The sequence below is a fragment of the Schistocerca nitens genome, chromosome 1, assembly GCF_023898315.1.
Source record: "Schistocerca nitens isolate TAMUIC-IGC-003100 chromosome 1, iqSchNite1.1, whole genome shotgun sequence".
Lineage (NCBI taxonomy): Eukaryota > Metazoa > Arthropoda > Insecta > Orthoptera > Acrididae > Schistocerca > Schistocerca nitens.
In genome coordinates, this window is record NC_064614.1 from 915,935,178 (window position 1) to 916,079,356 (window position 144,179).

The following is a 144,179-nucleotide window of genomic DNA, read 5'->3' on the forward strand; positions in this document are numbered from 1 at the left end:
CACGTTTCAAGAACCTTTGTTTTGTGCCAACGGGCCACCTTCTGAGAACGCTGTGCAGGTGGAAAACAGCAACAGACAGAGACCTTGGGATTCCGTGAGAAGTGACGGAGCTGCATTATGGGCAGGAATTGTTTTCTCTCTCCAAAGTGATGGCCAACTTTCAAGCTTCGCTTTACTCGTTGTGATCAACTTCTTGGCTAAAAAGTTGGTTAATCTTAAAAAATATCAGAAACTGGTGAACCAGGACTTCAGTTTCTGAGAAATGCGAGGGTGGACACTAGTGTAATTGTTGAAGTAGAAAACTTAGCAGAAGAGGGGGAGCCTAACTCAGAATTGTTTAAGAATTGTGTAAAGGGAGTAAAACGACTGGTTAATATTGGAAAATTTTTGCTAAGAGGGGAGACTGTTGCCTTGTTAGCAAAAATATTATTGGCCACCATTTTGTAGAGCCTTTTTCATTGGCACGTGGGAACTGCGCAAGCGTTTAGAGAACATAAAGAACTGCGTGATAATACTCTTATAGAAGAGTTTGGCTGGAGAAGCAGAATGACGTACTTGACCTGGGCATACGGAAGAGACTACAGTGTCTGTAAATGTAGAGGAAGGCTGTTATAACACGGGCAACTAATGTGTTGCAATTTGCAGCCAATCAAGGTGCTCATAACATTCCACAATAGTGAGTGTAGAATATGGTGAAAAAACTAGAGCTTGGGCGAGCAATTTAGAATTACTGAGCTTTGGCAGGCATGTTGTTAGTACTGATTATCTTCCGCGAATCTTACGCTTTACTCAAGTGACTGAAGGCTCATGAATGACGCAGTCACTGGTGTTATTTGCCTGTGACAGTTTTGCTGGCGGATTCAGACATTCACATTGTGTCCATTATTGATTTATCTTCCCATAACTCCTTTGTAGATTACACTTTTAGACCGTTTAGCTAAGCTATCCAGTCTTTTCCAAAACATTAAAGTGTTAGGTTATCGAATAGATCCTGTAATAATTTCTTACTCATGTATTTTTTAGCAGGGACCTTTATAATAGCCGGCCGCTTTGCCGAGCGGTACTAGGCGCTTCAGTCCGGAACCGCGCTGCTGCCCCGGGCATGGATGTGTGTGACGTCCTTAGGTTAGTTAGGTTTAAGTAGTCCTAAGTCAAGGGGACTGAAGACCTCAGATGTTAAGTCCCATAGTGCTTAGAGCCATTTTTGAACCATTATAATAAACAGGAATTACTGAGAACCATTCTTTTGTTTTATATTTAGATGATCACGAAATCTGTTATCATTTTTGAGGTGCAACACCCATGTCTCGTGCTTGCTAGGACCACCCCTGTTTTTAGTAGTTGCATGACAGCGATTATCAAATGCATATGATCAGTAGCTCTACCTTACTAACGTTCAGCATTTTTCTGTAGCACCACCTTTCTAAAGGTTGGTTCAAATGGCTCTGAGCACTATGCGACTTAACTTCTGAGGTCATCAGTCGCCTAGAACGTAGAACTAATTAAACCTAACTAACCTAAGGACATCACACACATCCATGCCCGAGGCAGGATTCGAACCTGCGACCGTAGCGGTCACTTAGTTCCAGACTGTAGCGCCTAGAACCGCACGACCACTCCGGCCGGCCTTTCTAAAGGTTCTTCTCTTTTTGTCTATATTCTTTGTGGCCCACATTTCACATCCATACTAAGTTACGTTTCACGTTTCACATTCAGAAGAGAACTCCTACATTTAAATTTATATTTGATGTTAATGCATTTATCTTTTTCAGAAATGTCTTTCTTGCTATTTTCAGCCTTCATTTTATATCCTCCCTACTTTGGCCATCGTCATTTACGGATTTAGAATGTAACGTTCTACTGATATCGATGATGCAGCAACAGCACAGTACAACGAAAATGCGGGTATAAATCGGTCCTGGCCCTGGAGAGCATATTTCGAACGGCCTATGTCGGAAAATGAATGGGAAATGAAACGCATCACAACGGACGAGATGGCACAAAAATTAAGGCACTGGAATCGCATTCTGGAGGAGCAAGGTTCAAATATTTTCTTCTATGGTTTCCCTAAATAGGTTCATGTGAATGCAAGGATGATTATTCGAACAGGACATAGACAACTGTCTTCTGTATCGTTTCCCTAACAGATCTGGTGCTCCGTCTCTAATAATGTCGTCGTGGACGAGACCTTAGACGCTAATTTTCCTTCCTTTCTAACTTTAAAGCTTTTTCTACTAGAATTGGCTGTCAAGCCACTACAGTTTTTCTGTAAACTGAAGAGCAAACAGACGAATCCGCACTCTCTTTACTCAGCTACGTCACAAGGGGCACCAAGAGGCCTTAGAAACCATGCTAAGTCTTCACCTGCTTTCATTTCTGTCTTGTTGAAATATCTGTGCACAAGCTTTAAGAAATGATTTACCGAAAGGTATAAAAGTCTATCTCAATTTTTAACGTCATCATATAATATTGTCCTCTGTTCATCATTGAATGTTTTCATAGGAAACTTATTATTTCCTAAAACAGGTTTCACGATCACTTCTTTGTTTTGCCGGAAAGCTTTCAATGCATCACGTCGTGTATTTCATGGGTCTAAATTTTTCTCATTCCCTACCCCGACTCTCATATCAAGGTCTTTTTCTCCGGCTTCCTTCATATTATGTTCAACCTATTTAAGTCTTGAGTTCTTTATCTTTCCATCTTAAAGAAAAAAATCATATAAAGTTGTTTTTATGCTGCCTATTTTCTTCGGTACAAACCGAAACTGCTAGGTTGTTTGCTTGGGCTATAGACTGTCACAGCCTGCAACGTATAGAATAATATCAGCTGTATCTAAAGATACACGAGGGCAGGCTGAAAAGTGAGCCACCAAAGCTTTTATGTGGAAACTCTTGACGCTTTTTAAATAAGACAAACGCTATTAACATTCTACGTCCTCATTCTTGATATCAACAGATGTGCTAGAGAGTTCCCAAATGCGGTGTGTACCATCCGGCTGTGTAACGTAACTACGTCAGTGCGTGAGGAACAGCGTGTTGTAATCGAGTTCGACTTCAAACAGTTCGTCCACATAAAGAGCATCCTCTTCTTCAGTAGAACAATGCCAGACTACACACGAATGCTGCAAACAGGTGTCAACAAATTGGTCTCTTGTTGGGAGAAACGTGTTCGTCGCCAGGGTGACTATTTTGATATATATATATATATATATATATATATATATATATATATATATATATATATATATATATATAGGCAAGAAGAATAAACATGTAGGGTGTTAAAAACGATTGCTTTATTTATAAACGTCAAGAGTTTTCACATAAAATATTCGGAGGTGTTGCTTTTCCACACGCCACCGTAACAAAAACGTAATGTTAGTTACACGCAAACAAAAAAAAAAAAACAAAAAAAAACTCAAAGTTAAGTTCGTGCCCCGAAAAACTTCCTAGGAACAGGTAAATTGTTGTCTTATTCCACCATAGTTCACATTGCAGTGACGAGACAGGTGCTGTCACTAGCTCTAGAGCTTAGAAACAGCTGTTGCCCGATACAACCCAACTTCCGATGCCACCCGACCTTCCCATGTCCTTAGTCACGAATCGATTGGTTTCAGCTACGGTGACAGATATCCATGTGGTATAGGATCAAACAGTTACACAATATTTTTGTAAGTAATTAGTAGCCTATTCAAATGATCAGGTCCATCATTCAGGAGATGATATGTTAGGTTCGTCGGAAGTAAAATGCACGCTACCGTCGTGAGAGGCGGCAGGTGAGGAGGTCGGATATGCACAAGGCGCTGATTGGGGGACAAATTGCCCATTACGGGCGCGCTGCCGCGGGGTGAGAAGCGTGCGGGTGCGTCAGCAGGGGGGCGGCCACGTCCCGGCTGCCACTAATTGGCGTCGCGTCCCCGGGGAGGCGCGGCTGCGCTTGCCTGCTGCTGCTGCTGCGAACGTCACCAACCTGACGCTCTGTGCTCAGCTGGGCACATCCCGTACTTGCCGAGCACCCAGGGACTGTACAGTCTGCAAGCTGAAAAGCGAGCAGCGGTCGTATTTGGGGAACTGGACTTTCCCGGAAGAACTCTACAACTACCGGAGAATATGACTGGACGTGGCCTCACAACTTCAGTAAAAAAAAAAAAAAAACATGGGCGTCCCGTCGGGTAGACCCTTCGCCGGGTGCAAGTTTTTCGATTTGACGCCACTTCGGCGACTTGCGCGTCGATGGGAATGAAATGATGATGATTAGGACAACACATCAGCCAGTCCCTGAGCAGAGAAAATCTCCGACCCAGCCGGGAATCGACCCGGGCCCTTAGGATTGACATTCTGTCGCGCTGAACACTCAGCTACCGGGGCGGACACCTTCAGTAATATTGTCTAACCCTCAGTATTAACTGTACACATGGAAAGACGTCGTCGATTTTGATCCAATGATGGCATATAGCACCTGGGGGATAGTAGATGTACTGATAACAATTCCAATTTCGTCCGCCAACAGATAGCGTAGTAGCAGCGCTACCAGAGCGCAATATGTGTCTACCCTTTAATAAGGAATGCTCGCAGACTGGCTCAGTGTGGTGGAAACGTGTGAATCAAGCAGGCAACCATGCACTCGAGCATCCTACAGGCAACTCAACGTGTTTGAAAGGGGTCAAATTGTGGCCCTCCACGTGGTGGGGTGGTCCTTTCGCAGAACTGTCGATCGTGTTTGCTGCATAAGTTGTGCGACAATCCTGGTATCAGTGGTCACGTAGATGAGATTCTGGACCTCGACGCAGTACAGACGCCCGCCAGGATTATCGTATTGCAAGGGCAGCAGTGGCAGATCGTGCAGCTAACACAGCACAGATAATAGGTTTTGTGAGTCCAGAAGTGTCAATACGAACTGTTGCGAACCGGTTATTAGCAGTAGGACTATGGGCACCCGCGCCTGTAGCACGTCTTCCACTCACACCACAGCACCGACGTGCACGTTTCGACTGGTACTGCCAGAGGACTGCAGAAATATTGAGCCATGCTGCCTCTATAACCGTCCATAACTGCCAACGTGTTTCTGGTGCAGCGTTTTGTGCACGAACTGACCTCTCAATTATGTTCGATGGGATTCGCGTCAGGCGATCTGGGCGGTCAAATCAGTCACCCAACTGTCCAGAATGTTCTTCAAACCAATCGCGAACAATTATGGCAAGCTGAAAGTTCCATAGTTGTTTGGGAACATGAAGTTCACGAATAGCTGCAAATGGTCTCCAACCTGCCGAACATAACAATTTCCAGTCAATGATCGGCTCAGTTGGGCTAGAGGGCCCAATCCATTCCATGTAAACACAGTCCACAGCATTTTGAGACCACCACCAACTTGCGCAGTGCTTTGTTGACAACTTGGGTCCAATACTTCGTGGGATATGTGCCACACTGGAACACTAACATCAACTCTTACCACCTGAAATCGGGGCTCATTTAGCCAGATCACGGTTTTCCAGTTTTCTGGGGTCCAATCTTCATGAACAGGAGCCCAGGAAAGGCGCTGCACGGGATGTCGTGCTACTAGCATAGGCACTCGAGTCGGTCGTCTGCTGCCATAGTCCATTAAGGTGAAATTCCACCGCACTGTCCTAACGGATACGTTCGTCGTATGTCGCACAATGATTTCTGCGGTAATTTCAGGCAGTGTTGCTTGTCTGTCAGCACTCACAACTCTATGCAGACGACGCTGCTCTCGGTCGCTACGTGAAGACAGTCAGCCACCCCGCTGTTCGTAATGTCTCAAATTTCGTATTCTCGGCGCACTATTGACACTGTGGATCTCGGAATATTGAATTCCTTAAAGTTTTCTGAAACTTGATGTTCCATGCGTGCAGCTCCAACTACCATTCCGCATGAAAACTCGGTTAATTCCCGTCGTACGTCTATAACCACATTGGAAACTTTTTCACACGAAGCACCTGAGTACAAATGACAACTGCGCCAATGCACTGCCCTTTTATACCTTGAGTACACGACACTACCGCCGTCTGTGTATGTGCGTATCATTGTCCCATGACTTTTGTCACCTCAGTGCGTAGCCACCTGACGAGCACAGCGGTGGGGCGCGGAAATAGTATGTTACTCAGCCAACCACACACGCACACACAAACATTATACATATGTAACCTCTGGCCGTAATAACGGCCTTGATACGCCTGGGCATTGAATCAAACAGAGCTTGGATGGCGTGTACAGGTACAGCTGCCCATGCAGCTTCAACACGATACCCCAGTTCATCAAGAGTAGTGACTGGCCTATTGTGACGAGCCAGTTGCTCGGCCACCATTGACCAGACGTTTTCGATTAGTGAGAGGTATGGAGAATGTGCTGGCCAGGGCAGCAGTCGAACATTTTCTGTATCCAGAAAGGCCCGTACAGGACTTGCAACATGCGGTCGTGCTTTATCCTGCTGAAATGTTGGGTTTCGCAGGGATCGAATGAAGGGTAGAGCCACGGGTCGTAACACATCCGAAATGTAACGTCCACTGTTCAGAGTGCCGTCAATACGAACAAGAGGTGACCGAGACGTGTAAACAATGGCACTCCATACCACCACACCGGGTGATACGCCAGTATGGCGATGACGAATAGACGCTTCCAATGTGCGTTCACCACGATGTCGGCAAACACGGATGCGACCGTCATGATGCTGTAAACAGAACCTGGATTCATCCGGAAAAATGACGTTTTGCCATTCGTGCACCGAGGTTCGTCGTTGAGTACACCACAGCAGGCGCTCCTGCCTGTGATGCAGCGTCAAGGGTAACCGCACCCATGGTCTCCGAGCTGATAGTCCCTGCTACTGCAAACGTCGTCGAACTGTTCGTGCAGATGGTTGTTGTCTTTCAAACGTCCCAATCTGTTGACTCAGGGATCGAGACGTGACTCAGGGATCCAGATGTGGCTGCACGATCCGTTACAGCCATGGGGGTAAGATGCCTGTCATCTCGACTGTTAGTGATACGAGGCAGTTGGGATCCAGCAAGCCGTTCCGTATTACCCTCTTGAACCCACCGATTCCATATTCTGCTAACAGTCATTGGATCTCGACCAACACGAGCAGCAATGTCGCGATACGATAAACCGCAATCGCGATAGGCTACAATCCGACCTTTATCAAAGTTGGAAACGTGATGGTACGCATTTCTCCTCCTTTCACGAGGCATCACAACAACGTTTCACTAGGCAACGCCGGTCAACTGCTGTTTTTGTATGAGAATCGGTTGGAAACTTTGGTTCAAATGACTCTGAGCACTATGGGACTTAACTTCATAGGTCATCAGTCCCCTAGAACTTAGAACTACTTAAACCTAACTAACCTAAGGACATCACACACATCCATGCCCGAGGCAGGATTCGAACATGCGACCGTAGCGGTCGTGCAGTTTGTAGCGCCTAGAACCGCTCGGCCACCCCGACCGGCTGGTTGAAAACTTTCCTCATGTCATCACGTCGTGAGTGACGCCACCGGCGCCAACCTTGTGTGAATGCTCTGAAAAGTTAATTATTTGCATATCACAGCATCTTCTTCCTGTCGGTTAAATTTCGCGTCTGTAGCACGTCATCTTCGTCGTGTAGCAACTTTAATGGCCAGTGGTGTATATGTATAGTTTAGCAGGGCACTCCAAAACAACCATTAACGAGCCTCTCATCATGCTATCACTATTAACCGGAAACGGCGTAATCTGGGGAGTTGCGGCGCTGAATGGAGCGCAGCGAGCAGGACGCGGCTAATGCCGTAACGGATCCTAACGAGGGACGAGAGAGGGCGGGTCTGGACCTGGAGTGAGCGAGGCGACGTGCGAACCTTGCCCGCGGCTGTTTCGCAAGGCGGTCGAGCCCCAGCCAGCCAGCCATCCGGCGGTCGGCTCTGCTGAGAGCTTCCGGCGGACGGGCTCTCTTTGCAGCGCTGGCGCTCGACTGGCGCGCCTTATTGGAAACGTGCAGCCGCTGCTGCCGACAGGAAGCTGTAAGGCCTCGCTGGTACAGTCAGATAGGCGGAAATCCGCGCTCCCACTCGCGATGACTCACCCATTCTTCTTCGGACGCGCGGACGCAATTTTGGCGACGTGACAGTCTCACGTTTCTGCGCAGAATAACGTGACTCACGGGCTACTTGCAGCGCCACCAAGCGGGAACAAATTCTAGGACAGCAACAACGCAAACATCTTCTCGAAATGAAAGTATACTACTGGACATTAATAGTACAACACCACACGTGCTGCATGCATGTCATTAAGCTTACGACATGCTTGCATAAGACAAGGATTATCAGTTCAACGCAACCGCACGTATTAGGTCGTAAAGTCATCAATTTTCTTGACATAAGAAAATACAAGGTACTTCACATTCATGTAACACATTTCTAGGGGTTGCAGAAGTGACCTAGTAGATCACATTTTACTTAGGAACTCAAATCCGGACACGTTCAGATGGTTCACATGGCTCTAAGCACTATGGGACTTAACATCTAAGGTCATCAGCCGCCTAGACATAGAACTACTTAAAAATAACTAACCTAAGGACATCACACACATCCATGCCCGAGGCAGGATTCGAACCTGCGACCGTAGCAGCCGCGCCGGGCACGTGATTCAACGACGCTACAGACTGTCGAAGTTATAGGCGCCGGTGCCTGTAAATGTATGTATATATAGAATGATTCCATGATGATGTCACAAACTTTCAAGGATGACGGAGACGGATAAATGTATCAATTTGAGGTAACGATTCCTGTCATGGATGCGTCCGTGTCGAAAGTTACAAGCGAAAATCGCTCTGATACCTACGACAGAGGAATATATGTATCGGTGCTGTTGTTGCTAAGAGGTGGCAGTATGGACCAAAACAAGAAAAAAGGTCTAGTAAACATAAGCTCTAAAACGCATACCTTAAGAACTATGAGCGTTTATTCAGTAGAGGAGATGTGTTCCACAGTAGCGCAGATGAACATGTACTCATAGCTGTTGAGGTGTGCATTTTGGATTTATGAATTTTGGAGCACTTGTTTACAGCCCATGTTTACTAGAAATGTTTTCTTGATTTTGTCGATACTACCACCTCCAAAGGATGCCTACCCTACAGTATTAACAACAACAGTACCAGTACATGTATTCTGTCAGAGGTATAATAGCGGTTTTCGCTTATAACTTCCGTATCAGTTTCCTGTACAGGGACCCTTACCGAAAATTGATAAATTTATCCTTTTCCTCATCCTAGGACGGTTGTAACATCATCATGGAATTGCCCTGCATATACATAAAGTTACAGATGCCGGCACCTGTAACTTTTACGCTGTGTAGCGTCGTTGTATGACATTTCCGGACATGGGTTCCTACGTAAAACTTTCGTGTTGCCCCTGACCGCGTGTTGTCCTTATCTACCACAATTACTGGCTGGATTGAGGAGGATGTTTTGGTTACAGTATCTTATCTTGTGAGAAGAGCCTTCGACAGATGTAGAACGAACTTCGGACGTGCTGCAGGGAAGTGTGTTGGGATCGTAGTTGCTCATGTTCTATCTTAATACCTTGTGGGCAATATCAGTAGGACCTCAGACTTCTTGCAGATGAAGCAGTTATCTATAGTGAAATACTTCCAGAAAGAAGCTGCTTAAATATTGTCAGATCCTGATAAGGCTTCAATGTGATGCAAAGACTGGCAATTTGCTATAAATGTACAGGAATGTAAAACTGTGCACTTCACAAAAAGTGTAATACCCCATGACTATAATGTCAGTAGGTCACAATTAGAATCGGTCAACTCATACAAATAGGTGGGTACAACACTTTGTCGACATATGGAAGAGAATGATCGAATAGGCTCAGTCGTGAGTAAATCAGGTGATAGACTTTAGTTTATTGGTAGAGCAGTGCGGAAATCCAATCAGTCTACAAAGAAAATTGCTTAAAATAATTCGTGGGACTCATCTTACAATAAAGGTCAAGTGTATGGGATACGTTCCAAATAGGACTAATAGGGCATATTGAACATACACAGAGAAGGACATTACGGTTTGTCACATGTTTGTTTGAATCTGTGAGAAAGCGTCACAGAAATCCTGAAGAAACTGAACTGGCAGACTCTTGAATATAGACATAAAATCTTCCGAGAAATCCTATTTATAAAGTTTCAAAACTCAGCTTTAAATAATGCTTCTAGTAATATACTACAACCCCCACGTATTACTTCCATAAAGACTGCAAGGACAAGATCAGATTGATTACAGCTTGCATGGAGGCATCGAAACAATCATTCTTTCCGCGCTCTACACATGAATGGAATGGAAAAAAACGCTAATAACAGGTGTAATTTGAATCGTGAGCCATACATTTCACAGTGGTTTGCTGAGTACACATGGATTTAGATATAACCTGTGTTTCACTGCTACCCCTTCCCAGCAAGATCTCCATACGCCAACCCCGTTGTAAACATCTCGTCTAGAGACAGGCACACAATGCACGCTACGATTTCTGAACGCTCGCACAAAAATATTAGTCCCCTGTTTAGCATATGGAGCATCGTGTGTGCAACTGCAGTACTGATCATCCTTCTGTGTCCTATCAAGACGTCTGAAATATAACCACAGGATAAGGGCCTTGGGGGCGAAACGGTCGTCGTATTTAATGTAAAAATAGTTACTCCAATTCATCCAAGCACAGTTAGACCCAATATCCAGACGGCTAAGAGCCGTTGCTATCGCCAGTGGTTGCAGCTTTGTGTATTAAGTTTCGAATCTGTATACAACCAAAATCAACGAATTTTGACTATATACTATACGAAAAATAAGTAAAATTTAGTCCTTTGCATTTCTTTCTGATGCTGCAATTTTACAGGGCAGAAAATTTACCTTTTCCATAACAAACCCTGCACAATAATCAGTGTCATCAACATTACCACTAGGTGTGTGTGTATGTGTATGTGTATGTGTGTGTGTGTGTGTGTGTGTGTGTGTGTGTGTGTGTGTGTGTGTGTGTCTGTGTGCTTGTGCGTGTATGTGCTTATGTGGATGATTCTTTGCCTGCGATAACATTGTCCATTCTCGCACCATGGAGCCCCCACTCAATATTACTTTATAAATTTAAACGGATTTCCTTGCGAAGAGAACAATTTTTGTTAATAAAATTGGAGCATCAGCGAGTTTATTTACTGACCTGTTTTAACTGTCCAGTATGAGAGGGAAAGCCAAGCGAACAAAATAGTGAGTTTAGTTTCAGAAGGCTCCCGGCGTTTATCTACCTGGACAACCTCTTGGAAGAACTAAGCTGCCTTGTGTCCCGAAAGAGTGTTCTTTGTTTCCCCTTACTGCGGTATAATTACCATGAATAACGAGATATTGCATGTGCATAAGATAGCTACCACTAAGATTAGATTTCGGATACTCTCTAAAATATTTAACAAATACAGAAAAAAAATGAACGTAAACGCGATAAAGCTAAAGTATGAGCCCCCACGCAGACATAAGCGTAGCGAAGCTGACGATTAACAAAGGGTTCGCCCATGCCATATTCCCGCCAATCGCCTTCCCAGACCCTCCACTATACCACATGGAGAGCTGCAGTCTGTCACGGCTGTTGACTGCACTGCTAATCGATGGGAAACTGCTGTTGCACATGTTTCCCGTACGGATCGTAATGCTCGACGACTGTGTGGCTGAGGCAAAGAGCTATGAGTTGCGGGCGGCAGTGGGTGCAATCTCGCCATGGTGATTTTTTTTTCTTTTTTATCGTCAACAAAATTCGCGTGGCATGAGCTCTATGAGAGAATAATCTGAGTTTCTTAATGAAATAGTTTTCTGCTGACTGTCACGAGGATGTTCGAACAATTGCGAACGCGGACACTTGCGACCTGGGACACATGCTGTTTTACCTGCTCCGAAGTTCGCCTCCGTAGCGTAGCTGTAACGTTGCCGCTTACCACGAAGGGCCCCGGTTTCGATTCCCGGCGGGGGACTGGGTGTTATGTGTCCCTCATCATTTTCAACATCATTGACTCGCAAGTCGCCGAAGTGGCGTCAACTAAAAAGGACTTGCAATATGGCGGCCGAACTCCCCCGAATGGGCCTCCCGGCCAACAATGCCATACGGTCATTTCATTTTCATCTTCTCCGAAAGGATAACGCCACGTTGGTCAGTTCAATATCGTTTCATCTGTGATCAGTGGGATTTGACTTAACGAAGCCAACATTAAACATCACTCAAATGACCGTCCCGTCACCAGAAATAACAGTTAGCCTACATCTAACTTTCTTCGAGCGTAATTTCCCATTTAGTCACTACATTAATATTTCAACACTTTAGTAATGATTTTTTGGCCACAAGGGAAATCCGATGTTAGTGATTTAAACTAATATAGACTTCTCGTGTTTCTTTTCATCCATTCGTCTACCCATTTCTTCTTTCCTTATTGTTCTTTGGACTGTTAGTCATAGTAATTAAAATAGGCACAATCGCAGCATCCCAATTGTCAGCGAACATTCACATTTCTTTTATATCTTTCCTTTCCTGTTCCTCCCATGGGGATGGGCTATTTCTACCGCAGTCAGTTAGTGTGGAAAAATGCTACCATACAGACGGAGAAACGATATGGCTATATTTATGCTTGGGAGAACTAATTACATATTGATATAGTCGAGGGTATTGCTTTCACTTCCCACAGGTTTTAAATATTTCGGTTTCCGGATATTTAGAAGAAGCTCTATATTTCGGTACAATGGAACGGTAGTTGGAAATATGTTGGTATCAGATGTAACTACTCTATCTAAAATCCATCTATGTATTGGGGCACTATCGATAATTGTATCAGTATTTTCATTTTGCCTGTGTGATCGCTACTCAAAATACCTGGAGAATGGAGTGACCGCAAATGTCCGGCAAACCCTGCCGACCGCAAATGTCCACGATCGCAACTATCTGGTATTCTTTTATTTATTTCTTGCACTACGAATTTCGGGAAATGATTCGCATTTATATGTGCGTTTTTCCTATTATGTAACACTTACAATTGAAGTTTTCGATGCGTGAGCTGCTGCATTACTCCGTCATAAGACGTATACATCCAAAACAACATGAATAAAAGTCGTAATACACGGGAAACTATCCCGATAATGCGAATCACTTCCCGAATCGAGTCGTGCCAAACATTATTAAAAGAAAATCTTGGCTGGCAGCAGAAGAAGTTATTTCATTAATCCATTGTGCTTACAATAACAGGTTTTAGCAGCTATATCTAATGGATAAAACAAATTTAAAAAGAAACAACAGAAATTCTGACGAAACGGAAGTAATGAAGGAATTCTGTCTTTCTAGCAACCTTTGTCCTAGTACTTGACGGCGCACAACCACACGTGGATGGGTGACGCAGTTTTTCACCGTCTGCCTCTCCCACCCTCCCAAATATAATTTGCCATTAACTCCGCATTTAACGCACCACAGTTACCCAGAATTTTAATAACAATAAAATATATAAATGTCTCAATATAATTATAATTAGTTTACATCGCTGATCAGTATGTGTACTGCACAGTGCTTTTCGTATTGGGGAGGACGCATGACCCCCTAGCTCCCCTTCATCCCTCCCCCTTTTCCCCTCACTGGGATATCTCTACCAGGATACTTGAAAGGCCAAAGGATTTTGCGATGACTCCTTTTAGAAAAACTGTTTGATGGCGTGAAGTAAATGTCTGTTTACACAGCACGTGAATTTTTACAGCATTTCTGTCCTCTCATTTCGGTGGTTTAACATAACGGGAAATCTGAGCACTGCTACAATCTCCCACCGCTGTCTGGCGAGCTTAGAGCAGCGTCGACACGAAGCAGACATAATGATAACATTTTCATCGAGCTATTTACTGATACAGAAACTGTCTTACGGTGCCCAAGGCTTACCAGAGATCTTTAACTGGTCGAGTATGTCGCACACTAATTGAATTTCGTACGATCAATCTCTCTACATTGTTTGTCAATGAGTATGTATTCTTCTAGACATGTAACTAAAATCTTTGAAATTCGTGTACAGTTCCAATACGGCTTATTTGAAATAAGTTAGCTATCACAAGTGAAAAATTATATAGATAGGGAACATTTGTGTCTCAAATAACACATGGTTTAAATAAAGTGGCATTGATACAATTTTTTATTTTTTTCAGGCAAAGGTAATCTGTCAGTTCATTACACATCGTCAACCCAAAAAGCTTCGAGACAATAAATAAAAAATTGAGAAAGGTTACGACGTTGGTTTTAATGCTTTACGTATTCCACATAGTCTCCCCCCTCTTGAGCAGAAGGTACGGAACGTTCATACAACCATGTAAAGCTGTTAGAAAAGTCCTTCTTTGGTATGCTGTTTAACTAGTTCATCACATTCACTACTTCATCTCCCTTGGCGAATCATCACAGATCCATTCTGCAGTTTATCATTTTGTGGCAGGTTCGCGCTGGTAGGACCAAGTGTCGTCACCCGTCATGCTTTTCTCCGGAAAATAATTGTCTGCGTTTTGTATTTCAGTCAAGTCACACCACGCGCCCACGCTTCGTCGCTTTTGCCAGCCTTTGCAGACATTTTTCTGTTTCTCAAAACATTCTGGAGAATGTGTTGAACCCTTGATGTACAGATGTTGCTCCTTTGCAATTTGTGACACAACAACGTTGAGATACTACGATAGTACGTCCGTTACTTAGCACTGCCTGCTCTCAATTTACAGGTCGAATGCACATTCGTAGTTTACAGTTGTTAGATCAAGCTGCCACCATAGTTAACTCAAAAATGGCTCTGAGCACTATGGGACTCAACTTCTGAGGTTATTAGTCCCCTAGAACTTAGAACTAGTTAAACCTAACTAACCCAAGGACATCACATACATCCATGCCCGAGGCAGGATTCGAACCTGCGACCGTAGCAGTCGCGCGGTTCCGGACTGAGCGCCTAGAACCGCTAGACCACCGCGGCCGGCCATAGTTAACTGCGCTAACGTTACTTATTCGGCGGGAATAAAATCAGTTTTGGAACTTTTTGGATGGACGATGTGTAATGAAACAAATAAAGAACAATCTTCAAATTTGAAAGTTCCCTTTTACAAAGACTGGCGAAATGGTAAATACCTTTTGTAACGGACTTATACATGGAACTAACAGCTACTCTAAGTAGAAAATTTTTTTTAGAAACATTCTACACTGCAACTGTTCTTGGATGACTGTACTTCTCATATTTTACTAGCATATGTACAATACCGTCTTCGAGGTATGAATCACAGCTATGAGAGGATATTTACTTTAGCAAGAGGCTTATGTCATTAATGATCAAATTACCAGCTCTTGGTCCGTCAATAGCAACAAATTACACTAATCTACATAAGAAATCAGAATGAGCTACAGAAAACGCTGTTCCTAGAAGATAACTTGTCCCTGAATCCAGATCTTATTTCAGAATTTTTGTCTCAGCCTCAGTATCGACGTGATAATGGTTTCGGCGAATCCTTACCTCATGAAATATGCTCATATAGCGTTATATATGTCCTGCAAAACGATAGCAAAAAAATCTCTGCCAGTATACAAACTAAACAAAGAAATGTGCACATAAGAGTAAAGAAAAGTGAATAAGCGTACCCAGTAACACTTTATTCCTGATTTCCTACGATATACTGAGCGAGGTGGCGCACACTGGACTAGCATTCGGGAGGACGACGGTTCAATCCCACGTGCGGCCATCCTGATTTAGGTTTTCCGTGATTTCCCTAACTCGCTCCAGGCAAATGCCGGGATGGTTCCTTCGGAAGGGCACGGCCGACTTCCTTCCCCGTGCTCCCGTAATCCGATGAGACCGATGACGTCGCTGTCTGGTTCCGTCCCCCACAGCAACCCAACCAATCCTGCGATACTTTGCCTCAGGAACGTCACTTCGTAAAGTCCAGCATATAGGTCTTAAAGCAGATAGGAAACTAGGATACTGAACAGTTTTCTTTGTTTTAAAGATGAGACCAGCTATTTTTGTCAGGCAGATATGAGAGTCTGTTGAATAATCCGTTGGTTCCTTCCAAATCATGGAGGCAACGAAGGGCACGTGACGTGATCCCTTTAAACGGCCAGTCAAGAGCATAACGCTTGTCAAACAGAATATGTGGGATGCCCAAGTTTTTGTCGTGGTCGCCAACCTTGCTCCCAAAATAAAGTTCATAGCATTCTTTTTTTACAAGAGGATTAACTTTTCATTTTTGCGATTTCAGAGTTAATTCACCACAGACATGTATGACAAAAAGAATTTGGTTTATTTATAGAGGTACGAGACATTTCGTCCACTGAATTCACACAAAACATAAACCCTTTCGATACTACAGCAACTCATTTCACAAGGTCAGATCTCTCTGCTTACTGACACTAATTCAACAAACACAACGTAATGCGATTCAATGTGAGCGTGATTCATCGACGTCGGACGCTGTGGAAGAGCGGTTCTGGGCGCTTCAGTCTGGAGCCGCGCGACCAATACGGTCGCAAGTTCGAATCCTGCCTCGGCTATGGGGTTAGTTAGGTTTAAATAGTTCTAAGTTCTAGGGGAGTGATGACCTCAGATGTTAAGTCCCATAGTGCTCAGAGCCATTTGATTCATCGACTTCTTACGTATCCTGGCGGGGAACGTCGGAACTGAGGATCATTTACGGAATTCCTTGTATATATTTCGTTCGTTTACTAACAGTCAGAAAAGGAAAAAATAAATAAAAGCAAAATAACTATGCAATACCAAAGAGACCAATATGCAGCATTTAAATTTATTTTATAGATGGAAGGTATCGCATCACGAAAACTGAGCGCGATAGGCAAAAATAGATTTCATTTGCGAATTCTGTAGCTACGACTTAGCTAAGAACTCTAGTCACATTTTTTGTGACAAAAATGTTATTAAAATTAGAAAAATAGTGTTATTGACATTATTAAAATGGTGTTGACTATTGTAGTTCATTCGTGAGTGCAGAGACTGATCCAAACACGTTGGCTGCAAGACTATTGATGATTCACACTGCCAGAATTTTCCGTTTTCTGCAAGGAAACCATTTCGCTGTTTTCTCTCTCTTAGACGCTTATATTTTTTTATGTTGTTTCCGCTTGGCCTACTGCGGTGCGCCAGTTGGAAGTCCTCGAGCTGGTGCCATTTGTGGGAACCGCCCGACTCCTCTGCTATCCACGGAGGAGTTTTCTATTGCTTTTCCATTAGCGTATGACTTGTTAATGAGTTGTTTTTGCTTATGCAAACATCGTTTAAAGTTATTGACAGAGAAGTTTGTAAAGTGGTCGACGCAGCAAACCATTAGGGTAGTAAAGACGGGAGGGGAGAGAGACAGTGCTTCGAGAACGAGTCCAAGGATTGGGGGCGATTCGCTCGGATGCTAATGGGGCAGCTCGTTGCTACAGAGCGGAGGGAGGGGCTTTTTCAAGGAGAATGAAACTGCGACTTAGTCGCAATTTAACGGACTCCATCGTTTAATTAAGTGCAAGAGAGACAGGAAGCAACGACCTGTTCACACTTTGTTATCCGGAGCAAAGGAAACCACGGACGCGTAACTAAAAGACGGCTTTCTTGAGTCGTAGCAGTCTGCGGAAAGGAATAAAGCAAACCGAAGAATCGCAGTTGCGTAGTGTCTAATGAAGAAATAATGGCGTATTACATTAAATGCACAGGTTCACGAGGAAAACTCCGTTATTACAAGGGCGGCTTGCTCGTGAAGCTGAGTAACACAATGCTTTAATGAGAATGACCACATAAATTTCGATAGAGACGACATACAAACATCTACAGTTGCAGCACCACAGGAAACTACACCGAAGAGCCAAAGAAACTCCTACACCTGCCTAATATCGTGTAGGCCCCACGCGCGCTCGCAGATGTGCCGCAACACAACGTAACATCGACTCGATTGATGTCTGAAGTAGTGATGTAGGGAACTGGCACCATGAATCCTGCAGGGTTGCCCATAAATCCGTCAGAGTACGAGGGGGTGGAGATTTTTCTGAACAGCACGTTGCTTGACATCCCAGATATTCTCAGTAATCTGGGGAGTTTAGTGGCGTTCAGAAGTGTTTAAACTCAGGAGAGTGTTGCTGGAGCCCCTCTATAGCAATTCTGAACGTGTAGGGTGTCGCATTGTCCTGCTGGAATTGCCCAAGTCCGTCGGAAAGCGCAATGGACATGAATGGATGCAGGTATTCAGACAGGATGCTTATGTACGTGTCATCCGTCAGAATCGTATCTAGACGTATCAGGGCCCCTTATCACTCCACCTGCGCACAGGCCACACCATTACAGAGCCCACCAGCTTGCACAGTCCTCTGCTGACATGCAGGTCCATTGATTCATGAGGTTGTCTCCATACCCGTACACGTCCATCCGCTCGATACAGTTTGAAACGGGACTCGTCCGACCAGGCAACATGTTTCCACTCATCGACAGGCCAATGTCGTTGTTGGCGGGCTTAAAGCTTTGTGTCGCACAGCCGTCAAGGGTACACGAGTGGACCTTCGGCTCCGAAAGCTCGTATCAATGATGTTGAATGGTTAGCACGCTGACAGTTTTTGATGGCTCAGCATTGAAATCTGCAGCAATTTGGGGAAGGGTTGCACTTCTGTCACGTTGTACGATTTTCTTTAGTTTGTCCCGTTCTTGTTCGATCTTTATCCGGCCGCAGCGATGTCGGAGATTCGATGTTTTACCGGATTCCTGATATTCACGGTGAAACTGTCGTGCGGGAAAATCCCCAATTCATTGCTATATCGGAGATGTTGTGTCCCATCGCTGGTGTGCCGACAGTCACGTTCAAACTCACTTAAATCTTGATAACCTGCCATTGCAGCAGCAGTAACCGATCTAACAACTGCGCCAGACACTTGCTGGTACTATAATCGTTGCCAACCGCAGCACCGTATTCTGCCTGTTTATATATCTCTGTATTTGAATACGGATGTTTTTCGGATCGAACAGCGGAGGAGTGGTACTCAAGCGTCAACTTTAGGTTACAATATCTCCGGATGTAATTAATATTTTACAATGCAACAAACGGCACTGATTACGTATTTGTTTATATGTTCAGATGTGCTAACGAAACTAACGGGTTTGATAAATATCAACCTCCCGCTTACATGGCAGACGCTCTCTCCAACTGAGCTACCGAGGACACAGAGGATAGTGCGACCGCAGGGATGGCACGCTCCCCGTGAGACCCACACTTCCAACTTTCTCTCCACACACTACATTCGTAGTGCCCCAGTCCACTATACTCATTACTCGCGGGAGACACTCTACCGATTCCTGTAAGAGTTCGCTCAATGTGAGTGCATCTGCAGTGAAGAAGATCATTGGCCGGTAAGCGTTATCTATATGAAGACGGTATCTGTTCTTTCGGACATGTCCAAATGAACAGATATCATCTTCATATACAAGGTGAGTCACCTAACATTACCGCTGGATATATTTCGTAAACCACATCAAATACTGACGAATCGATTCCACAGACCGAACGTGAGGAGAGGGGCTAGTGTAACTGGTTAATACAAACCATAAAAAAATGCACGGAAGTATGTTTTTAACACAAACCTACGTTTTTTTAAATGGAACCCCGTTAGTTTCGTTAGCACATCTGAACATATAAACAAATACGTAATCAGTCCCGTTTGTTGCATTGTAAAATGTTAATTACATCCGGAGATATTGTAACCTAAAGTTGACGCTTGAGTACCACTCCTCCGCTGTTCGATCGTGTGTATCGGAGAGCACCGAATTACGTAGGGATCCAAAGGGAACGGTGATGGACCTTAGGTACAGAAGAGACTGTAACAGCACATTACGTCCACATGCTAACACCTTTTTATTGGTCTTTTTCACTGACGCACATGTACATTACCATGAGGGGTGAGGTACACGTACACACGTGGTTTCCGTTTTCAATTACGGAGTGGAATAGAGTGTGTCCCGACATGTCAGGCCAATAGATGTTCAATGTGGTGGCCATCATCCGCAGTACATCTGGTGTAATGTCGCCGCAGGCTGCCACAATACGTTGTTTCATATCCTCTGGGGTTGTAGGCACATCACGGTACACATTCTCCTTTAACGTACCCCACAGAAAGAAGTCCAGAGGTGTAAGATCAGGAGAACGGGCTGTCCCTGCAGATGCTGCTCGCCGACCGTGGCCCGTGTTTGTTACAACACGCAACTGAACGTCGGAGGTTTCAAGCGTCAATTTTAGGTTACAATATCTCCGGATGTAATTAACATTTTACAATGCAACAAACGGTACTGATTACGTATTTGTTGATATGTTCAGATGTGCTAACAAAAATAACGTGGTTCCATTTAAAAAAGCGTAGGTTTGTGTTAAAAATCATACTTCCGTGCATTTTTGTATGGTTTGTATTAAACAATTACACTAGCCCCTCTCCTCACGTTCGGTCTGTGGAATCGGTTCGTCAGTATTTGATGTGGTTTACGAAATATATCCAGCGGTAACGTTAGGTGACTCACCCTGTATATAAAAATAAGATGTGTTAAAACTACATTTCATAACGTTAGTTAGTGTTAGCTGCTTTTATAACATATCTTATAACCACGGAACAATAAAAACGTCGTAATAAGTTCAGATGAAGCAAACGGCGGGCTGGCATTCAAAGTATTAAACTTAAAGGACTAACCCATGAATTAAAGGGCTCACAAAACACTCGCTCGACTGATTCTGTAGCACTGTTGATCAACAGATTAATAGAAGAAATAGCAAAGATACTACGCGTTTCGTCACGTAGTGATTTGCAAAGAGTGAGTGTATTTCGGAGATGCTAAGTAACCGCCAGCCAGTGGCAGACACTACAGCAGAGCCTCGAGCATTACGGAGAGGTTTACTGCTGAAATTCAGAGGGCATACGTTCCGAGGTGGTCACCCGAAATCATCACGACGAGAAAAATTATCCAGTTACACACTCAAACGGAAGCACTAATCGCGAATGGAGTAGTGGAGAGGGAAAAAGAGCTACCAGAAGTAGCCTTAGTCCAGACACGGATAAAAGAGGAGAGGGTGATGACAACCTCCACACTCGCACCAACCCTCCCCCACCTCCACCCCGCCCCTTCAACTACAGCAACGTTACAGGAATTGAGAAAGATTCTACACTCTGGTTAATAAAGCACAATTTAATCATAAAACATGAAATGAGCATCGTTATATCACGTAACTCATCAGTACGAAATAAACTATTACTGTGTCCACCCGGAGTGACCAGATGGACCCCATTCGAGGTCAGTTATCTTTTGACTTCGAATGGGGTCAATCAAATCAGTCCGGGTCATTTTATGTTTTATGAGTGACCAGTACTTTATCAACCGGGGTGTTGAACCTTTCTCAAATCTGCCGTTGCGTTTTTTGCGCTGAAATGGCCTTTCATGCATTTGTACGTTAATAACTGATGTGATCTTCACAGATACATCCGGTTAGTTCAACCTTTGCGTCCTAAGAATACTGTGTACGGTCTGGCTCAGTCTTGTTGCTGTACAAAAACTTTTTATTCATATTGTTTTCTATACGAAGGCATGACGATTCCTACTGTTATGTCCAGTTCGTGTACTACCTAAATATTGTATATGCTTCATCTGAAAATCGTTGTTACTTACAACTGAAACTAGCTGTTTATTTTAATTGTCTTGCGTAAATTTGTTTTAGGTATTAAAAGACTTTTCTAAAAAATTATATATTAATAAAAACGTTTATAGTTTTTAATGTGTAATGATTTCCGTGGCTATGGTTGTCCGACGGGACGCCGGCACGGTAGCTCAGCGTGTTAGGTCAGAGAGCTGGTTGGTATCTCATTAAAAAAAACAACGAACTTCAACGGATGTCGCGTGATGTCCGCCACTACCAATTACAACGAATAAATAAAAAAAAAAGACGGGTAGAGCACTAAGATCTGCCCCTGGAGGGGTCGGCTTCGATCCCAGACAAGGAACTGCATTTTTCATGGATCCACTCCCTCAAGGATAGCCTCAGCTCCACTCAGCCAGCTGTCAAACGAGTGCGCGTGGCTTTTCCGAGGACAAAAGGCGATCGGAACGGGGGATCCTCCAGCCCTCTCCTCCTCCGCGTCGTCGTCCTACTGCCGGGCGAAGAACAACTGCATTCTACTTACATTCAGGCCAATAACGCACTCGCGGGCTGTGCGCGACAAACTTTTCCTTAGCTTTACCACATTTTTATTAATTTCTAAATTTTTCGGATGAAAGCAGTACCGCGAGAATTAAAGAGTCTCAAAAATGGTAAGTAGTTACAAGTTTCGTTTAAGATAGGGTGCTTTCTGATGTAGCATCCACGTTGCTTGGTTTAGGACCTGACTGGTTATAGCCAGCCAGGAAAAATTACAACCAGGAAAACGTTTGTACATAGGCTGATCATACCTGCTACTAATAACAAATCTGATACAGGCAAGACATACGGGGAACGACGTTCCAGTCAGTAAAAAATAACAGGAAGACTGACTTTCCAGGCGCAGGCGGAAACGAAGGATTACCCCATTTCTACGGCCGCATAGCCGTCGTTTGCGGCCTAGGGGAAAGTGAAGTATTGATAACAGTGGTGCACACTACATGACAGGTACGTCTGACATATGTGTGTGTGTGTGTGTGTGTGTGTGTGTGTGTGTGTGTGTGTGTTTGGAGCTCATGTGCGCTAAACGACGAGGTTAGCACAGCCATTATGTATATTAAAAGAAACGATGTGGATGTAACGTCTAAAATTTCTATCACACACTGGGAAGAACACCTTTAAAACGACTGTCATTCACTCACTCCCACCTCACTCACTTTGATCCGCACAGTCACTCTGTCTCAAACGCCTTAATACAACGGAGAAGGGTGAAAGATGCTATGCCTGGGATTAAACAGAAATAAAGAAAGCATCGGGAAATATGATTTGCTGACGATTTAAAAAAAACGGGGGTGAGCCAGATCGCCCTGTTAACACATTAAGATCGTCTTCCAGAATTTTTGGACAAGTTGGATACATCACAAAGTCTAACCGCATTCGTTTCAGCGTCACTTAAAAGAGAGGGCAGAGGTGCCGACAAATCTGCCACTGCCCTCTGGTCCGAAAATATGACACACTTCAGTTATCTGTACGGCACAATCACTTCATATTGCAGGATCCTCTCGCTGGAGCAAGAAGGCACGCGTTAGAGAGCTGTGGCCTATGTGTAGACGAGTATGATATGCAAAATACGTACTACGAAGGAATTATCGGTTTCGGGCGGAAACGTTAGATGTCACATACATATGAAGGGCTTATTTCAATAGTGGTACAAGACCATTTTGCGTTATCTTGCTGAAATGTAAGTAGAGGATGGCTTGCCACAAAGGGGAACAAAACTGGGCGCACAATATCGTCGACATACTGCTGTGCTGTAAGAGTGCCGCAGATGACAACCGAAGGTCCGAAAGGGCTCTGCCATGGAAACTAATGGCATCCCAGACCATCACTCCTGGCAGCCGGGTCGCATGGCGGCCGACAGTCAGACTGACATCCCACCGCTGGCCAGGGCGTCTCTCCACAGACGACTTTGCTGGTAATCGGGGCTCAGTTCGAAAAGTGACTTATCTCGCAATTCTATTCCAGTCAACGAGATTACAGACCTAAGACGAGTCTGGAGACGCCCCAGACAGCGGTACGTCGACGATATTGTACGCCCAGTTTTTTTGCCTTTCATAACTAGCCATCCTGGGCTTACATTTCAGCAAGACAATGCCCACCCGCACTCGGCGAGGATTTCTACTTCTTGTGTTTGTGCTTGCCAAACCCTACCTTGGCCAACAACGTCACTGAATCTCTCCCCAATTAAGAAAGTTTGGAGTATTATGGGCAGGGCCGTCGAATTAGCTCGGTATTTGGCACGATATCCCTCAAATGGACATCCAACAACTCAGTGCCAACTGCTCGCATAAAGGCCAGAGTTCGACCAACGCGTTACTGACTTGTTCAGTTCGTGAAGCTCTTTCTCTTGAATAAATCGTCCCTTTTCTCCTTTTCTTTTCTTTTTCTTTTAATTACAATCTTCTGTTTGCCTGTACAAGTACGTCATATTTACCAATTTCCCTCCTATTCGGATAATTCCTTCGTTATGCGTTGTTGTTTATTTTCCTTTTTGTGTTTATTTGGACTAATGCCGATCGGCCAGCTCATGGAAAGTTATGCTCAAGTGACGCACACATATTAATAACTTAAATGAAATATTTTTATACAAATTTTAATATACTGGTGTCGTCGTTAAAATTTCCTGTATCTGTGGCTCGTAAACAGTAATTACGACAGCAAGACACACTCTTGAGGAGGCAGGAGCGCAGTAACAAGTCGCCCACATCCTCTCTTCCACACCGCAAAAACAGGTCATTGAGCTGTGCCTTCCTTCTTGACGCTTTGTAGGGTGGTCTGTAATGTACAGATGTAGGTATAGATATAGAACTAATTACACTGTGCAACAATGAAAATGTAAATCGAACGAAAATAGCCAGTTCCTATCAGTTCTTATATGCTGATCGCGAATATCACAAAGACAATTCAAAATTACCTCTAGTTTTCATTTTACACAGTTTTATTAGGGCGAGATAATTTTGTACGGATTTTTATGTTAAGTTTAAAATAAAATATTATAATGGTTTGTCAGAATCATAATAACTAGTTACAATGGATTATATTATTGTCCCTGGTCTTACTTGTGTGCATTTTGATAAAAATTTTATGAACTTTTTGTGTCCCTTTTCTTCAACTTCAGTGACTTTATTAATGCATGTAATAATTTTTGCACATTTATTTCCAAATTAACTACCACTTGTTCAGGTGGACTGCTATTGAAGTGAACAAAAATGACACGAGTTTGTGTTAACAGTGGTGACACATTTTGCTGTGAGTGTGGAGAGGAGACATTTACTTCACAAAAACAGTAAATAATTCCATTGATTAAAAAAGCTTGCAGTTGTTATTTTGGATGCAAAATAGGTGATGAGGATAAACCCTGGGCTCCTCATGTGATCTGCAACACTTGTACCAGCAACCTCAGGAACTGGATGCAGGGGAAAGGACGTTCAATGCCCTTTGCAGTGCCCCTGATCTGGCATGAGTCAACTAACCACGTCAGCGACTGCTACTTACATAGTAATCTTGACTTCTTCCCCAAAGATTGTGGTGCGGTAAGTGATGAACATGGGGAGCGATTTCATCAAGATACTGCCATATTTGAGAAGAGGTATGCCGGAAAGTGGAGCCCTACTATTTGAGCAGATTACTGCTGGACTGTCATAAGACATGTTCCCGAGTATGTGTATAAACGTCAAGCCAAGCGAAAACGGTTATTGGTACGTGGCTCCCTTTTCGTACCACACTTACCCATCGTATCTTAGATACCATAAAAGAGGAAGCCGGATGGAATCATGGTTGGTAGTCACAATTGATAATTAAGACAGTTTATTGACATTACGCCGTTTGAGGGATCTGACAATTACAAATTGTGGACGGGCCATTTATAGAAACTTAGGCATAGCAGTTATCAATTACTTCACATAGCCACTTCATCAAACTCCTTAAAACCAGTTTTTACATTAGCATTATTCACTAAAACACTCTTATAATTTTACTATTTCAATCCGTTAAAGAAACACTTGTTAAAAGGTCAATTACAAACTTAACGCTGCCGTGCACTAATAACCCTCGCTTTATTTTCCCTTATTAAGAAAACAGAATTACTGAAAAGTTTCAGAAATTCAAACTCCCGTATAGGATTGATTTCCGAATAAAGGGTGGCTTAATGGCATTTCAGCACTAGTGCCAAGCTAAGATCCAATCACCTAACATGATAAAACCACTTACATAAAAAACTACAGCAGAAACACTGATCTTTAAAAATGAATATTCACGTACTCAGACGTGTTAATAAAAGGCCACTAGAAAGAGCTGTGCAAGGAACTCAGCAGATGCCATGCAGTTTAAAGTTTAGCCAGTTGCCAGTCGTTAATATTTAATGAAACAGGTTCATATAAGAACAGGTTACATACAATATATATTTGTATATCTACCAGCTTAACCCGTCTTGGCGAAAGGAATATAAATCACAAAGACATTCCAATTACTCTGAAACACAGAAACACTCGGTAGTACCTTTGACTCGATATATGGGTATATGCCTGTAAAGGAACACGTTACCCTACTGACAAATTCGCAACTTAGGACCTTAAGCATTTTACACATGAACAACTGTATTAACACAGAGTTCAGGCTTTGAAAACGCGAACATAAAATCATTTGATTACAAGAAACACAAAGTACTTGTAAAACTTGTGAGAAAACTTTCACATTTAACTGAGCCAACTGAACTCTTCCACAACATCTTAACGTTCGACTATGAAAGTCTCACCATAATAATAAAATTTAAATGCCTCTGAGCGCATCGGTAAACAAAACACAATTACGACAACCTACTTCATATAACGTACACCATGTGAGGGAGCGGGTTTCACAGGTTCACCGCTTCACTACAACTTTGGTTCCCAGCGAAGTCACAGAACTTGGCCGGCCGAAGTGGCCGAGAGGTTCTAGGCGCTTCAGCCTGGAACCACACGACCGCTACGGTCGCAGGTTCGAATCCTGCCTCGGGTATGAACGTATGTGATGTCCTTAGGTTAGTAAGTTTTAAGTAGTTCTAAGTTCTAGGGGACTGATGACCTCAGCTGTTAAGTCCCACAGTGCTCAGAGCCATTTGAACCAATCACAGAACTTGTATCTCCAAGCAGCCCATGTCGGCAAAACGCCCGACGAATTTCATACCACAACATATAACGGTCGTCACGCTCGTTCGGCAGCCGTTGACACTCGTCTCCCAGCCAATGTCGCGAGATCTCGAAGGTTACCCGTCGAAGGCTAACAACCCAAGCCCCTCCTCCTGCCAACCCGGAAGATAAGACACATGAAAAGCAAAGACAGCTTAGCTCAACCACAATCGACCTCAACGATAGATGAACAAAATAACACTGGTGCCAGCTCGGCAGGGCTCAGTTTTCTTCTGAATTTATCTCTGAACAAAATATGTAATTGTGCATATGGACATTTAACATTTGTAATCCTTACACATTTGTGACCAGTTAATTTATATATTTTCTTTTGTGCTTAATATAGTTCTGGTACAAAGTAGACTTAGGAAGTATTTTCATTCATGTAATATTTTCTTCATTTTGTCTTAATATTTTACTTTTGTACTTCCAGAATGGCACTCAAATTTATCAATGCATAACACATAACAAAATTCAAGAAATTATTCACTTAAAATTTGTTATGTTAAATTTTGGAACATGAATGCATATTTATCGAGTTGTTTTTACAAAAATGTAGATTACTTTTTAAAAAAAAAACTGGAGCTAAATATTTATGATGATGATGATTTTGTATCATTTTATACTGAAATAAACTTAACTAACTCAAAATCATGCAATTTACACACTTTCACTTCAAATTTGTTGTTCAGTGTTATCGTTTGTGCCACGAAAACCTAAGCGGCACCTTGACATGCCCATATATTTTGGCGGTGAATGTCTCACGACTTGCCGGTACAGAGAGGCGGTCGCATTAACTGCAGTGAGAAAGTGGGCGCGGGTCCCGAACGGCGAGTGGCAGCGCGTTACTCGCTCCGCTCCTCTGACACGAAAGCTCACTTAGGCGGCGCGGGCCGGTCGGTCACAGCGGCGGCAGTCGGTTTTCTCGGCGCGGCGCGGTTGGCTCTAATGAGCGGCCAGCAGCGCTGGGGGCGGGACCTGCCCCCGAGGCGGGGCTGCAACCGGCAGCCAGGCCGCCTTGCAGCCAGCGGCAGCTGTAATTGCCGTGGGAGCAGCACGCCTCCGTCCGGCACAGACCGCCGCCTCGTGTGGGAAGCCATCAGTCCGGGCCTGCGCTGTGTCACACTGCCGTCCCTGTCCGGAACTGGGGCGAGCAGAATTTACGTGCTGTTCCGGTAGCCACACACACCCCGTCAGCAATGTCTGCAGAACAGGTGACAAACGAGGAAAATTTTTCCGAGGACCAACTGCTGCTACACATTGTTACGCTGCAACCATCTTATATTTCGCGTAGGAATCATGGCAGTAAGATAAGATCGATTTGGGCACGTAAAGAGACATGTACTCACTCATACTTTCCCTCGCGTTACACGTGAATAAAATCCCCAAAATCGATCTAGTAAGGCACAATGAGGTGACAAAAGTCACGGGATCCCTCCTAATAAGAGTCGGACCTTCTGTTGCCCATTGTAGTGCAGCAGCTCGATGTAGCATGGACTCAGCAAGTCGTTGGACTGCCCTACAGATATGTTGAGCCAAGATGCCTCCACAGCCGTCCATAACTGCGAAACTGTTGCCGGTGCAGGATTTTACACACGAACTGGCCTCTCTATTAACCCCACATATGTTCAATGAGAGTCATGCCAAGCGATCTAAGTGGCCAAATACTCTACTGGCCATTAAAATTGCTACACCACGAAGATAACGTGCTACACACGCGAAATTTAACCGATAGGAAGAATATGCTGTGATATGCAAATGATTAGCTTTTCAGAGCATTCGCACAAGGTTGGCGCCGGTGGTGACACCTACAACGTGCTGACATGAGGAAAGTTTCCAACTGATTTCTCATACTCAAACAGCAGTTGACCGTCGTTCTCAGGTGAAACGTTGTTGTGATGCCTCGTGTAAGGAGGAGAAATGCGTACCGTTTCCGACTTTGATAAAGGTCGGATTGTAGCCTATTGCGATTGCGGTTTATCGTATCGCGGCATTGCTGCTGGCGTTGGTCGAGATCCAATGACTGTTAGCAGAATATGGAATCGGTGGGTTCAGGAGGACACTACGGAACGCCGTGCTCGATCCCAACGGCCTCGTATCACTGGCAGTCGAGATGACAGGCATCTTATCCGCATGGCTGTAACGGATCGTGCAGCCACGTCTCGATCCCTGAGTCAACAGATGGGGAAGTTTGCAAAACAACAACCATCTGCACGAACAGTTCGACGACGATTGCAGCAGCGGGGACTATCAGCTCGGAGACCATGGCTACGGTTACCCTTGACAGGCAGGTGCGCCTGCGATAGTGTACTCAACGAAGAACCTGGCTGCACGAATGGCATTTTTTCGGATGAATCCAGGTTCTGTTTACAGCATCATGATGGTCGCATCCGTGTTCGGCAATATCGCGGTGAACGCACATTGGAAGCGTTTATTCGTCATCGCCATACCGGCGTAATGGTATGGGGTGCCATTGGTTACACGTCTCGGTCACCTCTTGTTCGCATTGACGGCAGTTTGAACAGTGGACGTTACATTTCTGATGTGTTACGACCCGTGGCTCTACCCTTCATTCGATCCCTGCGAAACCCTTCATTTCAGCAGGATAATGCACGACCGCGTGTTGCAAGTCCTGTACGTGCCTTTCTGGATACAGAAAATGTTCGACTTCTGCCCTGGCCAGGTCATTCTCCAGCTCTCTCACCAATTCAAAACTTCTGGTCAGTGGTGGTCGAGCAACTGGCTCGTCACAATACGTCAGTCACTACTCTTGATGAACTGTGGTATCGTGTTGAAGCTGCACGGGCAGCTGTACCTGTACACGCTATCCAAACTTTGTTTGACTCAATGCCCAGGCGTATCGAGGCCGTTATTACGGCCAGAGGTGGTTGTTCTGGGTACTGATTTCTTAGGATCTATGCACACAAATTGCGTGAAAATGCAATCACATGTTAGTTCTAGTATAATATATTTGTCCAGTGAATACCCGTTTATCAACTGCATTTCTGCTTGGTGTACCAATTTTAACGGCCAGTAGTGTAATTACCTCGAATTGTCCAGTATGCTCTCCAAAGCAGTCGCGAACGATTGTGGATGGTGACATGCCACACTGCCCTCATAAAAATTCCGTTGTTATTTAAGAGCATAAAGTCCGTGAATGGCTGCAGATTGTCTCCACGTAGCCAAACATAACCATTTCCGGTCAATGCTCGGTTCAGATGGACCATGTGATCCAGTCAAATTCGTGTAAACAGAGCTCACACCATTATGGAGCCACCACCAGTTTAACAGTGCCATGCTTACAACTTGAGTCCATGGCCTCGTAGGGTCTGTGCCACACTCGAACCCTACCACCAGCTCTTACCAGCTCAAAGTGGGACTCATTCGGCCAGTCATCTAGGGTCCAGCCGATATGGTCACGACCCTAGGAGAGGTGCTGCAGGCGATGTCGTACTGTTAGCAATGACACTCGAGACGGTCGTCTGCTGCCATAGCCCATTAACGCCAAATTTTGCCGCACCTTGCTAACTGATACGTTCCTAGTAAGTCTCACATTGAAATTTGTGGTTATTTCAGTCAATGTTGCTTGTTTGTTAGGCTGACAACTCTAAGGTAACACAGCGGCAGTCGCTCGTTAAGTGAACGCCGTCGGTCAATGCGTTGTCCGTGGTGAGAGGTAATGCCTGAAATTTTGTATTCTCTGTAGCCTCTTGACACTGTCGCGTGGTCATAATAACTTCGAAAACCCTTTCATATGAATCACGTGAGTGCAAATTACAGCTCCGCCAGTGCACTGACATTTCATACTTTTTTTGTACGCGATACTACCGCCACATGTATATATACATTATCGGTATCCCCTGACTTTGTGTAAATTATAAACCTTATAACATGCATCATATACTTAAAACTGTTCTAATCTTGATTTTGCCATACATTAGTTTTAATTTCACATGTTCTGAAGAAATCCCTGTTTTCGCCGGGTGGGCTGTAGCTAAAAGTCGCATCAGTACTCTCTCACTTTTTACGCACATTAACGACGTAACCAAACCTAAACAATTAGTTTTATTCCTGGTAACAGTCCAGAAGCCGTGTAAGTTGGATGAAAGATATTCATAAAATGTGCTCTGAAACCTGGGCCATAAAATTCTGGGAAGTTAGACAACCATCACATCCCTGGTGATATATACCATGACTGTAAAACTCACGAAATGCACAACTGCGTAATAAATTTCATTTACCGAGAAACCGCTATAACAAGCCACTTTCAAATAGTCAAAATATTTGAGATTCACCACGTGTAAAACGAAGTCTGGAGTGAGATTATTGTAACACCAGAGCACATACGAGTATAAATCATGAATAGCAGAGCATCCTGCCGCAACCTCAGTAATGTCAGTCTTTTAGGTCCCATGCAAATAAGCAAAACCTGTTGATTAGCGTTAATATCTTGGCTCAAAGAAAAAATGGTTCAAATGGCTCTGAGCACTATGGGACTTAACACCTGAGGTCATCAGTCCCCTAGAACTTAGAACTACTTAAACCTAACTAACCTAAGGGCATCACACACATCCATGCCCCAGGCAGGATTCGAACCTGCGACCGCAGCGGTCGCGCGGTTCCGGACTGAAGCGCCTAGAACCGCTCGGCTACTGCGGCCGGCTCTTGGCTCAAGTAGGACATTGCTAAACTAGCATTGTAATTGGCTACTTATACCAAATTCTTTTTTATAATATAGGAAATATAAATCAGCCTCTCTGAAAATAGGTGGAACTTCAGAACCAGTAATGGAAATATAGTAAACCTCTACGCAAACATTTGCTGCTATATGCGATTTCCATCCCCCAGGACCCCCCGTAAAAATCCTTAACTAAGCAACAGGATGATATATTAAGTGTTGTACACTGATCAGATTCACATTTTGGAATGTATACACATAATTAACAATTATAAATCCAAGAAAGCGGCGATGTAATTTGACCACGTAAAATGTGTTAAAACCAAAACTGGTGGAAGCATACTTAAGGCAGTAGTTTTGAGCTCATTTACATGAAGCAAGATGAAAAGTGGTAGTATCATAGGAGCTGAATTTCAACAGTAAGGACATTTGTAGACTAATATCAAAACATTAATGTTTCCCTAAGTTTCGGGCCTATGATGATGAAACGCAGCAAAAATGTGTGTGAATTTTTAAGGACCAAACCGCTGACGTCATCGGTCTCTAGACTTACACACTACTTCAACTAACTTAAACTAACTTATGCTAAGAACAATACACACACTCATGCCAGAGGGCGTACTCGTACCTCCAGCGGGAGGGGCCGCGCAATCCGTGACATGGCGCCTCAAACCGCGTACCACTCCGCGCGGCGACACGCAGCATGTGACTTCTTGTGCACGAAGCCATCAGTCGTCAAGATACGAACGCTTTAATAATTCCAGAATGAAATTTTCACTCTGCAGCGGAGTGTGCGCTGATACGAAACTTCCTGGCAGATTGAAACTATGTGCCGGACCGAAATTCGAACTCGGAACCTTTGGTTTAATAATTGTCCTAGGAGTAACTTGGATCTACCGAAAGGAATAATAAGCTTAGTTTAAAGTAATCAATAAAAGGGAACGTAAAAGAAACAGGAGAAGGTAAAAGATAATTCTAAAAGGATGCAATAAACATGATACAAAGAGACTGAGCCTGGAGTCATGAAAGTAGTCGCCCTTCCCTAACGTGAGCCGAGTAAATCAGATTAATGACGTACATTACTTTTCTCGTTCGCAAGATCTAATGACACACGGGATTTCGGATGGGATGCGCGATGTTAGTTTCGGAAATGACGGTGTGCGGCAGGGTTGAATCGGAAAAAAAAGTTTCTTCGTTTGATTGCATTCTCGCCCCTGCGCAGCGGATTTAAAGGAGTGGCAAAACACACGGTTAGGCGACGGCGTTTCTCGTTCCGAATGACTATAAGAAACCTGTTAATTTGGAACTGTGTGTATATTCCTCTCACGATAGCACGCTCCTCACTTTCTGGTAAACACAGGGCTGCCGCACGAAAGAACCGAGCAACACCTGTTATTAGGAAACACGAACAGCCAGCAGGCACCCACCGAACGTCTGACGGGCGGTAGCACGGCCCCGCCGCCGAGGGTACCCGGTAATTGCGACGCCGGACGTGCGCCAGCCACCCACGTACACGTTCACGTTCACGTACACGTACACGTACGGGGCAGCCTCGGCGGCAGCTGCGCCGCGGGCCCTCGGCGCCTAATGGCACAGTTTCACGGAACATAATCCGGCTAACAACCGGGAACGCTAATGCGCGCAGCCAGCAGCCGAAACGGGCATCCCCCTTTTCGGAGATGGAAGGAAATGAGAAGGATAAGACGCGCAGGGGCAGGGGAATGGCAGCCGAAATGGCCGGCGAGTCGCGGTCGTCACCTCAGCTCTCTCCCACATCAGCATTTTGGCTCGGAGAAAACCTCCATATTCGTGCACTGTGATGGGGTGTAATAGACAAAACGACTAAAATAATGTAAGGCAAGAAGACATAAAAATGTGTAGACCGAACGAAGTCCTTTACCTAATATGTTTTAGCACTAGTACTTACTTACGTATTAAGTGTTGAGTATATCGGTATGTTTCCCATCGTACTGTTAACACATTTCCATACGCCTCCATGTCCTTCTTGACATATTTTTCAGCATATCAGATGTTACAGGGCGAAATACATAACAGCTCTTCGTTTGTAGCATACCGACTTGCAGATACATGCGTCTTAATGTCTCCCCATAACAAGTTGTTAGGTATGGCGAGGTCACGGCTTCTTGGTGGCTATTTCAAGGAAGCTGTGCTGCAGATGAACCACGAGTCATTACCGTCCTGGAAAGTGTTCATTTAGGAACTCGGGCACAGCAAGAGCGTATGGAGGAGGGGATCCGTTTTGATGCAGTTATAGATGTTCTGTGAGGCCCCGTTCCTCAAGCCGAGGTATGAACCAGGTTTGTAACATGTGTAAACAACATGGGCCACTCAAAGTCCCTTCCAAAAAGCACCGTTCAAGCACATGTCGTGAGGTCATCGTTGCCCATATTACTGTGTGATTCGGGTTGCTTTCCAACTCGACTGTGTAATGAGGATTCTGTTTGGCCGAAATGACAATATTTCTAGCATGTGATCCGCGATAAATGGCACATTCAATCTTTGCGTGGTTCACTGCATTTGAAAAGTAAGTTAAGGAAGCACGGCTTGGTAAAACGCGCTCATTCCGTACTGTATCCAATAAGTCGTTAATGAACGAAGGTCGTAAACGCCTGAACTTGAGGTCCTTTCTCATGTAATGTCGTATTGTTGTCCTCGGTATCCCCAGATCCGAATCACGCTTAGGTGTCGACTTCAGAAACTGATAAGAAGTACCGTAACTACCAACCTGCATAACAAAATGTGACACTAAACAGGTGTTACAGGGTATAACACTACTGTCCGCTGCTGCTATACCATAACCTCAAAGCTGGAGGCAGTTTGTATAATAAAATTATTTTTATTCAAGCAATTATAGTGTTACCCTCTGAGAGGAATTTTGTTATGTTGACCGTGTTGTACTTAACGGAGGTGACTTATCGGGAGTGAAAGTCAAAATTACGTAAATATTTAAGCAGTAACAAACATTGTTTTACCTATCTACACTGTTCAAAGAATAAAGAAAGCGGTCGCCAGCCTAATTAGGCAAGAGAATGATTAACATTCTTATTCAAGAACTGAAAATAAGTAACTTCAATGGGCAAACACAGCCTATACTTTTGTCACTCGAGAGTGCAAAGAACTCTGACACCTGCATATGTTCACGGTATGGTTTGATCTGACAGAGCAGAACAAACTATTTGCATAAATATAACAGATAACCATACGCACTATTACTTTCAGGGCTTATTTAAACTGAATGGTCTTTACAGCATTACTATTAATATTCACTGTAGAATCATAAATTGGACATAGGTTCAGTATTACTTTTCAAACATTTTCCTATCTGACAAAAAATTGTAAATGTGCTTCACTGCAAAATTATGAACTGGTCATAGGTTAAGTCTCTCTCAGCTAAATAATTTTCTGTTGTAAAATGAAAGTTAAATGTATTTCACTAACAAACAATTTCTCACTGAATTTTGAATAAAAAAGTTACTGTTTTCATAGATAGTGGTCTTTCTATTATTTGAAATTTATCATGAGCATAAAGGATAAACTGTGGATCCTATTACACTATTACTATGCACTTTCAGTACACAAGAGGAACCCAATATTGTACACAATTTGACTTGAATAGCAAGAGTAATTAAAACTTTCTATAATTAAGTAACTTGGTGCATTTGACCACTGTAGCAGAGCAAACTAAACACACTTTCCATGCACTAGAGAAACAATTATTTAGCAAGCATGAACATATAACTCTCAACAGTTGCAGTTCAGAACTTTTACTGCAGTGAAACACAAATTTGAGATATTTGTAAGATCCTTTCAACAAACAATATTAATTTTAGCACATTCTAATGCCATATTAATTTTAATATGCCTGCAATAAAGGACGCTCGGTAAATACTTTAGCGTGGGAGGGACCTTAAGTGGATATGTGACTGAGGATAAATCACGGTATGTACAAGAATTCAGTCAAATTTTACCTTATATTTGGGTACACTATAACATCCTATGAGCTGATCCTTCACTGTACATTACTATAGTGTTCCACTACAGTGATTGCGCAATGTGGTGGCGATTACATGTTGGTAGGTGGATTTGCTGGTAGAATTACTGGACTCTGTCATTTCTTGGTGGCGATGATAGATATCAATTCCAGAATAGTTCCAGCTCTTTATCCATCCATCCTAGGCATTGGAAAGCGGCACGGAAAGCCTCTCTCGGCACCTGCACAATATGTAACATTTACATGAGCAGTTGACAGTTTGGTAGCTCGTCCCTGACTGACTCTTGGTTCCACCTTTTCTACCTAGGCCAACAACAATTTGCGCGCACTGCACAGTTCCGTTCCCGAGGGGAACCACAACACCTTTTACATACAAAATAACTAAGAACCCTAAGTGAAGGTCAGCAGTTTACATAACAGCAACCAAACATATTAAATGAAACCGAACCTTTGCACATATCGACATCTCTATAAAAAATTATTTAAACAAAATTATTCAACCTCAAAGGTAACCAGAGATTATGTGAGGAAGACAAAACCTATCATTTGTCCATATTGTGCATATTACAGAGATTACACTTCATTACAGTATCGAATTAATCATACACTAATTACAGAAGTTCAAAGATGGGATGTTGAACAAAACAGAAAGCTAAATGAATCAACAAAGAGTATGTAGTGTGTAAGCTATGGTGTTACAAGGGATACGGAGATTTTGGTCCCCTATATGCAAGATAGCGACTAAAAGTACCAGCAACAACGTAGGTAGAACACTAAACATTCATCAGGCAAAGAAACAAGCCTTGCTATTGAAGGGCCATTTGCAAGTCATGAATTAGAGAACGGAGCAATGAGAATTACCACGTTCTCTGGCATTCATCGATTTTCACTCGCTGTCAGCAAAATCTGTACTGATCAGATCATCAGCCTTCTGACTGTTCTGATGCAGTACAGCAGGATTCCCTCTCTTGCGTCAGTCTCATATCTCAGAGTAGCACCTGCACCCAACGTCTTGTATCATTTGTTTTCTAAGTTCTAATCTCCGCGTTCTTACACAATTTTGGCCTCCTACAACTCTTCTACTTAGTGCTTTCCGCAAATCCCCTTCCTCTATCATTTTGTTGAGAACCTCTTCAGCTCTCATTATTACACTTCATTGTCAGAATCTTTCACTTATCAAAACCTTCGATTCTCATTTTCTCTGGTTTTCCCCAAAGACCACAATTTACAACCATACGACGTCGTGATCGAGACGTCCACTATGTGATCCAAAGTATCCGGTCACCTCCAAAACATACGTTTTTCGTATTAGGTGCATTCTTCTGCCACCTACTGCCAGGTACTCCATATCAGCGACCTCATAATCGTTAGACATCGCGAGAGAGCAGAATGGGGCGCTCCGCGGAACTCACGGACTTCTAACGTGGTCAGGTGATTCGGTGTCACTTGTGTCAGACTCTGTAAGCGAGATTTCCACACTCCTAAAAATCCCTAGGTCCACTGTTTCCGATGTGATAGTGAAGTGGAAACGTGAAAGGACACGTACATCACAAAAGCGTACAGGGCGACCTCCTCTTTCCACTGACAGAGACCGCCGACAGTTGAAGAGGGTCGTAATGTGTAATAAGCAGACATCTATCCAGATCATCACGCAGGAATTCCAAACTGCATCAGGAACCACTGCAAGTACTATAAGTTACGTGGAAGGTGAGAAAACTTGGATTTCAAGGCCGAGCGGCTGCTCATAAGCCACACATCGCGCCGATAAATACCAAACGACGCCTCGCTTGGTGTAAGGAGCGTAAACATTGGACAAATGAACAGTGTAAAAACGTTGTGTTAAGTGACGAATCACGGTTCACAATATGGCGATCCGGTGGCAGGGTGTGGGTATGGCGAATGCCCGATGAACGTCCTCTCCCAGAATGTCTAGTACCAACAGTAAAATTTGGAGATGGTGGTGTTATGGTGTGGTCGTGTTTTCATGGAGGGGACTTGCATCCCTTGTTGTTTTGCGTGTCACTATCACAGCACAGGCCTACATTGATATTTTAAGCACCTTCTTGCTTCCCGCTGTTTAAGAGCAATTCGGGGATGGCGAGTGTATCTTTCGACACAATCGAGCACCTGTTCATAATGCACGGCCTGTGGCAGAGTGATTAGACGACAACAACATCCTTGTAATGGACTAGCCTGCAGAGAGTCCTCACCTGAATCCTATTGAAAACCTTTGGGATGTTTTGCAACGCCGACTTCGTGCCAGGCCTCACCGGCCGACATCGACACCTCTCCTCAGTGCAGCACTCAGTGAAGAATGGGCTGCCATTCTCCAAAAAACCCTCCAGCACCTGATTGAACGTATGCCTGCAAGAGCGGAAGCTGTCATCAAGGGTAACGATGGGCCAACACCATACTGAATTCCAGCATTAGCGATGGAGGGCGCCACGAACTTGTAAGTCATTTTCAGTCAGGTGTGCGGATACTTTTGATCACATAGTGTATATTTGATACGACTGTATTCCTTTTCGCGAGAAATGTCCTCTTGTCAGTACAGATTTTGTTGATAGCGAGTCAAAATTGATGAATGCCAGCGCCGTGGCAGTTCTCATTCTCCCGTTATATAATTCACGATTTGCAATTAGCTCCTCTTCTAAAGCAAGTTTGTTTCTTTGTCTAAAGCAAGTTTGTTTCTATAGTTCATTGTTCTTTCTATGCTGCTCTTCTCACTTTCTACTTTTTTCATCCAAAATGTTCTATTTTGCTTTCAAGGTAGCATAATTCCTTCACTTCATCTACTACGTCTTCTCCAATTGACGTTTTTCTTCCGACGGATGGGACCACGTTCGAATCTTAGTTCATTATTTGTTGTTTTCTTTTAAAATGGTTCAAATGGCTCTGAGCACTATGCGACTCGACTGCTGAGGTCATCAGTCTCCTAGAACTTAGAACTAATTAAACCTAACTAACCTAAGGACGTCACACACATCCATGCCCGAGGCAGGATTCGAACCTGCGACCGTAGCGTTTTTCTTTTATTCCTGCACTCTTTCATCTCTTCACTTAGCGATGTGGCGTAGTGGTTAACATACTGGACTCACATTCAGGAGTACGGTTCAAACCCGCGTCCGGCCATCCAGATGTAGGTTTTACGTGATTTCACTAAATCGCTCCAGGCAGATGTGGGATGGCTTCTTTGGAAGGCCACTACCGATTTCCTTCTCCATCCTTGACAGAATACGAAACTGTGCTCCGTATCTAATGACCTCAATACTGACGGGACATTAAACCCGGACTACCTTCCTTCCTTCATCTCTTCACTGTGTTTTTTCTTCCCGTCAATTGACCACTTCTGGACAGTTTTTTCGCCTCCTCCTTTGGAATCCTTCCAAATTCAATATTTTTTCCCTGAACGGTTCTGTCAGTTGTTTCTTTAGATTTTAAACTGTTTTTTCCTAAACCATTTTTTTACTTCATGGTTCTTGCTTTCAATATAAATGCCCAAAAAATACCAGTATTCGTTTTCACATTACATGTGATATATTTTCCATTTTTCGATTAATTTCATCATTAGTACGTAATTTCCAAACTTCCTAATTCTGATTTATCTAAATTTTAGTTTAATGCTAGACGTTCGCTTGCTTATAAACATTATGACTTATCTTTGTATTTTAGACAGACATTTTTTGTTGTAAACGTCTTTAGTTATGTCCTTCCCAATTTGTGTATCTTTTTCTCTACAGCAGCTTTATCCAAATCATGTCCCCAAGGTACTCAATTATTTTTAACGTTTTCGCTTTGGCCAATATCTGTTTTCAGAAATTTCGGCTCACTTATATTTTTTATAAGAATAATTGTTTCTTTTGGCACAAGTTGCTAAGCCAATACTGTTGAATGTTTCTTGTAAAACACTAATTTTTGTTACAGCAGATGTCACATTTTCAGAAAGTATAGCAAAGTCATCTGCAAATGCGAGACAGTTTATTCCAATATTTTTGTTTCCTTTTCGCAATCCTATAGGTGAAATGTGATATGCATTCAGTTTTTCATTCGAAGCGATGACTGTTCTTCCTAGAACACAATTTCTCGTACTCCTCATTATTTTCGTCTTTTCCTGGTTTACCCTACGTCCATATTCTGTGTTCCTTATCCCCAAGTTCACAGAGTTTAGTACTGACACACTGACTAGAATTATCGCCAATAATATAGAAGGAACACTGAATTTTATTCAAGAAAAGAAACGAGCTTTAGGAGTTTGCAAAACGCAGTGCAGCATTTCAGAAGCGTAAAAATTACAGAACGGAGCAATAAATAAGAATCATCGCTTTCTCTGCGATTCATGGATTTTGTGAATCTTTTGGCTCACTCTGCAAGCAACAGCTTTAGAGGACCGACATAGCTATTCAAAGTGCGTAGTTTACTAAAGAATGTATGCGTGGATTCTAGGCAACTGCTTCCAGTAGATTTCATCAGGATTGTGACGAATTTTGAAAGAGGAGTCAGACAAAAGATTCGGTATCATCAAATGAATTCTCACTAATACTTCATGAAACTTTCGGATACTTGAACTGGGAAACAGTGAAGGAAGGAACACGTGTTAGCGTAACATATCTGAACCACCTTTATTGTGCCCATGACGTTGTAGTTAAACTCGGCTGAGAGTGGTAGAACTTAATAGAGGAAATTTGAAATAAAGTCTGCAAATCAATAAGATAAGGACACGACCGCCACGAGAAGGAAATAGTACAGATTAACAATGGAGTCACAGAAACACTTGACACGTTTTCACTTTTAGGGAAGCGCAGCAACATCGGGAGAAATATACATGGTCGGGGCGCTGCTGGTAAACTAAATTTAATTTTCTAAACTAACGCTCAATTAGGAAAAATGGAAACCACCTGCAATATGATCACCTTTCGACCATGTGTATTGGACATCAACCCACAGCATCACTTACGAGCCGTGTTTTTTTAAGTAAATACCGTTTTCAATAATTTTATTTTTACGTGAAAGCCTGTACCTTAATCTACTTTTCTACATAATTTCAGTCAATATTGAGACACTTGTAATAACGTTGTACCAGTTTTTGAATACCCTCCTCATAGAAGTCTGCCGCCTGACTTGTTAACCACTGCATCACCACTGTTTTGACTTCGTCATCGTCTTGAAGACGCTGATCGCCCAAGTGTGTCTTCAAGTGCAGGAACAGGTGGTAGTCACTGGGCGCAAGATCGAGGCTGTATGGAGCATGATCTAGCGTTTCCCATCGAAAAGATGTGATGAGATCATTGGTCTGATTCGCCACATGCGGACGGGCACTGTCTTGCAGCAAAACGATGCCTTTGCACAACTTCCACGGCTTGTTGCTTTGATTCTGGTGTGACGTAGGCCACCCATGTTTCAAAAAAATGGCTCTGAGCACTATGGGACTTGACTTCTGAGGTCATCAGTCCCCTAGAAAGAACTACTTAAAACTAACTAACCTAAGGACATCACACACATCCATGCCCGAGGTAGGATTCGAACCTGCTGCCGTAGCGGTCGCGCGGTTCCAGACTGTAGCGCCTAGAAACGCTCGGCCAACCCAGCCGGCCCACCCTTGTTTCATTGCCCATAACAATTTGCCCGAAGAAATCATCACCGCCGTTGTGGTACCGCTCAAGGAAAGTCAATGCACTGTCTAAGCGCTTGGTTTTGTGCACATACGTCAACAATTTTTGTACCCAACGTAAGCACAATTTTTGGTAATTCAAGTGCTCGGTCACAAAGCCATACAAAACACTACGAGAAACATTAGGAAAGTCATCCCGCCAGGAGGAAATTGTAAGGCGTCTGTTTTCTCTCACCTTAGTGTCCACTTCCTGCACCAAACTTTCATTAACGACCGAAGGACGCCCACCCCGTTGTTCATCATGCACATTTGTGCGGCCATCTTTAAATGCTGTCACCCACTTTCTTACCATTCCATCACTGATAATGTTTTCTCCGCAAACTGCATATATCTCACAATGAATATCGATTGCATTTAGGCCTTTAGCACTAAGAAATCTTGTAACAGCCCGTACTTTACAGTCGGCGGGACTCACGATTATCGGAGGCATCTTAAACAATCAGTACACAACGTAAACAAGGAAGAATCAGACTGTAATAGCGTCAGTGCGTAGATTAAGGTACATGCTTTCAAGTAAAAATAAAATTATTGAGATATCTTAGCACGTCTTTTTTTTAATTTCAAAACGGTGCTTACTTAAAAAACACTCCTCGTACTATGCGACACTCCCAGTGGTCGACCAAAGAACAAACCTGCAGCGAAACCATGACACCAGTAAGACACTGTCCTAAGAGGAACAAGAAGTCTCGAAGTGCACCAATGCGAAATGCGAAACCATGACACCAGTAAGACACTGTCCTAAGAGGAACAAGAAGTCTCGAAATGCACCAAGGTATAACAAAAAGAGCATTTCATTGCAGTGTGAGGCAATTTCTTTTTTCTTTTTTTCCTAATTAGTCATACCATCACGTTTCCCATAGAAAAACCAGCAACGCGAAGTTGAAATAAGCATTCGGTGTTCGTGAAAAGGAAGTTTAGAAACGTTATGAGGGTACACGGCTTCGGCTTCGTTAGTACGCGAAGTGAACTGTAAAGGTCAGTGCCAACAGTTTGAAACTTACTCTTCACGCACTTGAAATTTCTGCAGTTGCTACCACTGCAGTGTTTGAGTCACGATACTCGAAATATCCAAGAGGTGACGAAAGGTCGACCCGGCCGCAATTCCTTCCGACGGCCGTCGCCTGAAGTCGCGGTTGAGAAAGCACGTTATCGATGGCAGTGGCAGCGAGAGACGCCGTTACAGTTACGCAGCCGGCTGCTGCAAGAAATCCTCCGCTGTTTCCTGCCGGAACGGTGAATTCAGCCGCGAACATCCTGCGCTGGCCAGGATACGACAGCCTGAAGAAAGCACCATGTTTTACAGCGCCAGACCGCACAGTGCCTTCCCGTGTGTGCTAACCAGCTGGCTGGAAATACGGGTTGCGTCCGTACTTCAACACTGGTGCGCACTGGCGACTTTATTTTCAGTTACCGGTGCTTCAGTAGCGATAGGAATATTTGCTTCGGAACGCCGTCTAGAAACGTAAACCGCAGTAAAACACACGGCTGAAAAAACGCGTGATTGAAGGGAAAGAAGTTTTGGCGAATCACAAATAACAAACCACTCTTCGAACGCTTTTGTCACGTGGGCATTAATATCCTTAGTCTATAGATACCTAAAGATCATGCATCTCGCCATCTCAAATGTGTAAAGGTTTGAACCCAACAGCTAAGTTACATGACGGAGGACAAAAAGCCGAGTTTCTGTGATTACGCAATATGAAAAGTAGAAACGAGAGTTATAGTTTTTCTTATTTGTCGCTGAAATCAAGCGCTAATTTTTACAATTTAACTATTTGTTGCATTTGTGTTTCTTTACTCCGTTTCTTGCTTGGTTCAGCAACAGTAATCAAGTTTTGGAATAGAAACGTAGTCTCTGTTGGAGGTATTTATTTTAAAATTGGTGCGTTTCGGAGTGGCGCATCTTCAGAATTGTTGTAAATTAACAATAACGTATGTGTTACATAAAGTTGTGACCACGTGCCTGTCTAAACCTTGCTAAGTAACTATTAACTTAAGTAACCTACAAAAATATCTTGTCCAAGAAAGCGTAAACCGCACTGGTAGAAAAGTAAACATTGACTGGAGAGTAACCGCCTTTCGTCAAATATAAAACCGGAAGCAGGAAAATGTAAATAAGTTTTTATAAAAATTCTTGCTAAAACAGATAACTACTAGAACGGGCTATCCGTACCTATGGGCTCGAAGAATCTAACACAGAATTTTTTCTGTTACCAGAAGAGCCAACACCGTGTTACGAGTGGAGGCCGAAATGCACGAGTTTTAGCTCACGCAGGCTGGCGTGAGGAGGGAAGGACTATACTGACGTGAGGTCTGGAACATGACAAGGAATGAGAATTCAGAAAGCGGACGTAATTAGTTTGATACTTAACTTTAATCCATTAATGATGAACGTCGCTCTTGACGGTACATGATTTACAATATTATCTGTTCAGGATACATTCTTGAAGATAGTAATTATAGTAACTGAATACGGCGCCTTGATAGGGCGTAGCAAATGACGTAGCTGAAGGCTATGCTAAACTGTCGTCTCTGCAAATGAGAGCGTATGTAGACAGTGAACCATCGCTAGCAAAGTTGGCTGTACAACTGGGACGAGTGCTAGGGACTCTCTGCAGACTAGACCTGCCGTGTGGCGGCGCTCGGTCTGCAGTCACTGATAGTGGCGACACGCGGGTCCGACGTATACTAACGGACCGCGCGGTCGATTTAAAGGCTACCACCTAGCAAGTGTGGTGTCTGGCGGTGACACCACAGAATTATTAGACAGTCACAGTCAGCAAATCATGGAGAAAACAGGTGTGTCGATAAGTTTTCGGTGAACAGGCATATCGCATAATAGTAAACAATGCACTATGCAGCGTGTTGGATGCGACAAGAAGCCCTAAGAAAGACGGTATTAGAATTTTTTATTCCTCCCGGGATCGGATACAGTATCGGCTTATCCATAACGACCTCCTTAGAAGATATCGCTTTGCCATTTCTGGGGTCTACAAACTGACATCTACCCAGTGACCTTGTGCACCCATTCAACAGACGAGCCATGAGGTTCGAACACTTTTTCGTGAGAACTTAATTACTAGAAGAGCGACTGTGAAAAACAGTTCTTCTTTTGCGGACCGTCTAAAAGTCAGCGGTCACGCCGAACCAATAATAGATTCTTTACAAATCCGTCACTTGGCAACAAAAGGTAAAATTTAACTCTACTAAAGGAATTTGAAATAACAAAATTTTTAAGCATTCGGAAGATATGATTCTCAATGAGCAACTCGTCATTAAGAACAAAAATTTTTATGATGCTGTGATGACAGCTTTACAAAAATTTCAGTAGCCGGTTTCTCTACGGCTAAGTAATCCCCCCAGTAGGATAGCCGTTTGTCAGCCGCTCCTATGAGCTCGTTTTACTGCTTTTATTTTCAACTTCAGTATTTGTTCTGACCAGTTTTAAGACTTTATTTAATAAGCACTTACGTATTTGAACAACGTACTTGTGGCACTATGTTGCACCATTGTTTTTAATTAATCTTAAATATGTAAATGATGGCCTTCATTCACGTTGGATCAGTACGCGGCTCGCTGTCGCAGACAAAGGCTACATAGCACAACTGTAGTTACCTGTTAATCCCAAGCCTATCCACACACCGTAATTTGGTGAGTGTGACTGCCTAATAATTCGCCCGTACATACGGGAAGTCCGTTCTAGTAGATTTCTGTTTCAGAAGGAAATTTTGTAAAAAATTTATTCATCTAGTAAGATTTCAGGTTTTTTATTTGATAACTGCGGTTGCGCTTCATTCAATGTTTACTTTTTGACTGGTACAATTTGTGCTATCTGAGTTCTTATAAGTTACAAGGTCAGTAGTTACTTAACAGGGCTTGGATACGTTAGTAGTCACAACTTTATGCAATACGTTACTGTTAATTTACAGCAATTCTAAGATCGTCAATTTTAAAATAAGTACCTGCAAGAGAAACTTTCTTTTTATATGAATCTTGTTGTATTAGTACTACACACGTAGAACAGCAGTTATCCAGTATACCCAAAAGTTCCAATGTAAACGCGATAGTTATCGTTTTTACATTTGGCCACGCGAAACGGTAACAAATATCTTGATACATTATACTGAAAGTTCCTTCTTTTCTTCTCAAGCACATATTTATAGTTGTTCAGTGAACTCTTCTTCTTGTCACACTGTGAGTCATCTATATCACCAATTTCGCAGCAGAAGAAAACGATATATCCCTTTGACAGGAAGGATTTATTTTTCCGCTTGGTAACGATATAACTCAATAACTTCAGTTTCTACTTTCACTGACTCAAACCTCAAAAAGTGTGTTTACAATTTTTCTTTTTTTTTGCATTTTTTCATACAACTTTACCTGTGGAACGGAAGATCACTTGCTTTCACATGTCTTTCGATGCAGCTTAACGCTGCAGAACATTTCACCACTGTAACAAAGAAACATTTATTGAAATTACTATAATTAAGTTAGAAGATAAGCTGAATAATATTTCAGAAGCCGCTTGCAAATGGATACCGCCAACAGTTAGATGATAGAGATGGTTTCGATATAAGTCTCAGTTGTTGTGGAGTAAATAATACGCGCTGCTGCAGAAGGATGGTAATATCTCATTTCCAGGAGTCTGGCAAATTGCTGTAACTGTAAATATACACTATCTGGACAGTCCTATGTAATGCAGAATTGACCACCCGATGTCATGAGAGACGGACCCACCAGTATTAAAGGAGGTGCGGGAGCAGTGTGTTGTCAGTAAAGAAGAAGTAACGGCAGAATATAGGGAACTATGTAGAATGGGATGATACGGGTGGCACAACACCTCGTAAGTGAATTCCAACAGTGAAGTACGGAGGAGATGTTACGGTTTGGGTATGTTTTTCGTGGTTAGGTTGAGGTCTCCTTATTGCCCTTCCATTGGGAAAACTCAACACCTTTTACAATATTGTCTACTAAGTACATTACAGAAATGGTTCGGATAGACGATGATCCTTCGGAGACAATGATTGTTTCAGTGTAACGCTGCACACTGTCAAAAAACATAATCTTTGAGGCTATGATTTGCCGACAATAAGCGTCCTGAAATTCACTGGCCTGCTCAGAGTTTGGAGCTGAAAACAATCGATCGCATGTGGGATGATGAATTACAACGTCGACTTCGCCAAAGACCTTCTCTGGTTTTGGCTCTCGAGAAAAACTGGGCTTCCATCCTTCACAGACATTTAGCAGAATTTCAGCCGCCATAAAGGTGAAGAATGGATACACCCCGTACTGAATTGTCCGCACACATGTGATCAGAAATAGTAGATCTTGTAAGTTGGGGTTGTGATAACTTTGTTAAAAATAAACCAGGGACACATGTTTAGTCTGCTTATGCACCAAAGCCGTCTTTAATCACCAGGTTTTCTCGTAAGAACTGATCATGTTTAAGCGTTCTTAATGTTGAAGAATACATATTCCACTCTGCTTCACGTTTCTGAATACCTCTGCTCATTTTCGGTGAACTCTATGCTATCTGCCGAGAGAGCGTTAGCTGCGCTGTGCAACAAAATGAGAAATTTAATAAAACGTGAGAAATTACGGAGGTCACGGGAGGCAGAGATCGTTAGCCGTTTCCGCATCGGAGCGGGCGGCAGCTTGCACGATTCATCAGAATTAATGCGGCCTGCCAGCGTGCAGGAGCGCCGTAATACTTTAAGCAGGCGTCCATTCATCACGCGACAGCCGTGGCTGCCTCCTGGCAGCTCCCGGCGGTACCACGGGGCTCAGACCGCCGCTCGCGATGATGACTGCGGCGCCCTACGTTGCAATTCCAGAACACCGCAAAGGAAATACGTCTGAAACAACGGCAGCAGAAGTGATTCACAATTTTTGAAGGTGTTCTGCTAGGTTCGGTGCGGTCCACCATAAATTCCTCTCATATGTCAACTTCTTCATCTTAGAGAAGCACTTGCAGACAGCGGTCACTATTAGATGTTGGATACTCTCGCATTTCAAGTTTGTCTTCGCCATAGAGTCTTCACCCTAGAGTACCATGTTTTATTCTCTGATAACGTAAGTCCTTTTTATATTATCAGTCCATACGTAGTCTTCACTCTCAACTACCTCTGTTTACTCTCTAATAGCATAAGTCCTTCTTATATTTTAAGTCCATATAATTTTCAGCATCCTTTTATAGCACCACAACTACAACCACAGTCCATGTTTCAGTGCCACACAGTGCTGTATCTCAAATGTAGATTCTCTGGTATTAATTCCTCAAATTAAGGCCAATGTTTGATACAAGTAGACTTCTATTCGCCAGGAATTCCCTCTTTGCATAGCCAAGTCTGCTTTCAGGGTTCCGTACAACAGTTGGCAAAAAGGGAAACCATATAGCTTCACTTTGTTGTACGTCAGTCTGTCTTTCTGTCCGACTGTTAAGACCCCCTTCTCTCAAGATGGAGTGGACGTATCAAATTCAAATTTATGGTCCCTTGCCGGTGTACAAAGCTTCCAAGTCAATTCAATCAAAAGATACACCCATTTATATCCCACATTTTCATACCCGAAAAAAGCTGTTGGGTGCTTGGCATTGAGTTAAAAATCATGAGGTTTGTCAAGAAGCGAGCTTTTACAGTACAAGTAAAGGAAAAATCCGAAAATTGTTAATTTTTAATTATTGTACAAGAAAGTGTTCTAATTCCTGAGACGGATATCTTGTTAGTGTCGATATCGATAAGAGGCAAAATCGTCGATATTCTCGATTCACGGGATCGATAGACTACCTATATAGACAATTAAGTTCGCACGGAAGTCTCAGAGCGGGAGTTTTATTCGCACTTGGTATGCGTATGCAACATGGCTGATGGCCACAACATACCATGAACAGTATCCTGATACGAGTACCAACGTCAAATTCCTTCTGGACATCGGTACGTGAACAATCGCCGACGTCGAGCTACAATTATGCGAAATCGAGCCACAGCCGTAGATGGCGCTAGTGATGAGGTAACCAGTGTCCAGTATCACAGATTCAGTAGTCACGGTTCTTAATTAAAATGCTTTCACATGATTTAAGTGTGTATCGTTGTATCTTATGTTTTACTGTTAGTGCAAACAAGACGGAGAGTTATGAATAAACTTTTGATATTGTTTTGTTCAGCTGCTTTTTTTTCGTATTCTTCTCTGACCAGTACCATTAGCAGCAATGCGTTTCTGTCGCTTTCAGGGACGCCCAGGTCCATCACTTGGGGAACTGAAATAAAAATGGGAGACAAAGAAAGGACTTTAGACTTTCTGTTGTCTCTTTGATGTGAAAGATGTGAAGGATGACTTTGTCAATGAACAACATACATTGCCAGTTGCAGACTGATGCTTTTTGATTCAAGGGATAAATCCACAGTCAAACCTATTCAAGAAAAATACGATCTCAATACATGAATTATTTTGGTTCATTGTTTTCGTTCCCTTATAGTATCACGGATTTGTGGCCTTCCCTACGTTTAGAAAAGGTAGCTTGTGTGATCCAGTAAGACTGCCGTTTTCCCATTATTGGTTGTACGGTATTCTCATACACTGTATCGACAGCATCTTCGTCAGAAGCACCAGGCGGGCCATGGCGGCTCACGTGTATGGGTAGACGGCACTTTTAATGCTACCGCCCGTACGCCACCTACCTCGGATCGCTCTTCCATCGGTCGCTGGTCTCCGGCGAATGGCGCAACGTGGAACTCACATGGCTTAGCATGAGGTTCTGACTGGACAGCGCATCTCTTTAAACAGCCGTACTCGGAGCTTCGCCATCCAGATCGAGTGCACCTGTAGACTTTTCTACACTCAACCCTGCTATACATTGTTAATATTCAGGAGTTATAAAAGTGTAGCAGCATGTAAGACTATTTTTTTATTCGATCAAGAAATTTAGGTACACGAGCGTAAAGCAAGAGAGGAAAATAAACAGAACACCAAGGTTTCGCAGCGGATATAGAAACGGGGACGAGTCAATAAAAATAATTTGTTATGCTGACGATGCAGTTCTGGTAGCAAACAACGAAGATAACCTGCAGAAAATTTTACATATATTTAACGAGGCAGCCAGAAACCTAAATATGTCCATATCCACTCAAAAAAATCAAATGTATGACCTTATCTGTGGAACCAATTAGATGCAAATTGGAAGCTGATGGAAAAATTATTCAGCGGATAATGACATTTAAATATCTTGTATTGACCTGTCCAGCAGGGTAAAAGTGGAAAACGATATTAGAGGACAAGTAGCAAAAGCAAACAAAGTGGCAGGTTGTTTAAATCGTACTGTCTGGAAAAACAAACATGTAGGAAAAGATGCAAAGGCAAGAACATACAATCCAGTGGTGAGACTAGTTGTGACTTACACAGCTGAAACAGGACCTGAAACATAAAAAGTAGAAGAATTTTGGGAACTACGGAAACGAATTTCTACAAAAGATTTCAGGGAACACCTTGAGATATAGTGTGTGTGTGTGTGAGAGAGAGAGAGAGAGAGGGATGTGAAACGTTAGGAAGAATGTAAAGTGGACACCATTACATAAGAGAAAGAGTGAATGGAACGAACACATCTGATGAATGGAAGAACGAAGATTGTGAGAACTGTGAGAAATAAATCACCAGCGTATAAAAGAAATATTGGCCATCCAAGGAAAAAATCGAGTCACAACCTCTGGGTAGTGTGAAAGGTACTGAAGGAAACAAGCTTTAGCCTAGCGGGAATGGAAGAAGAAGAAGAAGATGACGATAAAATGGACTATTTTTATAACTTGCACCACAGAAGATCGTACAGCATTCAAAATTATGTTCTAATGTGTGTGAAGCGCGGGATTAGCCGAGTGGTCTTGGGCGCCGCAGTCATGGACTGTGCGGCTGATCCCGGAGGAGGTTCGAGTCCTCCCTTGGGCATGGGTGTGTGTGTTTGTCCTTAGGATAATTTAAGTTGTGTGTAAGCTTAGGGTTGATGACCTTAGCAGTTAAGTCCCATAAGATTTCACACACATTTGAACATTTTGTGTGTGAAGCCCTATGGGACATCGGTCCCTAGACTTACACACTACTTAAACTAACTTATGCTAAGAACAACACTCACACCCATGCCCGAGGGAGGACTCGAACCTCCGGCGGGAGGTGCCGCGCAGTCCGTGATATGGCGCCTCAAATCGCGCGGCCCTCAAAATTATGTATAACTAATATTGTGCACATATTGTATATAAAGATATTAATAAGTTACCTTTTTGTAGATGTTTGATTGTGGTTGTTGGCCACCTCCACAACCGACACTACACCTCAGTTGAAGCTGTACTGTACTTGTCTCTATTTTGGGCGAAGGTAACCGTTATTTTAATGAACCAGCCGTGTGCTTTACTTCGACATATAATTCCCGCTGTTAGGCGTGAAACCTTCTATTTCTGCGGCTGACTCCCAAAGTGCAGCTCCATCCTGGAAACTGCTAGTTGCGGTGCCGGCTGACACACTGCCGGTGTTATAAGAGCGCGGACGCGGTGAGTTGGAGCCGTGGAATAAGCCCAGGGGCCGGGCCCCCCGCGGCCCTCCCCGTCGTTTCCCGGACGGGCTTTCTGTCACTGTTCCCGGCCGCAGGGGGACGCCTGCCACACTCCATCAATAAACGTCGCCCGCTAACGAACCTGGCCGCTCCCAGCCGCCGGACACGCCCACCGCCCACCGCCCCGACTACGCCCCACGTACCCTGATATTCCCCCGTGTTGCGCTCCCACGTGCGGAGAACGCGTTCGCACACTTACCGGCACTCCATGCCTGGCTTTGTCTTTGGTAGAAAGCAAACAGCTATTTGGGCCCTTAGGACATTCTCAACTTCAACACTCGTTTACTCGTGTTCGTATATTAGTATCTTTCCGGGTACGCGTTGCAACGGCTCAGTCTGGTTAAACAAAAGGGAAATAAGAGAAAGCACACGCTTCTAATATGTATGGGAATTAGATATTCGTCTGTATCTCCTTCTGTCCCCTGTCCATGTGCATCTCCTTCTCCCCCTCTTTGTCCATCTCCTCCTCCTTTCCCCTCTCTCTGTCAGTCACCTTCTCCCCCTCCCTCTGCCCTTCTCCTCGTCCCCCTTCTATCTTCTCATACCCCTCTCTCGTGCCCTCTCTCTATCCATCCCCCTTTTCTATATCTGTCTCTTCCTCTCTCTCTCTGTCTCCTCTTGAACCCTCTTAGTCCCATCACCTCCTCCCACCTTTCTATGTCCATTTTCTTCTCCCCCTCTATCTTCTCCTGTCTCCTCTTTTTGTCCCTCTCCTCCATTCCGCTTTGTATCTCCACTTACTCCCACTTCTGTGTCCTCCACCTCTCGACCAATCTCTCTGACCTTGTGCCTTGTTTATTGCTATCGCATATTCAGATTCAGTAGTAGTATTTTAATCATATATACAACTTTTCCGTTTGCTAACAACGCCTCACTATTACATATTTTATATATTTACATATTGTAGGTATTAAAATTATATAGCCCTTATGCGTTTGAATGTTCATTAGAATATTGTGTAAAAATTTAAAGTAAATCAGTCAATAGAATTTCGACTTTTTTTTGTTAATAACGGTCCTGCTTTATGCCAATGTCCCTACTAAGAGTCGTGAGGCGGATTTTCTCTGGTGTTTCGACAGATATTTGCGATTTTGTTTCTGCATTGTGCAGCTTGAATCAGTCCACACTGTTATCACTCGTCACGACTTTCGTGCGGTGCCCAGCGTTAACAGAAAGTGTTGATTCGTTTACCATTATAAATAAAATCATATTTAAATCGGAATTTTACGTGTCCATTCGATAGAGCGCTGCCAAGTTAGTCTAATCCAATATTAGTTTTATCGGTAGGTATTAACATGAACAGTAAAAGACGAAGAACAAGCAGCAGTCCAACAGCAACCCAGTAATGCTGTATGCGTGGCGGTAGGAGTAAGTGCGGGCTGCGGTAGTGCTGTCGCTAAAATACGTGATGAGTACTGTTTGGACTAACTCTAGCTCATAAAGAAAACGAAACTACAGATATATGCTGAAACATCAGACAAAATCCGCCTGAAGTCTCATAAGACAGACACCCTCTGTATTACACAGGGTGTTCATTTTAACTGAAGACATTGACATCTCTCGAAAACTACAAACCGAATCAAAGAAAAAAAAATGTTATATTTCCAATTTGTTTGTCTCGGAGGGAACATCCAATGGAACAACATATGACTCTCCACCCCACCCTGTGCAAGGGTGGCAGGGGGCAACTTTAAAATTTTTAATGGAAACCCTCATTTGTTATTGCAGAATACGATTCTGCGACAAAATCTACATACGCTTTGTCTTAAGTACTTTCTCCTGTTCGTCACAGACGGTGCTGTAGTCGGAGGAACACAAATGGGTACACAATCGCAATTTACGACATGCTACTCAATGGCCCTTGAATACCCAGTGGCACGAGGGACCCCGCCACAATGCTGCGAGGGTAGAACAGCGGAGCATTTCATAACTTCTAATTGGGAATCCCGTTCGTAACATTGTATTCCTCCGACGAATCGAACAGGGGACTACTCGACCCGCCGACTAAGTCACTGGCGTAAGAGGGCAAAAGGATATTCAGAATTTCTTGCGGCGCGCATGCCCTGGAATTTAGGCGGTTTTCGTAGGCCAAGTTGAGGTTACTTCACAGTATGACAGACCTCGAATGTCTTGCATGAAACTGTTCGTCTGGACTTCCCCTGTCACTCTTTGTAACGCGGTAATCACTTACGTCCTGAATAACTGGCGCAGAGAATAGGATTCTAGCGACGACATGAGCTGCAAATGGGAAAAATCCCATGACAAGAGAATTTGATAGAGAGCAGATGGTTACGGCACGGCGCTGCCCACTCTTACAGCGTGTCTGAAAGAACAGACAACACATACATAACGAAGGCGAGGACGGCTAATGATCACTTCATGGCGGATTCAAACCACAATCGGAACTATCTGTAGGGGCAGCTGAATATATATATATATATATATATATATATATATATATATATATATATATATATATATATATATATAAGAGCCAGAGGCTTGAATGCGAAAAACCGATGACAGGAGGGTAATATCGCGGCGAGTGCAACAATGTGTGATTCCGACCAAAGCGTGGACGTTGACAGCCCGTCGCTATAGGGCCCGCGTGCACGTTACGTCACTATACAGAGCTAGCAGCAGCAATGCATCAATCGTCCAACACTGCCAGCCGCACTGCAAACAGTGACATGGAGGCGTCAAAAGAAGAACAAAGAGGTGTTGTCCCTTTTCTGACAATGGATGCAATAGGAGGAATGGACATTCATCGACGAATGTCACAAGTGTACGGCAAACACTGCATATCCCTTTCAAGGGTCAAGGCGTGGCACAAGCGCTTCAGGGAAGGACAGGTGTCCTTAGCCGATGATGCATGATCTGGGGCAGCACACTACATTACCGATGACATCGTTCAGCTGGTGGATGCACTCATTACCCAGGACCGCCGAGCCACAGTGAAAGCCATAGCCGCCGTGGTCGGATTGAGTGTCGGAAGTGTTCACACCATCATCAAGGAACGACTGCATGTGGGCAACGTGTGTGCCCAATGCCCCACAGTCTTCAACCACACCAAAAAGCATGTCGAATGGCCCACGGTCTTGCTCATCTGCAGCGCTATGCTCGGGAAGGGAATGCATTCCTGGCACGAGTGGTGGCTGGACATGAGTCATTGTGTCATCGCTTCGAACCAGAATCCAAATCTCCAGTGGAAGCATCCAGGGTCACCACCACCAAAAAAAGCCAAGGCCATCCACATAAGTGCAGGAAAGGTTATACTGACGTTCTTCTTTCACCAAGATGATCCCTTTCTGATCCACTTCCTGCAGCACGGGACAACAGTGAATGCCCAGCGCTACTCGCAAACCTTGACCACCCTTCGCCAAGAGATCAAATCAAAACAACCAGGCAATCTCACCCGTGGGGTCATTCCACTCCACGACAATGCAAAGCCCCATACGGCCAAAACTGTAGCGGCATTCCTGCAGAAATTCAAATGGGAGGTTCTCGGGCACCCTCCATGCAGTCCGGACCTCTCTCCCTGTGATTACGCCATTTTTTGGTCCCCTCTAAAAGGCTCTGAGGGGCAAACGATTCACCTCGGACGACGACGTCCAGCTGTACGTGCGGAAGCTGTGCTAGCCATTCACCGCATCGTATCACAGTGGGACAAGTGTCTCAACAACCACGGTAAATAGTTTTAACATACACGTACTAGTTTCTTTAATTATACATCCGGCTCGTTTCTTTTTGACGTCCATTATATATAAGCAACACTAGGAAATTTAACAAATTTGGGTTTATTTTACCACAAAACAGTATAAACAAGTGATAATAGAATAGAAACTATGTAAAGAATACACTACGTAATTAATTGCAACATTCATAACGGTACACAGAAATGTTCTGCACTCTTTTTCCAACTTAACGGATTCGCACACACGTTCTGATAACTGGTTAATGTGCTTAGTATGGTGTGTGACCACCTCTGGCGCCAAGTCAGGCCTGACAACTATGAAACATGCTGTGAATGATGTCATCAATCTCATATTGAGGCAATAACGCCCATTCTTCCTGCAGAGCTATTCACAAGTCTTGGAGATGGGTTGTTGGATGCTGACGTGATGCAACCCGTCTCCCCAGTGCATCCTAGATATCCTCTATGGGATCCTTACCGGGAGAGCGAACAGACTACCAAATGCGTGCAATATCTTTCGTTTCCAAAAAAAGCGTCAACCACCCGTTGTCTATGAGGTCGAGCATTATTGTCCATCAATGAGACGTCTGGGCCCACAGCACATCGCAACAACCACGCATTAGATCCCAACATCTCCCCACGATACCTGATAGCAGTTAAATCTTGCTGATTCACCTGTACAATTTCATGAAGAGGTGTTAGGAGTGGTCAACGTAATCCAGCACGCACCGTTAGGGATCCTCGTCGATATCGGTCTCTTTCCATAATGCTTGGGTCCCGAAATCGTTTTCCACGTGCCCTTCAGATGCGAATCCGTCGAGATTCATTCTTCGGAACAAACCGGGGCACATGTGTGAAAAGAACATTGGCCCAACGTTCCACCGTCCAGGTGGCATGTAAACATCCCCTTCTGAGAGGACATGCTAGAGATAAACAGACAGCAGAGCTCCAACAATAATCGTCACTCTGCTGAAGCTTCCTGTACACCGTTTGCCTCGATACAGCACATCCAGGGGATGCTGCGAAGTCAGATGCCAGTTGCAGTGCAGTAGTAAGGCGGTGCCGTCGTGCCCTTACAGCCAAATAACAGTCCGCTCTGTCTGATGTCACATGTGGTCGGCCCTGTCAGGGTCTCCAGGATGCATTTTCGGTCTCTATAAACTGTCGCCTCATCCGAAAAACAACAGAACGACTCACATTAAGCTATCGGGCCACATCAATTTGCGACTGCCCTTCTCCCATTGTTATTGTGCCCCCCCTACAGCAGAAAGTTTGTAGGCGTCTTCTCTGTGTTGTACTGTACTGTCTTCCGTTGAGCTGAATACCATCTCTCGTATAGAACACGATCATAACGACATCTGTTGACAGTTTGAGTGATTATATCGCAAATTAGAATTAGACAAGGGACGGGGAAATAGCAGTCTGTTGCTTTAATCTTGTGCGTGTGTGTGTGCGTGTGTGTGTGTTTGTGTGTATCTGAAATGAATGTAGAAAATTAGAGGGCTGGTAGAGTTAGTCATAACAAGCATATTTCACATAGCAGCCCATGTCGACATCCTTTAGCGTACACCGTTAGGCGTCGTTCAACAGCATCGCGAGCTGCCAGGAGCCTAGGCATACAACATGCCTTTTGAGCTGTCATGGTTACACGTCTGCGGGGCTACGTTTTCACTATATTTGTGGCGTTGATGTAAAAGAGAAGTCGGGGTGAAATTTTATAACCTTTATTTGAAAACATTTACAAAAATGCTCGAAATTACGCCCTCCTGCTTGAACGCACGCCGTGCAAACGACGCTTGGAGTGGCTGTCGTGCTCTTTCAAACATTCCTGGCGAAGTGGAAATTGCATAGTAGGCTGCCATGATGCACGCTTCAGCTCATCATCAGTGTCAATGGGTGTTTCATAGACAACAGATGTCAGATGGTCCCACAAGAAAACGTCAATGGGCGTCAAGTCGGGGAACGTGCAGGCCACCACACCTTATCCATCTCTCACCAAAGGTTTCATCCAGATGCATTCGCACTGCATTTACGGAGTGCGTAGAAGCACTGTCGTGTTGGTACCCCATAAGCCGTTGCAAGTTGAGTGGAACATGTTCCAACAACTCTGGTAGAGTTTCTCGTAAAAAGATTAAGTATCTGTTTGTATTTAGTCGCCGTGGAAATATCTATGAACCCACCAGATTATCGGTAACAAGCCGATGCACATGTTGACATCGAAGCGATCTTGGTGGCCACGAACAAAGGCGGCGTACTGATTTTCCTGCGACCACACGTGATGATTGTGGCTGTTGAACACACCCTCTCTGGTGAAGGATGCCTCATCCGTAAGATTATACTGTTCGGAAAGTTCGTTTGAATAGCATACCTTTGCAAAAACCACTACCAGAATTCAGTTCAATGTGTAAAATCGTCTGGGTTAAGGGTGCGAACATTCTGAAGGCGGCAGGTGTGTAAATCATCTTGTCCGCAGCTCGTGGTCGTGCGGTATCGTTCTCGCTTCCCACGCCCGGGTTCCCGGGTTCGATTCCCGGCGGGGTCAGGGATTTTCTCTGCCTCGTGATGACTGGGTGTTGTGTGATGTCCTTAGGTTAGTTAGGTTTAAGTAGTTCTAAGTTCTAGGGGACTGATGACCATAGATGTTAAATCCCATAGTGCTCAGAGCCATTTGAACCATTTTTTGTAAATCATCTTCATGCCACATATACAAAATTGTGGAACGCCATACACCCATTTTCCGTGCAGCACGCCGTGAACTTTTTTCCAGCAGTGCTAACGTGTCCTGTGGAAAATTTTGGAAATTTGTGGTAAGTTCATATGGGACCCTACCCCGCGCGGCGCTGACTGTGGGTTGATGAACTTATAAACTGTATCAGAAAATGAATACACCACGTTTAAAGTAGGCCTTAAATTCACATGTGCCATTACGAAAACATGCCGGTGGAAAACGTACTTGTGGATGGCAGTAAACGTGCGTGGTTCTGGCGCTCGACGATTCAGAAACTGCCGAACGCACAGACGCTGAGCAGCGCGAGCATTTCCACCCACTGCGCCCCGTAAGCACTGTGTATGTCTGCCCTTTCCTCCCAAGAATATCGTTCCATGTCGCGAGCGCTCCATTTGATGACAAACTGAAGCAAGGCGAACCAGACTGCGCAGTGTGCACTGGTGCTGCCGTCTATGAAACACGTATCAAACAGTCATCTGCACAACCAAAAGTAACGCGTTCACGTCCCAGTAAGAGGCGAAAACCTGTAGTGCTGTCCCGCCTAGAATATCCTCAACTGTGTCGACTACAGTGTTTGCAAATGAAGGTCAAAGAACTCTCATCTACCCTGATGTCACCAACACATTGAAAGCGCTGCCCTGCAAACCTGCTACCATGACGACTTGGATGGCGTGTTGTGTGCCTACAGTACTGACGACGCTGCGACGCTGTTCAACGACGCCAAGTGCGGCACGCTAAGGGATACGAACATTGATTGCTGTTGAAAATATGCTTGCTGTGATCCACTCTAACAGCCCTCTTATTTTCTACACTCGTTTCAGATTCACAGCTTGTAAATAATAATAGTCACGCCCAACAGTTGAGTACGTAGTGGCAATGTTGCGAGTCCTCCGTCGTACTTCCGAACTCGTGTACTTATTCTCCTGATATAGTCCCCTTGTAACCGGCAACAGTCTCAAGTGTTTTCAGTTAAATGGGCAACACAGGTTAGTGGCGAGATCGGATATGGCTTTATGGAACCAGTTGGCTAATTTAAATACAGTATTAAAATTACAGGTGAAAGTATATCAAAGATACGATTTGCTGATGAGATTGTTATCCTGTGTAAAAGTGAAGAATAACGTGATCTGCTGAATGAGTACAGAATATGGATTGAGAAGAAATCGAAGAAAGAAAAAGTAATGAGAATAACAGAAATGAGAACAGCGAGAAACTTAACATCAGGATTGATGATCACGAAGTAGATGACGTTAAGGTATTCTGCTACCTAGGCAGCAAAATAACCAATGACAGACGGAGGAAAGAGGATATCAAAAGCAGACTAGCGCTGGTCAAGAGAAGTCTAGTAGTATCAAACATTGGCCTTATTTTGACGAAGAAATTTCTGAGAATGCACGTTTGGACCATAGCATTATGTGGTAGTGAAACCTGCACTGTGGAAAACCGGACCAGAAGAGAATCGAAGCATTTGAGATACGCTGCTACAGACGAATGTTGAAAATTAGGTGGATTGACACGGTAAGGAAGGAGGAGGTTCTGTGCAGAATCGGAGATGAAAGGAGTATGTGGCTCTGAGCACTATGGGACTCAACTGCTGTGGTCATTAGTCCCCTAGAACTTAGAACTACTTAAACCTAACTAACCTAAGGACATCACAAACATCCATGCCCGATGCAGGATTCGAACCTGCGACCGTAGCAGTCGCACGGTTCCGGACTGCGCGCCTAGAACCGCAAGACCACCGCAGCCGGCAAAGGAGTATGTGGAAAACATTGATAAGGAGAAGGGACAGGAGGATAGGACATCTCTCAAGACATTCGATCCAGCAAATAATTGAGGACGTAGGTTGCAAGTCTACTATGAGATGAAGAGATTGGCACGGGAGAGGCCACATCAAACCAGTCACAAGTGTGAAAAAAAAAAATACACACATCATTTCTGATCTCTAGCCTTGTTTTAAAGGCATGGTTGCGAAAACATCTCCGACGGCTGAAGGCGTGACACGGTGTCCGCTAATTGCCCGCATTTGCATTCAATAAACCTGTCTCTGGCGGGCAGGTGGCCGGGAACCACTGCCAATGAGCATGGGCGGAGGACTGTTCTGTCCAGCTCGGCGCCAGGAACCTCGCCGAGCTCCCTTTTACGGCTGGTCTGCTTTTGTATTCGGCGCGGGAATTCTGCGCCGCCCGTGAAAGCCGAAAGCCGCGCCGCTCCGCGCCGGGTCGCAGTGCGCAGCTATTTGTCTGGACTTACAATGCAGCCGGCCGTCTGCCAAGCCGCGGCCGCTCCGGCCGTGCCGTGCCGCGCCTCGATATTTTTCGGCAGAAACGGGCCTCGCCAGCCGTGGGGAAACTGCCGCCCGATGTGTGTATGTGCCGTCCGCAGAGGCTCGCGGCCCGCGATAAACCGCAGCCGTGTCCGCCGCCACGAAAAGGCCGTTCTTCGCGGTCGAGTGGGCCGCAATGCGGAGCTGCGCCCTGCTCCCTCGACATCCACCGAGAGATTTCTGTGCTGCGGTGTATCCGCTTGAGACAGACCTCGGCTCTTCCAACGTACTCAGTACGTCACTACTCTATCTACGTCTTCGCTTGCCTGACAAAATAGTGGACAACCCAGACGACACAGTCGGATGTCAGTTTAACTTCACACACTACCCACCATCGTCGGGAATGCAAAAGATTAGAGTTGCTGTACTCTGTGACAAGTAGAACTTCTGTCAGAGCTCGTTAGTGTTGTTTAGTGTTGTTACAGTGCTTCATAGGATGTACAAACGGCTTGTACGGCGTCAGATGTTGGGTGATAACTGTTAATGACGCAGAGATGCCGTTACCAGTGTGAGACAGCGTTATCAGCACGTGACAGAGTTTGGAATGGTTTGTTGGTCTCATCGTTCAGTGTCCAAGTTCTCCATTTGGACCTGACAATGGCCCGACGAGGCCTGGATGACCATCGTCGGCAAATAATGCGGCGGCCTGGGCTCAGGTCCCATTGTTCCAATGTTCCGAAATCCAATGTAGTCTTTCTAACGGCGTCGTGGTAAGGGGAAGCCATAGGGTCTGACTACAGGTCACGACTGGTGGTGACTGAGGGTACTCTAACTGCTCAAGAATACGTTATGGACCACCTGCGTCTCCATATATTACGTCTGATGCGACACTATCGCGGCACCATTTTTCAACAGGACAATGCTTGTCAATAGATGAGAAATGTATCTGTGAACTGTCTGCATGATTATGAGGTACTTCGTGGCCAGAAATATCTGACTCCGATAATACTTATGGGACCAGCTCGGACGTCTGCTCCGTCTCAGTCCCAGTAAATAAAGGACTGGTTTCAACGGTTGTGTGACAGCTTGCTAAGGAGAAGATAGAAAGGCTTTAACGTACGTTTCCCAACTTTATCAGTGAATGCTTCGAGACCAGAGTCGATATAACGTCATACTCATAAAGGGGCTCATACTGCCAAGTTATTTATAAATTGGACTCGATTTGTTACCACTGTAATAGCATCAGATAGCCTACCAACCTGTGAAGTTTTTATTACTGATCTTATGGGTGCCTTACTTTCTTTGTCAACAGTGTATAACTGTACGCTGTGAATCACTTTGAAGTATGGGTAATTGTATTTGCGCTATCTCCATGTGACAAACATTCGAGCGCTGATGCATACCCGTAGTTTGTACTCTGGATCACGGTCTCATCAAACTAGCGTGTGACCATTTGCGCCGCCATTCTTTGTACACACTCGATGTCGCGTATAATACGTGTTCCAGACATGGATAGCACGTACGTACAAGTGTGTTGTGTGTAATCTCTTTTGTAGGGAAACTATAATTTCCCAATATCTGACAGATAAGTCGTATCTGTCGTTTGCTTTACCAGCAACTAAGCGCATAGGGTAGCCCGTACAGATTTCGGCGACATTTTACAGTTATTTTTAAGATCAAAGGCTTGATTTACCTTTCATACAAATCTAACGCGACGTCCACCGAACTCTCAACAAACGTCCATAACCCAAATCGACAAATAGCTTTGCAAGAATTTCTGCAATTTGCTTTCATTGCTATTGTTATGTGGAGTCGTCCACAAACTCCACCAGTAAAATTAAACATATCATGTGATGGGGTGACTTTGGAGACCAATGTTTCAATTTCAGATCACCATTTTTACGATCGATCCATCGTTGAGGAAGCTCGTTCTTAAGAAGAAATGCTCTCATGTCAAATGGTTGCACTAAGTCATGTTAAAATAAGAAATTTTTGACGTGTTAACACAGTTTGGAGGAACATCTCAAACATGTTATACTGAATACTTATAACCGTCCGTTCTGCAAGAAAGTTAGGAGCGGAAATCTTTCCTCGTGAAACGTTGCAGAACATATGAAGACTTAGAGTGCCTATCACGTGCTTGACTATGCAACGTGGCATCTGCGTTTCCCACATTCTTATTTTGGAGTGGCTTACTAAATGGAACGTGTCTCTATCACAGAACGCTAAACTCGAAAGGAAACTCGTATTTCTCCACGCCGATGTAGAGAACAAAGCAAACAGTGTATTAGCTGCTTTATATCCTTTAATAAGTAAGTCTTCCCTAAACAGGAAACACAATCTCCAACTTTATACACTCACACTGTAAGCCTGCCCCACAAGGAAACATGCTGCATTTAAGAGTATCAGGTCGTCCAAAACAAAATATTGTGAATCGTATTAAATGTTCCCTGGCTCCTCAGAAACGAAACGATTGCCAAAGACTTACAGTTTAAAAATATTTCAGACAAGATCCGCTCCAAATCTTAGCTCTTTTATATCACTCTTTATTCTTTTCCAAAATTTTATGAGATATTCGCAACTGAAGATGGACTTACCTCACCGAAAACTGGAGACGTGATAAAATGGAAGGTTTCCAAAATCATAGCCACTGCAATGTTATAATGTTATCACAGAATTAGATGAAAAGGAAAACTGAGCTGCATTGTTTCATAATGTGTTTTCCTCTGTAAGTAAGTAAAGCAGTCATCCATCCGAAGACTGTTTTGAACAAAAAAAAAACGGCTCCAAGCATTATGGGACTTAACATCTGAGGTCATCAGTCCACTAGACTTAGAACTACTTAAACCTAACTAAACTAAGGACATCACACACATCCATGCCCGAGGCAGGTTTCGAAACAGTGACCGTAGCAGCAGCACGGTTCCTGACAGAAGCGCCTATAACCGCTCGGCCACAGCGGCCGGCTGATTTGAACATTTCAACGCTTTACTAGGCACGATCCGGTTGGAGCTGGTGTGGCGTTGCCTTCCTCTGATCTTTGAACTCACTTACCTCGCCAACTATAGCGCGATCTGAAGTTTAACGTTGACTCCGAACCACGGAATAGCTCGGCGCTTTTCACAAACATTGCCAGAGGTGAAATAAGTGGTAAGTGACAAATGAAAACCGTAGGATAACATGTTCTGGCGTAACCACAAGCACCGTAACGAAAATTAAGAACGGAAGATCAGAGAAGAAGGTGAAACGAAGTCGGCCAATGGTGCGCTGATTACGACCGCGTCATGACAGGAGCGACACCTGCAAGAAGTGAATACAAACGCCGCTCCTGCCAGCCTCGGTCGGACATTAGTGGAACGTATTCACGGAGCATAGCACGGCATAGCAGAGAGTGCTAAGAATAGTTAGTTGTGATCCTTATCAATTGCTTTTCTTAACTTCGTCTATAGAGACGAACATAACTGTTTGCATGTCGCCCATCGTTTGCGACTATTACTTGTAAATCTCCAAGTTATTGTCAATCTCCTTTATAGAAATAAAACTACTAACGTTATTTGCTTAGATTGTTGTATAGCATTCCGAGAACGCATCATCTCTTAGGCACCCTAAACGAGACGAGTGGACAAGACCCAACATAACAGGGAATCGAGAGTTTTGGATTCGTAGTGTGGAACTTCAACACTTTTTATGAGTCCAGACATCAGTCAGTAGAAACGGAACCCTGATAGGACCACTTTGCTGTAGGTCTGTATGTTTCTATGTCTGTCTGTGTGTCCGACTTTTCAAAACTCCTTTTCCCAGGAACGGACAGACGTATCGAGTTGAAAATTATGTCACATATTAAGGTTTACGGTCCCTTGTTGTGCTTTGGGTCTTTCTATTTTAGTTTCAATGATTCCGTCTCATGGAAAGATTTTTTTAATTATTTCGGTTTATGCTTGTGTTGAAGTATTTCTTTATGATTGATACTCGCTAACACACTTGTCAGAACCTTCAAGGTGCTTCTCCTTGACGTAGAATCATGAAATTTATCAGGGTCCCACAGCAGAAGTAAAGGAAAAATATCATCAAATTGTTAGTAAAAAACTCTCTATAATCAAATATTATTTTTGCTAGCAAGCATCGTTTCGACACACTTTGCTATCATCATAAAATGTAGCACATTTTATCTATAACATAACAACTTGGCGTGAGATTCCAACTCAAAATGAACACGTTTTGTACCAAATATTTTTGAAGACCTGAAGAGGACAGCAAAATCTGGCGAAACCGAATGGTGTAAATATGTTATGCGATCTTGGCTTCAGGAAGTTTTTACCAATTTAAGTAGATAGCTCCTTCTGATTTCTCAAGACTAGAAAATTCAGTCAAGAAAATTCTTAATTTGTAATTATATCACACAAAAAAATTCTCTTGTCATTTCTCATTCGACTTCAAACTTGAAATCAAAATATTCTCTACAGTCTTGGAATCCCTGGGACCGACATCTTGTCAGTTATCAATGTCGATAACAGGCAAAACTCGTCGACCTTTTCAATTGTCGGAGTGGGTGAATTGCCTACACGCATAATTAAGTTCGTAAGGAAGCTTCAGTGCGCTAATCCTACTCACACCTGGCGGTGGGGGGTGGGAGGAGGGGTCTAGGGGTCTTCTTTCTTTCAGTCTGTTCCTGTGTCATTTATCGTCAGTGGTTCTGTGCCGATGTCACATGAAATCTTCCGTACTCCCTTGATGGCAACGTCACTCACTTGTGTTACTACTATATAGAAGCCAATCTCTGACCGTACACGCGAGCTACCAAATACCTGTCCAGAGCACCTCATTTAGTTTTCATATGACTTTGCTAACAATATGAAATAAATATCAGGATAGTTACATCCGGCGTTCCCCAAGGAAGTGTTATAGGCCCTTTATTGTTCCCGATCTATATTAACGACATAGGAGACAATCTGAGTAGCCGTCTTAGATTGTGCTGTCATTTACCGTCTTCTAAAGCCATCAGATGATCAAAACAACTTGCAGAATGATTTAGATAAGATATCTGTATGGTGCGAAAAGTGACATTTGACCCTGAATAAGAAAAGTGTGAAGTTATTCACATGAGTACTAAAGGAAATCAGCTAAATTTCGATTACGCGATAAGTCACACAAATCTGAAGGCTGTAAATTCAACTAAATACTTAGGGATTACAATTACAAATAACCTAAACTGAACGATGATGTAGATAATATTGTGGGTAGAGCAAACCAAAGACTGCGATTCATTGGCAGAAGACTTAGAAGGTGCAATAGGTCTACTAAAGAGACTGCTTGCAACACGCTTGTCCGCCCTATTCTGGAGTACTGCAGTGCGGTGTCGGATCCGCATCAGGTGGGACTGACGGATGACATCGAAAAAGTACAAAGAAGGGCAGCTCGTTTTGTATCGTCGCGAAACAGGGGAGATAATGTCACAGACATAATACGTGAATTGGATTGGCAATCATTAAAACAAAGACGTTTTTCGTTGTGAAGGGATCTTCTCATGAAATTTCAATCACCAGTTTTCTCCTCTGATTGCGAAAACATTCTGTTGGCACCCAACTACATAGTGAGAAATGATCATCACGATAAAATAAGAGATATCAGGGCTCGAACAGAAAAATTTAAGTGCTCGTTTTTCCCGCGTGCCATTCGAGAGTGGAACGGTAGAGAGACAGCTTGAAGGTGGTTCATTAAACCCTCTGCCAGGCACTTTATTGTTAACAGCAGAGCAATCAAGTAAAAAAAAAAAAGTTGCTTACATGAGCCAAGATATTAGGTCCAATCTGAGCTTATGCTACTGCGCCAGTGATGACTTGGACGTCGACAGGATGTAAAGCTCCAAGTATCATCTCCCCTTCATTGCACAGCCTTTCTACTAGAACCAGTCATAAGCGCGTGTAACATATGATACAAATCTTTCGGGACTCTTGCGACCACCGCGGGAGGACAATGCAACTACGTGACAGGGGAACGACCCGACCCGCCAGGCGGATGACGTCATCCCGAGGTTTCCGGACTGCGGTACGCGCGCCGTCGTTAGGCGCAGTCATTAGCCTGCGCATGGCACCGCCGCGGTCATCATCATTAGCGTCATCACCGCGCGCGCTGATGGCGGCCAGGCACGCAACGCCGTGGTCGCCAGACCGGCCTCAAAAAGCCGCCCGCCGTGCCAGGGACCGCATCGAGGCGAGTCGGGAGCGGCGGCGCAGAAAAATTGCCATTGTCGCTTGTCTGCTGTCCGGGCAGCTCCGTTTCACGTTCCTGTTTCTTCGCCTGTTCCGTATTGGCCGGTACAGATTTTCACCGATTTAGCTTTTTCGAACAATGCGCTTTCCCGAGTCTCGCCCAGAGACGGCGAAGACCTTTTCTGTTACTTATCGTAGGTAAGAAAGTATCTGGGACTTCCGGGATGCGGTATAGCCGCAACGAAGTGAAACCTATAACAGCCAGAGAAAATAATTAGTGGAAAGATGCTTGTCGAGAGAGAACAGGCTTCCTCCAGTCCCGTCCGTATGCTTAGTCCCTTCACCCTGCCACTGACCCATTTTTTCGTGCCGTTTTTTCCGTCTTCACATTTGTGACACATCCATCGTTTTTGGTAATGTTTTTATTACTATGCTAATGCTTCATTTGCAGAGCAGCGTGCTCTATATTGAAACTTATCAAAACTGTCCCCAACTAGAAGTCTTATGCACTGGTATGAGTGCAGTAACACTTTTCCACGACAGTAAGCTCCCAGATTTCAGTTAAGAGTCTATTTTCATACTTTCCTGTGTCCTCATAATTGTTCTTCTCTACTGAACTTCCTCGTAGTTACATATTGAGGCTCAATAGATTCACTTTCATGTCTAAACTCTTCTGTTACGAGCTTTCAATAAACTTGTCCTATCTTTTAACTTAATTTCATTTCGTATTTTATATCCCCATTTTATCATCACACGGGAAAAAGGCAACGTAAAAGTTAAGGGGTGCTCATACTAGCAGATTTGCCAAGCTACAAGAATAGTTGTAAACTATTAAATTTTGGCACAAAGGAACGTTCACTGTCAGTGTCGGAGACTTTTGGAAAGGATAGTAAGAGTCTCTGGAAATACAGCGTTGGTTCAAAATGGCTCTCAGCACTATGGGACTCAACATCTGTGGTCATCAGTCCCCTAGAACTTAGAACTACTTAAACCCTACTAACCTAAGGAAATCACACACGTCCATGCCCGAGGCAGGATTCGAACCTGCGACCGTAGCGGTCACGCGGTTCCAGACTGAAGTGCCTAGAACCACACGGCCACACCGGCCGGCTACAGCGTTGGGTCCATTCTCTGTTGTCCTTTCTACATGAGATCGGAGAAGGTATTTTGCCTGATAAGGATACAACTGTTCAGCAAGAACGTTTCTCCATGATGTCATGTCAACATTGGATCAGCTGAAAACTGAAGCCGGCCGGAGTGGCCGAGCGGTTCTAGGCGCTACAGTCTGGAACCGCGCGACCGCTGCGGTCGCAGGTTCGAATCCTGCCTCGGGCATGGGTGTTTGTGATGTCCTTAAGTTAGTTAGGTTTAAGTATTTCTAAGTTCTAGGGGACTGATGACCACAGCAGTTAAGTCCCATAGAGCTCAGAGCCATTTGAACCAATTTTGAAAACTGAAAGATGACAATGTGCCGGAGCAGAAAAACTAACATTCTCGAAGATCCTACTTTTAATGGCCGGCCGCTGTGGCTGAGGGGTTCTAGGCGCTTCAGTCCGGAACCGCGTGACTGGAACGGTCGCAGGTTCGAATCCTGCCTCGGGCATGGATGTGTGTGATATCCTTAGGCTAGTTAAGTCCCATAGTGCTTAGAGCCATGTGAATCTGCTTTTACTAAATATGAGCACTATTTATAGTTGATATTCAAGACCCAGGTTAAGAATTTGCTGATACCCTTAACATTAAAATACAACACTTGGTTGTGGATAGTTGATTCCATTTTTGTAACACTTTGCTGTTGATAATGACACCGTCAAAGGCCACACAAACCATTATAAATTAATAATAATAACGGTGAAAGTTATCTTAATAATCGTATTTATCGTATACAGGATACAACTCGTATATGGGCAGATATTTTTGTAAGTGGCACCATAATATGTACACACATCAGTGTTTTGGTTGGTTTTCCTCTGCGTCGAACAGTCTTCCCACAAACATGTCACAAACTTAACGCCATGGTGTTTTTTGCACGGTCATAACTTCGCCAGTAAGTGGTTGACCTTGTCAGTACAGACTAATCGTTTTGCATCCACGAGCCCAATCTTCACCTGACCTGCTGCCCAGGGGAAAATAAGCATTAAAGGCTTGCTCTTGCCACATGTACTTGGAGGTACTAACCAAACTAAGAATATATCCCTCCTGATAGACATTGGTCTGCAAATGAAGTAAATGGTAACGTAATGGTGTTCAGTATAAAGTTCTCAGTCACCAATAAAAATACCTGCATTTCTATCCTTTACACCTTGTATAATACATTACGTACCTCACTATGTTACCAAATTTATTGTTACACTTCAAATAAACATATTAATCATATGTGTATGGAAAAACAATAGTTCAACTGCACACAAGAACCATTTTAGCAGGTTTACAATATATTTAGAACTGTAACCAACAGGCAGACAATTGTGCGGAACAACTTTAGTTTTACTCAAATGAGCAGCAGTAGGAGTCTTCTCAGTAAGCAGTTGGGTGGGATGAGAAACAGTGGGAGAGCCACTGTTAGGTACAGTAGTAACACAGACTTAATCTAATATAAGACGTGTACTACACCGTTCACCTGAATGATTGCATGCGCCTTACTCCCCACGGAAACGTACATGAATAAATGTGTGTCAACCATTTAGAGGTTACAAAATACCATAACTGCATAACAGAAAGCAAAATATATGAGTTAGCCACTGTCACATTACTAGTAAAACAAACTTAAAGTAATTAAAACGAAACTAAATAATGAAATGTGCTGTAGATAGTACTAATGAAACATGTTTCATCCAACTACGTGCTCTAATTTTTTATTCTTAAAAAGTGTTTACAGTACGTAAGTTGTCCATAAAATACATTTTGATGTTGTTTTTATATTTGTTTGGCTATTGTTAGACATTGCGTAAAATCAAGAGTCTTTGTGGTCCCATGTTGCATACTTTTCGTAGCAGCAGATAGATTCAGTCACAATTAATGCTACAGTTGGGAGAGAAACTACTCATGGAACATATGTGAACCACCTTTGTTTGGTGGTTATGTTGTGATCTTTATCTCTAGTAAACATTAACTTCAAGAAAGAATAAGAGAGCTTACGCTGCAAAAAGTTGTTTCGCATCTAACAATCAGAGAACGACAAAAAGCTTTATAATATAACGTGTAATATTACTGTTATTAATTTACCGGTCTACTTCCAAACTTGCTCTATTAAGTTATTATATAGGACATATTATACACAAAAGTTTATGTTGTTCTCTTATCGTTAGATACACAACAACTTTTTGGAGCGCAAGTTTCGCAATGCTAAGTTATTGTTTGGTTCTACTTACGACTTTTTTGCATCTTTTTATCATGTATGTTTCGCCGCATAATTTAGTCACTCTGTACTGAGTGCACTAGGATGTCCGACATATGGTATTTGCTAGCACATTTTTTCTAAACCCTTCACTTTCACTGTAGGTCTTTCAAAAACGCATGTTGGTTGTGATGTGGTTACTGTTTATAGTGTTGTCAACTGTCGGTAAGAAGGCTGTTGAAAACTATGTTTCCGATACGTCTCAAAAGACAAATTTGCCATCAGTGCGCATTGCAAAAACAATAGGGCGAAAACTTTTTAAAAGAAAAGGCTGCCCGGAATTTTGTCTACCGATTAACGTCACTGGTAACCTAACGGCTACCGTCCCAAACTTAGTCAGTAGAAGTAGGTGACATTCATTTCAATAATCGACGCAAATGTCTTGAAAGAATTTACGATGAAATAAATGTGTCTTCAAGTCTTCACTTATATTTGACTAGTGACACTCCCCAGTTTCGCACGGATAGCGCCAAGGATCAACGGCCGGACGACTCGTTTATAATATTTATTGATGTACACAAATTTTCGTGAATCAGCCTTCTATTAGTGGAAACTGTATCAAAACCTCTACGGTTGTTCCTGAGATGTACATTCGCGTGTAGCCGAAGAAAGGCACCGGTGATATCTATACGTTCTGGGCAGACTTTGCTGCTCCCTAGAGCTGAGGAAGCTGTTTACTGATTTTCCCGTCAGATATCATCTCTCACTCTAGCTGACCAGATCGTACTCCCATCATTGCCACGATATGTCACTCCAGACTCCACTTAAATATGGAACAGATAACAATGTTCGTATTAGACACTCATCAACACCACAGATAACGGGGTGCGTGTGACAGCCGTCACCAGCGGATCAAAACCCCGCCGAGGGTTCCAAGGTGGCTATGAACAGAAAGTGGCTGAAATTTTTACGATAAGTTGCTAAGATCACGACTTCGTAAAATCTTGAAAATTTTCTTGATATCTTTATCCCTTCCCCAGATACCGAGGTTCGAAGTTACCCCGCTCGTACACGTACAATATGTACGTAAAATTTAAATAAATTGATTGATGACGGGTATATCCGTGATAAACCCATAATATAATTAAACTGATGGTATTTCCGAGAATAAATGAGTGAATGAATGAATGATGTAGTTGCCTAAATTCATGGGCGGTTCCTGAGGAAAGACAAAAAAAAAAAAAACTTTTTCACCACTTCTTCGCCGTCAGCAGCGGTCCAAATCTCGCTCGCTGATTCCGAAACTGCTATGCACAGCAAGCGGTCTATTCCCAGCGGTTTGGTCTCGAATTACCTTGAAACTTGTAGAGATATCGTTATCCGTTTTCGAGATACAGAGGTTCAAATTTACCCCACATGTGCACTTAAAATCCCGCATGAGGCGAAAACGTAGTTTATAAAGTGACATAGCACGGGGAAAAGTGATCTAAAGCGTCTCCGTTATCATCAGAAGGCTTTTGGGAACCCCACGTTGTAGTACTGAAACATATGAAAAAAATTTTATGGAATTAAAATCCCGTCTGAGTCGCCTGCGTTCTGACCCACTGCTATTGCCTCTGCTCACTGTCACTGTATCCGTCGTGCACTCTCTTATACTGACATCTCATTCCTTCCTTCCTACTGCTGCTGTCACTTATCACTGTCACTATCTTCATTATCTTCCCTGTTGTCATTCTCATAGACTCATTGGCTTTCTCCCACTTCCACTTTCTCCTTCTTTCTATTCCTCTGGCACTGTCTCATTCTCTCTTTTCCTAGCATTGTTCTTTCACTGTGTAGTATGTTCCACTGCCATTGTATCCCTCTCTTAGTATCCCTTTCTATACCACACACACTGTTTGCTGTTTTCGACTATTTTCATTCCTCCGCCTCTTTCCTGCAGCCACTGTCACCTTCGCTCTCAGCATAAAAATACGGGAATATATTCCCATGCCAATATTTTTGCGAAAATGGTGGAAGGTGCTGAGGGAGGTAGAACGAGCAGATGGTACCTCACTTTTCAGTCAGAGTCTTTTAATAAAGAGGAGCATATTAGCGTTTTTTCGCTCCAATAGGAGTATTTTTCCGATGGTAAATTATGTATGCCAACATACGTCAGGAATCAAAGTGGTTTTTAGTGAAAACCGTATTAAAAACCTTACAGTAGTTCCTGAGATTGGCCACAACATACAAACAGAGAAACGCGGACACACAGACACTCACACTTTATATTCGTACACGTAATATGCATAGATGAGGATCTGGTTATAGTGGATAGATCAAATGGCCACACTGAGAGAAAAAGGACAAAAAAAAAAGAGTAATAGGTCAGTGGGAACATGTAGAAGCCATTTCTGCATCATGATCAATCAAAATGCCGCAATAACTTGTTTTCGATGGAATAAAAACTACCCATTTCAACGGAATACTGGCTGCGAAACAAGTCATTGAAAGGGCAATTAATTTTTGCGGCTTGTTCTTCTCGTTTTTTCGCCGTGGAGAGCAAATACGAATCAGTTGGACTCGCTGTTTATTATCGGCTAATCGCGCACAGCCGCCTCCGCATGGAAATGAGCTACCGTGTACCGTGTGGCGGCAGTGGCGTTCAGTTTTGCTATAAAGAAGGTGCGCCGAGCGAGCACGTTCAGCCAGCCGGTAATCGCAGCGGGAACGGCGCCGACTCGCCGTTTCGCCGTAAGGCCGGATCTACCAGCAGATGCTGGCGCACAGCAGGAATTTCAACAGCCGCATTCGCAAGCGCTCCAAATGCCTCTTCCCGGTAAAGCTTTGCTGGAACGTGATCAATCAAAATGCGGCAGCTAGTAGTTTCCGATACGGCAAAAACTATCGTCTAATCGCATTGGTAAGTTAAGTAAGTGACAGCGTAAACCAGCCCTTTGGTTGTCATGTACTGTTACCGGAATAATGAGATGCCTCAAAAAGCGATCTTGTAAGTTCTGGCCATTTCCTCGACAGACAAAGTGACTCTAGTAACCTCTTGATAATAACTTTGAGGAAGAACCAGATGCAGCGTTGTCAATTATTTCATGGTCAATGAAACACACTTTTATGTCTTTAAATGCACAATTTAGGTTAGGCTTTATATTGAGTGTTATTGATATCAAACGAAACAACAAGTTTAGTGTTACCAGTCACAGTTTATCTCCAAGTCACGTTTCGAAGGTTTAAACTTCCATCATCAGGTGGACTTATATTTGTTACTACGACATATAAGTGTGCTGTGTTACGATTTTGGAGGAACTTGCGGCACTGTGTAGTAGAGAAACAAAACATTTTAGAACATGGTTCCGGGGGGTATTGACTAAAAACGAAACGTATGTCAAACAGTGAAAATAAAACAAATAAAATAGAATATCTGCAGTGGTCAAAGGTTCCTTTCACTGTCGTAACACATCACATACAAAATTTTTGTGAACAAGGACATTATCACAGAGCACAAAGAATATACATCATAACAACATTATTTTTTCGGAGTAAGTTTCGTTTGAGGTGTTGAATACAACATGCATTGGAATACATACTTCGATGCTGCGAAGCTTATATAACTTAAATTCCATACTCGTTTATATAATCGGATGACATGTTGAAAACTTTAAATACAATAATTACGCTACCAACAGTGGTAAAATTATACGTAAATAACAATTTTGGTTGCGGTTCAGAGATAGGGAAGAAAGGCGGGAGGCAGAGAGAGAGAGAGAGAGAGAGAGAGAGTGGAAGGAGTGATTGGATGGGAGCAAAGTTTCAAAATCAGAGGTTCTTAAGATTATATCTGTTCCATGTAAAAGCCAACTAAAGGTTGGATAATACACATGTGAAATTTGTGCTGTTAGTTGATGTATATACAGTTTCCAACTGACAGGGGCTTCTAGCTGATGGTGTGATGATATATTTGTAGAGGAGGGCAATCCATTGTACATTTGGGAAATTTCATGGCAACATAGTTAAATATTTATGGTAAATGAACACATTTTGGAGAAAAATAAACAGTGAATGGTAAGAGTAAAGTTGTTGTTTAATTCGATCTTCTTTTATTTTTATTTCCTGTGACATTAAGGGTACGTTACTTAGACTGAACAGCAATGATGTTAATAGTAATGCGATGTATATATAGTAGAGATAAATAATAATAAATTACGTTCATTTCTAATTAGGAAAGTCTTAGATTAAGCCGACGACACAATATTATTCATGTCAAGAGAACAAATTTAAATGTACTTGGATGAATTTCACATAAAAGAAGAAAAAATAATTTTTATAAACAGAATAGGTATTCTAAGTTGAAGATTGTAATAGATAGGAAAGTTCTTTAGATATTTGCAAGCAGCTGGTTACAGGCGGATACCTAAAGTCTCTATCCAGGACACTGCATCCTCAGAGGCCTCATGTATGCTGGACAGAGTTCCAGCACATTTCCTTAGGGGTCAGTCCGTGACTATGTTGTGTATTGTTTGTCACTGGTGTCGCAGTCACACTTGGTACTTTCAGCGATTGCCCGCTTGTTCTTAAAGTCCTGGCATCTTCAGTGCTTGGTGCGTTTCGATTTAAGATGGAACACTGCCTCCTAAGTAAGTGGAATCTAGGAGGAGCACGTGTAGGATCGACAATGAGACCTTCAGAGTCAGGACTGGCACATAGTTTGTGTAATATCTTCTTTCTCGTTCCAGTTAGGTGTTTTCAATATGTTAGAAAGTGATCCATTGTCCCGCCTCGATTTTTTGGGAATGGGTTGTATGACAGCAAATGATTTCTGACAGGAGTTTGTGTTCTGTAGCCAGCATACCTGTTACTCAGATGGAAAGTGAAAGATTCAGTTCTGTTTTCATTTACTTGGAGTCACCATACATTAAAAAAGAAACTCTTCTAGATTTCTCAAATCCTGAGTGGGGGTCTTTTCTGATGTTGTAAAGTCATTAGACTGCGTCACCAAGACTATGTCATGAGCGTAGATAAATGTTCTTGCTTTCGGTTTTGGTATGTCGGCAACGTATAAACTGGAAAAAAGTACTGGGACCAATACGGATCCTTGGTGAAATATTCTTTACGTCTGGTTTTAAGAAGAGGAGCTGTGGAGAGCAGAGTGCTTGAACGCACACACCATCCGCCCATCTACCATAAAAAAATAACATAAATTCAATTGAACCAGAAATTCCGTAGTAAATTTATCAATTTAGTGCTTAATTTTCCCTACACAAAGCATTGTTAAAAAGCAATGTTAAAGATCGCTAATATGTAATTGACCTGTTAAGTGTTACCAAGTTCTATCGGACCAACAGCCTAACTGGAAATAAACAAAATTTTCATTTACTAAATAGCGCGAGAGACAACAGAGATGCACCTAGGAATTTGACATACTATTTAACATCCCACTGAATTTTTTGATTCGCCATCCAGCTTAGTAAAAGCTGACTACTGAAGAAACACACTTTCTTGATTCGTGTGAAGGTCGAGGTAACCAGAAGTGACACAGTAGAAAGAATCACTTTATCCACGACCTTCCACGATTCTGGCAAACTTTTTTAAAGCAAGTTTATGTTCTGATGGTCAGCAGAGAACGGAGGCTTTGTCCCGTCGACAAATCACTCCATTGGAGGTGTAAGACAGTCAAGAAACTGAAATAATTTATAAAAGCGTCTCCTGTTCTTCAAATAGGAACTAATCCTAGGAGATACAATAAACCTACGAGAAATAAGTACGATAATTTCAGAAACAGAAATTATCAACACAACTTCTGTTCTAAATTCGCTGTTGATTTGGAGATGTTCCTTATTTATGTTGTGCATAGATAATAGCCAGAAGTGACAGTTATAAGTTTGTAGGGTTCCATGGCCAGTGTCACTTTGAATTAAATAATTCTGAGTATTAGGACGTAGCATTATAAAACACTAGAGCAACTAAATTGCCGACTTTTCGACCGATTTTGCTTTGGTCCTCTTACCGCTCTAAAGAGAACTGCTGCACAGTCGGTCAAAAAGTCAACAACTTCGTTACTTTACTGCTTTACAATGATACCACATAATTGACAAACTTATTTTACTCAAAGCTGACAGTTGTTACTAACATATACAAATTGTGGTTTGCTATTTAGTCATGAAATCGAAAGCCAATAAATAAATAAAATATGTGTGTCACATACATTAAAATATAATTCACAATATACGATGATTTGGAACTACATGTGTGATATTGTGTTTATTAATACAGTAAATCAGTCTATAGCTGAAATTTGTTAAGAGTGAGACGTTTGCAACAGCTCCATTTATTGTGCGATTTTCAGTCCATTTACGCACAAATTTTCATCCTACGCGTTGACTAACTTCTGTTATTATATCGTATTTATACGATATAGCTCAACGTAGACGTATCGAATTGAAATTTATTTCACGTATCAAGGTCTACGGTCTTTTCGCAATGTATAAAAGTGGAGCTTCTAAATCGATGAAGTCAAAAGATACAGCCATTTTGTCACAAGTTTTGATACTCGGAAACTCACTCATCAGAACCTAAAATCATGATATTTTGTAAGAAGCCTGGCAACGACGGGACACGGTATAAATTATTTCATCAATCTTATATTGAGGCAAAAGCGCCCGTTCTTCCTGCAGGACTGCTCACAAGTCTCGAGAGTCGTTGTTGGATGCTGACGTGATGCCAACCGTCTCCCTAGCGCATCCCAGAGATACTCTATGGGATTCAAATCGGTAGAGCGAGCAGGCCACGCCATGCGTACAATATCTTTCGTTTCCAAAAACATCAACCATCTGTGCTCTATGAGGTCGAGCATTATTGTCTGGACTCACGGAACCTCGCAATAACCACGCGTGAGATCCCAAAGTTCTCGCTACGGTACTTGACAGAACTTAAAACTTGCTGATTCACCTGTACAATTCCACGAAGAGGTGTTCGAGTCGTCAACATAATCCCTACCTACACCATTAGGGGTCTTGCTCGTTATGGGTCTCTTTTCACAATGTTTGAGTCCCGAAATCGTGTTCCATGTGACCTCCAGATGCGAATCCGTCCAGACCAAATCGGGGCTCATTTGTGGAAAAAATATTGACCCACCATTCGACCGTACAGGTGGCATGTCGACGGCTCCACTCTAGACGTTCCCTTCTATGAAGACACGCCAGAGGTAAATAGAATGTCTCCAACAATAAAGGCCACTCTGTTAAAGCCTTCTCTACACCGTTTGTCTCGATACAACACGTCCAGGGGATGCTGTGAAGTCAGATGCCAGTTGCAGTGCAGTAGTAAGGCGGTGCCGTCGTGCCCTTACAGCCAAATAACGGTCCACCCTTTCTGATGTCATCGCATCATCCGAGAAACAACAGAACGATTCACATTAAGCCATCAGGCCACATGAATTAGCGACTGTCCTGCAACCATTCTTCCCATGACCCTCCATGCACAATGTCTGTAGGCTTCTTCTCTGTGTCATACTGCACCGTCTGTGACTGTGTACAGAGGGACTGTGGATGTGGGACTACCCTGAAAACTCTACCCCACTTGATAGGTGCACTGACGTCATTCGTGGCGTGGTTGATTGTTGATCGGATTGCAATCTGCGGTGCAGAACAGGATCGTAACGACATCTGTTGACAGTTTTTATGATGTAGTGAACTAGACACCTTACGGGGGAACAGCAGTTTATTGCTTTAATTTTGGACACCAGTAATATTAAACGAAAAAAAGTCATTATTATCAAACTGTATGTCTGTTTGTCCGTATGTTTAGATCCCTTTTTGTCAGACAGTGATAGATGTATCATGTCAAAGTTTATGTCACTTATTGAGTCTATAGTCCTCTGGTGATGTCAAAACGTTAAACTGCTAAACCAGTGCAATAGGGTCATTTAACTAACATATTTTGACCCTCGCAAACTCACTCATCAAAACCTATAGGGCACTTCCCTTTGATGTAGAATCACGAAATTTGGGATGAAAAAAGATTTCACGCTATAAGTATGCGAAAAGAATCCCAAAATTGTTTGTCTGTAATTATGGCACACGAAGAAATATTTTTTTTCCATTTGTTATCTGACTTCACACTTGAAAGTTTTGAAATCCCTGGGAGTGATATCTTGTCAGTATCATTGTCAACAACAGGCAAAAATCGTCAAGATTCGCGATTTCCGGAATAGATGAATTGTCTATACATATAACAAAGTTTGTGCGGAACCCTCTGTGTGCGACTCCTACTGACACCAGGCCATTTTTTAATCACATTATCACTACTCTCTGAGCTTACGGTTTCTTTACTATTACAAAAGTTCAGCCGCTGCATATTTACATACCATCCAAAGAGCGATGAAGTTATCTGTTAATATAACATGACTTGTGAGGGAGAGAGGGAGTGGGGAGGGGGGGAGATAGAGGGGGAAAAAGGGGGGAGGGAAAGAGGGTAACTCTCACACCATGCAGAGCACGAATGCGTTTCCAACGATGTAGGCTTCATTACAAGATACAAGAAAAAGTGATAAAAATATAAAACTTGATAGTTTAATTAGGCTTATGAAAATCAAGATGACCTTGGAGATAGAATATTAACACTAATAATACCTCCTATAGATGTGGCTACAGGACAAGTGATATCGTTGAGTACTAGAGAATCCTCTTTAATAAGATAAAATGAAGAACTGTTTGTACGTGCCATGTTGTTCGGATAGGCCAGTCGTGAAATCGATAATTTGACTATGATTATCAGTGAACGCTCACGTAACTTTTATTTACTGGTTAAATCGATTTAGACTCTTTAGTCATTTTCAGTGGCCCATAATGTTTCTTAACCGTTGGTTGCATCTTCTCAAGTCTCATACTAGAGAACTATGCTACGAATAGCAATTGAGATTACACAGTAATAGTTTTCAATACCTGTACATTGTTGTTGTTGTGGTCTTCAGTCCTGAGACTGGTTTGATGCAGCTCTCCATGCTACTCTATCCTGTGCAAGCTTCTTCATCTCCCAGTACCTACTGCAACCTACATCCTTCTGAATCTGCTTAGTGTATTGATCTCTTGGTCTCCCTCTACGATTTTTACCCTCCACGCTGCCCTCCAATGCTAAATTTGTGATCCCTTGATGCCTCAAAACATGTCCTACCAACCGATCCCTTCTTCTAGTCAAGTTGTGCCACAAACTTCTCTTCTCTCCAATCCTATTCAATACCTCCTCATTAGTTACGTGATCTACCCACCTTATCTTCAGCATTCTTCTGTAGCACCACATTTCGAAAGCTTCTATTCTCTTCTTGTCCAAACTAGTTATCGTCCATGTCTCACTTCCATACATGGCTACACTCCATACAAATACTTTCAGAAACGACTTCCTGACACCTAAATCTATACTCGATGTTAACAAATTTCTCTTCTTGAGAAACGCTTTCCTTGCCATTGCCAGTCTACATTTTATATCCTCTCTACTTCGACTATCATCGGTTATTTTACTCCCTAAATAGCAAAACTCCTTTACTACTTTAAGTGTCTCATTTCCTAATCTAATTCCCTCAGCATCACCCGACTTAATTTGACTACATTCCATTATCCTCGTTTTGCTTTTGTTGATGTTCATCTTATATCCTCCTTTCAAGACACTGTCCATTCCGTTCAACTGCTCTTCCAAGTCCTTTGCTGTCTCTGACAGAATTACAATGTCATCGGCGAACCTCAAAGTTTTTACTTCTTCTCCATGAATTTTAATACCTACTCCGAATTTTTCTTTTGTTTCCTTTACTGCTTGCTCAATATACAGATTGAATAACATCGGGGAGAGGCTACAACCCTGTCTCACTCCTTTCCCAACCACTGCTTCCCTTTCATGCCCCTCGACTCTTATAACTGCCATCTGGTTTCTGTACAAATTGTAAATAGCCTTTCGCTCCCTGTATTTTACCCCTGCCACCTTCAGAATTTGAAAGAGAGTATTCCAGTCAACATTGTCAAAAGCTTTCTCTAAGTCTACAAATGCTAGAAACGTAGGTTTGCCTTTTCTTAATCTTTCTTCCAAGATAAGTCGTAAGGTCAGTATTGCCTCACGTGTTCCAACATTCCTACGGAATCCAAACTGATCTTCCCCGAGGTCAGCTTCTACCAGTTTTTCCATTCGTCTGTAAAGAATTCGCGTTAGTATTTTGCAGCTGTGACTTATTAAACTGATAGTTCGGTAATTTTCACATTTGTCAACACCTGCTTTCTTTGGGATTGGAATTATTATATTCTTCTTGAAGTCTGAGGGTATTTTGCCTGTCTCATACATCGTGCTCACCAGATGGTAGAGTTTTGTCATGACTGGCTCTCCTGAGGCCATCAGTAGTTCTAGTGGAATGTTGTCTACTCCCGGGGCCTTGTTTCGACTCAGGTCTTCCAGTGCTCTGTCAAACTCTTCACGCAGTATCTTATCTCCCATTTCGTCTTCATCTACATCCTCTTCCATTTCCATAATATTGTCCTCAAGTACATCTCCCTTGTATAAACCCTCTATATACTCCTTCCACCTTTCTACCTTCCCTTCTTTGCTTAGAACTGGGTTTCCATCTGAGCTCTTGATATTCATACAAGTGGTTCTCTTCTCTCCAAAGGTCTCTTTAATTTTCCTGTAGGCAGTATCTATCTTACCCCTAGTGAGACAAGCCTCTACATCCTTACATTTGTCCTCTAGCCATCCCTGCTTAGCCATTTTGCACTTCCTGTCGATCTCATTTTTGAGACGTTTGTATTCCTTTTTGCCTGCTTCATTTACTGCATTTTTATATTTTCTCCTTTCATCAATTAAATTCAATATTTCTTCTGTTACCCAAGGATTTCTATTAGCCCTCGTCTTTTTACCTACTTGAACGTCTGCTGCCTTCACCACTTCATCCCTCAGAGCTACCCATTCTTCTTCTACTGTATTTCTTTCCCCCATTCCTGTCAATTGTTCCCTTATGCTCTCCCTGAAACTCTCTACAACCTCTGGTTCTTTCAGTTTATCCAGGTTCCATCTCCTTAAATTCCCACCTTTTTGCAGTTTCTTCAGTTTCAATCTGCAGTTCATAACCAATAGATTGTGGTCAGAATCCACATCTGCCCCCGGAAATGTCTTACAATTTAAAACCTGGTTCCTAAATCTCTGTCTTACCATTATATAATCTATCTGAAACCTGTCAGTATCTCCTGGCTTCTTCCATGTATACAGCCTCCTTTCATGATTCTTGAACCAAGTGTTAGCTATGATTAAGTTATGCTCTGTGCAAAATTCTACAAGGCGGCTTCCTCTTTCATTCCTTCCCCCCAATCCATATTCACCTACTATGTTTCCTTCTCTCCCTTTTCCTACTGACGAATTCCAGTCACCCATGACTATTAAATTTTCGTCTCCCTTCACTACCTGAATAATTTCTTTTATCTCGTCATACATTTCATCTATTTCTTCATCATCTGCAGAGCTAGTTGGCATATAAACTTGTACTACTGTAGTAGGCATGGGCTTCGTGTCTATCTTGGCCACAATAATGCGTTCACAACGCTGTTTGTCGTAGCTAACCCGCACTCCTATTTTTTTATTCATTATTAAACCTACTCCTGCATTACCCCTATTTGATTTTGTATTTATAACCCTGTAATCACCTGACCAAAAGTCTTGTTCCTCCTGCCACCGAACTTCACTAATTCCCACTATATCTAACTTTAACCTATCCATTTCCCTTTTTAAATTTTCTAACCTGCCTGCCCGATTAAGTGATCTGACATTCCACGCTCCGATCCGTAGAATGCCAGTTTTCTTTCTCCTGATAACGACGTCCTCTTGAGTAGTCCCCGCCCGGAGATCCGAATGGGGGACTATTTTACCTCCGGAATATTTTACCCAAGAGGACGCCATCATCATTTAATCATACAGTAGAGCTGCATGTCCTCGGGAAAAATTACGGCTGTAGTTTCCCCTTGCTTTCAGCCGTTCGCAGTACCAGCACAGCACGGCCGTTTTGGTTAATGTTACAAGGCCAGATCAGTCAATCATCCAGACTGTTTCCCCTGCAACTACTGAAAAGGCTGCTGCCCCTCTTCAGGAACCACATGTTTGTCTGGCCTCTCAACAGATACCCCTCCGTTGGGTTGCACCTACGGTACGGCCATCTGTATCGCTGAGGCACGCAAGCCTCCCCACCAACGGCAAGGTCCATGGTTCATGGGGGGGCCCTGTACATATTTTCAAGAAAAATGAAGTTCTTGCAGGTGTGGCGAACTTGCCACGGTATATATAAATTTACTGTCTGAAAAAGTTTCATTACTACAGTTCCCCTTTCAGCTGACATAAAAAACTGTACAAGTTGTCACACACAATGTGAACACGCCTAACATCTGAGACTTGAAATCAGCCAGTATTTTTCTACTTGGATAGTGCTCGTAACATCCTTATCAACACAGATATTGAAGCAGATACAGCACTTAAAGTAAACAGTATATCGTTTCCCAAGACCAAGAGATATCTTGAAAATCAAAAAATGGTGATAATTATGAAGGCTAAGGATGTCAGTATGTCATAGTGTCACATGTTTCTTAGGATATACATCGATAACAGCCTGCAAAGACGTGGTAGAGGCAATCTAGGCCGTTGCTTTTCCCACGTTCCACGCCTCTTTTTGCACAAACTTTCACAGCGAAGAGTAAAAAGCGTCGTATTGTTTCTCAGTTCAGATTCAGAAAACGATACAATTTCATTTGAAAAAAAACGTATTTGCCTCAATATCCCGGTATATAACAGAGGACGAGCATTGTGCATGGAGAAAAGTCACTACGGTTGGCATAGCCAATACCGCTTTTTTTGCTGTTAATTAATTTTTCAGCTCTACCGTCTTTCGGCCACAATGTTATTGCTCCGGTAGCCGTATTATTACATTTAGCATTAATGAAAAGCCAATCGTTTCGTTTGCACAGCCGACTATTGCTCTTCATTGCTTCGATGCTGCCTGCGCCACTACCGCAATAAAAATGGCATACTTGAAATAGGATATGAAAAAATAAAATATCAATAAAGAGTTAAGCAGCTCGTTACGTTTAATTTTTTTCAAATGCCTTTTTCGTGTATTTTGATTATTTTCCCTAACTCTTGGACGTATTTTTTCAGTGCCTACTGAAACTGTGTAGTGGAAAACTCATTGGTTAGCTATAAATGTAGCTTGTAGCCTTGTTTATTTTACGCTAATAAAGCAACTTTGACTGTGTCAAGATTATTAACTGTCGAGAATTCGCTGAAGTTCTTTAAGACTTTAAATCTAAAATTAAATTTTGATAAACATTCAGCCATATACCAGTGCTCATTTGCGTTGTGAACGTGGACATACATTGTATGGTCAAAAGTGTCCGGACACTTATTAGACATTAATATGGCCTTTTAGACATTAACATGGCGTGTGCCCATCGTACGCCTTTATAATGGCTCGAACTCGGCTGCGGATACTTTCAATAAGGCGTTAGAGCGTCTATGGAGAAATGGCAGCCCATTCTTCCCGAAGATCCGAAACCAGAGAAGGTAGTAATGTTGGAAGCTGGGCCGGATCGAAGTCGACGCTCTGACTCATTCCAGATGCTTTGCATTGGGGTCAGAATGTGGCTGTGCGTAGGTCAGTCCATTTCAGGAGCGTTATTATCCACAAGCGCATGCCTCACGGATGTTGCTGGGTGAATACACACAACCATCATCTCCGAACTGTTCCTCTAACGTGTGCAGCATACAATTCTGTGAAGTATGTTCTTATCCTTTCGCATTTAGCTTTTTGTTAAGGGCAATAAGGGGGGCCACACCCTCAGCACAAGGTCACCCCCCCCCCCCCCCATGCTACGAGGGTTGAAGGAAAAGTAATGACTCCACCTTCAATAATTGGGTTTGGATGGGAATATTTTAATAAATCAAATGCGGAAATAATCCTCATAATGTGATCTTTAAATACCAACATTCACTTTTCCACATAATCACCAGCCAGTTGAATACATTTCCGCCAACGATGAACAAGTTTTCTGAAGTCGTCACGAAAGAAGTCGCCACTCTGTTTCCTCAACCACAGTCTCACAGTTCTCTCGACGTCTTCATCAGAAGCATAATTATGTCCCTGCAGATCGTCTTTTGTTATCGGGAACAGATGTTCCCGCCTCAGCATCTTTAAACTTACTCGCCGAACGACGCACAGTACTCACATCAAAACAATCACCACAAACTGCTTTGATTCTCTGATGAATCTCCTTCGGAGTGACACCTTCTGCTGTCAAGAATTCAATGACTGCACGTTGCTAAATCGCACTGACCGACCGTCTGCACAGGGTTCCATACTTCAACTGAAACAACACAACCGTTCAATGCTAAGGCTTCCCGCCAACTGGAGCTGTAGAGAAAAGGCTACGGAACAAGCCAGAACCTGCCGAATACCAATGGTACCAACTGTTGAAGAGTTAAGGTTCAAATGGCTCTGAGCACTATGGGACTTAACATCTATGGTCATCAGTCCCCTAGAACTTAGAACTACTTAAACCTAACTAACCTAAGGACAGCACACAACACCCAGCCATCACGAGGCAGAGAAAATCCCTGACCCCGCCGGGAATCGAACCCGGGAACCCGGGCGTGGGAAGCGAGAACGCTACCGCACGACCACGAGATGCGGGCAAGAGTTAAGAAGGTGGAGGCATTACTTTTCAGTCAACGTATAACAACACCTCCTCGGTACTTCACTGTAGGCACCAGACATGACACTACAGAGAAAAGAATGCGACACCCTCAAGGACTGCCTAAGTGGCATCAGCGAATAATAATTTCATACTGAGGTATTGTAGTGTTTGTGATTCATTTGTAATCGACGATAAGATGGCGCTCAGGTGGCCTCTCTCTGTGTCCCATGTTTTCATTCTGCATGCAGTAGCTGTCCTGAGTTTAGAGGGGGCCAGTGGTTGCAACATTCATTCTAGGGAACAACCACGACCGACAGATGCCCACCTATTCCTGTTAAATTCCGCCGTTTGACGGGGTCGCATTGACGGCCTAAGGAAAGCTGGTTGGCCATTTCAGCCAGTGGGCAGTGGGCACGCGTTACAACTGTTGTGTCACCAATGACATTTGGGAAGCGCCTGTTGCAGCAGAATTAAGATCACGTGTACAGCTGATCAAGCTACCACTGACGGGTGAAAAGTGGAATGGCGCTCTGTTCTTTTGAGTGATAAGAGTACCTGCTGTGTGTATGAGATTGATGGATGTAAACATGTAGGGGGTACAAGGGTAAGCGATTTATTTTACAGTGCATTCCCCCACGTCAGACAGGTCGCACCCCAAGCTCCACGGTGTGTGTGTGTGGGGGGGGGGGGTTGTCTCGGGGGAGGGATGTACAGTTGTAGGGCCCCCACTTTATACAGGTAGTTATCGCCTTACTACTGCTGTGTTTACGACAGGAAGGTGGAGTGAGTTTTCAACAGGACAACGCTCATACAAGTACGGTTGACGCAGAGCTTTACGCTCTTCGTGATGTATAACATTTGTCCTTGGCCAGCAAGATCACCAGATCTCTCGTGAGGGAAACGAAGAAGTGGAAGGTCATTCTCCAGAGACTGCAAGAACCATTGCCGATTTGGAACACAATAAGCAAGGTGCTTGGGGTAACGTATCGCAAGCTCTCATTCAGCACATTCACGATCGTTTGATTGTTTAAATGTGAGAGCACACGGTTGTGTTGCAGCCAAAGTGGGCGAGGTGTGTGTGTGTGTGTGTGTGTGTGTGTGTGTGTGTGTGTGTGTGTGTGTGTGTGTGCGTGTGTGTGTGTGTGTGTATTGATGACATTGTTTGGACATCCTTTACTGTAATATGTGGGTTTTACTTCGTCTGAATTTCTCATCATACACTCCTATAAGGGTCCCATATCGAATGTTAATAAACCGACCTTGTCCTTGAGAGTGTTGTATTTCTTCTGGGAGTGTATATAAAACACTGAAACAAAAAACATATTGCTCCTGGAAACCATTAGGTAGACAAAGACAAACCTGCAACTGGAACTGAATGACGGTCCTAGCCGGTTAGTAATATAGATTTCTGTATTTCGAAGCTTGCGTAGTGGAAATTGCGCTGTCGGCCGTGACTGTGCAGCGCGTCGCCACTGGATTGAAAGACGCGCTACGGAACGGCCTATGTAATTTTGTAAAACAAGTAGTTGCTCCATTGCGAGGTAGCTGTGTAGAGAGAGTGGGGAGTCGTATGCTCAGTTTTCAGTTTTCCGGACAGACTATATAAAATTTTTGGAGACAGCAGTGGGGTTGACATGTGGTCCGACGTTGTGCAAATATCATACACTCCACATTGTCTTGTGGCTGTAAAAAAGGAGACCGCCGTGTCATACAGTCGCGTCGAGGCCGCACGTCTGAGGAGCAGTGAATAATTCATCGTCCCGAGCGACAGAGATCGGGGCGAGCAGTCGAGCACGGCAGAGACAGTGTCTGCCGACTATCTACACAGCGCAGTTGCAGCCGCGAGACGCCATTTGGCATTAATGCGGTGGCGATTACATCTTTCGCTCGCAGACGGCGGGGTTTTGTTACGGGTGTCTACAGAGCCCGGCGCTCTGTAGGAACAACAGAGCAGCTCGGACAACACGCCCCCGCAGACGCACACACAGACACACACACACACACACACACACACACACACACAAGAGCACAGAGGCACGTAAACGTACAAGCAGCGCGGCGAAGGCGCACGACACGCGAGCCGGGGGAAACGTATCTGCCATTGTCTTTGTTCGTCGCTCCCCGCTGCAACACAACACAAGGGGCGTCTGGCCACAGGCGCCGCCTCTTTGTGCGTCGCCGCCCGCCCGACAACGAGATACGCTCTGCGCAGTGCACTCAACTTACGACGGGCAGCGCTTTCGCAAAGCCAACGCGGCGCGCAGAGCTGGGGGACGTCGGCAGGAATGCCGAGGACGGGCCGAGAATCGGAAAGGAGGGCGCAAATTTTTAGACGAGGGAGGCGCAGCTCGTAGCGAATGCGCGCGTGCGCGCAGCGGCGGCGGCGCAGCGACCCCCGGCGCGGCGCGTCCCGGCGCTTATTACCCGCTCGCAGTTCAATGCGCTCGCGTAATTGGCAAGTGGGTGTGACGAACGAGATTAGCGTCAGGGATGGCCGGCACCGGCAGCGAGTAATTGCAGCACGACGTGATGCGACGGCAAAGCTCGCGTCCGTCTGCGCGCAGCCGGCACTGGATGCGCTCGCGATTGGCCGCTCTACGGCTCCCCGAATTTCACTGTGCGGTGCAAATTTACTTCAGTTATGGTCGTAATACTGGACGTAACAAGGAGAGTTAAAAACCATTTAATCGTGTACCTATTACATTCATGGCAGATGGCAGGACGTCAGCTGATAAGCCTTTTACGTAGGAAAATCAATACTACTCGTTGACCCGCCCAAATAATTTGCATTCTTTTTGTGTGTCCATCTTCTGACTGAAATTTTGAGAAATTTCGGCCGTTCACTTATGTAGTAAAAAGGCGTCCTTTCGATATTATTTATTATACGGCTACCATTGTCTGTGTTTCAGTACACCATCTTCAGGTCTTAACTGACGCTGAGGGGGTTAACTCCAATCGTATACACGATCCCATCGGTGGCCAACATCTATGAATTGGTTTTCGTAGTTATGTTTATAAACAACTCATCAACTACCAGTCATAAAGGCGCTACAGTCTGGATGCGCGCAGGTTCGAATCCTCCCTCGGGCATGGACGTGAGTGATGTCCTTATGATAGTTTGGTTTAAGTGGTTCTAAGTTCTAGGGGACTGATGACCTCCGATGTTAAGTCCCATAGTGCTAAGAGCCATTTGAACCACTTTTTTTTTTTTTTTGCTACCAGTCACGATTTTTCTTTATTTTATTTTTCGCATGACGCCTTTCGGGAACTGATTCCCATTTCCAAGAGAGTTTTTTGTGTTTGTTATGTCATTTCTGTGTGATGTCGTCGATGTGTGAGATTCTGCTTCATTTCGTTGACTTTACTGCAATATGTAAGAAAACACGCGATTTTTAGTTAGTTGCCGATCTTTTTGTGAAGTTAGTGGCGAAATTTAGAAGAATTCGTACTTACAGCTTCCTTATGGTCCATTTGTTCAGAGTCTCACACACACTAAACGTCACACACAACCTGATGCACACTTTTAAACATCGAAAACATTTTACATAAACAAAACAGTTACACAGATGTTCCTATAAGTAGTCAACAGAGATGATATTATAGATCTTCCACAGAGTATGATATGCTTTTGTACAGATGTTATTTACCTTAACAATTTGGATCATTATTTACTTATGTCTATTTTACAATTGTGCTTATTTCTATGTGTTACTATTTTTATTTAGGCACAATTGTAAAATACTACGACTTTCGATTTGCGTCGGTCTTCCTAAAATAGTAATGTTTTGGTTACACACACACATCTGATGGTGATTTCATAGACCGAAATCGGTCATCAAACGACAGAAGAAAAATTGATCCAGGACTGTTTATGATTCCATAAAGACTGCAGACATTATTGTCAATCTAGTGGATATGTCAGTAATTACCTTTGAAGCTCGAGATGTTAATAAGTCCGGTGATGCAATGAGTGACATCATTCCAGAATCTGGTTCTTGCTATTGGAAAGGACTTCGAGAAAGCGACTGAGTAATGGGGTGGGACAGAACTGATTTTACTGTGATAGGAACGTGTGTTTCCGACGGGCTGAGCAGACAAGAATTCTTACTATATAATTAATTTTAACTGCGCAGTTTGAGGGTGTGTTTGCAAAATATGTTGTGGTCCCATCTGACATCCTGTGCAGCCATGCAGGAAATACAATGGCGTACCCAAAAGAAACCGAAGTAGCTATCTTGGTGGACAGAGCTTTTGTAGCATCGCGTTTTGCCGCTATTAGCGAACAGAGCGAACTTTGCGGAGTAAGTTGTGCCGACACTGAAGGAGGTCAGAACTAGTTTCAGCTTAGTTTGTAGCGATAACTGTCTCGTGTGATTGCCGTTTTCGCGATAGCCGATTTTCGTAAACAGTGTGCGGCTGTGAAATTCTGCTTTTTGCTCGGAAAAAGTTGAACGGAAACTCTTTAAATGTTAAAAACGGCATACAAGGACGATGATACCGGGAAAACTGTAATGTCTGAGTGGTTTTCCCATTTCAAAAATGCTAAAATATCATTTGATGACAAACCTCGTTCTGGTGGTCGTTTACATGGAAATGTTGAAAAAAATTATAGTCATCAACGGAGATCGACGACGGGTGACTGAAGAAATTGTGGAGCTGTCGGGAGGGACTTGGAGTTCAGTGCAGCGAACTGTTACAGAAAATTTGAGAATGAAAAGAGTAGCTGCCAAATTCGTGCCGTGACTGTGACTGCTGAACAAAACTAAGGTCATATAGAAGCATGCTGTGCTTTGAAAGACGAATCCTGAAATGATCCAGACTTTTTTTCAAAAATTATCACAGGTTACGAAACGTGGTGCTAAGCTTACGATCATGAATCAAAGCAACGATCAAGACAGTGGAAGACTTCAAGTTCGCCCCGTCGTAAGAAAGCTAGTCCCCTGAAATCAATAATGCTGATTTGTTTTTACAGTATGAAAAGAGTTGTCCGTTCAGAGTTTGTTCCGCAGAGACAGACAGTTTACCAGTCTTTTGAAAAGATTGTGCAATGCGGCCTGATTTGCGGCAAACAGGTGATTGGTTTTTCCATCATGACAATGCCCCTGCTCAGACAGCACTATATGTATTATAATTATTAAAGAAAAATGGTATTACACTTGTTCCTCACGCTCTATATTCACCCGACCTTGCCCTGTGCGATTTGTTTTTCTTTCCTAGAATAAAAAGAGACATGAAAGGAAAGCGTTCTGCCGGCGTTACTGAGGTAAAGAAAAAAAACCTATGGAGGCACTGTCAAACATCATAAAAGATGAATTTAAACAAAGTTTCGAATAATTGAATAAAAGATTAGGCAAGTGTATTAGTGCAAGTGGAGAGTACTTTGAAGGAGGTTGAAGGTTTTTGCTTTAAATGTAAGTAAGTTAAAAAAAAGTTCTGCATCTTTTGTGTTCCCGATTTAATAAGCCACGGCTGCAAAATACTAACACGAATTCTTTACAGACGATTGGAAAAACTGGTAGAAGCCGACCTCGGGGAAGATCAGTTTGGATTCCGTAGAAATGCTGGAACACGTGAGGCAGTACTGACCTTACGACTTATCTTAGAAAATAGATTAAGGAAACGCAAACCTACATAAAGAAAGTTCTTCACAATGTTGACTGGAATACTCTCTTTCAAAATCTGAAGATGGCAGGGGTAAAATACAGGGAGTGAAAGGCTATTTACAATATGTGCAGGAACCAGATGGCAGTTATAAGAGTCGAGGGGCATGAAAGGGAAGCAGTGGTTGGGAAGGGAGTGAGACAGGGTTGTAGCCTATTCCAGATGTTATTCAATCTGTATATTGAGCAAGCAGTAAAGAAAAATTTGGAGTAGGAATTAAAACTTTGAGGTTCGCCGATGACATTGTAATTCTATCAGAGACAGCAAAGGACTTGGAAGAGCAGCTGAACGGAATCGACAGTGTCTTGAAAGGAGGATACAAGATGAACATCAACAAAAGCAAAACGAGGATAGTGGAATGTAGTCGAATTAATCAGGTGATGCAAAGCGTATTAGATTAGGAAATGGGACGCTTAAAGTAGTAAATGAGTTTCGCTATTTGGGGAGCCAAATACCTGATGATGGTCGAAGTAGAGAGGATATAAAACGTAGACTGGCAATGACAAGGAAAGCGTTTCTGAAGAGGAGAAATTTGTTAACGTCGAGTATAGATTTAAGTGTCAGGAAGTCGTTTTTGAAAGTATTTGTATGGAGTGTGGCCATGTATGGAAGTGAAGCGTGGACGACAAATAGTTAGGACAAGAAGAGAATAGAAGCTTTCGAAATGTGGTGCTACAGAAGAATGCTGAAGATTAGATGGGTAGACCGCATAACTAATGAGGAGGTATTGAACAGAGTTAGAAGAAGCGATATTTGTGGCACAACTTGACTAGAAGAAGGGATCGGTTGGTAGGACATATTCTGAGGCATCAAGGGATCACCAATTTTGTATTGGAGGGCAGCGTGGAGGGTAAAAATCGCTGAGGGAGACCAAGAGCTGAATACACTAAGCAGATTCAGAAGGATGTAGGCTGCAGTAGTTACTGGGAGATGAAGAAGCTTGCACAGGATAGCGTAGCATGGAGAGCTGCATCAAACCAGTCTCTGGACTGAAGACCACAGCAACAACAACAACAACCTGCTCGTATATCATTCGTTGATAGTGCTCACGTTTCCAGTAATACGGGAAAGTAGTAGGTGGATTTGTGTAAAAGATGGTCCGATTGTCCAGTCCAGTAAACCACGCTACGAAAGTAACCGGACTATCAGTCGCTGACTGCTACACAAAATAAAGGTCGTGCTTTTGTGCAGCCCTTTGTTGACAGCAAAGACCAACGCGGAGCTGCTGAAGTGAAGGCTGAAGCGCCAACGCACAACGTCAATCGCGCGGACACATGCAAGCACCAGCATGCCGCGCAAATGGTTTTGTCGTGTACGCGCGAGTGAGGGGGGGGAACACACGCCACTAAAGTGTGCTGTCCGTATAGTCCACATGCATCTGCCACTCCGACGACAGACATGCCGCAGACCGATTCAGTCCCCTGTGCATACCAAAATACACGTTTCATACTCCAAACACCAATCGACGGGTAACGATATTTAATTGTCGGAGCATTTTCGTACACGGTGCTTACTATATCGATGAAAGGCATTGGAACCGGCGAACGTAACTCAGGGATATGAAGAATAACTGTGACTGGAAATGTTATCTTTTCAGCTACATGCGCATGTATACTTCACAAGGCACTGTACGGTGCATAGAGGAAGGTACATCGTACTAATGTTGTCGGATTTTATCTTATTCCATTTGCGTACTGAGCGCGAGAAAAATTATTATCTATATGTCCCTTTACGTACCCCAACTATCTTATTCTTGCGACCTTTGTCTCATACATACGAGGGTGGCAACTCAAAGCTCATACAGTGTCAAATTAAAGCAGTAACAGCAGCTACAATTATGTAATAAAAGCTTCTTCAACGGTATAAAGCCATTACTTGATATTTGATTTCGTGTTCCCTCGTACAGTTACCGAAATATTTTCTCTATCTAAGCCGATGTACAATTTTTTGTTCATTAAATGGTTTATATCAAATACATTTCATGTAATACCGTTTTTCTACTCGCTGAGCTACTCAGCTCCCTTTGAAATACTGTAATGGCGTTTTCAGCCTTTAAACTGTACTTCTAAGCTCTTATGTAGACAAACTGTTACCATGTCTGCTGCTGACAGATAAAATATTGCCCCTGACTTCATGTGTTATATAATGTTCATCGCAATATTCATCTGTATATATTTTGAATGCTAAGTACCCTGTTTGTATTCGCGGCTACTAGATGACACTTTCGGTGTAATGTTCACCTGCCCGCATTTGCTAACGCGGTCGCCTCAGTCTGATGCTACCGCAGCTCGAAATACGTGAGTAGCCCATAGTGTGGCTTGCCTTCTATGTTTCCTATTTTAAAAACTTTGTAACTAAAGCTTTTTCTCTCGATATTTATTTTATACTTGACATGTAAGTACTGTTCTTTTCTTTTCTGTACTGCTAGTCAGTACTTCCGTAGAAATACTGGAACACGTGAGGCAATACTGACCTTACGACTTTTCTTAGAAGGAAGATTAAGGAAAGGCAAACCTACGTTTCTAGCATTTGTAGACTTAGAGAAAGCTTTTGACAATGTTGACTGGAATACTCTCTATCAAATTCTAAAGGTGGCAGGGGTAAAATACAGGGAGCGAAAGGCTATTTACAATTTGAACAGAAACCAGATGGCAGTTATAAGAGTCGAGGGACATGAAAGGGAAGCAGTGGTTGGGAAGGGAGTAAGACAGGGTTGTAGCCTCTCCCCGATGTTATTCAATCTGTATATTGAGCAAGCAGTAAAGGAAACAAAAGAAAAATTCGGAGTAGGTATTAAAATCCATGGAGAAGAAATAAAAACTTTGAGGTTCGCCGATGACATTGTAATTCTGTCAGAGACAGCAAAGGACTTGGAAGAGCAGTTGAACGGAATGGATGGTGTCTTGAAGGGAGGATATAAGATGAACATCAACAAAAGCAAAACGAAGATAATGGAATGTAGTCGAATTAATCAGGTGATGCTGAGGGTACTAGATTAGGAAATGAGACACTTAAAGTAGTAAAGGAGTTTTGCTATTTGGGGAGCAAAATAACTGATGATGGTCGAAGTAGGGAGGATATAAAATGTAGACTGGCAATGGCAAGGAAAGCGTTTCTGAAGAAGAGAAATTTGTTAACATCGAGTATAGATTTTAATGTCAGGAAGTCATTTCTGAAAGTATTTGTATGGAGTGTAGCCATGTATGGAAGTGAAACATGGACGGTAAATAGTTTGGACAAGAAGAGAATAGAAGCTTTAGAAATGTGGTGCTACAGAAGAATGCTGAAGATTAGATGGGTAGATCACATAACTAATGAGGAGGTACTGAATAGGATTGGGGAGAAGAGGAGTTTGTGGTACAACTTGACCAGAAGAAGGGATCGGTTGGTAGGACATGTTCTGAGGCATCAAGGGATCACCAATTTAGTATTGGAGGGCAGCGTGGAGGGTAAAAATCGTAGGGGGAGACCAAGAGATGAATACACTAAGCAGATTCAGAAGGATGTAGGTTGCAGTAGGTACTGGGATATGAAGAAGCTTGCACAGGATAGAGTAGAATGGAGAGCAGCATCAAACCAGTCTCAGGACTGAAGACCACAACAACAACAACAGTCAGTACTTACACTTCAAAAAATTTTTTCGTAAAATTCTGTACTTATGTTATAGGCTAGTTTGAATGTTTTGCTTCTGATGAAGGCATACTTAGAAGCTGCCGAAACCTAGGTCAAAGACTTCATTTTTGCGACCGAGGGCTGATATTGCTTTAATTTTGATCTGTAAACGGTCCCTGACAACGCAGCCATGTTCAAAACTTTATCACACAGTGTTCTCAGAACACAGGTTGTCTAATATTTGCTAAAAGAGTTTCGTGAGAATTACGCCATTTTTGTGGCAAGGAATTCCTTTTAGGCTCCCCTACCATGTCTACACCGGCCTGTCACGATCCTAACAGCTCGTCTCTGAATTCATTCAGTGTCTTGCCAGATTTTCTAGATAAGGATATCAAAAGCTAGAACAATACTGTAGATCTGGTTACACTAGCGGTTTGAATGATATTTCGTTTTCAGATTGTATGACAGCGTGATTTGGAGCGAGGTATTACTGACTGAAGTGCAGACTAACGACTCAAATATTTTTTAACTAAATACGTACGGTTTGTTAATGCAAACTTTTAAGAAAGAAAGCTTATATGTCAAGGAACAGGTTAAAATAATTTACATAAACACAGTAATACAACGAGTAACAGTGCCAGCTACTTAGATGGAGGTCAGTCTCTGGAACTACCGACTCGAGAGATCCGAAGATTTGCCACTGTATCATCTCTGTTAATCCTATTTCGTGAGAAGGCGCTACACCTGATCAGCAAACATACACGAACAACAGTTGTGCACTCCCGGTGAGACAACACATTTCCTCATACCTGCGACAGGACTGTCTCAGTCGATTCATGTAAGTTTCTTAAAAATGATTTCTTCCCTCTCCCGTAGGACGCAATATTTGTTACAAATCATTTCAAGATAAACTCAAATATATTGGCGGCCCTCTGAATACCAAAGTTACGTTCAAGTTAACACTTGTACGAACATGCACTGTTGTTTGTTCAGTGAAATTCTATCTACTGGAACAGATAATACCAATTTCTCCCTTTGCAAGTTTTACTTGGTCGCTGTGACTTATTAACTTCATTGCATCATAACACAGTAGGAACAACACTTCATCCAACTTTTCCCGAGCTTTCCACCTGGAATTCTGAACAGAGAATATGACCTAACGCAGATTTAGAATGATCATAGTTTCTTTACAGTACTCCTATTTTACATATTTCCTTAAAGCACAAAATTCGATGGGATTTGCATTAATGTACTGCACAACTTAAGTATCCTACGGTTAATTACCACACATGATTTTATCTTCCACGGGACGATACTCACGTTACATCACATCCAGAGATATATTCATTTAGTGAGTTCCCAAACTATCTCAGAGATTTACTTTGTCGAATGTTGACATGACCAGACGGTGTCTATGTAAACATACGGGTTATTTCTTATAAAAATTAAAAACAGCAACCAATCAAAGTTAATAATGCTGCTTACTGAATATAAACAGAGTTGTTACTAGTCTCGTACCAATAAGTTTTTTCTTAGATGGTTGTTCATATCAGCATAATGAACTTTCGCTACAAGGAAAATCAGCCAACATCGCGTGCACAACATATGATTAACGTAATTTTAAATATGCGGTCTGAGGATAACCTGTCAGTTCGAAACCGGAACCGAAATGGCGTTGTTTGTGTTCATTAAACATCATTTACTTTGACTAGTTATTGCTTTACTGTTGTAGAAGTAAGCGCCTCAAATACCCGTTTCTGAATTTCCGAATTTTTATTTTTACGAGAGTCTACATTTGTTATCACTGAGCTGCAGAAGAGAAATTTCGCATAAATATCATTTTCATTCTTAACTGTGAGTGTCCAGTGGTGGCCCAAAATATCCTCTACAGATGCTTTAAAACAGCTTTTATTTCGATTTGTGAATTTCCCTAGCTTCAGTTTCACTCAAGAGTACTGTTTTAAAGTCAATGGTTTTAAGATGGCATCTCATCTAATAGCAGCATTTTGGTAGAGGCTATTGTTGATTTATTTGTTCAAAAAAATGTTCAAATGGCTCTGAGCACTATGGGACTCAACATCTTAGGTCATAAGTCCCCTAGAACTTAGAACCACTTAAACCTAACTAACCTAAGGACATCACACACACCCATGCCCGAGGCAGGATTCGAACCTGCGACCGTAGCAGTCCCGCGGTTCCGGACTGCAGCGCCAGAGCCGCTAGACCAGATTTATTTGTATTGGAGTAGAGAATCATTTTTGCCAGACTGTACTAATATCTTGTGCGTGTACATTCCCTCAGTCCACGTTCTCCAGCAAAATACCACCTTTGTTTCTTTTGAGTGCATAGTCTCCGAAGTGGAAGCTGATGCAGTGAAAGTTAACGTACCGATTTGGAGGAAATGAAAAAGGAACAAAAAAATGCTATTTTATTTGCGCTTGTCACTGGAAAACGCATATGTTTGTATTTTTCTGAAACCTGTATAAAAAGGGAGAATAAAAAAAAAAGAGTGCGGGTGAACTCAATATTTTGTAAACATACCGCGGACCGAAAACTCCGCCCTTTTTTTCCTTTTTTTTTTTTTTTTTTTTTATTCTGACGATAGCGCCCAGAGCGCCGGCACCAGCAGGACTAATAAACGGGATGTGTAAAACACGAAAACACGTCGCACAAACAAACGGCCCGGCTGTGGTCCGAATGCGGCGGCTAGCCCGTCCACGTCTGCGTCACTGGCGCCGTTAGCGTCCTTCCGCGAGGCTTCCGGCAGCTCTTACGCAAGGCATTTGTCTTGGCAGTCGCCAAGGCTTCCTGTGGTCGCTGAGGAAGTGACCCTACGTAATTGTCGTACAGAGCAGAAACTGCGAAGAAAGACCTCAGGTAGTGCCGGGCTATTTCCAGCGAGAGTGACCTCAGACTCGCATCACTGTATTTGAAATGTTGCAGTCACCATGGCCATTGTGCGTTGCACTGTCTTTCGTGCAGTTGATTTGTGTCGGTTTATTATGTGGCTGCTTTATTATAGCGTGATAAAAGCCAGGTTGGACTGAAGTTAGAAATATACGTGCGAGGTAACTGGTAGACGACCAACGTGAATAAATGATTTCTCAGGTTTTCTCGGTGTGATTAATTGATGGCATGCTTCAGGCGTTTATCAGAGTTCTTTATTCCATTTTTAAGCACTTTATTTCGACAGCTGCCTCAGTGTCTTCTACACTACTGGCCATTAAAATTGCTACACCACGAAGATGACATGCTACAGACGCGAAATTTAACCGAAAGGAAGAAGATGCTGTGCTATGTAAATGATTAGCTTTTCAGAGCATTCAAACAAGGTTGGCGCCGGTGGCGACACCTACAACGTGCTGACATGAGGAAAGTTTCCAACTGGTTTCTCATACACAAACAGCAGTTGACCGGCGTTGCCTGGTGAAACGTTGTTGTGATGCCTCGTGTAAGGAGGAGAAATGCGTACCATCACGTTTCCGACTTTGATAAAGGTCGGATTGTAGCCTATCGCGATTGCGCTTTTTGGTATCGCGACGCTGCTCCTCGTGTTGGTCGAGATCCAATGACTGTTAGCAGAATATGGAATCGGTGGGTTCAGGAGGGTAATACGGAACGCCGTTCTAAATCCCAACGGCCTGGTATCACTAGCAGTCGAGATGACAGGCATCTTATCCACATGGCTGTAACGGATCGTGCAGCCACGTCTCGATCCCTGAGTCAAGAGATGGGGACGTTTTCAAGACAACAACCACCTGCACTAAAAGTTCGACGACGTTTGCAGCAGCATGGACTATCAGCTCGGAGACCATGGCTGCGGTTACCCTTGACGCTGCATCACAGACAGGGGCGCCTGCGATGGTGTACTCAACGACGAACCTGGGTGCACGAATGGCAAAACGTAATTTTTTTCGGATGAATCCAGGTTCTGTTTACAGCATCATGATGGTCGCATCCGTGTTTGGCAATATCGCGGTGAACGTACATTGGAAGCGTGTATTCGTCATCGCCATACCGGCGTATCACCCGGCGTGATAGTATGGGGTGCCATTGGTTACACCTCTCGGTCACCTCTTGTTCGCATTGACGGCACTTTGAACAGTGGATGTTACATTTCAGACATGTTACGACCCATGGCTCTACCCTTCATTCGATCCCTGCAAAACCCTACATTTCAGTAGGATAATGCACGACCGCATGTTGCAGGTCCTGTACGGGCCTTTCTGGATACAGAAAATGTTCGACTGTTGCCCTGGCCAGCACATTCTCCAGATCTCTCACCAACTGAAAACGTCTGGTCAATGGTGGCCGAGCAATTGCCTCGTCACAATACACCAGTCACTACTCGTCATGAACTGTGGTATCGTGTTGAAGCTGCATGGACAGCTGTACCTGTACACGCCATCCAAGCTCTCCTTGACTGAATGCCCAGGCGTATCAACGCCGCTATTATGGTCAGAGGTGGTTGTTCTGGATACTTATTTCTCAGGTCTATGCACTCAAATTGCGTGAAAATGTAATCACAAGTCAGTTCTAGTATTATATATTTGTCCAATGAATACCCGTTTATCATCTGCATTTCTTCTTGGTGTAGCAATTTTAATGGCCAGTAGTGTAGTTTAAGTGCTGTGAGCTGTGTTCTTAAGCGTGCTCCCTGCCTTGACTTCAACCACACTGTAAATTACGGGGTGGTTATAATCAAACTTTCACTACCTGAGCCTGTGCAGACGGAAAACTATTTACTCTATGGGTACCCAACAGTGTAGGAATGACGTTCAGATTGTGCGATACAGGATTTCCGTTGTTAGCAGTGCCAGTCTCATGACATGCCGTTATTCCCTGTACTGGTACGACGACGTATGGTTGAAACAAAATAATCATTATGCGTCACAGTTGCAGACACTCAACTTGGATAATAAGTACAAGGTTTGCAGCGTTTTACTCGTAAAGCTGTTTTATCTAAACAACAGCAGCAGTGCTGATGCTCTTCGAGAGTGTCGACGCATTAAAGGAATATGGAGAGGTCCTCTTTCCGCACCGAGGTTGAGGAACATGATTCGGAAGTGCGAATTAACTGGCAATTTTGAAATTGCTCCGCAAATTATTGAATAAGTTACTGTTTGCCATGGCTGTGAATGCTGGACGCAGGGCGCGACCTTCGAACTGTGCAGGAGGTGTGTCACGACAGCTCAGCATTCCACGATCCGCCGTTGTTTCGTGCAGCAGTAGAGCAATCTCTATGCCTCTCAAGACGGTCGTGGATGCAGATTGTCCTCAAACTGAGCAACAAGTGTAACCTGGAACATGAACGCGGTACGCAATTAACAAATTTTCCTTCGGATATGGAAATTAAAAGGTGTTTCCTTCAGTCTTTTAGTGGTTATTAATCTTCCGCATGTCCTTACAATGTTTCCAGAAAGCTTCATTTTCCTACGATCACTGGTTTATCATGGGTTTGTCTCAAGTAGCGGAATTTTAATCATAACCATCCTTTATCGTGATGGGTCGCTATTTAAGCTATAGCCAAGTTTGTTTCCGGGCGCCCACTACTCCCTTTCATGTTCATTTGTTTTACAGAACCCGCATTGTCACTCTGTGAAACCCGTTTTCCCCTCAACATTTTCCGTTTCTGGTAGATGAGATGGATGAGATGGCGGGATGATTTCAACAAATTGGGCGTCAGAGCCTCAGCCTTGTTTATATTGAAACCTCCATCCCGGTTTGGTAACTTTTTCGATACGGTCCTTGATCATGGTGTCCTCAGTACGATATTGGTCTAGTCGTATTTAATATCATGATTGCATTCGAGACAATGGGTGGTTGTTTTAGTCGGACGTGTCTCTGACGTTTCTCGTACAGACCCGTCTTTCGGAGACTGAAATCGTTCTCACTAATAGAACAATTTCAAAAAAATAGAATCAACAACTTGGATGACCACCCGAAGGTATACAATTAAGCTGTTCGACGTTTCGCAGCTGTCACAACGTTGTTCAAGGCTTTTACGTAATGTTACAGCTATGCGTGCTTAGCAACTTTCCCGGCGTTTCCATATTTTTTCAAGTGTGTCCCAAATATGACGAAGGTAAGCAGCAGTCTCCTGTAATCGTGACAAAATGTTGGAAGATTGCTGTTAAGGATGACGTGGTACGATTACTAAAAGCATGTTAACCCATAAAATAGCATTAATAACAAGAAATCTCAGACAGCAGTTGGCAAAGTGTGCTACTGCAGCACAAGTATCAGCGGTCATATGTCGTTTTTTAATAATAGGATGAATTATTTGCCCTTTTTTTAGTTTTCGGAAAGCAGTTGATGGTGACAAGCTGAGTGTAGTTCTGTTTGAGTATAGTAATTTAAAAGACAAGTTAAAGAAAAAGCTGACATCGCTTTTTTGTGGAACATAGACAACAGCCTAGATAATTTACACAAAGTACCGCAGAACAACAACCAACCAGCTCATTTTCCGTCATTGGAAACCATACAAACTGGATGACCTAGTATCATTATTAGCTTCTAGAATAATCGTCGGCCTACTCAGCGCAGTAATAAATTGTTGAATCTCAGAGCAGCTGTGTTCGAATGTCCTTCAGGCCGTTTTCATTTATCTTTAAGCCAATCTGCTTACCTAACTTCAGATTAGTGCTAGGTTGGTGCCTGAAATTAGGTCACAGCCTATTCCTTCTATTATTATTATTATTATTATTGCCCACATGAGCTAGGTGGCTGAGGAAATGGTGCTTCGTACTCTTGAATTTCTATAGTAATGAAGTGACAGTTTAAGAACGCAGAGCCAACAAAAGTCAAACTCGTGTTAATAAATGATAGAACTGCAGTTTGCCTCAACTACTGCTTCATTTGTATGCCGAAGAAGCAAAATGTGAATAATTCACAGTAAAAGTAAGGGCCACATATTGCATAAGCAAGTGCCAGATTGCGAGGCAAAGCGGTTGTACGGAATGCAAAATCTACAGTGTTACAATTATTGGACTATATGAAAGAAACGTAATTAGTTACAAACTACGGCGGGCACACACTTTATTCAAGGGTGTTGGCGTCACTACAGATATTCGGATTTAGATGATGACTTTTCGATATGCCTGCCATCATTGGCGATGATGTAGCGCAGACGAATAGCGAAATTCTGCATGATCCGCTGGAGTGTCGGATCATCGATGCTGTCGATGACCTCCTGAAAGGCTGTTTCCACCTCAGCAATGATTTTGGAGTTATTACTGTACACCTTGTCTTTAATACAGCCCCACAAAAAGGAGTCGCAGATCCGAAGAATATGGCGGCCAATCAAGACCCATGCCCAGTGTCCTCTGGGTATCCCAGAGCAAGAATGTAGTCCCCAAAGTGCTCCTCCAGGACGTCAAACACTCTCCTGCTTCGGAGGGATCGAGCTCCGTCTTGGATGAACCGAGTCTTGTCGAAATCAGAGTTACTTTGGATAATGGGGATGAAATCATCTTTCAAAACATTCACGTACCTTTCGGTAGTCACCGTGCCAGCATGGAATATCGCACGGATTATTCCGTGACCAGACATAGCAGAACCACACAGTCATCTGTTGAGGATGAACAAACTTCTCTATCGTGAAATGCGGATTCTCAGTCCCCCAAATGCGCCTATTTTGCTTACTGGGATGAAATTTTTCTTATCTTTTGTTCTTTGTTCTATTCGCGTTGATATGGTAAAACAGGACATACAATGATATTCTGACTTCACTGAATACGATGTTGTCCAACCGTGAAAATTAAATTGCTGGGGTCATAGCGGTTGTGGGAGAAGGCTGTAACGGAAGGTACGCTAGCACTCTCTCTCTCTCTCTCTCTCTCTCTCTCTCTTTCTTTCTTTATTTCAGTCTCCATTTCCTGTTCTGCAGTCAGTCGTCACAAAAAGTTCTGAGAACCTTATTAACTGCAATTTTTATTCCTGCTGCAACTCCACCTCGGCGCAGAATAAACCCACGCCATTTTGTTGAACAACACATCTACTGTGTTTCCGCTTATAATCATAGCGAAATGTTTGTGGGAAATGGTTGTCTCAGAATAATGCTGTGACACCGACAAAGGGTACTAAACAAAAGCGCACAATTATAACAAAGCCCTATAGAACAAAGGGGCAAATATGAAGTTCAGCCTACAAGCAAGCGACGGATCAGTATACACGCTGAAACAATGGATTTTTATTTAATGTTTTCATCAAATGAGAACCAACAGCCGTTCAGTACCTTAGAAAATGCATTTTAACCATCGGCTATTTTATTTAACCTATATATCATCTGCCGGTTTCGGTCATAGACCATCATCACCGCATGTAAGATAAACCAGATCACCAAGTAGCACTATCCTGCAGTAGCCTCTGTGGTTGAAGCCCTCTGTGGCTGCTTCCACCAGCCTTATGGTCTGCTGTGGGGCAGAGTGGTTCTGCCGGAAACCGAATCTGAAATCCGGCGGTTATATGCTCCTGTATGGGTATTAGCAGGGGGCGCTCATACACTCCTGGAAATTGAAATAAGAACACCGTGAATTCATTGTCCCAGGAAGGGGAAACTTTATTGACACATTCCTGGGGTCAGATACATCACATGATCACACTGACAGAACCACAGGCACATACACACAGGCAACAGAGCATACACAATGTCGGCACTAGTACAGTGTATATCCACCTTTCGCAGCAATGCAGGCTGCTATTCTCCCATGGAGACGATCGTAGAGATGCTGGATGTAGTCCTGTGGAACGGCTTGCCATGCCATTTCCACCTGGCGCCTCAGTTGGACCAGCGTTCGTGCTGGACGTGCAGACCGCGTGAGACGACGCTTCATCCAGTCCCAAACATGCTCAATGGGGTACAGATCCGGAGATCTTGCTGGCCAGGGTAGGTGACTTACACCTTCTAGAGCACGTTGGGTGGCACGGGATACATGCGGACGTGCATTGTCCTGTTGGAACAGCAAGTTCCCTTGCCGGTCTAGGAATGGTAGAACGATGGGTTCGATGACGGTTTGGATGTACCGTGCACTATTCAGTGTCCCCTCGACGATCACCAGTGGTGTACGGCCAGTGTAGGAGATCGCTCCCCACACCATGATGCCGCGTGTTGGCCCTGTGTGCCTCGGTCGTATGCAGTCCTGATTGTGGCGCTCACCTGCACGGCGCCAAACACGCATACGACCATCATTGGCACCAAGGCAGAAGCGACTCTCATCGCTGAAGACGACACGTCTCCATTCGTCCCTCCATTCACGCCTGTCGCGACACCACTGGAGGCGGGCTGCACGATGTTGGGGCGTGAGCAGAAGACGGCCTAACGGTGTGCGGGACCGTAGCCCAGCTTCATGGAGACGGTTGCGAATGGTCCTCGCCGATACCCCAGGAGCAACAGTGTCCCTAATTTGCTGGGAAGTGGCGGTGCGGTCCCCTACGGCACTGCGTAGGATCCTACGGTCTTGGCGTGCATCCGTGCGTCGCTGCGGTCCGGTCCCAGGTCGACGGGCACGTGCACCTTCCGCCGACCACTGGCGACAACATCGATGTACTGTGGAGACCTCACGCCCCACGTGTTGAGCAATTCGGCGGTACGTCCACCCGGCCTCCCGCATGCCCACTATACGCCCTCGCTCAAAGTCCGTCAACTGCACATACGGTTCACGTCCACGCTGTCGCGGCATGCTACCAGTGTTAAAGACTGCGATGGAGCTCCGTATGCCACGGCAAACTGGCTGACACTGACGGCGGCGGTGCACAAATGCTGCGCAGCTAGCGCCATTCGACGGCCAACAACGCGGTTCCTGGTGTGTCCGCTGTGCCGTGCGTGTGATCATTGCTTGTGCAGCCCTCTCGCAGTGTCCGGAGCAAGTATGGTGGGTCTGACACACCGGTGTCAATGTGTTCTTTTTTCCATTTCCAGGAGTGTAGATCTTGCTGATAATTGTCAAGACGCTAATCGGCCTGTAGTGCCGCGGGAATAGAGGGTCTTTCCCTGGTTTGTATATCGCGACCACTTCCGTGTGTTTCCAGCAAGCTGGGAACTCGCGGGAACGAGTAATCTCGTTGAAGACGTTCGGGAGGTTTGTGATCGCCGAGGGTTGGAGGTTTTTAACTAACTGATTGGTGACACTGGCGCCTTTTTTGTGGCGTGGGATCTAATGACTTTTGTCACGTCTTCTGGGCGAAAAGTGAGGGTTCCTCCACTGGGTCCTCCTCAGCAGACAGTTGACGACGGACTCTCTCTTCATGTTCTTCATCCTGGGTTTCTGCCGCTTGAAACTGCTTCTCGAAGGAGTCAGCGAGGGCGTTGGCCTTCTCAGTATGGCTGTAGGCCAGGCCCCGCTCTCCGTGCAGTGGCGGCATCCTAGCGCGTCTTTTTGTAAATCGCTTCGTTGCTTGCCATAGTGTGTGATCGCTTACTTTGAGAGCTGTGAGGCGGTTTTGCCATTGCTTGTTTCTGTGCTCATTGAGCGTTACCTTCAGCTCTCTCTGTAGACGATTGAGCAGCCTCCCGGTGGCTTGATTTCTGGTGATCTTCCACTCTTTCGCCACTCTGTGCTTGTGTCGAATTTGAGCTAGCAAGTGTTCCGGGAGCTGTATTTTCGGCGGTGGGCCATGCCTTTGTGGAGGGGTAGCCTCTTCCGCTGCCTGGAGAATGGTGCCTGTTACGTCTTGTAGCACTTGTTCTACTGTTTCGGCAGTAGGTGGCGGAGCGCGAGCGATATCCGAGGTGGCAGTTTCGCGGTACCGCTCCCAGTCTGTGCGTTTGTGGGATGACTGGTACCGTGGTACCCACATCGACCTGGAAGATGACAGGATGGTGGTCGGAGGACATTCTGTTGACTGTCCTCGCAGCCTCAAACCCTGTGGTCCTCCTGTGAGAGCTATATTTAATACGTCGGGCCTGGCTCCAGTTTTAGGAAAGTGAGTGGACTAGATTGGATCCCATATTTCAGAGTGGTGGTTGTGCGCTAGCTGTTGCGGTTTGGCGCAGGCTCTGGTGGTTATTCTAGAATTCCACTCTGGGTGCTTGCCACTGAAGTCGCCTCCGATTATGAGTTTGACCTATATCTCCCTCATCGATCTCGTCATTTGGGGGGTCAGTAGATTGCAACTACTGTTAGGCGTCCGGTGGCAGTGGTTACTTCTATTGCCACTGCTTCGATTTTATTGGTAGCTGGTATGTCTACCTGGCGGTGGGGCATCACTCTTTTTATGTATATGGCCACTCCTCCGCCTTGCGTTGGCCTGTCTACACGGTATCTATTGTAACTGGGAACTGTCACTTTGATTGCCGGCTTGTGGTGGGTTTCCGCCATCATGCATATGTTTATTGAGAATTCCTTCATGAATTCTCTGAATTCGACCACTTGATTAACAATGCCGTATGCGTTAAATACGCACATTGTGAGGCCTTTGATATTTGGTGTCCTATCCATGATGGGGTTTTGCTGCTACTGGTGAAGTCGCAGAGGGTGGTCTGTCTCTTCATTGTCGGTGTTATTTATGTCCGTCAGTCGGGCTTAGACTCCTTGCTCCGACAGTCCGATTGGGCCTCCGACATTCCGATTGCGATCGCGGACGCTTAGATTGCGGCCGCCGACAATCAGTTTGCGGGCGCCGACCCAGGTCCGCGCCGTCCCCGGCTTTGGTGGGAGATGCAGAATTCTGTGGAGTGTCGCCGGCGGCTATCGTAGAAGGATCTTGTGTCTGATTGAGGCGTGACTCCTTGATGGAGTTAAGTAATGATTTCCATGCCTTGTCGAGTTGAAAACCCGTGCCTCGGTTTATGAAATTGTCCGTTACGCGCATTTCATTTGCTTCAACGTCTGGTAAATTAACACCAGATTTCGCTGTTAAACGGTTTGCAAGTGTTTACTTACCTACTGTTGGTGAACGATTTGGATTCCTGGACAAGACAAACGGAAAAGAAATCTAACAACATAGACAAAGGTAGTAAGAACGTCAAAATTATGACGATTCCTTCAGGAACAACCGGCATAATCCATATTGTTAACACATTCAGATCGTGGAAGAATTTTCTGAAAAATTTCTCTTATCTAATCCCACTAAACGGATATGGTGTAAATTGGCACCTGAGGAATAGTACCCTAAAAATTCAATCTTTGATTAATAATCAGTTTCCATCCACTCGTTATGTGACCATCTTTAGGTATGTGTGATTCAAGGGCGGGTACATCACAGAAAACGCTGATAAATTTGAGCCGCCAGTTAATTATTGATTTAAAAATTGTGGTACATGCTGTAAATTGTGCAGTAGTATTGCAGTAGTCATATTTCCGTGGTGCACAATGTGTATGATGTGTATGCAGCACTTCTTTGCAAATGATAATATAACGTCCCCTCATTGTCGCACTGACTACCAAAGATAATGCAACAGCCGGCCGGAGTGGCCGAGCGGTTCTAGGCGCTACAGTCTGGAACCGCGCGACCGTTACGGTCGCTAGTTCGAATCCTGCCTCGGGCATGGACGTGTGTAATGTCCTTAGGTTAGTTAGGTTTAAGTACTTCTAAGTTCTAGGGGACTGCTGACCTCAGAAGTTAAGTCCCATACTGCTCATAGCCATTTGAACCATTTTTTGATAATGCAACACAACCTGCATACAGTAAAACAACAATGTCAAACATAGCAATCAAAACCAAACAACCAAAGAAGCGAAACAAAACAAACAACAAACAAATAAAATAAACATCATCAGGAAACAAAACGAGAATAGCCTCTCGCCATTTCCACGCTGGTTATTCCCGGGCTCGAGAGAGAGCGAGACCTTATTGTTTCAGTTAAATTCTTTAGGAGCCCGTCTTTTATGGTTGCACTGTGAAATTGCGAACAGTACTGTCGTCAAAAGTCATACGGCGGACCGACAGCGCGTATAGCGGTATTCGGGATACTTCCAACTTACATCTGAATACTGCGATTTTGGAATGAAACTTTATCGTATACTGTTGAATTTGTTGTAAAATATACTATTAGATTTACTGCACATAAACTTTTTACCGTTTCAAAAGCTGAGACGTAAGGGGGGGGGGGGGGCGGAAATTTCGAAACATATCAGAATGTATAGAGATGTGATTGCACAGTTGTGAAGAACATTAACAATCATGGTAACTATGTTTCCATATTTTTGTCATATCTTCTACTGTTTCGACGATATCTGTTCAGAAAGATAACAACCGCCTTTTCTTCGGGAGGGTTATCATAACTTCAACGGCTGTATGAGCACAATTAAAAAAATACTTGTGTCATATTTTCAAAGGCCGGCCGAAGTGGCCGTGCGGTTAAAGGCGCTGCAGCCTGGAACCGCGAGACCGCTACGGTCGCAGGTTCGAATCCTGCCTCGGGCATGGATGTTTGTGATGTCATTAGGTTAGTTAGGTTAAACTAGTTCTAAGTTCTAGGGGACTAATGACCTCAGCAGTTGAGTCCCATAGTGCTCAGAACCATTTGAACCATTTGAACCATATTTTCAAAAAATGGTTCAAATGGCTTTGAGCACTATGGGACTGAACTTCTGAGGTCATCAGTCCCCTAGAACTTAGAACTACTTAAACCTATCTAAGCTAAGGACATCACACACATCCAAGCCCGATGCAGGATTAAACCTGCGAGCGTAGCTGTCTCACAGTTCCAGACTGTAGCGCCTAGAACCGTCGGCCACTCCGGCCGGCTGTCGTACTTTCACCTAGACTTCAACATACTCGAAGTGTATCGGAATAGGCAATGTTACTTGTAAGCCGCTTGATACGACTGGTGCTCTTGGCAACAGAGGCAGGTTGTGACAGGGGAGTCCTTTCCGTGGCGGCCGCGAGATGCCAATCTGACTGCGCCTGTGGCGGCGTGACTTCAGCTGCGGGACAGGGAGTGTTGTGTAGGGGGGCGGGAGGGGCTGCCCCTTCATTACCGCCATGTGCTGCGTCTATCTGGAGGCGCCATCTGCTGCCCAAACAATAATTCTGCTCTTATCCAGGCCCAGCGAGAGGAAGTGTGTGCACGCGAGATTGCATTACGGGGCTCTGCCTCCAGTTTCCACTGCAGCAGCCTCTGCGTTCACTGCTGTGGAGTTAGTCAGCTCTGTACAGACCCCTCTATCGGAGAGAACAGATCGTTAAGGAGGACTGTCCTGGAGCAGATACTAATGAATCTCATAGTAAGCCACGAAATAATCCACGAGGAAGCCAATATTTCAATACATCAGATAAAACAAGAGCGAAAAGCAGTAACGTACTGCGAACTGTCCCGAATTAAGGGCCGGCCGGAATGACCGAGCGGTTCTAGGCGCTACAGTCTGGAACCGCGCGACGCTACGGTCACAGGTTCGAATCCTGCCTCGGGCATGGATGTGGGTGATGTCCTTAGGTTAGTTAGGTTTAAGTAGTTCTAAGTCCTAGGGGACTGATGACCTCAGCAGTTAAGTCCCATAGTGTTCAGAGCCATTTGAACCATTTTGAACCGAATTAAGGAAAATGTGGAAGAAAAAGGAGAAGAGTATCAGGGATTAAGGTACCGTCGACGACGAGGTCAGTGGAGACATAGCAAAAGCTCGGAAGTGTGACGAGGATATCAGCTGCGCCGTTTCAAAGGCAATATTTCGTGACTTTCCGTAAACGATGAAGGAAAATGAGCGAAAGTCCACATATAAATGGTCAGACGTGCTATGAATTATATTCCTCCCCAATGCGTGTCCAGTGTCTTAACCACTGCATCACCACGCTCGCTGCGGACAACCTGATATGCTGCCTGCCAAGCTAAGGACTGAGAAAAAAGAAACTCACCGTTGTCTAAAAAAAATGGCACAGAAATATTATGGCGCCAATTCAACCGATACTTCAGTAGTCAAAACAGCAAGGCTAGATAAATCGGCAAAAAAGTTAAGAGAACGGGAGTTTGACAAACGTACAGAAATTATATACACTATGTGATCAAAAGTGTCACGACACCCCCAAAAAGCATAAGTTTTTCACATTAGGTGCATTGTACTGCCACCTACTGTCAGGTACTCCATATCAGCGAGAGAGAGCACAGTGGGGCGCTCCGCGGATCTCACGGACTTCGAATGTGGTCAGGTGATTGGGTGACGCTTGTGGCATACGTCTGTAAGAGAGATTTCCACTCTCCTAAAACAGTGGACCGAGGGATGTTTAGGTCCACTGTTTCCGATGTGCTATTGAAGTGGAAACGTGAAGGGATAAGTACAGCACAAAAGCGTACAGACCGACCCCGTCTGTTGACTGACAGAGACCGCCGACAGTTGAAGAGGGTCGTAATGTGTAATAAGCAGACATCTATCCACATCATCACACAGGAATTCCAAACTGCATCCTGATCCACGGCAAGTACTAAGACAGCTAGGCGGAAGGTGAGAAAACTTGGATTTCATGGTCAAGTGGCTGCTCGTAAGCTATACATCACGCCGGTAAATGCCAAACGACGCCTCGCTTGATATAAGGAGCGTAAACATTGGACGATTGAACAGTGGAAAAACGTTGTGTGGAGTGACGAAACACGGTACACAATGTGGCGATCCGATGACAGGGTGTGTGTATGGCGAATGCCTGATGAACGTCATCTGCCAGCGTGTGTAGTGTGGAGGAGGTGGTGTTATGGTGTGGTCGTGTTTTTAATGGAAGGGGCTTGCACTCCTTGTTGTTTTGCGTGGCACTATCACAGCACGGGCCTACATTGATGTTTTAAGCATCTCCTTGCTTCCCACTGTTGAATATCAATTCGGGGATGGCGATTGAACCTCTCAATACGATCGAGCACCTGCTCCAATGCACGGCCTGTGGCAGAGTGATTACGTGACAATAACATCCCTGTAATGGACTGGCCTGCACAGAGTCCTGACCTGAATCCTGTAGAACACCTTTGGGATATTTTGGAACGCCGACTGTACGAGAGATTTCCACTCCCCTAAAAAGGTGGACCTAGGCCCCTGCGAGCCTTAGAAAGCAAGATCGCTACCTCTACTCAGTGCAGCGTTCCGCAAAGAATGGGCTGCCATTCCCAAAGAAACCTTCCAGCACCTGAATGAACGTATTCCTGCGAGAGTGGAAGCTGTCATGAAGGCTAATGGTGCGCCAACATCATACTGAATTCCAGCATTACCGGTGGAGGGCACCATGAATTTTTACGTAATTTTCAGTCAGGTGTCCGGATACGTTTGATCACATAGTGTATATATAAATAACACTCGTGAAGGAAAGTCAATTCGTGTAATATTTGAGTATCCTATGTACGACTATAGGCTGGCAGATTTTTCCAGTTCTCGATTTTTAATATCCCTTTGACGTTCTGCACAGCGGTCGGAAATGGTGCAGATGGGCTGACCGATGTAACTGCTTCCGCAATCAGAGTGTTATAAATCCCAGTAAACCTGAGGCCGAGACTGGTCTTAAGAGGGCATAGCATCTCCTATATCTTCTCAGCTGGTCGGAAGACAGGTCTAACACCTCGTCTTTCCAGGGCGGCGGAAGGGAGGGGATGCAGTCGTTGGCTCGTCATGTGAATGTTCAACATTTTCACGTTTTATTTTCTTTTTATCAAACCAACTTACGAACCTACATAATTTACTAAATCTGCTTGTAAAAATTTGCACAGAGGTAGTTTTGTGGGTGATGGAGAGTACGAATCTTTAGAAGTTTAGCTCCAAATGGCTCTGAATGTCATGTACACTAGTTTAATGTGCCACTGTGCCTTCGTCACTGAGGGTTCACATAGGTTATTTGTAAATAGGCTGCAAACTGAAACAATGGCCATGATGATTCCGACCTCTGTCACTCTCTTGCTGGTCAAACTCAACGAAACGAACTAAGGACATAAACTGCCAGACAGCATTTGAAAGGTCGCGGATGAGGCAGACTAGCGTAGTGGCCACTCTATTAAGGAAGGACCGTGCAGTGTTACGATAGGGCACTTTCGAGCTGAGCGTCCAAAATAGAAAGGCCATAAAGGGCAAAACACAAAGCGGACGAGAACAAAAAAAAGGGAAAAGAGAAAAACTCCGACACGGTGGAAAATAAAGGAGAAATACGACTGGAAACCATGGGGCTATTACTAGCCATTCGTCTTGGCCGTAGACTCGGAGTAATACGGATCTGGTGATAGTCCCGGACGGGCCTAACTGGCGGTCTGGAACAGTAAATTCCAATACGTGGGGCAGTGCTTCTCTCCGCAGGGGCGCTAAATTTCACTTCGCTGTTCGGGGAAGGGCGTCGTAATCACACGCCGGCATAGCCCAAGCACACCGCCCCGCTCGTAGATATCCCCCTGCAGCCTGTAGCCTCCCCTCTCCCGCCTCTCTCTCTCTCTCTCTCTCTCTCTCTCTCTAGTCCACTGTTTCCCCTTTTCAAACCGTTGTTCTTAAGTGCACTAACGTGTCCGTACAGCGGGAGATAGTGCGTGTCTGGGGTACGTCGTTCCTCACGTCCTTATCTGCAGAATGTGCGCCGATCTGCGCCCCCGTACTCTGCGGCAACATGCTGGTAATGACAATAAATCTCATTGAATAGTGCAGTGAAACTCGCACCCGCAACAGCTCTCGCGGTACGCGAGACTATTAGAAGAATCCTGAGGTACATACGCATTACCGAACTCAACAAAACGTTACACGTGAATATTACTGCGAATCGTAAACACTTTATTCGAACGTGACGTTCGTGGGCTTGTCATTTGTATCTTTCAAACAGCAATATCGCACCGACATGTATACTACTGGTCATTAAAATTGCTACACCACGAAGATGACGTGCTACAGACGCGAAATTTAACCGAAAGGAAGAAGATGCTGTGCTATGTAAATGATTAGCTTTTCAGAGCATTCAAACTAGGTGGGCGCCGGTGGCGACACCTACAACGTGCTGACATGAGCGAAGTTTCCAACTCGATTTTTCATACACGAACAGCAGTTGACCGGCGTTGCCTGGTGAAACTTGTTGTGATGCCTCGTGTAAGAAGGAGAAATGCGTACCATCACGTTTCCGACTTTGATAAAGGTCGGACTGTAGCCTATCGCGATTGCGGTTTATCGTATTGCAACATTGCTGCTCGAGTTGGTCGAGACCCAATGATTGTTAACAGAATAAGGAATCGGTGGGTTCAGGAGGGTAATACGGAACGCCGTGCTGGATCCCAAAGGCCTGGTATCACTAGCAGTCGAGATGACAGGCATCTTATCCGCATGGCTGTAATGGATCGTGCAGCCACGTCTCGATCCCTGAGTCAACAGATGAGGACGTTTGCAAGAAAACAACCATCTGCAGGAACAGTTCGACGACGTTTGCAGCAGCATGGACCATCAACTCGGAGACCATGGCTGCGGTTACTCTTGACGCTGCATCACAGACAGGAGCGGCTGCGATGGTGTACTCAACGACGAACCTGGGTGCACGAATGGCAAAACGTTATTTTTTCGAATGAATCCAGGTTCTTTTTACAGCATCATGATGGTCGCATCCGTGTTTGGCGACATCACAGTGAACGCACATTGGAAGCGTGTATTTGTCATCGCCATACTCGCGTATCACCCGGCGTGATGGTATGGGGTGCCATTGGTTACACGTCTCGGTCACCTCTTGTTCTCACTGACAGCACTTTGAACAGTGGACGTTACATTTCAGATCTGTTACGGCCCGTGGCTCTACCCTTCATTCGATCGCTGCGAAACCCTACATTTCAGTAGGATAATGCACGACCGCATGTTGCAGGTCCTGTACGGGCCTTTCTGGATACAGAAAATGTTCGACTGTAGCCCTGGCCGGCACATTCTTCAGATCTCTCACCAATTGAAAACGTCTGGTGAATGGTGGCCGAGCAACTGGCTCGTCACAATACGCCAGTCACTACTCTTGAGGAACTGTGGTATCGTGTTGAAGCTGCATGGACAACTGTACCTGTACCCGCCATCCAAGCTCTGTTTGACTCAATGCCCAGGCGTATCAAGGCCCTTATTACGGCCAGAGGTGGTTGTTCTGGTACTGATTTCTCAGGATCTATGCACCCAAATTGCGTGAAAATGTAATCACATGTCAGTTCTGGTATAATATATTTGTCCAATGAATACTCGTTTATCATCTGCATTTCTTCTAGGTGTAGCAGTTTTAATGGCCAGTAGTGTAGCATATAGAACATGGACTAAGAGTATATAAAAGAAAGAAAGTAATAAGAAATAGCAGAATTGAAATGAGCGATAAACTTTACACCAAGATTTGAGACCATATAGTAGGGTCAATTACGAACTGCTCCAACTACCGCACTAAAGCTCTCATATCCCACGGAAGCAAAACTTTGCTCCACATCTTGAATCAGCGTTGAAAGCCATACATTCGAGCTCACTTATGTCAGAACAAGCCGGTATTGTTGAAGGGAAAGGAACTCTTGAACAGATTCCGAATATGCGACAAATAATCGAGAAGTCGCGAGAGTTCTGTTGTCTTGTCTTCGTCTGCTTCCTCAGCTACGGGAAAGTCTTTGACAGTGTTGTCTGGGAAAAGTTGTGGCAGGTACTTGCAGAGTTCGGTGTTCGACAACATTTGGCAGCACTAATCAAAGCCTATACAATAGTCACCTCGCGACTGTGAAGACAGGTGTTGCCACATCTGATACGTGTATCGAAAGGTGCTAGACAGGGTTGTGTTATATCCCCCAACCTGTATATGTAAGCAAAATACATAATTAGGAATGCTCTTCATGGCTGGAGTAAAGGCATCTCAATTGGTGGTAAAACTATTAACAACCAGCGGTTTCGTGATGACACCTTCGTTTTAGCCATCAGCGAAGATGAACTTGCTGGGCTATTAATAAAAGTAAAGGTTTTTTAAAAGACATCATAGTCGCCGTTGACTGCACAAAATATTTATTATTACTGTTGCAATTTCGGCCATTTTCAAGTAACACTGCGAAAGTTACATTCTGTCAGAATATAAGACTATCTGACATGAGTACATGTCGTCGTCAAAATGCAGCCTTTTGACTGTGAGAGTCCCACAAGATCTGATGAGTACGACACTTATTACATCGTAATATGTTGTTAAATATGTACTGAACCGTCGATGTTACCATCGTTAAAATAATCTATCACACATAAGAGTTCAGGAGCACTCAGCAGCATTAGAACGATGATAACATCAACAGTTCAGTACATATTTAACAAAATATTACGATGTAATAAGTTTCGTACTCATCAGATATTGTGAGACTCTCACAGTCAAAAGGCTGCATTTGACGACGACATGTACTCATGGCAGAATGTAACTTTTGCAGTGTTACTTGAAAATCGCCATAAGACCGAAATTGCAATAGTAAAAATAAATATTTTATACAGTCAACCGCGACTATGATGTCTTTTAATAAATATTATATGACTGTGAATCCCACCATGAGAAGTTAATCAAAAGAAAAAAGGTCATTAGTCTGTTATGTGGTGATAATTAAATCGACACCCTAGCTGCAAACAGGCGTTGATATACAGCTAGGGTGTCGATTTAATTATCATTTCATTCTAGAGAAGCTGCACGGTCATCAATGGTATCTGTTCTTTCGGGAACAGATACTACCTTCATATATAGTCTATTATGTGGATTGGACCTCAGCCTCAACAAGTCCAGACTCAGGATAACTGATCTAGGAGTACGGATTCAACTCACCGTCGATTAAAGGGATTGGAAGCTGAGCAATCTTTCATTTACCTTGGGTCGACCATCTGTGACATGGAAAGCTGTGAAGATGGATAAGAAGTCGGACTGCACTAGGTCGAATGGCTATGAAGAAGCTCACCAAGATCTGGCAGAACATAACGAACACAACAAAAGTCCATCTTGTTCCCAATCGTGTTGTGTCTTCTTTTATGGTTGCGCAATATGGACCCTTAATGCCAGAGGCAAACAGCGTATCAGTGCATTTCAGCCTTGGTGCTGGTGCACGATGTTGCACATAAAATGGACTGAAAGAAGAACATATCTGTGAAGACGGATAAGAATTCTTGAGCAGCTCAGTATCTCCACACCCATTCTTCTTGTGTCAACAAAAAATTCTCCTGTTCTTTGGCCATATTGCGAGAAGAGATGGAGAAAACCTAAAAAAAAAAAAAAAAAAGAAATCGTGGAACGAAGACCGAAGGCAGGTGATTGCGAGGAAGAGCAGCGAGCAGGTGGATCGATCAAAGCAAGAAGATTTGTGGTCTCCGTGTGTAAGAGAACCTGCTAACCGTCGAGGACGGTGGCGCTTGGCACGTCGGGTCACGACGCTCAACAGTGACTTGAGCTGATGAGTAGACGAATAAGTAATTCTGCGGCTTCTAAAATATTAAAAAAATGACAGACGAAGCGAGGAAGATAGACTAACACGGGCAAAGCGGGCAGTCTCCGCTTTCTTTCTTCTACACTCCTGGAAATGGAAAAAAGAACACATTGACACCGGTGTGTCAGACCCACCATACTTGCTCCGGAAACTGCGAGAGGGCTGTACAAGCAATGATCACACGCACGGCACAGCGGACACACCAGGAACCGCGGTGTTGGCCGTCGAATGGCGCTAGCTGCGCAGCATTTGTGCACCGCCGCCGTCAGTGTCAGCCAGTTTGCCGTGGCATACGGAGCTCCATCGCAGTCTTTAACACTGGTAGCATGCCGCGACAGCGTGGACGTGAACCGTATGTGCAGTTGACGGACTTTGAGCGAGGGCGTATAGTGGGCATGCGGGAGGCCGGGCCGGGTGGACGTATCGCCGAATTGCTCAACACGTGGGGCGTGAGGTCTCCACAGTACATCGATGTTGTCGCCAGTGGTCGGCGGAAGGTGCACGTGCCCGTCGACCTGGGACCGGACCGCAGCGACGCACGGATGCACGCCAAGACCGTAGGATCCTACGCAGTGCCGTAGGGGACCGCACCGCCACTTCCCAGCAAATTAGGGACACTGTTGCTCCTGGGGTATCGGCGAGGACCATTCGCAACCGTCTCCATGAAGCTGGGTTACGGTCCCGCACACCGTTAGGCCGTCTTCCGCTCACGCCCCAACATCGTGCAGCCCGCCTCCAGTGGTGTCGCGACAGGCGTGAATGGAGGGACGAATGGAGACGTGTCGTCTTCAGCGATGAGAGTCGCTTCTGCCTTGGTGCCAATGATGGTCGTATGCGTGTTTGGCGCCGTGCAGGTGAGCGCCACAATCAGGACTGCATACGACCGAGGCACACAGGGCCAACACCCGGCATCATGGTGTGGGGAGCGATCTCCTACACTGGCCGTACACCACTGGTGATCGTCGAGGGGGCACTGAATAGTGCACGGTACATCCAAACCGTCATCGAACCCATCGTTCTACCATTCCTAGACCGGCAAGGTAACTTGCTGTTCCAACAGGACAATGCACGTCCGCATGTATCCCGTGCCACCCAACGTGCTCTAGAAGGTGTAAGTCAACTACCCTGGCCAGCAAGATCTCCGGATCTGTCCCCCATTGAGCATGTTTGGGACTGGATGAAGCGTCGTCTCACGCGGTCTGCACGTCCAGCACGAACGCTGGTCCAACTGAGGCGCCAGGTGGAAATGGCATGGCAAGCCGTTCCACAGGACTACATCCAGCATCTCTACGATCGTCTCCGTGGGAGAATAGCAGCCTGCATTGCTGCGAAAGGTGGATATACACTGTACTAGTGCCGACATTGTGCATGCTCTGTTGCCTGTGTCTATGTGCCTGTGGTTCTGTCAGTGTGATCATGTGATGTATCTGACCCCAGGAATGTGTCAATAAAGTTTCCCCTTCCTGGGACAATGAATTCACGGTGTTCTTATTTCAATTTCCAGGAGTGTAGAAAGAAACATGGGCTTTAATTTTAGTAGGAAATTCCTGAGGATGTACGTCTGGAGCACAGCGCTCTGTGGACAAGGAGTGTAGGAAAGCTGGGAAAGGAAAACGAAGCGTTTGAGACGTGATCTTAAACAAGGGTGCTGAAAATTAAGTACACATGTAAGAAATGAGAGGATTCTCCGCAGGATATGCGAAGAAAGCAATATGTGCAAAAAAGGACTGATAGGACGTCAGCAATCACGGCTGTTTCTCCTAATTCTGAGGCGACGTCACCTACTCCAAAGGCCTGTTTTCGACTTAACGCCTCTCAGTGCCCTGTCGAGATCTATTCGCAGTACCAAATCTTCCGGCTCTACCTACGTCCTCTTCCCTTCCTATAATACTGCCTTCAAGTTCCTTTTCTTTGTATGGCTCTTCGATACGTTCCTTCCACCTTTCAATTTTCCCTTCTTTGCTTAGTACTGGCTTGCAGTACGAGCTCTCGATATTCATACAGCTGCTTCTTCATTCCCCAAAGCTCTCTATAATTTTCCTGCAGGTTACTCTATCTTTCCCCTAGTTATGCATGCTTTTACGCCCAACCATTTCTGCACTTCTAGTGAACGCATTATCGCAGCCAACGTAGACACTAAGTTAACACCTGCCAGTACTGTACAAGTTTACATGCCAACTAGCTCCGCAAATGACGAAGAAAGAATGTCTGATGAGACAATTTGACAGCAGAAAAAGAGGACAATGAAAAATAATACGAGAACATAGACTGGTAAGAATGAATGAAAGAGTAATCTTCCGTGTTGAACTTTGCATAAAGCGTGATTTAAGGAACGGCAATTCTTTGTCTAAGAAAAATGAGAGAAGGCTGTCTACGTGGAAGAGATCTGGAGACACAGGAACGTTGCAGGTATGAGATTTTCACTCTGCTAAGCCATGTCTCCGCAATATCCTTTCTCTCAGGAGTACTAGTTCTGCAAGATTCGCAGGAGAGCTTCTGTAAAGTTTGGAAGGTAGGAGACGAGGTACTGGCAGAAGTAGAGCTGTGAGGACGGGGCGTGAGTCGTCCTTGGGTAGCTCAGTTGGTAGAGCACATGCCCGCGAAAGGCAAAGGTCCCGAATTCGAGTCTCGGTCTGGCACACAGTTTTAATCTGCCAGGAACTTTCACGTTTCAGGTAGATTACATAGTAGTAAGACCAGATTTTGAGTTACAAATTCGGAATCTGACCATAATTTATCGGCTATAGCTTGCGGATTAGAAAATAATTCTGGAATTTATTTATTTATTTATTTATTTATTTATTTTTTTTTTTTTTTTGGTCATCAGTCTACTGACTGGTTTGATGCGGCCCGCCACGAATTCCTTTCCTGTGCTAACCTCTTCATCTCAGAGTAGCACTTGCAACCTACGTCCTCAGTTATTTGCTTGACGTATTCCAATCTCTGTCTTCCTCTACAGTTTTTGCCCTCTACAGCTCCCTCTAGTACCATGGAAGTCATTCCCTCATGTCTTAGCAGTTGTCCTATCATCCTGTCCCTTCTCCTTATCAGTGTTTTCCACATATTCCTTTCCTCTCCGATTCTGCGTAGAACCTCCTCATTCCTTACCTTATCAGTCCACCTTATTTTCAACATTCGTCTATAGCACCACATCTCAAATGCTTCGATTCTCTTCTGTTCCGGTTTTCCCACAGTCCATGTTTCACTACCATATAATGCTGTACTCCAGACGTACATCCTCAGAAATTTCTTCCTCAAATTAAGGACGGTATTTGATATTAGTAAATGGTTCAAATGGCTCTGAGCACTATGGGACTTAACATCTGAGGTCATCAGTCCCCTAGAACTTAGAACTACTTATACCTAACTAACCTAAGGACATCACAAACATCCATGCCCGAGGCAGGATTCGAACCTGCGACCGTAGCGGTCGAACGGTTCCAGACTGAAGCGCCTAGAACCGCTCGGCTACAACGGCCGGCTTGATATTAGTAGACTTCTCTTGGCCAGAAATGCCTTTTTTGTCATAGTGAGTCTGCTTTTGATGTCCTCCTTGCTCCGTCCGTCATTGGTTATTTTACTGCCTAGGTAGCAGAATTCCTTAACTTCATTGACTTCGTGACCATCAATCCTGTTGTTAAGTTTCTCGCTGTTCTCATTTCTACTACTTCTCATTACCTTCGTCTTTCTCCGATTTACTCTCAAACCATACTGTGTACTCATTAGACTGTTCATTCCGTTCAGCAGATCACTTAATTCTTCTTCACTTTCACTCAGGATAGCAATGTCATCAGCGAATCGTGTCATTGATATCCTTTCACCTTGTATTTTAATTCCACTCCTGAACCTTCCTTTTATTTCCATCATTGCTTCCTCGATATACAGATTGAAGAGTAGGGGCGAAAAGCTACAGCCTTGTCTTACACCCTTGTTAATACGAGCACTTCGTTCTTGATCGTCCACTCTTATTATTCCCTCTTGGTTGTTGTACATATTGTATATGACCAGTCTCTCCCTATAGCTTACCCCTACTTTTTTCAGAATCTCGAACGGCTTGCACCATTTTATATTGTCGAACGCTTTTTCCAGGTCGACAAATCCTATGAAAGTGTATTGATTTTTCTTTAGCCTTGCTCCCATTATTAGCCTAACGTCAGAATTGCCTCTCTCGTCCCTTTACTTTTCCTAAAGCCAAACTGATCGTCACCTAGCGCATTCTCAATTTTCTTTTCCATTCTTCTGTATATTATTCTTGTGAGCAGCTTAGATGCGTGAGCTGTTAAGCTGATTGTGCGATAATTCTCGCACTTGTCAGCTCTTGCCGTCTTCGGAATTGTGTGGATGATGCTTTTCCGAAAGTCAGATGGTATATCGCCAGACTCATATATTCTACACACCAACGTGAATAGTCGTTTTGTTGCCACTTCCCCCAATGATTTTAGAAATTCTGATGGAATGTTATCTATCCCTTCTGCCTTATTTGACCGTAAGTCCTCCAAAGCTCTTTTAAATTCCGATTCTAATACTGGATCCCCTATCTCTTCTAAATCGACTCCTGTTTCTTCTTCTATCACATCCGCCAAATCTTCACCCTCATAGAGGCTTTCAATGTATTCTTTCCACCTATCTGCTCTCTCCTCTGCATTTAACAGTGGAATTTCCGTTGCGCTCTTAATGTTACCACCGTTGCTTTTAATGTCACCAAAGGTTGTTTTGACTTTCCTGTATGCTGAGTCTGTCCTTCCGACAATCATATCTTTTTCGATGTCTTCACATTTTTCCTGCAGCCATTTCGTCTTAGCTTCCCTGCACTTCCTATTTCTTTCATTCCTCATTTCTGGAAATTACAAAGACAAAAACCAAGTGCGAGCTTGTAAAAACGAAAAAGCCTTAAAGATCATTTCCTGTCAGACGTGATTAGAAACGAATCAGCATCACGAATTTGGAAATGATTAGGAAGAGAATCGAAAGTTTAATTCTGAAAGTAACCAGTCACGCATTTTGCTTAATCGAATTAAAGAATGTCATCAAGGCCCAATGAAACTGCTACGACGTATCTGTGCTTCATTAAGTCCACATAGTGACGATGAAACTTTTGTGTGATAATGGTCTCACGTAAAAGTGACAGATGCTGGGACTGGTAATAATGAGGTATTTGACATCAAGGAACCTTCCTTTAACCTTATGTGATGGTATCCGTGATCTGAAGATCGTAGCTTGACCGACTGTCAGAAAATAATTAAACATTACAGCAGGTTTCGGTGGTCCATGACGCCTTTCACACATTTCATATGTGCACGCTATTTACAGAAAATACTAATCGATTTAATGAAACCACGGAAATCCTTAATGTCGGTGGCAGGAAGGGCCTTGACCACCGTACAGTGTCTTACTCCTTCGCCAACAGAATAAACAGTGGAATGAAGGAGATAGAATACCACGAGGAATAAAAGCGCAAGGGATACCAATTCTGAGACGACATAGTCCCCGTGGCACAAAAATCGAAAAAAAAAGAATAGCTGTTTAAACAGGATAGATGGCATATTTACCTTTACAACCTGAACTGAGAATTAACAAAGACATACGCAAACAACTGAGTATTAGGCACTACTCATCAGTCCTGCGGAAGAAACAGACGTAGAAAATCAGAAAAATCGTCTGGAGCATAAAAGCAAAAATTTATATAGCAAACGAGTTTTTCTAGCTCTAAGAAACATGTTTACGTAATTGTTTATCTCAGACATTGAATATCTGTAGCACTGTGACCGATCTAACCGCTGAGAGCTTTTCTCCTGTGATTTTTCCCACAGTCTGTGTTTCTTTTCTATACAACACTGTGTTTAAGAAACATATCTTTCAGTCCTGATCTGCTCGCTGTAACCAGAGGCGGAGAGAAAGTTCGGTGGGAGAAGGATAGAAAGACGGATACACTAAATCTGATGTTTCAGTTGCTTCTATTCCCAACACATCATTTGAAACGATTTCTCGAACTAATCTCTGGTTAAGTAGTAGCATTCCCCAGCCTCTTTTTCTAAAAAAGGATTATGCAGGTCCGGAAAGAAGTTTAAATTACATATCTTACGTGCTACATATTTTTCCGCTGTCCTCACACTGGAGAAGGAACTTATTTTCACTGTTTACGCAAGGTGTTCTTTTTTTAATGCTGAAAGTTGTATGCACCCGCAGCACAGTAAACACTACACATTATCGATTACAGCTACAAAGTACAAGTATGTGGAATGCGTGGAGTAGTCTCGAGAGTCAGTTACGACGTGAGTTGCATACTTGTGGGCAGAGCAATGGGCGAGCGGCAGTGCTCCCGTAATCTTCAGGAAGGGATTTAAGGACTAAATGACGCGTGTAGAGAGATTTCCGCCCTGGATTCTCTCGCGGCCTAATGTGACTTGGGTAGCAAAAAACAGTCACTCTCACACAGGGACGCTATTCACCACGAAAAGAACACTCTTACTGACCTTCACTAACATTTCAGCGATCAAAATAACAAAATGAAATGAAAGTTATTTAAAAGCTGCTACAAAATACTGTATAAAAATGTTGCGAATGAATTGTATGCCTCTTCTATCTTGGCGAGTCCATAGTAAATTGAAAATCATGTGGGTACTCTTAATGTTATAGGAGCGTTTTCGTGTGTAATTGTGCTCCTACCCAACCGGTAATCTAACTTAATAGTAGAGAGAAATGTTGAAAATTGCGTAACTTACGTGTAATAATAACAGAAAAATAAACAGTTCATTGTCTATCGTAACATATAGGTTTCCTTTGAACAGACCGTGGAGGATTTGGAATAATGTACTGCAATCAAAAACCAAGACTACTCTTTTCAAAGAAAGTCAGTCCCTTAAATTTCAGTGATCTTTGACGACTGGCAGATTTCCTGCGTTGTAATGTTTCTATAAGGTGAGTTTCAACAGCCGTATAGTATTTTATAAAATACATTTTAATCGTCAACTATTTATTTGTCCTATTAATAATCTACCGGTTTAGGTTATTAATCATCATCCAGGAAGTAGGGTACAACACATTAGTTAAAGGCATCCCATATTCCTTTGAAGCTGAGCAATATCGAAACTATGTAGTGAAATTTGAAATTGTGCAAGCATCTGATATAATTTTTCTTAAATTACTGACAGTCATGTCTCACGTCAAATGTCTGTCTATTTGACATGAGATATCACTAATAGCATTCTAAGTCATCTACCAAAACCGGTAGATTGTTAAAATACATTTTATAAAATACTTTACGGCTGTTGAACCTCACTTTAAGGAAACATTACAATACAGGAAATCTACCAGTCATTGATGCTTACTGACATCCTAATTAAGATAGTTTGCAATTGTACGCCTGCGACCCGTTATAGAAAAAGGTGGTTAGGAAGATTAGGGTTTAACGTCGTGTGGACAGCGATGTTCTTACAGACGGAATATTACTTAGGAGTGAATAAAAATGGTGGAATGAATTGGCAGTGTACTTGTTAAAGAAACCATCTCATCATTTTCCGAAAACTCATATCAGGATTCCATGGCGGATAGTGTAGCATCACTTCTGCCGAGTCCGGTACCTTAACCACATTCCACGTCCCTAGATGTCGGTGTTACATATTATACAGTACGTAAAACTACAAAGAGGTACCATGCTAGTTAAAAAATAGGGAAACTGAAAGCAAGACATCCAGTTCAAAGATATACAAGCTGTCGAAAATTTGACGTTAATAATCAATAGCAAATTGCAATTTTGGATGAAAGAACGTTAATGAATGTCGGTTCATAACAATAAGATCTACCCAATAACTGTAAATTGGAAACGTGCTTTCATCTCTGTGAGTAAATGCAGGGTGATTCAGCTGTCCCTATCACTGTGTTTCCTGTTAGTCCTACAGAAAAAAAATCAACAGGACCTTTTTATAGGAAATTTAATGTTGTTAAGTTTTGTAATGAGATACATTTCTGCTAGAGACCGTAGTTTCCAAATTATTCAGGAAAAACGTACAGAGGTAACGATCACAAGTGTTTTTCTTGAATAACTCGAAAACCGTGATCTCCTGCGAAAACGAAGTCCAGTACACAATTTAACATAGTTAAATTTCCTGCAAACGGGTCCTGTTCATTTTTTCTGTGGGTCTAACAGTTTCGCGTAACTAGAGAGAGAAGATGACAATCTCATATGTGGTTTTTGAAGGCGTTGCGCGTTGCATAAAGCCGATCAGTAGCGGCAGTTGAACCATGTGAACTACAGATTCGCACTATTAGAGAACTAGTTCTGAATATTAATTTAACACTTAGTTGCAGAGTCCAGGATTCCATATGAACCAGACTAACATTAGTATAGTCTAAACTGTAAGGACGACGTTCCCACGTTTCCTTCATTTTCTTACTCGTAATATCTGCCTCCTAACGATGAACAATCAACAGACAATGATTTTCTTATTTTCTGTTTTAAGTCTTGTCGTCAAAATTGCTAGTTTCTTCAAGAGTGGAGAGACGTGTGCATAACCTGGTGCTTTGCTTCTAATGTAGTGTTTTGTTTCTTGTAGACACGATGAAATAGTCCAACGTTTGTTTGTAAGAGTGTGGAGAAAACCATATATAACTCACAAGCTCTCCAGTACCAGACCACCAATCGACGATTTTGATCGCGTATTGTATCAGCCCCTGCTTTAGTGTCGTGTTTCTCGTGGTATCACGTTCCGCATTAAATTATTATGCGTACTAGCAGGTCACGAAGATGACATTATCTCTTTATTTCAAAACTTTTTCATGGTAAACAGTCAATTCCTCGAACGGCACTACCATTCGTGCAGTCAGTTTCCTTTGTTTTTCCGTTTATGAGTGTGATCACCCACAAACTGTCCCAAAATAATTAAGAGCGGCTGATAAACATAATTAGCCCCAAGCGCCATGTTTTTTCGTCTGCATCTGCTATCTCGCTCCAGTTCCGAGCTTCGGGATAAGAACCTGTAAATTTTGTCTAACGGTCCTCGTTTTACATTAGCTCCCCAGTTTCTTATCGTGCCATTCCAATGTTGCTCGAACCGCTGCGCCTTGTTAGAGCCGGTAACCACACGGTAAGGACTACGATACGGAGATTACACTTGTCGCGTTGCCCAAGAAAAATGAGGAAACGACTGCCAGAAAATATGTAACTCGATAGTACCGGTGGTGTTTTCCACTGTCAGCCCATTGTCTGTAGATTTATAGCGACAGAGAAACCGAACTTCGTGCTCATTGTCTTCAAGTAAATAGCGTTTCGCGGCTTCCACCATACGCGCAGCAGCCTCTTGAAGCTGCCTACCTACAAACTACATCACAGTGCAATAATTTTTTACGTGAAAGCAATCCAAAATTAAAATGCTTGTAGTAAAAAAGATAGAATTTCAGTTTCACTGTAAAAATATAGCTTATTCTGTGTTCCTAGACGATGCCGATGACATAAATTGCGTGGTTCTTGACTAAAGAGTCCCTCATTTGAATCCTAGAGGTGGGGGAAACTATCACCGCCAATATTTAGAGAAAAAAGGAGAATAGGTGGTGATGTTGAGATCCGAACCTCTGTCTCACAGCACTGAGTTTCGAATGCATGTCAAGCTACCGGTAAGGATCAATCAATAAAATTATGACATTAAGCTAGGAGGACTCCTTCTCTTGTGCCCATCGTTCGTCACCTTCTCTGTCTCATAATCATCATCATTATTACAAACAAAAAAGGTCTTAGCATCACACCTACTGATCAGTGACGGATACTCGCCCCGCACAGAAAAAGTGCTTAATCGATGAGGAAGGGAAAGGGTTTTCCGACTTACGCCGCTTTGTTAGGCTCACAATGTAAAAAAACCAGACCTTTTTCATGACCTTTTACCGTATCTTCGAGAAGTCTGGGTGTTAATTTGGATTTGGCAGTGTTAGGTGCTCTTCCAATCGCCACATCTTCGCCCACTCCCTCCCTCCCCCCCGCTACCCACCACCACCCTCTCCTGGGACGGTATTTTGTGCATCCCCCCTGTCTAGTGTTATCCTGTACGAAAGTGTCAGAACGTTTTCCGAAATGTTTGTGAACCGTGTAAACGGACTGAAGGGTTGGTATCCAACTAGTCGGGTGTGCGAAACCGCTTAAAGAACACTTCTAGGCGGGTCAGCGCGCCGATCCTCGTAGCTGATCAGCCTGGTAGACTGAATCAGGGGCCGGCGCGCCTTCCCGAATTCCGGAAGCGTCATGTTAACGTGCTCGGCTTCAGGAAAAAGACAGGCTGTTAAAAACGACAAATTTGTTAATGCAGTACATTCTGGGGCTATACCTTAAAGTGTTTTGAACATGCCGTATTCAAATCACAGGAATAAGAAGCAATCAGTCCTAGTGACATAATCCATTACAATCCGTGGTGTTTGACAGGAAAGTTTTCGGTTTCATTCCTGCCTCTTCTCGCAAAAGCATCCTAGAATTTGTGGGAGGCTGCAGATAACCACACGACGTACCTGTGTCCCCTATCGTCCAGTAACCACCTACAGCGTTTAATGTACTTTGAAAGTGCCTGTGTGTACAAGAACAAACATTAACTACCGGTACTACACTAACTTTCACTACTCTTGCGGTACCAGGCTGGCCTTCAGCAGGTGAAGCACCAGTCGAAGCAAAGACACAGTGTCAGTATCGATATTCCTGATGCAGGGAACTCTTTTAACACTAGAAACACGTGCGCCTTTTTTTGGTAAGTAAGACTGACTTTCGGTTGCACGGAACGCAAGAGTCGACTTTAATATGAATAAGCACTTTCTGAGCGACCTCGAGACAGAGGACCTACTGCTAACGAGCTGCGCTGCACGCTTTGGTTACATAATTTCCATTCTAATTACACACCTTTGGCGAAAGACTTTTGATCTTTCTGATTACCTGTGTTAATACGGAAGGTACATTCTGGACGTATTACAGTCGCAGAATTTAGATCAGTAGGTTTTCGCGAATTCTAGTGTTGTTAATACCAGTCGAAACTTAAACACATGTTCAGGAGCACATTGGCGTTCTTCCTTCCGCTATTCGTTGTTTATGTTTTCTTATACGCATTCCCAGTGTCTTTCAATGCCTTTTTGTAACTATAATCATCGTAACAACTGATGAGATTTCTATTTTAGTAACACATGGTCACGCAGAGTGTACCTTTAATTTTCGGTCACCTGAAAGATTATCTTGCAACTGGAACTTCCATTGCGTTTATGATCGTCACAGTGTTGATTAATCTGAAATGGTGGTTACTACTTACGCACACCTACTTCACCATTTCGTCATTGTCACACTACCTTCTCCCATTGTCAGGACTTCGCCTCTTCGTAGTAGAGACAACTACGACGATGTCAGCCCAAACGTGACATTAGCGCCCTCTCGTGGCGTTTGCGACCCCTTTTCCTATGATGTTGCTGATCTTTGTTTTGTGCCCGATGTGCCATGTCAGTTGGTCATCGTTTTTTATAATCATCCTGTACATTCCACTGAGACTCGTCTTGTGATATTCGGATGAAACAAGACTTTTCATCGAGTTCCGAACACTACTCATAAAACTATAGTACAAACTGCTACGTAGCGTAGCAGGTGAGCAAGATTACTTTAGCCTGCTTGGATTGGCCTGGATGGGAATAAAGCAACCTACCCGTTCTGTTGATTACGAGCGGCGGTTTGCCCATCTGGCTACCAGGTTAAAAGCGGAATACGCACACCTCTGAAAAATAGAAACAACCCAGCGGGCATGCTCTCGTTGCGGCGTAAGACCGGCCAGGGCACGCGACGACCGGCGACTGGCTGGCGGGCGACCGAGTAATCCGAGCTGGTTGCCCATGGCGGTCTTTACGACAGCATCGCGCGCCGCGCCGCCGGGCATAAAGCGGGTGAAATACCGACGGCCGCGGGCGTCGCCGGCGCCCCGGTGCAGCGAGGGCTGCGCGCCGTAAAGGCACCTCCGCCCCCGCAGCCGCCTCACACGCACCTCGATCAGAATCGAAGAAAGGGGACAGCCGAGGAGGAAATGGGAACGGACAGGGAAGCAAGGGAAATGCGGCTCGGAGCGTTTCGCCTTCTCCCCGCCTACACTCACTGCTTCCCGCCGGGCATCGTATAGCGACGTAAAATAAAAACGCGCTGTCCTAAATGTTGAATTAGCCGCCTGCGGGAAGCCATCGCGGACGGAAAGGCCTTACTGCCCGCCTGTCCAGAGCGGGTGCCGGTAACAGAGTGATACAAAATTCACCGGCGTGTGTGGGCATCAGCTGCGACGAAGATACGTTCTCTTCAGAATTGTGCTCGGTGCGCTCGAAGTGATTTAGCTGTTCTCTGTGCGCCAGGATCCACGTGCGCGTTGCACTGTAGAAGAATTGTAACGATCAATTTCACACAGTCTAGTAGGTTTTGGACCAGTAAATGGTTCAAATGGTTCAAATGGCTCTGAGCACTGTGGGACTTAACATCTGAGGTCATCAGTCCCCTAGACTTAGAACTACGTAAACCTAACTAACCTAAGGACATCACACACATCCACGCCCGAGGCAGAATTCGAACCTGCGACCGTAGCAGCAGCGCGGTTCCGGACTGAAGCGTCTAGAACCGCACGGCCAACCAGTAAATGAATCGAAATTACACGGAACACTATTTCGTGGTTATCTGCACCGAAACTCACACACATGCCGTATAACTCAGAAAAGTTGAAAACCTGTGACGAATTTAGTGGTTCCACTCGCCGTTGAGAGATGCGGTTCATATCGTCTCTCTTCAGTGACCCGTATCTTCATGAGTTACATAAGAGTGTGACTATGATGTGTTGCTGTGTTCGTCAACTGCTTGAATTTCTGAAATTGAATGGTGTAACTAAAATTGTAAAGAAGGCAATAGTTGGAGTTCCCGACTGGACACTGCATCATATTGTGATTATGGAGAGACTTGACGTCACTAGACGTCGCATATTTAATCGGTAGGATTAATTCTCTCCAATATTAAGCTGCTACGAAATCAAAGACAGATTCGCTGCAAATTTAAGCGTAGCCATGGCGTCAAAACAAAATTAGCGTAAGGAGAGCCACACGTGACGCTTTAAATCAATTCGAATGTGATCATACAGAAAAATGATAAAAAGTTTTAGTCTGATGTTAAATGAGTAAACGGATCGAAACCATTCGTCCGGACGCTCTCTGACCATAACAATATCGAAACAGAAAGAAGACCTAAACAACAAGCGTCGTTTTCCAGAACTGTATTACTGAGGAGGATCGCACTATAGTTCCTTCTATTAATCACCACCCCAGCGTCAGAATGACAGATTAAAATAAGTGACCACGGAACAGAAAAGTGATTGAAACCGCCTTATTGAGGAAAAGCTACTGGATCTGACTGGATACAAATACGATTCTGCATAGAGTATGCGAAAGAACTTGATCCTCTTCTAGCAGCAGTGTACCGTAGGTCGCTGGAGGAACCTAAAGTTCTTAATGACTGGAAAAAAGTACAGATCATTCTCGTTCTCGAGAAGAGTCATCGAACAGACACAAGAAACCATGTATATCTGATGTCGGTCACTTGTAGAATTCTGAACCATGTTTTATGCTCACATATTAGGACGTTTTTGGAGATCTAAAATCTCCTCTGTAGGAATCAATATGTGTTCTGAAAACAGTGATCATATGAAACCCAGTTCGTTCTCTTCGTCCACGAAACCAAAAGCAGTAGATAACGGTGCACAAATTGATGCAGTGTTCCTGAGTGCCGGAAAGGGTTCAATGCAGTTTCGTACTGCCCCGTAAATAACAGAAAACGAACGTACCGCATATAAGAAAGACTGAAGAGTTCCTACCAGACATCCAAACATAACACGGCACGTCGTTCTCAACAGAGAGATTCCTTCACACGTAAACGTAACTTCGAGCGTACCTCTAGAGATATTTCACAATATACACGGTGGAGAAAAATTGTGTCACGAAATTTTAACCCTGGATAGCTCATGTTAGTACGAATAAAAATTATTAATGTTGTATAGGTCGAACACGTACCATTTTTAAACCACGGAAACTTGGCGCCACGCGCTCCAATTGGCCGTGACATTGCTCTGTTGCCGTTCGTCGGTTGACGAGCAGCGCTATGGTTGTCGGTTCACACATACAAACGTCCCTCGTCCCGTCACTGCTCCAACGTGATACGCATACATGTCGAATAAATCTTGCTTTTTGTGTCCACCTCATGTCAGAGACATTCGCATGTAAGCTTCGCTTCGGAGCACACACACACACACACATCACCTGCGACTTAGTCACACAGTAAGCATGGTGCCACAATATTTGTTTGAAGAACAACGAGATATGGTTTTTGTTTACGGACTAGCCGACGGTAGTGCACATGAAGCTCGACGGTTGTATGAGGAACAGTACCCAGCAAGGCGCCACCCACAGCCGCAAACGTTTACAGCAATTCACCGGCGACCTGGAGAAACAGGCTCGTTAGCGGGATATCATGGTGATGCTGGAAGACTCGAACACGACGGGCTGCAGTATTCGAAGAGACCACGAGCGCTTCGAGAAAGCACCTACGAGACAAGTACTCGAGCGATTGGACACGACATGGGGGTCACTCATCGGTTAGTCAGGTAGGTTTTGAGGGATGACTGCCAGCATCCACCCTCTCCAAATCCTAAATCCTGTGGCGGTCTATGAACACAGGCTAGGGTTTTGCCGGTGGTTTCTGCGACATGTTGCACGAGATCCCGACTTCCCCACCACTGTTTCGTTTACCGATGAGAGCACCTATGGCCTTTACAACACTCGAAGTGTTCATTACTGGGTAAGAGGAAACCCTCACGTCACGTACGTCCAAGGACACCAGGAACTATTTTCGTTCAACATTTGGGCAGGCACTGTGGGTGACCATCTGATTGGGCCGGTCCGTCTACCCCCTCGAATTACTGGGGCAAATTACCTTCACTTTTTTCACTCTACCCTGCCTGCTGAAAGATGTTCCCCTGGACATGTGGTTACAGCATGATGGAGCGCCCGCACATAAAAGTCGTGCTATGTGCGGATATTTAAATGAACTCTTCGACGGCCGGGTAATTGGCAGAGGTGCTCGTAGGACATGGCCCCCGCGATCACCAGACCTCACGCCACCGGACTTTTTCCTGTGGGAATTCTTCGATATTCTATTTCACCACCCGAACGTGAACCACCTAGATACGAAGAGGAATTAATGCATCGCATTCAACATGCCACCAATCATGTCAGGAATCTTTGATAAAGTTCGGTAAAACTCCGTTCGACGTTACTAAGCTTGTGTCGCGTCAGAGGGTCGCCAGTTCGAGCACCTGCTTTAAGTAAATAATGTCCTAGTTACAAAACAGGCTCTTTTCAGGGCCGATACAATTTGTAAAAGACTTTCTGTACGCGAACTAACAGCTGTTGATGGGTTTGTTCCTGGTATATCTTATCATGAAACGACAGTAGATGTGTCGGAGACCCGGCGGATTCGTCCCCAGGCCGCCAGAGTGAAATATATGTGCAGAAGGTACTGGCCGATAAACAGGGAAGAAGGAAGACTTTTGAAAGACGAGTTAAGTGTTCATCACTGCCGGAATAATGTGTTAACATCTGACCAATGACACGAGAATGGATAAAAACTTGAGTCCTAGAGGGTACAGTGGAGGGGAGACTGAACCATTAAAAACGGCTGCATGTGCAAGTAATATTTTCTGCGACGTTCTGCTCGACTGTTGAACGAAGATTTGTAAATTATATTAAAAAACCAGAAACCCGCCTCGATTGCAAAAAATGCACCTAGTGTTAACCTAGGTTTCGGCGTAGATAACTACACCTTCTTCAGAAAAATAAAACCCACAAGTGCCTAAGAAGACCTTTTTCAATTATTAAAAGAACACCATGGCTATACATTTATAAACGAAAAAAGGAAAACACAAACAGTACATATGTATAAAGTGTAAACCGTTACTTAACTTAATGGTGTAACCTCCACCTCACACCGGCCTATGTTCGATGGGCCATGACCAGAAACAACCCGCCATAACTGGCATTCAATGACCCATATAGAATAATTAACGTGGGGTTTATCTTCCATCCACTCCAAGCGCTCTGAGATTCCTGGCCATATGTTTGATTTCCTTGTTTAATTGGTATATGAATTAATGGTGCATTTGTTTGTTATGATAATTGTGGTGCCCTATTGGACACTTTTCCCTTCATGTCCGCGTTGCTAAAAATGTGATCGTTGTGCATGTGTATCATCAGAGGTCTGGAGCCCAACCATCGTGAAAGTGGTTGATAGCGCAGAACGTTGACAACAATTGGCGCCCTAAACGCACCACAATCCTTTTAACGATAATTTTTATCATAGATGTCCTAGATAAGGCCACCGGTCTGTACGAATGTTTAGGTAGTCTATTATCTGTCTTAATTTTGTCCTACTCCCACTTTCAACAACCCCTTTATCACATCCCTTTGATTCAACAAATGACAGGATGAACAAACTTACAATAATGGTAACATGTGAAGATCTATTTCTTTCCTAAAAATGAATTAGGCTAATAAACGCTATTCATTTCGAGCAACTTCCCAACGACAGAAGACAACATCAAAGTTACAATAACAAAAAATCAAAAGCATAATCTTAAAATAGTTGTACGTTCGCTGAGGCTCAACAGTTCTCAGTTTCACTGACTTATCCGACTTCCTCCACATTTGGTATAATGGCAGGAGGGATTTCTTTTGTAAGGCACTGAATGAGGTTGTATATCATGCGAGAGTGAGAAGCGAGTTGGGCCAAAATCGAATCAATTCGCTGGATTAGTGACCACTGGCCTGCCACTTTGTGTGTGTATTCAATGCGGCTTTACACTGAGGTGAAAAAAGTCATGGGATATCTCTTAGTATCATGTCGGACCCCCTTCGGACCACTTAGTGCAGCACTCGACGTGGCAGGGACTCAACAAGTCGTTGGAAATCTCCTGCAGAAATGTTGAGCCCTGCTGTCTCTATAGCCTCCCATAATTGAGAATGTGTTGCCGGTGTAGGATTTTGGGCACGAACTGACTTCTCTATTATGTCCCATAAATGTTCAAAATGGTTCAAATTGCTCTGAGCACTATGGGACTTAACTTCCGAGCTCGTCAGTCCCCTATAACGTAGAACTGTTTAAACCTAACTAACCTAAGGACATCACACACATCCATGTCCGAGGCAGGATTCGAACCTGCGGCCGTAGCGGTCGCTCGGCTCCAGACTGTAGCGCCTAGAACCGCTCGGCCACTCCGGGCGGCCCATAAATGTTCGGTTTTGATTCATGTTGAGACGACCTGGGTGGGCAAATGATGCGCTTGAACTGTCCAGAATATTCCTGAAAGCAGTCGCGAGCAATTGTAGGCCGGTGACATGGCGGATTGTCACCCATAACAATTCCATCGTTGTTTCGGGACATGAAGTCTATGAATGGCAGTAAATGGTCTCCAAGTAGATAAACATTACCATTTCCAGACAACGATCGTTTCAGGTGGGCCAAAGTTCCCACTGCACTCCATTAAACACAGCGACACCACTATGGGGCGAGACCAACTTGCACAGTAACTTGTTGACAACGTAAGTCCACGGCTCGAACACTACCATCAGCTCTTACCAACTAAAATCGGGACTCATCTGACCAGGCCGCGGTTTTGTAGTCGTTATTCTCACGAGCCCAGAAGAGACGCTGCGGGCTATGCCGTGCTGTTTGTTAGCAAAGGCACTCGCGTCGGTCGTCTGCTACCATAGCCCATTAAGACAAACTTCACAGCACTGTCCTAACGTCTACATTCGCCGCACGTCCCATGTTGCGGTTATTTCCTGAAGTGTTGCTTGTCTGTTAGCACTGACAATCTAGGCGAACGCCGCTGCTCTCGGTCATTAAGCGAAGGCCGTCGACCAGTGCAGTGTGTATGGTGAGAGGTAAAGCCTGAAATTTGGTACTGTGGGCACATTCTTGACATTTTGAACCTCTGAATATTGAATTCTTGAACGATTTCGGAAACTGTATATCCTATGTGTCTGGCTCCATAACTACCATTCCGTTTTCAAAGGCTGTTAATTCCCATCTTGAGGCCATAATCGTGTCGGAAATCTTTCCACACGAATCACCTGAGAACGAATGACAACTCCGCCAACGCACTGTTCCATTATAATTTATGTATGCGATACTACCGCTATCTGTACATGTGCATATCGCTGTCCTACGAGTTTTTTCGCCTCAGCGCAATACATTCGAAATGTCTGTTGTTATAAAATGGAAACTCACAAAATATGATTTGCAAGTGAAAGATTTTCATTCTTACCGGCCCTGGCGCTGGCGAGCATCTACCACTTGCGAACTCCTAGTGAGCGGCAGCAAATTCAAAGAAAAAGAAGGGTAAGACAGGACAAGACAGATGCCACGTTCGCCGGTTAGAGCGAGATACGTGTACGGAGGAGTGGCTCCGGAAAGTTACGAGCTCCCCGTCGCCTGTGGAGGCCCCTTTACTGTCCGAAACGCATTATGCGGCGACCGCAGCGTGTAAAGGGCGGGCGCCGTCCATTAGGTGGAGCGGCGGACAAGGCGCTAATGAAATATCGATAGGACGCGGTATAATTAGCGCTGCACGGGAACCCCGCCCTGCGCCCGGCGCGTCTTCCGGAGGCGGCCACGGCCGCGCCAGCCGCTTCCGCCGCTTCTGCAGTGATAAATGCCACGCCGACCGGCGTCTTCCACTTAATGAGTACACATGGCGCGCAGGATGTTCGCTGGTGACCTCTGCCTCCCAAACTGGTAGCGTCTTCCTGGTGCCCCTAGAACAGTGCTTCCCACCACGCTGGTAATAACCGCATAACGGGCAAACTGCAAGTTTTGGGCAAACTGTAATTTCCTTAATGGCAAAAACAAAAGGAGTCAAATGTGTTTCAGTCCGGGTACTAAGTTATTCTGAAAAGATCATTGTTGTTGTTGTTGTTGTGGTCTTCAGTCCTGAGACTGGTTTGATGCAGCTCTCCATGCTACTCTATTCTGTGCAAGGTTCTTCATCTCCCAGTACCTACTGCAACCTACATCCTTCTGAATCTGTTTAGAGTATTCATCTCTTGGTCTCCCTCTACGATTTTTACCCTCCACGCTGCCCTCCAATGCTAAATTGGTGATCCCTTGATGCCTCAGAACATGTCCTACCGATCCCTTCTTCTAGTTAAGTTGTGCCACAAACTTCTCATCTCCCCAATCCTATACAATACCTCCTCATTAGTTATATGATCTACCCATCTAATCTTCAGCATTCTTCTGTAGCACATTTCGAAAGCTTCTATTCTCTTCTTGTCTACACTATTTATCGTCCATGTTTCACTTCCATACATGGCTACGCTCCACACAAATACTTTCAGAAACGACTTGCTGACACTTAAATCTATACTCGATGTTAACAAATTTCTCTTCTTCAGAAACGCTTTCCTTGCCATTGTCACTCTACATTTTATATCCTCTCTACTTCGACCATCATCAGTTATTTTGCTCCCCAAATGGCAAAACTCCTTTACTACTTTAAGTGTCTCATTTCCTAATCTAACACCCTCAGCATCACCCGACTTAATTCGACTACATTCCATTATCCTCGTTTTGCTTTTGTTGATGTTCATCTTATACCATCCTTTCATGACACTGTCCATTCCGTTCAACTGCTCTTCCAAGTCCTTTGCTGTCTCCGACAGAATTACAATGTCATCGGCGAACTTCGAAGTTTTTATTTCTTCTCCATGGATTTTAATACCTACTCCGAATTTTTCTTTTGTTTCCTTTACTGCTTGCTCAATATACAGATTGAATAACATCGGGGATAGGCTACAACCCTGTCTCACTCCCTTCCCAACCACTGATTCCCTTTCGTGCCCCTCGACTCTCATAACTGCCATCTGGTTTCTGTACAAATTGTAAATAGCCCTTCGCTCCCTGTATGTTACCTCTGCCACCTTCAGAATTTGAAAGAGAGTATTCCAGTCAACATTTTCAAAAGCTTTCTCTAAGTCTACAAATGCCAGAAACGGAAAGATCTTTAACATTATCAATATTTCGTAAGATTGTAGTACCAATTACATAAGTTACCAGTCATTATTTTCTTTCAACTACTATTGGGTTGGTGCATAAGTTCGTACTGTTTTCTCATAAATTTAATACAACCAACAGAAACACATAACAGAGGCATTACATATCAACAATACATTCTCCTTCACTGCTAGAATGTATGTATGGATTGAACTGGGGACCTACAAACGATGGAGAGGTTTCGTCCCCGCCGTAGCCCTCAGTGATACACAACCCCACAACAGGCTACAGCAGTCCACTCACCCCATCGCCGCCCCACACCGAACCTGGGTTATTGTGCTGTTCGGCCTTCAGTGGACCCCCCCTCCGCCCCCCTCCGGGAGGGAACGTCTCATTCCAGACGAGTGTAACCCCAATGTTTGCGTAGTAGAGTAATTATGGTGTATGCGTGCGTAGATATAGTGTTTGCTCAGCAGTTGCCGACATAGTGTAACTGAGGAAGAATAAAGGGACCCAGCCTGCATTCGCCGAGGCAGATGCAAAACCGCTTAAATACCATCCACAGGCTGGCCGGCAAACCGGACCTCGACACTAATCCGCCGGGCGGATTCGTGCCGGGGACCAGCACGCCTTCCCGCTCGGGAAGCAGCGCGTTAGACCGCACGGCTAGCCGGGCGGGGTCCTTCACTATTTACAACAGTCTGGCGACTGAGCGACTGTAGACATCACGTGGTTCTGAGACGAGGAACTCGTCCAGCCATGTTCGGTGTCGATTTTCATCCGGAAAGGAAGTTCCTTGAAGGTTGTTCGATAGAGAGCGGAAAAAAGATCGCAAGATCAGGTGAGTAATGTTGGTGCGGAATGACTTCCCAATCCAACTCAGGTGTAGCTTTTTATGCCAGTCTAGCGCAATGCGGGTGACCATCTGGTCTGCCGAGCTCTGTTGGCAAGAGGGGTGTACTCAGCCCTTGCGAGACAAACCGAAGAGCTACTTGTTTGCGAAGTAGCGGCTCCGGTCTCGGAAATTGACATACGACCGGGAGAGCGGTGTGCTGACCACATGCCCTTCCATATCCGCATGCAGTGACGCCTATGGGTTGAAGAGGACACGGCGACCGATCGGTACCGTTGGGCCTTCATGGCCTGGTCGGGAGGAGTTTAGTTTTAGCAGAATACGGGCGGGCTTTAAGTGGAGTAGCATCACTTCACGCCGTCTTCCTGCTTGTTGTTCTTACGCTATGCCTGCAAGACGTCTCAGTTGTTGACAGTAAATGTCAGGAGTGGTGGTTGCATCTCGTGGAAGCAATTGCTAGCACACCACACTGTCGCTGTTCTTTTGTGGGTGTGCGCAGGTCTTTGTACGGGGAGCTGCTACTTGTTTGGGCTCAGCCGTTCACTTCTTTTCCTTGCGTTAGCATAAAGTCACCACTCCTCGTCGCCAGTGAAGATACAGGATAGGAATGGTCGGTGTCGTTTACGAGACAACTGATAACAAGCAAGCAGAGATGCACATTGGCCACCTGCTGATCTATGTGATTTTAGCTTAGAGCATGCGGTACCCATACTCCCCATTATTGAACCTTCCCCACTGCACGGAAATGTCTCACGATGGTGGAATGACGACAGTTCATCTCATTTGCCACTTCTCGAGTACAGTGGCGTGGACCATTGCGGAGTAATGCGTTTAAACGACAATCAAACCCAGAAGGTCTCCCTGAACATGGAGAGTCACTAATGACAAAACGATCCTCCTTAACACGAGAAAACCATTTTTTGCGGTGCTCTTTGCAATGGTATTACTCCTATACAGGGCGAAAATGTTTCTGGTTGGCTCCGCTGTTGTCACCTCTCGAATGAAATGAAACAGGACAAGCTGTCGGAATGTTCCGATTTCTCCACTTCGCACTCCGTTTCCTAGCGTCCACAGCTCCAGTCAGTAGTTCGAAATGAAAAAAATGACAATATATAAACTCAAATAGCAACAGTGAACTACAAATAAAAAATAACAATACATGACTATGCCCATAGCAACCGATATACCAACCACCAAGTAAAACAAGAAAGCTACAAACTTATGTACCAACATAATACCATTAGCCAGTGGCAGAACTAGTGAAACGACTGTGGCAAGAACGTCTTCCTCAGATGGTCCACCCACTAGAAATATATTGTATTTTGCACCATGCTTCTACTCGTATATCACTGATACTGAGACATATACGAGGGCGTGCTCAAAAATAACCCCTCCCAATTTTGTGTGAAAACTATTACAGCTCTTTAGGCAAAAAAACTTTATTAATAGTCTGCATCTTTATTCCTCGTATTTGCATATATATTTACAAAATAGTAACGCCAGCAACGAGCACATTTATCCAAACGAGAGACCAGTTTTCTGTTACCGTCACTGTAAAATGTTGGACTTTGTTGTCGGAGCCAGAACCTTACCCCTGCGTGCGCCGCTTCATCACTATCAAAGTGAAATCCTCAAATCTGTAATTTTTGGAAACAGACGGAACTCGCATGGGGCAGTCGGTATGGAGGATGATCAATGAAAGTGAACCACGGAGTCGGATTGTTGCAGATACCGCAGCGCTAGTGAGCGGTCTGCCATTGCTTGTCATTTGTTATCTCTCTGTCTGCCCATCCGTTAAGACCACTTCTTCTCAAGAATGGGCAGACGTGTCACTTTGAAATTTATGCCACATATTAAGGTCTGCGGAACCTTGTCGATGTAAAAATAATGAAGCATCTTAGTGAATGCAATTAAACGGTATAAACATTCATGTCATATGTTTTGATACTCGCAGATTCACTCATTAAATACTTTTGGGTACTTCCCCTTGACGTAGAATCATGAAATTTTCCAAGAAGAAATGTTTTACAGTACAAACAAAGGAAAAAATCAAAAAATTATCAAATTGTAGCCGGCCGGCGTGGCCGAGCGGTGCTAGGCGCCACAGTCTGGAATCGCGCGGCCGCTACGGTCGCAGGTTCGAATCCTGCCTCGGGCATGGATGTATGTGATGTCCTTGGGTTAGTCAGGTTTAAGTAGTTCTAAGTTCTAGGGGACTCATGACCTTAGCAGTTAAGTCCCATAGTGCTCAGATCCACTTGAACCATTTTTTATCAAACTGTAAGTATATCACACGAAAAAATATTTGTTCACATTTGTTTTCCGACTGCAAACTTGAAATTAAAAAGTTCTCGAATGTCTTGGAATCACAGGGACCGATATTTTGTCAGTATCAATGTCGGTAACAGGCAAAAATCGTCGAGATTCTCGGTTCCCGTAATGTATGCATTTGTGTACATACATAATTGTTTCCAACTCTCAGTGCGCGAGTTATATTCGCACCTGGTTAATTTTGTTTTTCGTCAGTTCAAAAATGGTTCAAATGGCTCTAAGCACTATGGGCCTTAACAGCTGAGGTCATCAGTCCCCTAAACTTAGAACTACTTAAACCTAAATAACCTAAGGACATCACACACATCCACGCCCGAGGCAGGATTCGAACCCGCGACCGTAGCAGCCGCGCGGTTCCAGACTGACGTGCCTAGAACCGCTCGGCTTTTTCGTCAGTCTTCTGACTAGTGAGTGTGATGTGGTTTACCGTGAATTCATCTCTGGTGCTAATCTCTTCATGCCAAAGTAGCATTACATCCTAATGACACTTCCTATGGGCAGAGATTGCAGTAAAAGAACGACAGACACAAAACTGAGTGATTCCACAGTGACAAACAGAATGAAGTCGTACTAGAATGCAGGACGCGAAGATGATGCACAGACGTGGCACCCATCAACTGAGTAGTATTTTAAACGCTCATAATTCGTGGAAGCCCTGTTCAGTTACGGCTTCCGCAGCCCGTACACGAACGACGTTTGTTTTAATGGCACAACTGGAGAGAATCCATTTCTCATTCTGCTGTCTTGTTAATCCTTGCGAATGCTACTCACGACACAAACGAAGTCTAGATTTATTGGCACAAATGCCGCCAGTGTGCGTGTCCGCAGGCTTGCAAGCGAACATTCTCTAATGAAGGAATTCTAGTACGCCGCCGCGGCGCTGTCGATTTTATCGCGACCCGGCCAACGAATATAAATGTATCAGCTAATGTTCTCTACAAGTCATCCAATTACTTTCCAAGAGCTATAAAAAGGCTCTCTCTGTAGCCGCACTCACATAATGGGACATAAAACCGGGGCCAGAAACCCATTTTATAGCGGCGATTAAAATGGCGCGCGCCGGCTCGCATTTCGTAAGAATCCATTCATCGCCGATGCCGCTAATAACCCGGAATGGCCTCTGCTTTACGACCTTTGTCGAACGCATGAGTCAAATGCTGGCCGTAAAGGCCGCCTGAAGGTCGCTCGCTTTCCCCTTCCCGACTCCTTCGCAGGCCTAACCTCCCCACCCCGGCGTCCTACACATGGCGTGCCCGGGGCTGTTGACACCGATAGCTGAAGCAGTTGCCTTCTTTCATCCTGGAACCAACATCATATTAACATTGGCTCCGAAGAAATAAACGACGAAATGATTGATCGGTTTTCTAAGTTTGCCCTCCTCAGACGAATAGATTAATGCGCCGAATTACTTTTTTTTTATTCACTCGCCACATTGAGCAAACATTAAGGAAAACCAAAGAGAAATCTGGAATGTGAATCGAAGTTTACGGAAAAGAAATAACAACTTCTAGGTATCCCTATAACTTCATGACTCTACGGCAAAAAGCTCGGAATATAGTCCAACGAATAGACATCATGTTGAAATTATGAAACATCCCCTTAGAAAAATTTATGAATTACTGTGCTGATTTTCAAACAGCTGAGCAGAACTGAACGTACTCAGATATTTCGTTTTTTACTTATTCTGATCAACACTAAACTGATACACAATATTTTTAGCGCAACGCAATCTGACTTTCAATAATCTCTACAAAAGAATGGCCCTGCCTAACAATAACCTATACCTTTCATGAATCACTTACCTCACAAAAATTTTCGTTACTCGAACTACTGCAAGTCAGCGTGCGATAATACTGCCAGCTGAATAAAAGATTCTAACTACTGAAAGCACTAACTACTGATAGGCATAGTTAGCAAACGAAAGATTTTGATAGAGAACAAACAATGTATTTACCTCAATAATATTCAAAAGTATATGTATCAGTTCATGATATCCAGTATTACAAATTTACTCTTTCTGATGGACACACGTCCAGATCGTCCGCTCTCAAAATTCTCCCATCTCTCTCCCCACATCCACCACTGCTGACGGCTCACCTCCAACTGCGCAACGCTTTGCGCTGTTCACATCCAATTTCCCAACACTATAATAGCAAATATTCCAACAATGCAAACCAGCCACAGACTGCGCACAGCACAGTCAGTGATTTTCATACAGAGCGCTACGTGGCGTTACCAACATAAAAACCTAAACAGCCTACTTACAAAATAACTTATAATTTTATGATGAATTAACTAAGGTGATGCAGCTGTGGTAATTAGGAAGTGTGACACTAGAAACAGTAGATGAGTTTTCGTGTTTGGGCAGCAAAATAACTGACGAGGCGAAAAACAGAAAAAATCCCTGTCATCTTCAACCGTGGATGGCACAGATATCAGCTTCTCTCCCTCTTCTCCGTGCACTACAAAAATACAAACAGCTTTTTCCTCTTGACCCGAAAAAGAATGTTGTACAAACAACTATACTTCCAATTACTGATTAGTCCGCCCCGATAGCTGAGTGGTCAGCGCGGCAGTCTGTCATGCCAAGGGGCCCGGGTTCGATTCCCAGCTAGATCGGAGATTTTCTCCGCTGAGGCACTGGGTGTTGAGTTGTCCTCATGATCATTTCATCATCATCAGTGGAAGGCAACGGGAAACCACCACTGGAATCACTTCCCTAGACGCTCATGCGGTGGACCTCTCTGTAGAGGCTTCCCCATGACAAGACCTGCCGTAAGGCGGAACACAAAAAAGTATTGATTAAACCCATGTTATAGTGTGAGATCTTTCTCATGTAGGCTCACGATTCCTGGATCTGGTTACGAATGCCTATGGTCATCACATCTGTGATGTTCGACTCTTTCATAATATTTCACCATCATATGCACAGCTTTTATGGCTGCGTGCAAACAAGCGGACAGATTTCCATACCCTCTGAGTTCTCTACTGTCTTATCAATTGTCACTGTCCCTCATATCACCCCTCAACCTTAACGCTCCTGTTTGAACAACACTGTAGAAACACTCGCTCCCATCAGAACAAAACCGTTTCTGTTCCACTCCATCGTTCAGCCACTTTGTGAAAGTCCTTCTCAGTAGTCGGAACTCGACTCCGGAATTACCTCTCGCATTATATTAAAGAATTGAGTAACATCTCCAGCTTCAGAAGACAGTTAATGACATATCTACTAAAGAGAAAATAGTAATTACCATTGTCCCTGTAAGCTCTCTCTACACCCTGCACACCATTCTTTCCAACTATATCTTCCTCGTTTGCCAGTATTCTAAGCTGGTGCAGTGTCCTTAAATTTCCTTCCCCCAGAACTAGCTATATCAGAAAAAATCTATTTTGTACACCTATAAATCCTTTTTATCTCTGCCACTATCTTTGTTATTATTACTGTCGTTATTATTATTATTATTATTAATGGCAGGAGCAGCTGTAGTAGAAGTATTGTCAGTATTAACTTTATAAGTTCATAATCAATATTACTTACTCACACTGTGACTATAGACACTCAAATAACTTTAATAATGTTTTATCATATTAAAGCTATTATTTCTTAGGAAACTATGATGTAAAAACGATATTGTATATATGAAACCCTGGTCCGATGTTACAGAGGACTTAATGGCCCTAACCAGACGAAGTTAAATAAATAAATGAAGAAAATGAAATAAATAAATAAACAGAATGTAGTATTGTACGGAAGCGAAACGTGCACGGTTTTGAAAGGTGGTACTACATGACAAAGCTGAAGATTATACGGCTAGATAGGATAACTAATGATGAGCTACTGAAATCAATTGGCAAAAATGATTTTTATGTATCCACAAAAAAAGGTATCAGTCGATAGAATGTATCATAAGGCACCAAGGAATCGCCAATCTGGAATTGGATGAAAGTGTGGGCGGTAAAAATTGTAGAGAGAGACGAAGGCTTATACAAATAGGCAAGTCCAAGTGGTTTTAGACTCTAGCTGTTGTACTGTTGTGTGGCCTTCAGTCCAAACACTGGTTCGATGCAGTTCACCTCGACAAGGCCCTTCATCTCCGAATAACTATTGAAACCTGCTAACTGTATTCATCTTTTGGCCTCTACAATTTCTAGCACCATCCCCTGGCCCCCCGGCCCCCTCCCTACACGCGCTTCTCTCCAATACCTAAGTGACAATTCTTTGATGTCTCAGAATGTGTCCTGTCAACCGAATCCATCTTTTAGTCACGTTGTGCCATTAATTTCTTTCCTGCCCAATTCTATCCAGTACTACCTCATTAGTTAAACGATCTACCCACCTAATCTTCAGCATTCTTCTGTAGCATACATTTCTAAAGTTTCTATTCTCTTCTTATCTGAACAACTTATCGCCCATGTTTCACTTCTGTGCAAGACTATGCTCCAGACAAATACCATCAGATGAGAGTTCCTAACAAATAAATTTATAGTCAATGTTAACAAATTCACCTTTTTTCACAAAAGATTCCCGTGCAATAGCCTGTTTGGATTTTATATCCTCTATAATTCGACATTATCAGTTATTCTGCTGCCCAAATAGTAAAACTCATCTTTTTTTAGTGCCCGATTTCCTAATCTAATTCCTCCAACTGCAGGTGATTTAGTTCGACTACATTCCATCACTCTTACTTTAATTTTTATGATAGTCATCTTATAACCTATTTTCAAGATACTATTCATTCCGTTCAACTGCTCTTCCAAGTCTTTTCTTTTAAAGGACTTACGATGTCATCGGCAAACTACAAAGTTTTTATATCTTTTCCTTCAAGTTTAATCCCTTCTGCAAATTACTCTTTGGTTTCGTTTACCGCTCGCTCAGTGTATGTAATGAATAACATCGAGTATAGGCTACAACCCTGCCTCACTTACTTTGCAACCAACTTTTCGTTTTCACGTCCTTCGACCCTTACAGCAGCAAGCTGTATTTAACCCTTGGATCCCCGTATTTTACCCACACTACAATCACAATTTCAAGCACCATATTTCAGTTAACATTACCAGAAACACTCTCTGAGACTATTGACGCTTCTTCTAAGATACGTCATAGTGTCACTGTCGCCTCGATTGTTGCTGCATTGCTCTGAAACCCAATCTGAATTTCCCTAACGTCAGCTTCCACCAGTTCTTACCTTCTTCTGTGAATAATCCGTGTCAGTATTTTGGAACCATTGATTAAAGAACTGATTATTCGGTAATATTCACACCTGTCAGCATCTACTTTCTTTGGAATGGAAATTACTATTTTTATTATTGTTACTAGAATATTTTGAATGTAAAATGTACATAGCTAATCAGCCGTTTTCATTTTTTCTACTGTTTGACTTGAGCTCCCTAGCTCTTCTTGTATGTTTACAAGTGTGATGTCATGTTATTTATATAAGTACCAGTTTCATTCAATGTACTCTCTTTCAGTGCTGTAAGCTATTAAGTACTTTAGAAGTTTGTATGTATAAAACATTGTAGGTAACTTTCCTTCTGAAGATCATGCCCTTGTTGTTGTTGTTGTGGTCTTCAGTCCAGAGACTGGTTTGATGCAGCTCTCCATGCTACCCTATCCTGTGCAAGCTTCTTCATCTCCCAGTACCTACTGCAACCTACATCCTTCTGAATCTGCTTAGTGTATTCATCTCTTGGTCTCCCTCTACGATCTTTACCCTCCACGCTGCCATCCATTGCTAAATTTGTGATCCCTTGATGCCTCAGAACATGTCCTACCAACCGGTCCCTTCTACTTGTCAAGTTGTGCCACAAACTACTCTTCTCCCCAATTCTATTCAATACCTCCTCATTAGTTATGTGATCTACCCATCTAATCTTCAGCATTCTTCTGTAGCACCACATTTCGAAAGCTTCTATTCTCTTCTTGTCTAAACTATTTATCGTCCATGTTTCACTTCCATACATGGGTACACTCCACACAAATACTTTCAGAAACGACTTCCTGACACATAAATCTATACTCGATGTTAACAAATTTCTCTTCTTCAGAAACGCTTTCCTTGCCATTGCCAGTCTATATTTTATATCTTCTCTACTTCGACTATCATCAGTTATTTTGCTCCCCAAATAGCAAATCTCCTTTACTACTTAAAGTGTCTCATTTCCTAATCTAACACCCTCAGCATCACCCGACTTAATTCGACTACATTTCATTATCCTCGTTTTGCTTTTGTTGATGTTCATCTTATATCCTCCTTTCAAGACACTGTCCATTCCGTTCAACTGCTCTTCCAAGTCCTTTGCTGTATCTGACAGAATTACAATGTCATCGGCGAACCTCAAAGTTTTTACTTCTTCTCCATGAATTTTAATACCTACTCCGAATTTTTCTTTTGTTTCCTTTACTGCTTGCTCAATATACAGAGTGAATAACATCGGGGAGAGGCTACAACCCTGTCTCACTCCTTTCCCAACTACTGCTACCTTTTCATACCCCTCGACTCTTATAACTGCCATCTGGTTTCTGTACAAATTGTAAATAGCCTTTCGCTCCCTGTATTTTACCCCTTCCACCTTCAGAATTTGAAAGAGA